We start from the raw sequence: 112689 nt of genomic DNA, 5'->3' as shown, positions 1-112689 counted from the left end.
CTATATATGATAACACCCTCTTCTTGGCTAGAAAATCTAAATTAGAATTAGACAACCAAGCCTACAGATGTTTAGACTAAACTTGCATCGTAGCGTTAGTTATATTTTCTCTAACATTCTCACTTGATCCAAGACTGTACCCTAATCACTCCAACAGTACTCTTCCTAAATAGTAGCGCTCAAGTTCATGTTTGGTGACTTTAATGTTTACCACAGTAATTGGCTTGATTTCTCTACTTACACAGATGCAGTTAGCAGCATCACACATAGCTTCAATGACCCAGATTGTAAAGTTTCCGACCTGTCTCCCAGATCGTCAGGATCAGCAAGCCTCCCTTCTAAACCTATTTCTGACCAGCTTTCAAGGATTGTGTAAAAAATACCCATAGCCCACTTGGGGATATTGATCATGCTGTGATATTGGTAGACATCACCCTAAACTCTCAACCCCAAATTACTCAAAAACCATTCCTCAAAACGACAAGATACTTCCAGAAGGCTGAGTGGGAAGCAATCAGGGATCACATCAGAGATGCCCCATGAAGTAGTATCTTTTCTCTTCCTGTCGAACAATGTACAGAAGAAGTTACTGAATGGTTCAAAGCAGCAACTGAAACATATGTTCCCTCCACTTATTACAACAGAATACCCTTTTTCCTTCACCAAGAGTTTGTGTCCAAGTCTCATTTCCTTTGCAACTATATCTTCATAATGTTGCTTTGTCTGTCTGCCTTCCTCTCTCTTTATTGCACTCAATATACTAAGATCTATCTGTGCTAAGTGGCATGTTTACTGGTTTATGTGAATAGAAGACTTGCTGCAAGAGAGCAATATTTAACAAAGAGAAAAGAAATCACACAAAAAATTGTATAGATGTCAAGAAAATAACTTTCTTATTTTCGACCCGCCTCCCAGATTATATTGCTCAGCAAGTCTTACTTCTCTGTGTATTCTTAACTACACTGCCTATACAAAAGAAGTATTAAAAAGTTGTGTGGCCTATTGCAAATTAAAAATGTGGCTCTAATTGATGAAAAAATAAAACAGAAACAAAATAAAAAACTCAAAAACATGCCATGAAATTAATTGTAGTGAAGGAATAGTTTGTAATCATGTTAATTTATTTGTGTGTGCGTTTTAACAAAGTAAAAAGAAGTTGTTTTTTTTAACTTTGTTTTTATTTTTATTTAAAAAAAAAAATTTACCAAGTAGGATAACATTTTATCTTAAACTATCAAGGCGCCTAGTGTTACCCGATCATAAAATACACATAAATATTATATTTTAATTCATGTAGATTTCTTATTTATTGTTATAATTTATATGAAGACAATACTGTATTGATTAATATTCGGTAAAAGTCAAGAGGTTACATTGGTCAAAACATAGTGAAAATAACACTTAAATAAAGACAGTAGCTTGAACGACCAAAATAATACGTTTTTTTTTTCTTTTTACATGGTAGTCACCACTTATCATGGCCCTGAAGCCTCTCGGGGATACGGGTTATTGCATGTACGGTAATCAATGGGATAATATCATAGTAATTATTAATAATGGAGATTTGATAAAGGGGCGGTTTATCAGGAATTTGCTTATGTTATACTTGAAGACACCCAAGTTGTAGTCAGGTGGGAAACAGGCAAATGGAAGAGAGTTCCACAGGCGTGCACTTCTAAGAAAGAAGCTTTGTTCATGGAATCTATGTTTTGATTTAGGCACAGATAAAGAATGGGGAAAATTATAGACAGTGGTTTGAGCTAAACGGGTGTTTTTTGTGAAAGATTGGCGACGGGGGACCAGAGATTCAACTTGAGGTCTAAAAATGATATATATTAAGAATAGTTTTCTCAATTTTGTGGTTGAGTTCGGTTTCAAAACAAATATATTTTAATTATTCCAATTAACTGTAATTTGCAATTAACTCACCAAGTAACCCAGCTCCCATTCGTTTTCTATCACTTTCACTCTCTCTAACTGTATTTCATTTATTCTCCACTCAAATTCACTACATTGTCTTTCGCTATCATTCTATTATTTGTTTCTCACCTCTCCCTCTCTTCCCATCTGTTTATTAACAGTCAAAGGTAATAAAGAAAGGGAAAACTAAAGATATTGGAATAGTCTATCATAACCAAAGGGAATATCACCACATATTATTCACCCCATAGGTTGAGAACAAAAAGTAGGGAAGAATTTATAGAATACAAGATTCAAGCAAGCAAGGATGCACAGACGGTCCAGAGTTTTTATAATTATTAAGATATAAAATAAAACTCGCAACAACAGTGATGTTATTGTCCTTTGGGATAAGATCAAAGTGTAGTATCTGTCCTTCAGATGCTGCACTTCAATTTCTTGTTCTCTGTCAGTGGAGGAGAAATCCTTCATGACTGAGACAATTTTTATTTTTGTTCCTTTTCTCCACATTAAAAAGCGATCCTGGTGTCTAACTGTCCCATGGGGAGGCATTATAAATAAGAACAGTGATGTTATTGCAATAGTACTTGGGTTGAGTCAGCTTCTCCTTGGCCTGTACCACATCTAGAACTATGTACAGTGATCCAGAGCAAGGTTATACAAGATGGTTAACCAATTGCCCTTCTAACATCAAAGGCTGACCACCAGGTAAGTTTTTAGCTGTCCACCGGTATGATTGCGTTCTATTCATTTTCATTAAAAAAAAATAAAAAATAGAAAAACAAGAAAAAGAAACAGTCCTTATTTATTTTGTCCCTACAAGAGTTAGATATAAAGTTGTTTTTTAATGTATAGAAAACCGAGTTTCCCCAAAAAGGGGCGATCTGGATTGGGATAAGAATAAAAAAACTCCCTCGGTCTAGAAAGATTTCTACTTGACTGACCATGAACAGAAAAGATGAAGTTTAGCATCAAAACAAATATTGCATTTTTCTTCTAGCGAAAAGGCCAAGGAATGAAAAGTAAAAAGTAAGTTATAAACTACTAGTGAGGATAGTGTGTGTGGGTCTGTCTTGCCTGGTCAAAAAATATGCTCAAACATATTTTAATTCATGCAGATTTTATCTTTATTATTATAGAGCCAATTCACTATTGAATATTATAAATAGTATTGATCTCCAAAGTTAAAAAAAGAAAAATAACTCAGGTGCCATCAGCTGGAACTGAAACCAAAGCATTTAACGCTCCAGCCATGTTCTCTATTGTTTGAGCTATCAGTAGATACATAAAGATTTAAAACGAAACCACTTCAAGCTATGAATGAATTTGCATATGCGCAAAAGTAATAGAAATATGTCCACAAGTTGAAATGAACATTTTGCATTTCAACTTGCTGACATATTTCTGTAAGCAATATTCATCCAAACAAAGATTTTACTCGTCATAAACCATCCTTGATGTATGATTACTATTTCTTGTTAATTTCAGTGTTATGTGAACAATAGTTTAAGAGTTTATCAGTTAAATATTTGCACACAGACACACACATACATACACCTACTGTTTTATTTAGATAGATTAACTAAAGACCCAACCCAAGAATTCAGTTTTTTTTTGTTTTTGTCATGTAACATGTGCAGATTAACTTTTGTGTTTTGTTTCTCTTGCCAAGTTCATTCAGAACAAGCAAAAAGAAAGAAAACAAAACAGCAATGAATGTGAGGAATTGTTAAATTTAATTTGGTGAAATTTCTTCACTTGGTTTTTAGTATATTATTATTTGTAGTTAAGAGTTGAAGGAAATTCTAAAAATCTTTTTGGTTAAGCGCATCTACCAGCATCATTTATGATCATTCTCAACAAGTATAGGAGATCCATTGTGCTTAAGCGGCTGTCTCTACAAAGCCATACTCAGCTTCAAATCAGATACTTGCTGCATATACTGTCCGTTGTGTTTCTTCACAGAGGCGATTATTGAGGTAAAAATTGCTGATTACAAGGAATTTTCATTTTTTCGATACTGTACTATACATTTGTCTGTCTATTAAAACAATATTGGTTGGAATGCAAGCAGATAACAGGAATGTATTAAACCATTTTGTAGAGTTACATTACATTTTAGTATTAAAATAAAAGCCTTAGAAATAAAAAAAAAGAAAGGGTACTTGTACAGTTTAATCAAGACATTAAAAAATGAAAATATTGAAAAAGTTTAAATTGTACGTATCCTTTATGGAATGAAGTTCTCTGAAAAGAAATTTCACTTATTTTCATCAAGTAGTTTTTGTTTTACAGTGAAAAAACAATTTGTTATGATACCGAGCAAAAGGTTCGATTTTTAGGAAGAAAAGCTAGTTATTAAAGATGGGAGGGAGTGTCGGTGCTTTAACTGGAGTTATCTCCCTGTGGCATTTCTAAACTCCAAACAAAAATTAAGAAAAATTCCAAAATGTCTGTCTTCAACCTGTTCTCATAAAAACATGTTTTTCCGCTGTAAAACAAAAACTACTCGATCAAATTAAGTGAAATTTTTTTTCGAAGATCTTCAGTTCAAAACGGATACGTATAATATTTTTTTTCTTTTTTTTAATGTCTTGATTAAAATGTACAAGTGCCAAAAAAAATTTCTGAATTTTTTTAGATAGGGATTGATTATTTATGTTATTGGGATTCTTCGGACTATAGTTCTCATCTCGAATGTTATTTTCACAACATTTCGGTCTATGTAAACTCCGACCTTTGTCAAATATATCTTGAAGAACTCAGGAATCTTTCTGTTGAACTCGGGAATCTGTAAGGAAATTCGAACGGACCGTTTATTTAATCCAAGAGTGTAGGATGCTCTCATTTTGTCAGCCATGACTGGGTAGAATTCCTAAGTAATTCACAATTATGAGTGTCATCTGCACTGAGGATTGAACCTTCAATCTCCAGAAGAGTAACTTTATAACTGAATTTTACCAAGTACTTTATCCACTACGCCATGGGTCCCTGCAGATACAAGCACTCCTAAAGAAGATCAAAAGTTACATCGACTGAAACGTTATGAAAATAACACTCAAGATGAGAAGAGTAATCCAAATAATATCCATGAATGGATATTATTTGGATCCATCAATAAAGCATTTTAAAACATTAAATACAATTTTATTTCTCTAATATCACTTTTCGAAGAAATAGATTTTTTTTTTATATTTCACATAAGAATGGGACAATTCCAATATTTTTTCCAATTCCATACTAAATTCTTGATTCCAATTCTTTATAAATCTCTAAATATTTAACCATAAAGTTTTTTTGTTTTTTTTATGATTACTGTAAAAACATGTTAAATGTGCGTATATTTTTTCAAACGTAAAGACAAACTTGTACGGGTGGTGGTTATCTATAGATTTTAACATTGCTGGTAGTTTAAAATAATTTTTTTTTTAATTACTATCAGTTGTGGAAGATTTTGTTTTAAAATAAAAAAAAAAAAAGACGATAATTGAAGGAACAGTTTCAGCATCGGAAAATATGCAAAACTTTTCACCGATTTTGACTCCCCAAAAAGTTATGATTTTTCTGATTCCGATTAATCATCTCAACAATAATTTCACAAGCTCATTCTCTAATCCTCATGGCCGAGTGGGTCAATTGTCTCCAAATTATCCTATCACTTGCTTAAGAGTTTCCTTGACTGGCCAACCTTCCTATAATCCAAAACATGCTTCTGTAACGGTTTCATCCAGGAGGATGACCATTATAGATAATTGTCCGGGCATAACCAATTCATTCTTAAGATAACCATTTACGATCGGCCAATGAGGTGCTTTCGGTAAATCTTCCAACTTAATGAGTCGGGTTTCATACTTATCTAATCAAACTTGATACTAAAATCTGCATCTATCAAGCTCTTGCCCACATCATTTTACCATACGGTTATGAAATCTGGCCGATGAGAGCAATTAACCTACAAAACCTAGAGGTGCTCGGTCACTACGGTTTACATGTCAACAGTTCATCTCAAATATCGCTGTTCAGTCTCGTTGAAATATACCCTCTCCACAAGAAGCTCATCTTGCGAGACGTCTTCATTGGTTCAGTCATGCACTTCGTCATCATTCAGATGATTTCACATCCACAAGGTATTAAATCAGCTTCTCCACACGGTTGGAAAAAAAAAAAATGATGCGGAAGCGAGCTGAAAACCTTGCTCAGGACAGTGAAACAGGATTCCGAAGTGATCTCAGACCCTTGCCTCTATGGGAGTCACGGCTGGAACCGTGATTGGTTAACACTCGTATCTGCTACTGCAATGTGAATTGTCGCATCTGGTCAGCTTTCATTCAGGATGCAGCAAATTCTTTGGATGAATGCCGAAACAAGTAATCATGGATTTATCATCGAGTGCTTTTGGCCAAGAAGACCAAGTGAAGGACCAGATGTAAATAGAAAATAAGTTATAAGCAACATAATGCTTAAACCAGTCGTGTAAGAACAGATTGAAAAAATATAATTTTCTTTTTTTAGCAAATATATTTGAAAAAAGAAATATTTGTTGGGGGGGGGGGGATCAAACTTATTGATTGCAACCAAGGTGGTAAGTTGAGTGCAAAAATCTGAATCCTTCAAAGATTTTTTTTTTTTTAAAATAACCGCTTTAAACTCTCAACACCTGCAGGTTTCAACTCAGAAAGATCAGTGGAAAGAAAAAAAAAATGTTTGATTATCCAGAATTTTTCTTATATTAAAAAGACAAAAATAAAGAAAAATCTGTATGATGTATGGAACTGCAACAGTGAAAAGATCATATTCCAAAAATCACGTAAATTGATCATGCAATTTTATTTTTATTCAAGAAAATCAAATTTTATAAGAGAGGAGTGATTGTCTTGCATCACCATCTTGAAAATAATCTCAAGAAATAAGGAAGATAACTCAGCAATAATTCAAACTTGCAATAATTTTGTAGTAATGTCTACAAATTCTCTTTAATCACTTAAAAACGGCTTTCTTTATGAAAATAATACTATTTGATTTATGTGATTTTTGGAATATGATATTTTCATTTCGTTATGGGTACATAGAGATTTTTCTTTATTTTCATTTCTTTAATATAGGGGAACTTCTGAATAATAAAATGTTTTGTTTAAATGAAATTCACTGTACAGGAAAAGAGAAACCGAAAATACTTATATATGAAATTAAAAAAAAAAAAAAATTTTCTCAACAAATACAACCCCAATAAAAAAGGATTTCATTACAATAATATACACAGATGCAAATAGACGTATTGTCTAGACAGGAGTTTTAAGTTTATACTGTACACCTTGAATATGATGAGGCAATTTGTGGTTGCAAAGTGATAGTCAAGTGTTACCAAAAACAAGATGTGTTCTAGTCTCTCAAGAAATAGATAAGACCATTACTGACATTTGTCCGAAGACCAATGTCCATTCTGTCCCGATCGTTCAATTACTGGCAAGCATTTTGTTATTCACGACGCCTTTGTTTGCTGCTGCGACTGGATTCATATTCTTTATTGCTGGATCTAGGCTCCACATGTGTCGACCGTTTCTGTCCTCCGTGTTTGGCTTCCGTCAAGAATTTATCCAGACCAAAAGGATCTGGATCTTCTTCAAACTGGACGGGTCCATCACGCTTGCGGGATTTGTCTGTTCCTGCAAAGCCCTTTTCTGCTTCAAATCTTTTGGTTTTCATGATTGTTTCAAGGTCATCACCATACATATCTTTATCAGCATTTTTGAACGGTCGATAGATGGAATCTGCAATTGTGCGATCTTGGCGCCATGGTTTGTCATAGACATTGTAGACCTCGTCGTCACCAAAGCCGCTGTCCATACCTTTGGTACGGTTAAACAATCTCTGGTCAAATTGCACTTCCTGAGAATTGCCGACACCCGTATTTGGAAGATTCAAGGCAATTATTTCGCTAATATCTCGTTCCTTCTCATGTTGCAATCGTGATCTTTTGTTTGGTGCTGCCCTTGCAAGGTTCTTATCGCGTTGTCGGTCTTTTGAGCGATCTTTTCGTAGTTCATCTCTTTCAGCTACTTCTTCATCTTTTTCTTCACGTCGAATACCCACACGCTCCTCACGGGCTTTTTGGGCCAACAATCTCAGATTACCCTCTTTCTTCTCTTTCTCCTTCTGGGCCATCTTTTTCTCGATTTGGGCTCTCATTTCGACGGCCTCACGGGCTTTCCTGTCAGCAATGTACAGAGCTTCTGCCAGTTTGGCAAAGTTTTCATTGATGTGCACCCCTTGCAGACCACGACCATCAGCCGCCAGACGTTTGTCTAAAGGAATCGTGTATCCTTTGGCGTTCTTCCAATTTGATATACATGGTGGAATCTTCCATTCCTGCTGCTCTTTCACCGTCACTTTCCGATTGGGCGAATGTAGGACAGGGGCGGGTGGAGAAGGTGGACCACGGGGGATCTTTTTGTTTACCTTGAACCGAGCTGGTTCCATGGGGTCCTTTTGTACATCGACCATCCTAATAATTCGTTGTTTGGCCCCAGAATTATAAGATACTCCCTGTTGGGATGGCGTGTAGCGGATATACTGCGCAGGTGCTAATTTATCGGCATGTCGCACGGGCATTGCTGCCGACATTTTACTCGATACGATTTTTTCCAGGGCCAGACGAGTTTTATCTGTAGTCTCCTTAACTTTTTCTTCGTTTGGACGCTCCAATTCTGGGTCGTCATCATCAAGTAGTTTTGGCACAAGATCTTGAAATTTGGAGTGCACAACTTTATCTTTTCCATGACCCTGTCTGGCGATTGCATCATATTTTATTTTCCCCTGTGCATCCAGCTGTACGGCTAAAGAGTTTGAATTCGATTTTTTCAGTCCCATACCGAGTGGATATTGAGCAACGTGAACTTCCGGGAAGGCCCCGCCATCTCCGTAGTCCTCTTGTGTACGTGGTATCCAACCTTTTCGATGTCCGTACGGTGGGGCTGAACGCACGCTTTTCACGGTTACCTGCTGCATGTAATGCCTCTGTCGTTCTTCTTCCTCATCGTCGCGATCGTAAACTCGCTGCGACGGTTGTGGTAAAAATTGCGTTAATCCTGCCATGGAGGTAGAGAATGAAAAATAACAGAGATCTAAAGTAAAAGATTGTTTTTCAATATGGCAGCTCAAATCACGCGTCTAGTCTCGCGAGATCATCGATGCTGTGGCAAGTTTTGTTTTTATATTTTTCGTCGATGCGTAAAAAATTATCTTTTTCTTATCGTATTAAACATAATATAAATATAACTTAAAATTAAAGAAAAGTTTTATGGTCCAAACGTTTTTTTACAAATCGGTAAATTTTCTTATTGTTTACATTTGAACTCCGAAGCTAAATATGGCGGCTGCGTTGTTGTCATCGTTGGTATGGTAATATGTATTATTTATTGTGAGTTTCTCTTCTAAATTGATGATTGTGGATTCATAACCATTATTAAATGTATTTTTTTCACGAAAATATGAAATAGCTTGTGTAGACTCACATAATGTTTTGGACTATCGCCAGAAACATTTGTTTTTCTTTTCTTTGTTTTGTGTATGACTCAGTAACCGCCGTTGTTAGGGAAAGTTCACCCTAACAACACAATGGCGGACGTCGCGCTACTTTTCACTCGAACGAGCTTTTATTTTGCTTATTTCTCCTGTTTTCGCGGCAAGTCAAACAGAGTTTGATGCAGATTTATTCAAACGGACATTATTTCATAATTCGCAGGTTTTTCGTGATTGTTATATTTATTTTGCTACATCGTGCTAATTATTTTTGCTTATCTGCTTCGTTTTGTTTTTAAATGCTTTTGTTTGGCATACAAAAATAGTTGAAAAACTTTTGAAAAATAATTTTTTAAAAGAGTAAAAGTAACTTATTTTTTATTAAATTCACCAGAGTGCATCTCGATTTATAGGTAAACAAACCAACCATTTTAATATTTTGTTACTAGTTGAAAATAAATCAATAAATAAATAATTTCTTGACCCTTGGAATATTAAAGGAATTTAGAAGTATTTAAACTGCCGAATAGAAGGACATTTAAACTGACTTTAAAATTCGGTACTCATGCGCAATACGGAAAGCGTTGAATTAATAACGTTATTATTTAGAAAACCATTCTTAATGTGGGCAGGGAAGTGTACTTTCACCTAACAATTTAATAACCAAAAATACTGTAAAAAAAAAAAAAAAAAGTAATTTAATTTGAAAATTCTATAAAAACAATATCACGGTCCGTATTCTGCATAACTGTCAAGAGTAACCGCAACCATTATTAAAAACGAGCTGTACTTACCCGGCATTGCCCGGGAACCAAATTATTATTTTTTATTGTTAATGTTAAGATTTGAAACGTTTAATTATTAATAGAACCAAATTGGGCTACAAAACTAATTCATAAAATTATTAGATGTAAATAATTTTCAAAACCTTAAATATTTTGTGTTTATACAGATAAAGTTTTTCATTCGTGTCTCTAAGCGCCATACTTTTAAATATAATTTTTTGATTAAATTCAAGCAAAGTCCCTGACGCTTGCTGTGTTGGCCTGTCAAACTAAAATCAAATGAATGGTAACATTTAATGTTAGTAGGACTAAGCTGCTCGCCTTTAACAATTACAAGACGCCTCTCCAACCACTGATATTCATGACAAAATAACACCCTACCTGAGAATTCTCCCTCCAAACTCCTTGGCCTAACATTCGCAGGCAATATGAACTGGAACAAATATATCGAGGACATTGCGAAGGCTGCTGCAAAAAAAGTGGGTTCTCTCTATTGAGCTAGAAGACTGCTCACACCTGAGAGTATCCTGTACCTCTACAAAGCCACCATTCGCATACACATGGAGTATTGTTGCCACATCTGTACTGGTGCATCTACCACTAGTCTCCCCTTCTTGGATAGGGTTCTAAAAAGAGTGTTCAATCTAATAGGGCCCACTTTGTTAACTAAGCTCCAACTCCTGTGTTGCATCTCTGTGCTTGTTTTACAAATATTCTTTCTTTTTTTTTTTCACTTATCAAGGCTCAGAGGCCACTCGAGGATAAGGGTTACTGAGTGTACAGTAGTCAGTGGGATAATATAGTAATCGTTAGTAGTGGAAATTTGGTAAATTGGATTACTTAAGGAGACGGTTCATCAAGAATTTGTTTATGTTGGACTTGAAGACGAGCAAATTGTAATCAGATGGAAAACAGGCGAATGGAATGTTCTCTGATGAACTCGTTACACTTGTACTCACTCAATGTACATATTCCTGACAAAACCGCTTAGCAGCAAAATCTCACCCCTTCACTGTTGAGGTCCCTAAATGCCAGGAAGCTTTCTACTCTAATAGTTTCTTCCCTCAAACAGCTACACTTTGGAATTCTCTTCCTGCTACCTGCTTCCCTGACTGTACTGATATGCAAAAGTTTAAATGTAATGTAAACCAACATCTTGTTAATCTTTCCTAGACATAGTCACAAATAGTAACCTCTTATATGCAAATGATGATATGCTTTGTTAGGGGTGAATGTGAGTAAAGATCATAAAAAACGTATCCAATACAAAATATTCCCAAAAAGTTTTCTTATTTACTATTAAGATTTATTGAAACTTTTTCAAATAAAAAACAAACTATTTTCGGAATATTCTGTATTGGATACGTTTTTTATGATGTTTGATTTTAGTCTGACAGGCTCGCAGTAAGCATTAGGCGACTTTGCTTGAATTTAACCATTTTTTTTTTTTATTTGTTTTAGTTTGTAATTTTATGCAATGTCGATTTTGCTTTTATTAAATATTCAAATAATAGTAAATAAGGACAAATAATAATTCTAGTAGTTGCTGGAAGCACAGTTTAAAGAACAGAATAGTTAACATCCGAGAACCCGTAAAACAAATGCAATACAATTCAAAATTTATATAAAACGCATTAGAATGATTTTTTCTTTTTTTTTTTTTTTTACCAAATCCATGTTTTAATCTGTTGAAACAAATTGTAAAATTGTAAGGTGTTGTTTTATATATATCATACATTTTTTTCTATAAAATTGGTCTTTTTGACAGGAAGCCTACAGTTAGCTGCCAACAATTAGTTGCCAACAATTAGTTGGCTTAACAAGCTAAATTTGCTTTAAAGCCATAAAGATGTATTTTTTAAGCACTCGTCCTTTCAATGTACATGCCTTGACAATGACCTTGTTCCTCATATTTGAACAGAAACATTGCCTAAATGAACCCTGATCGCACAAGTTTACTTTTACAACCACTTATACTAGTCTTTATATTCAATGCCATATCTTTTTATTAAAGAAAAAAATGTGAAAAAGAACTACTAAAAGTTTTTCAAAAAATCGAATTAATTTCTATCTCAGCATGAGGCTCTTCTATCTTTCCTTCTATTAATGAAGTTAATATTAATAAACAAAAAATGAAGAAAAGGAAAAAAGGCATCTCATGCTGTGAAAAAGATATTTTTATATATAGAAAGTCTTAGTATATTAAAAAATAATAAATGATTCATCCATTTTAAAATTGCATCATCGTTTGCTTTCAATTTCTATGATAATAGGTACGTGCATTAATGGTGAAAAACGTAGTTTTGAAAGCCAGTTAATCATAATTTTTTTGTAGGTTTCTAATTACTTGGTGATTGTATTTGAAAGATTAAAGACTAAAGTTAATTTTCAAAAGAAAAAAAATATTTTTACATGTAAAAAAAAAGTTATAATGAAAAATATTTTCATGGCGACATACGCAAGTTGACAAATTTAGCTAAATTTAGAAGTTAAAAAAATTCATTGTAAACATTCCATTAAAGATAAATATTAGATTTATGAGATAACTAACATTTCAGCCTGGCGTTACCCAGGTGTTTGAAGGTGTATGTTGAGCAAAAAAAAAAACAAAAAAAATAGTAGTAGGAAGGCAGGCTCGAACCCGTACCGCGAAGGAGGAAAAAAATGGGGGAAAAAAACGTGACTGTTACAACCACCGCCAAGGGAGGAGTCAAAATGTTTATACATTTTAAGCATTGGCATTCATTTTGCACGTACTTATATTGTAAATATTCATGGTGCTTCATAGATTGTGAACATTTCTTTATTCAAATAATTTTTGTTTTAAACTACGTGAAAAAGCAAGTAAAGCAAACTAAAAAAATACTGTTTAATGAATTCAACCGAACTTGACTTTTATTAACTGTAGGCTTCCTGCTGAAAAGACAAATTTTATAGAAAAAAGTACAAAATAAAAAAAAATCTTCAAATAGTTTCTACACTTAATACTATTAATATTTGGCAGATAATTTCATTTTAATGTTTTATAAAAATTTTTTTTTTTTGTTTTGTTTTTTTTCTTGGATTTTGGAGTGTATTACACCAAATCACACACACACACACACACACACACACACACACACACACACACACACATGTGAAGTTGCTTTTTAATTTTCAATTATTGTAACGAAATCTGACAGCCGGAAAAATGTGTTTTCATTAAAAATCAATGATAATTACATAGTTTTTATCAATTTAAACAATAAGCAATTGTTATCTACCTAATTGTCATGTCACAATTAGTTAAATTAAATTCATTACATAAGACATGTACTTTGTACAAATAGATGATTGCGTGACATCCGCTATTAATTGTAACAAGACAGACCAAATATTTTCCTCTAACTTGATGTTAATTTGTATACACACATGAATTATCTTTTGAAAATTATGTTCATTAATAATTAATTTTTTACCTTGTGGTTTTTCGTAATTTTTGAACATGTTCATTAATGCGACATGTCAATTCAGTAAATACTATTGGTTTCACTTGAAATTCAATATTTCAATTTTCGAATTTCGCTACAATAAAAAAATTTCCTTTTCTCCACGTTAAAAAACGACCCTGGTGTCTAACTCTGTCCCGTGGGGAGGCATTGTAAATAGGTACAATAATAAAGAAGAACCTAATTTTCATTGATATAGCAATAAAAATGTTTTGAACTAATTCCCAATTATATTACTTGTATTGATTGGACTATTGTTCTCATCTTGAGTGTTATTTGTGCAACGTTTTGGTCGGATCGTCCTTCGGCCGTCTTCAGGCATGTTGGTTGTTGTATGTAAAAAAAAAGAGAAAAGTTACTTCACTTTTCCTAACATGCCTGAAGACAGCTGAAATACAATCCGACTGAAACGTTGCACAAACAACACTCAAGATGAGACCGGTAGTCTAATCAAAACAAGTAATATAAACAATCAGGCCTCATCTAAAAAAGTCAGAACTTTAATTCCCAATCAACTTTTAAAAATTAATATACTAATCTGTATGCGTGTGTGGAGTGCAGTAACCAATCTTGGCCATTTCTTATGCTGAAAAAAATTGAACATGTAATAACAAAAATATTTAGTTTTCATCAATTAAAAAAAATAGTTATTGCCAAAAATTATTTCACAAACTGACAATATAATTATAATTAACGAAAAAACTGGGGGGGGGGGGGAGGTCCAAATGAATTGAAATTTAATTTTCTATCAACCTATATAATTTTAAAGTGTGTAAATTTAATGTAAGATTTATTTATTTAATGATTATTATTATTATTATTATTATTATTATTATTATAATAATAATAATAATAATACCCTAGTATGGCTCTGCTCTTAGGAACAGGTATGTGGACAGCGACATGTTCTTTTATTAATATAATTATATTGTTGATAATAATAGTGATTGTGGTAGTAGTAGAAGATGGAAGAGGGTGAGAAAGGAAGGGCAGAACGATAGCAACATTAGTGTAACTAGTGTGACCATAAAACTCATGTGAAAAGGTTGCATCCTCTCGATTAATGATGATGATTATTATTATTATTATTATTATTATTATTATTATTACAATAATAATAATAATAATAAAGAATTTGTTATTAAATTGACTTATTGAAAGCCAAAACAAAAACAATGGTGGTTGAATTTTGGAGGTAGTTCCAAAGTTCATGATGTTGACCATCTTACAATTTATTGCTTTAATTCAGTTGACATTTACAATTCAATTGAATTGAAGGAATAAATTGTAAGATGGTCAACATCATGAACTTTGGAATATAGATTTTTGTCATTCATTCATTATATTGCTCTGTAATTGCATTGAGCTTCTGAAATAAGGATTGGTATACATTATATAAAAATAAAGTATTTTTCCAAAATATATATATATAAATATATATATATATATATATATATATATATATATATATATATATATATATATATACGAAAATGACCCCTTCCTTTTCAAGTCTAAACTATTTTTTGTTTTGTTTACATGAAAGAAAGTAGAATGTCATTTTTCTTTTTGAGTAAACTGGCATAAAGTGCAAAGAATTCCAATACATTTTTTTAAATAATTTACGACATATGTACCTTTTTAGTTTCATTATTATAAATTTATCAGATTTTAAAATGGAGGACAGGTGAACTAACAAACAATTAGTGAAAATCGAATCATCATCATCATCATCATAACATGTTTTACATGCTGACATGTATTGGACAGCTTTAAGAAATTGACTTTCAAACTAATATATCTCCTACCAGGTCTTTATTTATCCCTCTTTCCTTCAGATCAATTTGTATCACTTCCTCCCATGCTTCCCTCGGCTATCTCATGTGGACAGGACCTGCTACCTCAACTGTTCTATATCTACTGACCCAGAAACTTTTTTCATTCTTCCAATGTGGTCATACTATCAGACTCTCCTATTCTGCACGTCTCCCTTTTCTGATCAGATTTAATCTTTGTGTAAAGTCATTAAGACTCACATCCATCATATTGCTTTTTTTGTTTAAAAACAATTCTCTGGAAGTACAGAAGTAAAAAAACGATAAACAAAACATTTGTTTCACTTTTTTATGCTCTTTAACTTTTCAAAAGATAAAATAATTGTTTCATTTATATTTTCTAAACAGTGAATGTTTGTATTTTAAATTTAAAAAAAAGAAAAGAAAAAAAACGATGTGCAACTTTTTTAAAAAGTTTTAATTGGAATAATACTAATAAATCACTTTTTCATTGAAAATCTTTTTCTTTTTTTTAACTTTAACGTTTTCTTTTTAGAATAAACGTGCATGTTTTTGTATGACTAAGAAAGGCCTTTTTTGGTGGAGGGGGGGGGGGTATTATGTTTTCGAACTTTTTATATACTCCCTAGATTATAATATCTATGATTTGCAAACGGACGTCATACATATCTACATTTATTTACATCGACTTTTAAAAAATTCCCTCTATTCTGTCTTTTCGCATGTTTGCTGGTCTTTTTCATATAAATAAAGCGAACCTAATCAGAGCGATGGTACAGCGCCTGGCCTTTTGTGCCGGGACGTCTTGAAAACAATTAGCTTTGATCAACGCCGGGGAAACCCTTCATATCAGACAATTGCTATTCATTTCGACATTGCCAGAATTCCCCCTTTTTTTGGAGGGACGACCTCATGGGGAAGAAAATAAATACCATGCAAGAAAGCAAAAGCTTCACTGGCCCCAGGCCAGGTTTAAAAGCCACTTTTATTTCTGAGCTGGCTCCTATGATTCTTAACTTAAACTTTTTGATTGACATCGCTAAATTTGAACGCTTTTCACTTCCTGTGGCGTCATAGCGTAGTCGTAAGATATCAGGTTTTCTTTCACTTTTTTTTCCACCTTCGCGTCACGCGTTCGAACCTGCCTGCCTACTACCACATTTTTTTCTCAACACACACCTCCAAACACCCCGGGCAACGCTGCCCAACCCCGCTAGTATTCCATAAAAGCAAATGAATGTTAAAAAAAGAAGATAAAAATATATTTTCACCTGAGTTTTTTCATTTGATACTTATTTGTTTCATGAGACATGCTAGTATTTGAGTATTTGTTTTCATTTGATACTTATTTGTTTCATGAGACATGCTAGCATTTGAGTAGTTGTTTTCATTTGATACTTATTTGTTTCATAAGACATGCTAGTACTTGATTATTTTTTTCATTTGATACTTATTTGTTTCATGAGACATGCTAGTACTTGAGTATTTTTTCATTTGGTACTTATTTGTTTCATGAGACATGCTAGTACTTGAGTATTTTTTCATTTGGTACTTATTTGTTTCATGAGACATGCTAGTACTTGAGTATTTTTTCATTTGATACTTATTTGTTTCATGAGACATGCTAGTACTTGAGTATTTTTTCATTTGATACTTATTTGTTTCATGAGACATGCTAGTACTTGAGTATTTTTTCATTTGATACTTATTTGTTTCATGAGACATGCTAGTACTTGAGTATTTTTTCATTTTATACTTATTTGTTTCATGAGACATGCTAGTACTTGAGTATTTTTTTCATTTGATACTTATTTGTTTCATGCGACATGCTAGTACTTGAGTATTTTTTTCATTTGATACTTATTTGTTTCATGAGAAATTCTAGTACTTGAGTATTTTTTCATTTGATATTTATTTGTTTCATGAGACATGCTAGTACTTGAGTATTTTTTCATTTGATACTTATTTGTTTCATGAGACATGCTAGTACTTGAGTATTTTTTCATTTGATACTTATTTGTTTCATGAGACATGCTAGTACTTGAGTATTTTTTCTGATACATATCTGTACACTGTCTTTTAATGTTTGTCTTAGACAAACTGTTAATAAATTAAATGTTTTCATCATTCTACAGTTTCTCAATCATGTTTACTTCCTGACATGTATGTCGTATTTGTTTTTAAAATAATGATGACGCAAGTTTGTATTACCAACTATAAATATTGGTGGCTTGCAAGTATAGAGAATAAATTTAGCTTCTCCACACCTGTGTTGCTGGGCATGATGAAATAGAATATGAAGTTTTTTAATTCTTAAAGATAAAACATTGCAACCGATAACTCACTGGTACCAAAAAGTTTAAATGATATTTATTGATCTGTTTATTATTAAAATTATTTAACAAAATTTTGTGTGTGTGTATATTTTTCCTCTATGCATAACTTTGATAAATACACTTTGTATTTTATTTTTATTTGCTGTTAAGTGATCATTTATTGAAATCAAAAATAAAATAAGGAAAAACTAAAAAAAAAAAAACTTTTTTAAATACAACAATATGTCTTCACTTGAGCAATACTGGGGAAATATTACAGGTTATTAAATAAAACAAATAATGAAATACTAGCGAGACCTGTGGAAACTCCACAGCAGACTCTTGCATATGTAATATATTGATGTTTGCATTCTGTGGATGTTCAGCGTAAATGGAGATGCCCTGATATTATTGTAGCTCTTTTAAAACTGCAAAAGTATTTATCTAAGTTAGCAGGGACACCCGGCGTAGCCCAGTCATAAAATATGGTTAAATATATTTTAATTTATGCAAATTTTGTATATATTATTATAGAGTCAAATTTCAATCGATTTTTATATATTATAAAGTTGTGATTTCAAAAATAAAATATATCCATATGACTTGGGTGCATCAGCTTTAATCAAAACCGAAACCGAAACCAGAACTTATGAAGAAACAAAAAAAGTGACACAGACATTCAGCTTTATATATATATATATATATATATATATATATATATATATATATATATATAAAACTGGGGTTCCTTCAGCTGTAATCGAAACCGGAACATATGAAGAATTCTTGGTTAAATTATATATTACAAGAAATAGAAGGTCATAACAATTAAACGACAGTCACTCGGAAGAAAAAAGATGTAAGCATGACACACAAAATAACACGCTATCATATTAATATATAGATGACTTTATTAAGCTCAGTAATAAAGTTAAATCTTGTGTAATGATTGAGAAGGTTGCTATCAACAAAAAAACTAAATTCGGCTTCATCTCATAATAAGATTATCAATCTCTCCTTCTTAGACAAGGTCTCAAAAAAAACCTCTAATGTAATAGGTCTCAAACTGCCTACCTAGCTCCCGCCTCTGGCCCATCACCACAATGTTGCATCTTTGTGTTTGTTTTACAAGTACTTCTACGGAATGTGCTCTGATGAACTTACTGCACTTGTATCCCCTCAATGTAAATAGCCCTGACAAACCCGACTAGCAACAAAATCCCTCCTCTTTGTCAGAGAGATCTTCAGATGTCGAAAAACTTTCCACTTTAATAGCTTTTTTTTTTAACCGTTTACTTATTGAATTTTCTTCTAGCTCCCTGTTTCTTTGACTGTACCAACATGCAGAAATTTTAATGTAATGTGAACAAACATCTTGCTACACAACTCCCCATATAAGATGCCACCTACATATCTGTTGTATAATAAATAGGTTACTAGGATTATCTAAAAATTAGAAAATATTAATTCATGAAATGTCATTGCTTAAGTAGAATCATATTCCATCTTCGTGATGATAAAGATTTTTTAAGGATTATTTAGCGAAAGAATGACTGGAATTCTATTGATTGAATAAAATATTACCAAATAGAAAAAAATCATGACTGAAATATCATAATTAAGATGAAGTCGCAGCTGCAGTTAATATATTTCAGCCGAAACATGTTTATTTCCAACATTAATGTACCAAACCTTGTGGAAATTCCAGCATATGCTTTTAATGAAAAAAAAAATTTTTTGAAAAGGATTCAAATCCTTTGAAATGATAGAATTTTGGATTATAGTTTCGCTTTATAGTGAGAGTATACAAATAAAATATTTTTTTTACCTATTTTTTTTATTCTACAAAATTTTATTAATAATTTCCTTAGCTAACATTTTCATGTCATCAATCAAACTGTTTTTTTTTCTAAATAACCCGTGACTTTTCAAAGTATATTTTGGTCACAGTGGATTGATTATACGGCACAATCATATTGATACACCGGTTCTCACCAGATCACTGAAGTTAAGCAACGTTGAGCTTGTCCAGTACCAAATGGGTGACCATTTGGGAATGGTGAGGCGCTGTATGTACCGCAAGGTAAAAATACCAGGTTGAGAAACTGGCGCAGTCTATCCTTCTCTCGAGGGTAGATGGGACTCTCTTAAGCTGTGCTAGGCACCCCATCTAGTGATGGCGTCACAATAAAAAATACCTTTTATAGCCCTGGTGAAGCATTGTATTAATTTGAATGACACTACAAACTCGTGTAGTGAGTTACGGCCAGGCTGGATGGATGGAACACTTTCATAATTAAATTAACTCAAAAAAAATCAATTGTTTATTTCTTATTTATATATCTAATAAGGCTGTACTACTACTACTACTACTACTACATCAAATTAGCTAAATTACACCCTTCTGCATTTATAGCATTTATCTTGAGATAGTTGTAGTTGTTATACTAATATCTTTCTTAAAAATCTACTCGAAATATTGTTTATGGATTACTCTTTTTTTTTTTAATCCACAGTTTGTGTTGGTAACCACTGCAGTGCTATCTTCACTTTTGTAAATTATGACTAATATTCTTGTAAAGAAAAAGGACCCCCACCTGAGATGAGAGCTGACATTTAAATCTTTTTTCATCCAAACAAGCTGTCAAGAAGATCTACTTTGTCAATTTATTATTGATTACAATTCAGTCAATTGAGACATAAGCAAATCCTTTATTATAGCTGACATGACAGAGAGAGAAAGAGGACCCATTAAAATCAAATTCTCTACTTCAATCAAAAGACCATCTCCTACTCCCGCCACTTCTTCCAGTTTTTTTTTTTTTCTTTCTATGTTGTGAATTCAAGTTCCTTTAGATCAAACCAATTATCATCAGGTGATTTTAGTTGTTTTTATTTCCCCCTGGATTAATTCTATATTTAGTTCGATGGTCTGATGGTTTAAGTCTTTGCATCTTCACCTGCCAATAAATCATATAAAGTCCACATACTTCTCTCTCTCTCTCTCTCTCTCTCTCTCTCTCTCTCTCTCTCTCTCTGTAAGCAAGTGTAAAATGTTTATGGGTGTACCTCCTCTCTTTGTCTTTTGGTTATAAAACTAAACTTTATAACTGTTGCTTGCATGTTCACATAACCAGAAAACTGTTCTTTTTATAGGCCCCCTTTTTTTTATATTTAAGTCTGATCTTCTACTTAATTGTCTTTTCAACAATAACTTTTATATATATATATATATATATATATATATATATATATATATATATATATATATATATATATATATATATAATAGCATTCTTGTCAGTCTGTCATCCTTAAGTTTGAAATAACATTGTCATTGTAAAACTCAAAGATTTAATGGACACATCTTGGTATCCATTCCTATTTATTTGTTTGATTAGATACCTTCTTGAACATCGACATGTATGACACATAGTTATATTATGAGCGAGCAAGGACTGAAATTAGTGAAAATTAAACTTCCTAAACATGTTTTATATCTGGCAGTTTAAACAAATTATCTATATATATAAAAGCGAAAATGTGTGTGTATGTATGTTCGCTTTTTGTGTATGTCTGAGAAAGGCTTTTTTCCGAGAAGTGATCGGTTGGCTCACTTTTTCTTATAAGTTTTTATATTACGTCTAAATGATCATATTTATGAGTTAACAACGGGGGTCGCCTGTCTATTTAATTTGCCTGAGTTTGAAAAGCTAAATATTCAACATTTTTCGATCGCTGCGTGTGGATTGGGCTTTTTTGTATAATAATAAAAGCAAACCGAAGCTTTAGACATCGTTCCTGGTGTGATCGACGGGAACGTCCAAAAGTAATCAGATTTGATCAATGTGGAGTTTCTCCTTATATCAGACAATTGCTATTCAATTTGGACAATCTCCTTTTTATGGGGAGCTGGTTTCCCCCCTAACATTTTGAGGAAACAAAAAAAAACTAAAAAAAAAAGCTGCCCCGCAGTAAATAAAATACTGCCCCGCAGTGAAAGTTGACCTTATTAAGTCATTAAGTATGGGCACCTGCCAATTCTTAATACTTAAATAAATTCAAACATGTTTCTGTTACTATTTCGTGGTGGCCCAGTGGTTAACGTAGCGCGTTTTTTTTTCAAACTTTAATTTCCAACTTCGCCTCAAGGGTTCGGGTTCGATCCTTCATACTTACCTACCAAAACTTTTTTTTAAATTTTACCCCCCACCCCCAACACAAACACCCGGGCAACGATTTTTTATTATTTTTTGTTTTGATTTACCACACATGCCTCCAAACACCCGGGCAACGCCAGGTACCCCCCCGCTAGTCTATCTATATATATAAAAGGCAAAATGTGTGTGTGTGTTTGTATGTCTCGCAAAAACTTTCGACGCAGGCACGGATTTTCGCCAGATAGGTATCATTTTCAAGCTCGAGCCTTCGTCCGACAAATATCGAAAAATTGGCCCAAAACATTAATTCCTTCACCCTAAACTGACCATTTTTGTACAGGGAGGGAGTAGCAAAACACTGTTCTCTCATAACAAGATGGCTTCTACGTATGCATCAATACGCACAAAAGACGTTGTACATTGAATCCGTTTTAATTTTATAAAAACCAACCTACTTTTGCCCACGCATCTATAGCGCGATGGGTTAAGTGACAGCGTCATTATCTAAAGATTTCAGGTTCAATCCCAGTTATCAGATATGTATTTTTTCTCGATTTTTAAACATTTAATATTAAAACAAGGTTATTTATACCATTTTTTTTTTTTTTTTTGCTGTGTTTTGTTTTTGTTTTTGTTTTTTTTCCTTTTTTGGTTTTTGTTTATCCGATTGTTTTAAAGAAGTTTTACGTCCGTTCGCTGTTCTTTTTTGTTTTGTTTTTTTCCGATTTTTTTAAAAAAAGTTTAAACAGGGTTATTAATTCGCTTCTTCTTATCCACTCCCCCCTCCTACATACACACGTCCAAACACCCGGGAAACGCCGTCCTTTTTTTCTTCTTTTTTCTTTTTCTGATTTTTTTTTTTAAAGAAGTTTTATGGTCGTTTACTGTTTTTTTTTTGTTTCGGTTTTTCTGATTTTTTAAGAAGTTCTTTACCCACCCACCCCTACACACACACACACCTCCAAACACCCGGGCAACGCCGGGTACTCCTGCTAGTAATATATAAAAGCGAAAATGTGTGTGTGTTTGTGTGTGTGCATTTTTTTTTTGTATATCCACCAAAGGCTTTGGGGGAGGAGCGCTCGGAGGAGTTATTGAATCTTACAACTTTTTATATACGGCCTAAATTATGATATGTCCGATTTCCAAAATGAGGTCATCTGAATCTTATATGTTACAAAATTCGTGCTATGATTTCATTTTCTCTACTACTATGGCATGAAAACCACACGTTCACGTTCGTTTAACCACTCGCTTTTTTAAACATTTACTTTCACCCTCCCTCACTTCTCTGCCCATATAGTGTTGTGGTAAGTTGTCAGGCTATTCACCTCGAGGCTTCGGGTTTGAGCCTACCTCCCTACAAAATTTTTTTTTTTTCTTTTACACCCGGGCAATGCCAGGCACCCCCGCTAGTCTCTATATATAAAAAGCAAAATGGCCGCACGCACTTTTGTATGTCCATGAAAGGCTTTTTTCACTGGGCTTCTTGATGATGTTACATTTATTCAGAAGTTTCCTTTTACTTTTTAGATTATAATATCTACAATTCAACTTTTTAGATTATAATATCTACAATTCAACTTTTTAGATTATAATATCTACAATTCAACTTTTTAGATTATAATATCTACAATTCAAAAACAGATGTCATGGCTACATTTATTTTGATCAACTTTTAAAAGAATCCCTGGTTCCCTGTGTTTGTTTGTCTCTCTCGTATAAATAAAGCAAAACTGATTGAAGCAAAAGTAACTCCCGGGACGTCCAGAAAGGCAATCAGCTTTGATCAATGTGGGGGAAACCCTTCATATCAGACAATTGCTATTAATTTGGACACTGCCAGAGTTCCCCAACATCGTTGGGAAACAAATAAATAAAACATCCGAAAGCCAGATGTTCATTTCTGCGTCTGCGTGAACTCATTCACTTCTGCAAGGCAACTTTTTGATTGTCATCGCTAAATTTGAACGCTTTTCACTTCCTTTGGCATCATAGCGTAGCGGTAAGATGTCAACTTTTCTTTCACTTTCTTTTCCACCTTTGCATCATGGGTTCCAGCCTGCCTTCCTACTACCACATTTTCTTTTTTTTTTTGCTTAACACACACCTCCAAACACCTGGGCAACACCAGGCAACCCCGCTAGTTTAGAATAGAACTGCAACAAAGTTAATGTTTGCATTAACTTCTTAACATGTATAAAATTGCACTTTTAGATAATTTTTTATATATTGTAGCCATCTAATAACTTGTTATTCTTAAATTACTAATAATGATGTTTTAACCTGTTCATTTTTATTTGAAATTTATTAATTCTACCAAAGAAGTTATGTCTTTGGTCGAGTTTGTTGGTTTGTTACTGTGTGTACAACTTAATGTCCGTGTTGTTTGATTAATCGTCACTTGTCCAAAATTTTGAATTGATTTTATTTTGCGATATCTACGTCAAAGTTCAACGTCATGGAAAAGATGAAAGTCACACTTTTGGCAATAAGTTTTGTTCTGTTCATTGTAGAGTCACTACTTGGTTTAGAATGAAATTTGTTACTGCAACAGTAGCAGAAACTCACCACGAAGCAAGCAGACAACAGAAGATATTGTGTTTTGAAACAAACAACTTACCTTGTAGGCTTGTATATAATCATGTTTAGCAGCTGTTTTTACTTGTGAAGTATTTTAGTTTAGCTTCCAATTGATGATGGATTATCAGGAGAGAATATGGGCCATTTCTTCTTAATTATTTCACTTATAGACTTGTATATAGTCGTGTTTATTGTTTTTTTTTTTACTTGTGAGATATTTCATTTTGATCTCCTGATAATGTTGGGTCATCAGGAGAGAGTATGCACCATTTCAGAGTCTTTCTCTTGACGGCTTTTTCATGTATCACCACCTGACCATGATGTGAGGCCCTATTATCTGAATTGTATTTGAATGAACTGTTCAATACACTTAAAACTTAATGTTTAATGAAATTAGAATTTTCTGTTTTGATTAACAGTTTAACGTTTCATGTGTTTAAAAGTTTATTCATTGAGTTAAAAAAGAAAAAGAAACAAATAAATGAAATAAATTCATATTGTAGCCAATGAAGTCCTGCATTTATATGGCCATGACTATTACATTTTATTTTGAAAAAATTTTTGGATGGAATTTCAACTACCGAGTTTCACAAATTTGATGCATACAAAATTTCAACCTGATCAAATAAATAGTTTTTCAGTAACGAATATTTTCATGGGATAACTTCAGAAATACTACATATAATATGGAAGATTAAGACCCAGATAAAACTTTAATCCGTATTGTCAGCCGGAGATATACAATCTCACAATTCATTTATGTTCTTGTTAAATTCTGTTATTGACTAAATATGAAAATAAATCTGTAATATAAATCTCACCTGTCTGTTTAAATGTATGTATGTATGCCTAAAACTTTCGACAGAGGCAACGGATTTTCACAAGATCGGTATCATTTTGAAGCTTGACCCTTTGGACGAAAAATATTGAAAAATTGGCTAAAAACATTAATTCCTTCACCCTCAACTGGACACTTTTCTACAGGGAGAGGTCGCTTTTTTCGCCAATATGTTTGAAAGTCATCCCCTCTTTTTGATTGACTAGTCTTAATTGCAACATTTGTCATTTCCGGTTTGGCGATGAACGCAACAGCAAAGACGTCACTTTTTTTTCATGTTCTTTTCCTCCTTTGCAGTACGAGTTCGAGTCTGCCTTCTTTTTTTTTTTTTTTTTTTTTTTTTTTTGCTCAACACACACCTCCAAACACTCGGGCAATACCGGACACCCAGATTAGTATAATATAAAATATAAAGAGTGACCGCAATAACAAATTAGTCATTTTTTTTTTTTTTTTTTTTTTTAATCTTGTTTTTGGCAACAAATTACGGTGAAAGTAATTTTCTATTTCGCTTAGTACACATAAAATGTGGAATTTATTACATAAAAGCGTAGCTGATGCACATGTCTATGGCACTTTTGTTAAACTTTTCTTTCTTACACATCAACTCAAATATAGTTTTATTTAAAATTGTAATAAACACAGTTAAAAATTGCTTGTTCTTAATTGATAAATATTTGATTAGCTCATCGAAAATCGCCAAGCTAATCAAAAACTTCCATTCCAGTAAAGCAACTGGGTCTAAAGGCATTCCTATTATAGTGCTCAAAAAGCTTCAACCAGAACTAGTTCCCATACTTACAAAGCTGTTTAAGTGTTGTCTGAAGGAGAATTGCTTCCCAACACCCTGGAAAACCTCATCAGTATATTCCATATTTAAAAATTCAGGTGATCAATCATCTCCCTCTCAATACAGGCCCTGTCGGTGGGGCATTAGAATACGCCGACTGTCCCCCTGCAGAGGGTAAAAGTCCCTCAATGGGGGTCCTGGATATGACCTTAAACTATATCCAGTGGTGAGGCCTCAGCTTGTGGGCTTTGGGGAGTGTGGAGTGACCCTTTAATTACCATTGCTCCCAGGTCCACTCTGACCCGGAGTGGTAGTACCTGTTAGGGTCCCAACTATGGGTTAAATAGAAACCAACGTGAAAACAACAAATATATTCTATTAAAAAATTTTTTCAAAATCTTTGGATTCGGCATTAAATAACCCGGAAAGGGTTGATATGCCGTAAAATAAAAACAACCAACCAACCCTCTCAATACAAACCAGTCTCCTGTGCATCATGAGTAAGTTGCTGGAATCTGTGTTAAATAAAGAAGTAATCAACCACTTCAGCAAAAATAACCTCCTCAGTGAAATGCAATATGGTTTCCGTTCTGCTAGATCTACAGCAGATGTGCTAACAGTTATATCTCATAGGATTAGCAAATCTCTTGATGGAGGCTTCCTTTCTGGGGCAATTGCCCTTGACATATCAAAGGCCTTTGATAGGGTATCGCATAAACATCTACTCCACAAAATCTCCAGCTATGGTATAGTTGGAAATGTCTTTTCAATTATTAAATCATTTCTCTCTGATAGATTCATAAGAATAGTTGTTGATAGGTAGAAATCAGAAGCTCTGAGTATTAATGATGGAGTCCCTCAACTCTCTTCTTGATCTACATAAATGATCTTCCAAATCACATCCTAAGATCATTTGTAGGCATTTATGCTGACGACACTACCATCTATGTCAACACTTCAAAGGTCATAAAGGACTAAGTTGACTCTGATTCCCTCTCCTCTGATTTTGATCATGTGGTGCAATAGGGAAAGAGGTGACTGGTTAGTTTTAATGCATCTAAAACCAAGCTTCTATCTTTCCATCATCAATGCTCTGATCCTTGTCTGGCATCAGCTGAAATGAAAAGCTCTCGTCTTGGTCTTTTGACAAGCTTCTAGATCTGACCTTCACTCCTGATTTGAAATGGAACACATATATCAAATCCATTGACAAAGCTGCTGGAAAAATGGTAGGATCGTTTTACCACTCTAGTAGATATCTCACTGCTGAAGCAATTCTCTGCCACTATAAGAGCCAAGTACGTCCAAGGATGAAGTACTGTTGCTACATCTGAGCAGGAGCTGCTAAAAGCAGCTTATCCTGCCTTGACAGAATTCAAAATAGACTTTGTAGCTTAGTGGGGGATACCCTTTTCTCTACCCTGCAACCTCTTTCCCACAGAAGAAACGTTATGAACCTGTCTCTATGCTATCATTATTTTTATGGCAAGTGCTCATCTGAGCTCCAATCTGTGGTTTCCCCAGCCCTGACTTTCACGAAAAACACTCATCTAGTTGAAACCACTATCAATAATCCCCCCCAACTCTTTATCTGTGCCTAAACCTAAACGTAGATTCCATGAACAAAGATTCTTTCTTAGAACTGCATGCCTGTGGAACTCTGTTCTGTTTCCCTGCTTTCCAACTGACTACAATATGGTTGTCTTCAAGTCCAACATGAACAAATTCTTGATGAGCCATCCCCTTAAGGGTACTCCTGCAGTATTTTACCCACCGATTTCATGATCTTAGCCGAGCGTTGACGAACGCTTTCGGCGTTAACGCCGACGAAAGCCGAGAATTCGGAGCTACGGTGCAAGAACGCTAAAAGTATGTGAATAGCAACAACATTACAAGGAAAAGATATTACACACACACAACAAAATGGATAAAATTAATACAAAAAATTTGGATAAAATAAATCACAAACACTTACCGTAAGTGTTTTTAAAGTAAAATAAATTTATTTTGTTGAATATTTTTTTTTTTTTTTTTTGGTTCATTTTGTTTTCCAATAGCTTTTTTTTTGGGGGGGGGGGGGGTAAGCAACAGTAATAAACACTTCAATGTTTTTTTTTTGTTGTTTGTTTTTAACAAAACGTTATTAAACAGTAACAACAATGTTTTTTTGTTTTTTTCAGTAATGTTTGTAGGGGGGGGGGACAACAATTACTGTTTATCTTTAGTTCCGACTGGAAGATTTTCTACTGACTGTAGAGGCAAAGTAGGGAGCAAAGGGTTTTCAGAGGATGTGGAAAGAAGCTCCTTCCCAAACCGGGTAGCCTTCCGCAATTTGATTTTATTATGGAGACAAAAGGGTTGTGTCCAAATTTTTGTCTCCACATAAATTCGCATAAATATGTTTCCAACAGCTCCCGGTTTTTTTTTTTTTTTATCGCTAAATTAAATAGCTGAAATGAAAGGCTGTGTATTTTTACTTTGAACAATAAAATAACTGAAATGAAACGCTATGTGTGTAATTTCAATGAAAATTATTCGTCTGCTGCGCGTTCGTTTGAAGCGCCCTGATTGGCTGATAGAGTATCGTACCGCTCGCCATGTTCCGGCGTTTTCCGACGGATGTCGATCAGCGCTCGGCTAAGATCGTGAAATCGGTGGGTAAAATACTGCAGGAGTACCCCCTTAAGTAATCCAATTTATCAAATTTCCACTACTAATGATGACTACAACATGTTCCCTTTAACAGCTGTACACTCATTAACCCTTATCCTCGAGTGACTTCCGGCCCTTGATAAGTGGTGACTCCTTTGTAAACAGAAAAAACAAAAACACAAAAAACAGTTCTCCAAAGATCAACATTAAACTTTAAAAAAATACTTTTTCAGCGTCTTAGTGTTTTCGACATGTCCGTTGTACACAACTAGTTTTATCCTGTTACACAATGTTGCAGAGTAGAAAATGGGCGCCAGGATATGAATTAAAATAGAATGTAATCAACATGGCTCAGGGCAAGTTGTGAGAAAAATGTCTAGGAGACTTGCATACTGACCATCAGTGTCAGGCACACAGGTGAACAATCTGAGTTAGGTCATAAGCAATGGAGAAATCGTGAAAGAACCTCTCCTCATTGTCTGTCTTGTTTGAATGGGCTAATCATTTCACATTATGAACATTGAAGTCTCCACAGACGTGAATGTTAGCCGAAGGATCAACAGATAGGATGTGGTCAATTTTTTGAATACTAAAGTAATAACTACTTAATATTGACTGTAGCCTATGCTTTCACATACCAAAAGCATGTCTTGTTTTCATACTCATTTTATATGACCATAAAATTTTCACTCAATTAGTAAAATTCCTTTGTTGCTTGCAGTGCCATGACTCACCTTCCTGTCTTAATTGATATAGAAATCCATATTATGCCATTTAGGCATTGAGGTTCCTTGCAAGTTTAACAAGACCCTTTTCGGACGTCGTTAGACACTGCTTTAATATTGTTGGTTGCAAAGTAGACTCTTCTATAACAGTTCAAATATGCAGATCTAACCTACATATTGTGGACCCCCTGTTTCAGCAGTAGTAACTAGGGCTAGGACAACAACATATTCTTTTCCTTGTTTTGACTCTCGAATGTATATCCATTGATATCTTATATGTTTTTATGTAGAGTGATGTGGTTCTCGGTTGATTAATTGTCTCTAGCTGTGTCGGATATATACTCGAGAGTAAAAGCAATGAAAACAAATATGCTATTGTCATGGCTCTAGTAATAACAAAAACAATTCTTCCTTGGCCTTTTGGCTAGGAACAAAACAAAAAAAAAAGAAAAAACATTCTTGTATATACACACATGCACACATGTACATAATTTTTTACAAAAACGCTGGTGAATTTATTAAGTAGGTTTAACTCCATGGCATGAATGTGGTATTGTGGTAAATGGTGCCAGTGAAGAGCAATCTCCAACTTTTTTAAGATCTTTTAGAAAGACCCTGCACCCATCCATCTCCCCCAAGTTTCTTATAGGGCTTCATGCCAAAGTTGTTTATTTGTTTTACTTTTATTGTCCAAACTTTAAATTGTAAAATGTACGATCAATTAACTATATAAATTGTAAAATGTACGATCAATTAACTATATAAATTGAAAAATTTACGACCAATTAACTATATAAATTGTAAAATGTATGATCAATTAACTATATAAATTGTAAAATTTACGATCAATCAACTATATAAATAGGAACAAAATGTAGTATTTGTTCTGGTGCTGCATGTCACCTTTTCTGCCCTCGATCAGCGGCAGAGAAATCCTTCTAGACCGAGGCATTTTTTATTTTTGCTCCTTTTTAAAGTACCCCTTTTGGGGAAGCTGGATTTCCCCCATATTACAAACTGACTTTGTGTCTAACTCTGCCCTTGTGGGCAGGCAAGTAAATAGGAACAATAACGGCATCAGAGAAACAAAATACTTAATACTGATTGGTTGTCTATGTTAGCCAATCAGAAAGAGTTTGCTGCAAGTGCCGAGTGTCTGTCTGTTCAGGAGTGAAAGCTAAAGCACTGTTGCCAATGAGAACCCCAACTTGCCATAGAAACCAATGTCATTTACAACATGGTGTTACTAACTGCTACACATACTCTTGATTGGTAAATGAACTCTGGCTGTAGCTCCTTGGCTACTGGCATCTCATCAAATAACGCAAATCACTGTCATGGACTACTAAAATATAGCGACAGCTTAGACTCACAAATCTGCACATGTAATGACAAAAATAAGTTTCTTTGAGTAAACCCTCAGAACATTTTTTACCTTGTTTTTTTTTAACTCTTTACTCTTGTTTGTTCAACAAGTTGTAAATAAAGTTGATATAATAACACATCACTCAATAAGTCCCGGACCCAACTAATAAAACAACTTTTTCATAAAATTTGTTTTTATTCATAAAGATAATTCACTTCTAAAGTGATTCACTGATTTCTATGCTTCTCTAACAGTTTGTTGCCTTTTTTGTATAACAATTCGTCTTTTGCCCCCAAATACACCTCATTTTCTGATATCACCTTTTCATTAGAGTTGAATCTCTTTCCCTGGCACATTCTTTTGATGTCTGTGAACAATCATTGGGAGGCAGATTTAGAAAATACTAGTGGGGGGTACCCGGCGTTGCCCGGGTGTTTCGAGGTGTGTGTTCTCGGCTGGGGTGGGGGTGTTAATCCAAACATAAGAATAAGCGAAGTAAATATATCGAAAAAAAAAAACAGAAAAAAACTAACGTAAGGCAAACGAACGATGTTAAATGTAAAAATCGGAAAAACAAAAAAAACGCGAAATAGAAAAACAAACGTTAAAACTTCGTTAAAAAATCTGAAAAGTACCCCCCCAAAAAAAAACATGTGAAAAATGGCTTAAATAACCCTGCTTCAATATTAAAATTTAAAAAATCAAAAAAAAAGAAGACATCTCACACCACGATTCGAACCCAAAACCTTTAGATAATGAGGCAGCACTCTAAGGTACTGAGCTAAGACAACGTCCACAAAATTAGATCGTTTTTTTTAATCTATAAACTAAATCAGGTTCCGACGTCATTTGCGCATGCGTAGAACCGAAATCGTCATGAGAGGACGGTTTTGTTGACCCCCCCCACCGTAGAAAACTGCTGATTTCAGGGTGAAGAAATTAACGTTTTTGGCCAATTTTTCGATATTTGTCGGGCGAAAGTTAGAAGTTTAAAATGATACCGATCTGGCAAAAATCTGTGATCCGTGTTATAAGTTTTTGCGAGACATACAAACAAACATACATACACACATTTTCGCTTTTATATATATAGAAGAAGATGGGTGTACTAGTAATTCATTTAGTTTTCCCATCAATTTGTGATATGCTGATCTTGATGACAGAGTATTTTTCTTTACACTGCCTTCCATCTTCAACTCTTCTTTTTCAAGCAAATTCAGTATATGATTGTCCCAAACAAGTCTACATACTTTTTTATTTTTTCTGGAACAACTGCAAAATTTAGGGTGATCTAAACATCCAGCATCTTTTATATCTGTACTAGCGATGGGTACCCGGTGTTGCCCAGGTGTTTGGGGGGGGGGTTAAAAATAAAAAAGTAAGTATGAGGATCGAACCCGAACCATTGAGGCAAAGTTGTAAATTAAAGTGCGAAAAAAACGTGCGATGTTAACCATTGCCCCACCGCGAGATGCTAACAGAAACACGTTTGAATTTATTTAATTAGTTGGATTTAGCAGGTGCCCGTTTTAATGAGTTTGACTGCGAGATAGTATTCATTTACTGCTGAACGCTTTTTTTTCCACCCCCAAGATGTTATAGGAAAAAGACTAACCCACATGCGGCGGGTGACAAATATTGTATATTTATTTTCCCGAAATCGACCAAATTAAATAGACAGGCGAGCTTCATTGTTAACTGTGAGATATTACCATTTATATGTGATATAAAAAGTTTTAAAAAGTTGTGAACCGACCAATCGCTTCTCTAAAAGAAGCCTTTTGTAGACACACAGAAAAAGCGAACACACATACATACATTTTCGCTTTTATATTTATAGATGACTGTGTTTAGAGTCAGCATACCATCTCTTAACCATTATTTCCAACATAGCAGAGTCTGAATAACATTTATCAATGCATAACTTTTCTTGAACAGTATTATTTCCCATCAGAAAACAATATTTTAATAATATGAAATTCAGATTTTTCCATTATTCTGAAAATTTGTAAACTAATAATCTGATCAGGCTCAAATTTTGACATGTGTCATTTGAAGGTTTGTACTTTATAAAATTATATGCATTTTGTATTAATAGCGAAATCTATGTCAGGCTTATGGTTTATTGGGTGATGTATTATGTATGGACAGACTTTGATAAATTTTTTGCCGTTTACAATATCATAAAATGTTTGTTTCATTTAAATTGAAGTGTCTCACACTTATTACATGTTTTCTATCTTGCAGTTTGTCTAAAAGATGGGTACTCTATATGATTGCCTGCTAGAAGTGAACTTGGAGAAATACTATGAGACATTTCTGAACCACGGAATATCTAAAGCAGAGTCGTTACTTAAACTAACGCCTCGGGACTATGGCATACTGGGAGTTAATACAACCGAAGAGAGGCGACGACTGTATGAATTGATTAATCTGTTACGCTCTGTCTTGAATCCTTCAAGTCATGTTGCCAGTGGTTCATCATACCAAAGAAATGCACGCAAAAGAATCCATAGCCCTGGTGAAAGTGTCAAGAAAGAGTTCCCTTCTACCCCACATACTCCACCACCAACCCAGAAAGATGCTGGATCCCCATCTTCCCCAGTGTTGCCTTATTCAGCCACCTTATCATCTGTGGATACAATACATAGTCGGAATAATCCAGAAATTATTACATCTGGCAGTTATGCTGACAGCAGCCGTAGTTCACCACAGAACATACTTTTTATTGAAAAAGGAAAGTATCAAGCTGGTTACAATTATGGAATCCCAAAAATGAAGAAGAAAGGTCGAGCAGGTAGTGTGCGTGACATGAGAGATGAAAAGATTAAAGTGTGTGTGCGTAAGCGACCGTTGTGCCGAAGGAATACAATGGATGTGGTTGAAGTCCATAATGGCCATACTGTGATAGTAAATGAAAGGAAGCAGACTCTCGATCTCACCTCGTATATTTTACAGGTATCAACAAAATCTTTTCTGAATTTATTTTCTGGCTAAGATTTTTTTCATTAATGTTGCACAACCTCCAGAATTTTATCTTGTTAAGCCTATTCCATAGCAATTTCTTTTAACATTTCAAACTCCTTAGTCTAACATTCACAGGTAACATGAATTCGAACAAATACATTTAGGACGTTGCCAAGGCTGTTCCAAAGAAGGTGGGCTCCCGCTACCATGCTAGAAAATTACTCACACCAGAAAGCATCCTATATCTTTACAAAACCACAATTCACCCATGCATGGAATATTGTTGCCACATCTGGGTTAGTGCATCTACCACGAGTCTCTCAAACTTAGACAGGGTCAAACAAGAAATCTCAGATCTGATAGGTTGTGCACTGTCAACCAAGCTCCAACGTCTGTCCCATCACTGCAATGTCACATTCCAGTGTCTGTTTTACAAGTATTTTAATGGAATGTGCTTTGATGGGCACGTAGCACTTAGGCTCCATTGATATACATACTCCTGATTAACATGACAAGCAGCAAAATCGCACCCCTTCAATGTTGAGGTCCCTAGATGCCTTCTACTCTAATATTCTCTTAGACTGCTAGACTTCAGAATTCCTTCCTTGTTTCCTGCTTCCCTGACTGTACTAACCTGCAGAAATTTAAATGTAATGTGAACAGACATCTCATTGCGCAACTCCCCAACAATCCCCTGTTAGACACAATTCAAAATAGTAGCCTCTTCTCTTCCAAGTGGCAATATGCCTTGTTTGGGGTGAAAGAGTAAAAATAAAAATCATACAAAAATCATTTAAGTCAATTTTGATACATTGTACATTCTGATTGATCAGACCGATGATCATTATTTACAGCATTTATTTAGTTCATCCTCTTTTTGTAGTCATACACTTCTGTTGCTACTACTTCTTTCTCTATTCTTCTCCTCTCACCTCTTCCCGATTCTTTTTCTCCAACCACTTATGGCCTCAATTGCTCTTCTTGTCATTGTCTAATGCATTCAATATGCAAGCAAGCAAGCACGCACGATTATTCCAGTTTTAGTCGTATGCAGAGGTATGGTGATTCTCAGAGTCAACTCCTTGGTTAAATGTCATAAAGTATAAAAGTATCTTAGGATCAGGGGATGAGTTTTCAGTGACGAAAGCTCAGTTTTCATCTCTGACGATATCCCATGTAAATATTTCATTAAATAGCACTAAAAATCTTAGTTCAATATAGTTGTACCCATTCTAGAGTTATTTACTGGTGTTGGAAAAAAATCATCATCATCGTCGTTGTTGTTGCCATCATCATCAGGATTTTTTATCATTCTTGGAGGAGGGATGTTTCCCTGTTCCTCCACCTTGTTTTGTCCCTGGCTAGGTGTAACCATGTAGGACCTAATTCGTTGTTGAGGTTGTCTCTCTATTGGGTTTTTGGCCTTCTTATTGATCTTTTCCATTGCCTCGAGGTTTATTCTGTCGCTGTAGATTTCAAAATGTTTGCTGCCAATCTGTTCAGCTGTTTGGATAATGATGATGCACCAAAATCTGAAGAAAAGATGAGTTATGATGCAAGAGAATGCAGAAATGAACAGTTACAAATAGTTGTTGCTTTTGACGCATACTCCATATACATCAGACGCATGTGTGTGTGTGGGGTGGGGCACCATTTTCTCTGGGCAGAGAGGCTTACCATTTCATCATTTGTCCTGTGGTCTGGATGACCATTGAGGAGCCTAAGATGATCTATCAACGAGCTTTATCCAATCCTTCCAATCTTTTACCTTTCTGAGCGTGCTACTCAGTGCCAGCCCTCTCAGGTGTTGTCCTCACAGCAGAAAGGTACACTATTTTAAAAGAATTAAGAATCACACATTGCCCCTGTAGTGTGAAGAGCATCCAATGATTGATTTATCACTGTTGAAATTTAAAAAATCTCTATTTTATTTCCATTTCTGATTGGATGCTCCCTAACCATTAGGATCCCTCTTCCCTCTACTCACTACTGGTTTTAATCAATTAACTTGTGAGACCTGTGGAAATTCCACAGGAAACTGATTCATAGGTAATATATTGATGTTGGCATTCTGTAGATGTTCAGCATAAATGGAGACACTGATATTATTGTAGCTATTTTGTTAAAACTGCAAAAGTATTTATCCAAGCTAGTCAGGTCATAAAATATGCTTAAATATGATATTTTCATTCTTGCAGATGTCGTATATATTATTATAGAGTTAATATTCTATCGATTTTTATATATTTTAAAGTTGCGATTTCAAAAATAAAAAATATTCCTATATGACTTGTGTTCATCAGCTTGAATGGAAACCGAATCTTCAGCTATAATCAAAACCGAAACCAAAACTTATGAAGAATTCTTGATTAATTATTTTTAAAAAATAGATTATTGGAGTGCCATTAGCTATAATCAAAACCGAACCTGAACCGAAAACTTTTGAGGAATTCTTAGTAAATTTATATATAAAAAAAATAGATGACTTGAGTGCCATCAGCTATAATCAAAACCAAAACTTATGAAGAATTCTTGATAAAATTATTTATTACAAGAAATGGAAGTACATAACAATTAAATGACCCAGATGTAAGCGTAACACAGAAAATAACACACACACTATCGTATTAATATATAGATAATAAAAATAGTAGCACCAGCAAACAAATGAGGAGCCAACATATGAATGGTGTAATTTGGAATCATTAAGCTGAGTTAAAGTCTTGTTGGATCTGTTGTGTTCATATATGCAGTAATAATGTAGGGTAAGGTATGAATCCACATTCCTCCATATTTATAGGTAAATATCAACATAAGTTTATCTATAATATTATAAATATCATATAACTGAGAACGTACTTTAATTTATGTTTGAATTAATCGTTCAGCATAAAAAAGGATGATTTAGGTCATGAAACAGATACTCATATCAAATAAATTAACTTAAAAAGTATTTTTGTATGATTTTTAAAAAATACTTATTTGAAATGATTGATTCAGAGATGTTTGATGTTTTTTTTTCTTTTTTTTAAATTACATTTTCACCCCTAAACAAGGCTCAGTGCCACTTTGATGTAGGGGGCTAGTATCGGGGACATAAGTTGCAGGTATACTATGTATGAAGTTCAGCAGCAAGATGTCTGTTCACATTACACTTGAACTTCTGCATGTCAGTACAGTTGGGAAAGCAGGAACCTGGAAGGGAATTCTAAAGTCTAGCAGTTCTAGGGAAGAAACTATTAAAATAGAAGGCTTTTTTTTCATCTAGGAGTTTCTACTGTGTAAGGGTGGGACTTTGCTGCTTGTCGAGTTTGACGGGAGTATTTACGTCAAGGGACTACAAGGGCTTGTAGTTCAGCAGAGCATTTACCATTAAAATATGTGTAAAACAGGCAGAGGGATACAACATTTCATCGATGTGACATAGGTTGAAGCTAGATGACAGTTCAGGACCTATCAGGCTGGTGACTCTCTTTTGAACCCTGTCCAGGAGGGAGAGACAAATACACCAGCCCAAATATGACCACAATACTCCATACATGGGCGAATGATGGCCTTACAGAGGTACAGGATAATTTCAAGCATAAGTAACTTTCTAACATGGTAGAGAGAGCCCACCTTCCTCGCAGCAACCTTGACCAGCGCTCGATGTATCTGTTCCAACTCATGTTCCCTGTGAATGTTAAGCTGAGGAGTTTGAATAAAGTATTTTCAGGTAATTTATCTTTAGCCATAGCTATTGGAGTTTGAGAAGGGTTCTTGTAATTATTAAAGGAAACGAGCTTTGTCTTGGCAGCATTGAACATTACCATCCATTTTTGTCCCCATTCCACTACAGACTGGAAGTTTTCCTCTAGGGTTTCTGCCATGGCCTTGGATATGTGTTCATTCGTTTTCCCCTCATGCCTATTATAGATCATGGTGTTGTCAGAAAATATACCCATCTCAGAGACAATTTTATCAGGTCATTTATGAATATCACGAATAATAAAGGTCCAAGGATCGACTCCTGAGGTACACCTGCATTTATATCATAACATTTACTTATACGACTCTTGAGGTCAACCTGGATTCTTCTCTTATTTTAGAAAATTTAATTATCCTAAGTATTCGTCCAGTAATACCGTATGATCTGATTTTCCTGAGAAGACCATCATGCCATACCTTGTCAAAAGTCTTAGATATATCTCCCCTCTCCTGCTTTGTTCAGTGTCTGGTACATACATTCAGAGACCTCCTCGATATAAATACCCCCGACAAATCCGACACGCAGCAAAATTCCACCCCTACACAGTAGAGATCTCCAGATGCCAGAAAGCCTTCTAATCTAATAGTTTCTTCCCCAGAACTGCTAGACTTTAGAATTCCCTTCTGGGTTCCTGCTTCCCGACTCTACTGACATGCAGAAGTTCAAGTGTAATGTAAACAGACATCTTGCTGCTCAACGTCCTACATAGTATCCCTGTAGCTTATGTCCCTGATACTATCCCCCTACATCAAAGTGGCACTTGCCTTGTTTGGCGTGAAAATGCAATAAAAGAGATTTTTTTAAAAAGCATTACAGACCTAGGAAAATGCCAATTTAGTCTTAAACATGACACTAATTCCACTTGAGAGAAGATCAATGAAAATGCTCATTTAATCGTGTGACAGGCCAATGAAAGTATTATTTCAAACTTGATTAGACACATTTAAAATAAGATACTTTTATTCAATCTGTTTGCAACGAAAATTCTATTTCAAACTCATTATTATAGATTCATCAATTAATAGTCTCTACATTTTTTGTGATTGAAATTATTAATTAGATAGTGATATACCAACTAATTTTCTCATAGCTATGCAAGATCAAACGTTTGATATTTTCAGAAAAATTGGAAAGAATTGCTATCAAATTTCATCTACTTTCTGATATAGAAAAACGTTTTAAGGATGATTAGCTTAAAAAAAGTTCAAGATTCCTCGTGCTTTGAATTTTTCAATTCACTTTAGGAAATGATTAAAAGTTTTATTTTTAATTTCAGCACAAGTTTTACTTTGATGATGCATTTGGAGAGGATTACAGCAATGAAGAAGTGTATGTCCATGCAGCCAAGCCATTGGTTGAATGGGTGTTTGAAAAGCAAGTAGTTTCTCCAATTATTTTGACATTACTGCAGCATCATTTATCCGTTTTTTTGTAGTTACATTCTTTGGCTTGCTTTATAATTTCATTTGTATTTTTTTTTTAATAAATCATTCATGGCACATCCAAATATGTCACTTCATTGAAGATTGTTGTTACACTATTTTTGGTTTACATCAAAGACATCAAAATTATAAACTTGGTATTTGTACTAATGGTTTATCCATTTAGTTGTTTTATCAGTTACATTTTATGCATGTGTCTTGTGTTCACATATAAACTAGGTAGAGACGTTGAAATGCCAGGGTTAATGATTTGCTGCATGATGAACTTAATGGAAGAGATCATTCCCTTAGCTTTTGCAAAGGCATTCATCAATGCTAAACCGTACATCTTACATCTGCTTATCTTTACACTCATTTGTGTTGGTGCAAGTCCATAGAATTGTGTAAGCTGTTTATGATTATTTTTTAGCCTGTTGCTTATAATGATTAAATAAGATTTTGGCTGCAGTAGTCATTTTTACTTAAAAAGTCAACAATTATACAAGTCAACAATTATATGTAACTCAAAAAAGATGCCTTTTCGATCTACAAACCAGGAAGGGGCATCATTTCCTCCTTTAGAGTCTGTTAGATTGAGAATGAATGATTGATGAGATGATTTCTATATTTTTTCCAGTTCCAATGCAGTTGCTGAGTCTGTTCTAAATTCCCAATTTCAATGCAATTACTGATTCCTTTTCCAGTTCTAAAATTGCCTAATCTCCTAAAAAAAGTAGAATTTCATTTCTTTTTTTTTTGGGGGGGGGGGAATCAGATTTAGTGGAGAGTCCTCATCTATTTTTAAATGTAGATAAAAATTTTTTGAGATTTTCATTTATATTTTTTACTTGTGTCATTTTGACACTGTTCTAAGAAAATTGTTTAACTTTGATTTCACTACATTGATTTTATCTGTGTGTATTGTTTAAAAAAACTCTTTGAATAGTATATTAAATAGTTTTCTTTCTTGCAAAATTCCATTTCATTAATATGTAATGTCTAATACTGAATTATCTCTGTTTAATTGGTATATGTAATTTGATAACTTTAATGTTAACATACGAGTACATCAGGTTTCCGTACAAAATCCATTGCTTTTCATTTGTGTGTTAGAAGGTCCAGAAGAGACGCTGTAAGTTGATGATTTGATACTTGGCTGTGAAACAATGAACAATTTACTTGGAGGAATGTTCTGGAAAGTCAAGGTCTGAAAGTGAACGTCACCAAGACTAAAATGCTGATCAATGGTTGTATGTTGGAAAGTTTCCCCTGCCCAATTGGTGGAAAGGGAGTTGGATGAAACTCAATTTTTGTAGTACTTGTAAGCATTGGAATACAAGAACGTGCAGGGGAATTAATGGTAGGTTGAGAGATGATAACAAGTTTGTGTGAAAAAATTATAAGACAATGAAGATAAATAAGAACAGATGTATTGAAAATATATTTGGATGGCAAAGTTTTTGAAGTTGTCAAGAAATTTTGTCACATTGGTGAAACCATTGGAACACAAGGTGGAGCAGGTGCTAGTATGATTACTAGAGTTAGGAATGAATGGAATAAGTTCAGGGAACTTTTTACATTACTAATCCAAAGAAAGTAATCACTTTGACCAATGGAAGGGTTTATTAGATGTGTGTACACGGTGTGATAATGTATGAAAATGAAACCTGGCCAATGAGTGTTGAGGACATGCGTTGCATGGAGAGAAATTATATGAAGATGATAGGATGGATGTGTAATATGAGTCTTAAAGTGAGGCTTAGTTCTGATGACTTCAATGGAAGATTAAATCTGGACAGTATAGAGAAATGTGTGCAAAAGAATAAACTTTGATTTTTTGGCCATCTTGAAAGAATGCATGGGAGTTCTTGGATTAGTAGATATAGAACAGTTGAGGTAGCAGGTTCAGTTCATCAAAGAAAATGTGTGAGAAAATGATAAAAATAGACTGGAGAGAAAGTGGGATAAATGCAGACCTGGACAGAGATAGATTAGTTTGGAATTCAATTTCTAAAAGCTGCCTGACACATGCTGGCATGTAAAATAGACATTAATTGATGAAGAAGAAGGTCCTGTTCCTTGGAAGTACATTTCTGGATTGCAAATTTTATTTCTAATGGTTTTGAACTTATGTATCTTTTCTTTTTAAACTGTAAACATTTCATAGTTTCAGTTTTCTCTATAATTTGGCTTTTTATAGTCATTCAATTTTACGGTCTTGCAAAATTTATGCAATAATCTGGCTTTATTATGACATAATGAGTTTATGTTTTTTTAATGTCAAGTAAACATTTTTATTATCTACTTTCTGAAAAATTCCTAAATTTATTATCGTCACCTGGACATAAGGCTTTTAAAAATCTTTACAAAATCCTTTATCATATTCATCAAATAATTTCATAAATATAAGTACAGACAACTGGTGGACAACTCAATATTTTGCCAATTATGTTTATTCTAGCAATATTTTTAAAAGTATTTTCTTAATAGTTTTGAGATGGATAGTAGCTTTCATAATAATAGTATTATAGAAACCCTTTGCGTAGTAATAATAATAGTATTATAGAAACAACTTTGCGTCTTCGGGCCAAGATCAAAGTGTAGCATCTGTTCTTCAGATGATACACTTTGATTTCTTGTCCCATTTCTCAGTGGAGGAGAAATCCTTCACGACTGAGACAATTTTAAATTTTTGTTCCTTTTCTCCATGTTAAAAATTGACCTTGGTGTCTAACTCTGTCCCGTGGGGAGGCATTGTAAATAGGAACCCAAGTTTGTGTCCAAGGGAGCTAATTAATTCTGGTATTAGGTGTTATGTTGATAATGTTATATCATTCAAACACAGTAGTGTTTGAATATATGGTTAAGTGTTAGTTTTACTCATTTAGAACTGCTTTTAAGCTTTACCGCTCACTCGTTTTGCAACCAAATTTCAAACAATTTTTACAGGTCATAGGTAACCGTCTCAGCTATATTTTGAAAAAAAATTTTCAATTTTCATTCAATAAAACAAAAGTTATAATAAAATTACTGTGTTAAAACATTCTCAGAACGTGTAAGGAACATAGCGACAGTTTTTTTGATTGGCTGTTAGTTACCATAGCAACCAAATCTGTTATGTTACCTCAAATCGGCTGGGAATGGCAGAGATGATGATGTAACTAGATATAAAAAAAAATCTGTCGCTAATAATTCACCATTGTCCCGATCTATCGTTCAGCTGTGCTATCGCTAATAATTCACAGTAACAAGTGAAATAGAGAGAAAATATTATTTCAAAGCCTGGAAAAATCATGGATTACATAGAAAAATGCAAGCATGAAAAGTAATATGGTTAAGATTAAACATAGAAAAGTAAAAGGACTAGTTGTTAAAACTGGAAAAGAAAAAGACATATCCGAGTCAAAAATATAACAAATGTGTAACTCCTATTGCAGCATTAAGAATTTATATATAATGCTAAATTGAATTTTAAAAAAATTCTTAATACTGCAATATTTAAGTTATAAATTTATTATATTTTTTACTAGAATATCTTGTTTTTTTCTTTTCCAGTTTTAATAACTAGTCCTTTTATTTTTTTAGTCCTTTTACTTTTTTATGTTTAATCTTAATCATATTACTTTTTATGCTCGCATTTTTTGATGTAATATACATATATATATATATATATATATACTAACCGGGCGAATTGATGTTGCTCAGAATTGAATGAGGATCAATGAATGTTTTACACTTCGAATACTTTTATTGTCATCGAAATAATTAGAATTGTTCATTTTCCATCAAATCAATTGATTGCTTACTTTAGTTAGGAATCCACTGCAGTACGCCAGGAGGAAGCTTCACGTGCTTTCCTGCAGTTACTTACTCTACAATACATTGTAGTCTACATTGCACTGTAGAGAACATACTGTTGATTTTATCAAATTATTTTCATATAATGACTTGAATTAAAGTGTAGAATGCAGTAGTCAAGTCATGGTCGATTGTGCTCCTAACAGAAACATTTATTTTGAACACACCCCTGTCTTATTAAAGAACCTACTATTAATTTTCTATGCCAGGCCCTTCTGCTTGTGCAGTGATAAAATTTCTCAAATGCACTTGTGATATTAGGCTGTATGAAAGGGTTAATTTTGATCCAAATTGGTTCGTTCCGGTTTTTAATGGAATTTTTTGATTATCAATTTTTGATACTTATCGGAGGGGCATTCTGATACAAATCCTTTCTAAGAACACTCCCAGACATATAAAGCACCTTTCTGTGAAATTTCATAAAGATCAGCTCAGTCGTTTTGGAGTCCATAGGGAATGAACTCACACGCGCGCACACACACACACACACACACACACACACACACAGTGCCTTTTATATATAAGTAGATAGTAAAAACGCATTGTGGATGCGTTATCGGCAGCTCCTGTTACTCTCGCTTCTTTTTATTTGTCCCTCAGTCCTCATTTTTTAATGAGTGATTTTTCTGACAAAGGGAGAAGAAAAAGCTGTTTTCTAGGTTGGCAGTATTTTGTGCGAACAGTTGGCTGAGATGGCGGAAATTTTCTGTTTCTATGTCTATCCTTGTAGCCATGTCACTAGTAAGGGTGCTGGAGGTAAACGTTTTGTCTGGGCTGACGTTATCCACCTGATAGTCAGGGACCCGAACCTTGGATTAACCACTAAGGAGGCTGTCCTATCAGCAGGTGCAAAGTACTGGGGCTGCTGTATTGCCATTTGGTGAATGGATTCTGGACCATGCAGTAGCTTCTGGTGGGGCCTCTCGATGCCATACTAGTGGGTAATTGTTACGGCTTTACCTTATCATTAGCTACAAAAAAAAAAAAAAAATTCTTTGTTTCTTTTTCTCTCTTAATTTCCCCTCTCTGTCCTGCTCTAAGTAAATCTGACGACCTAGTCCACAAATTTCAAAATTTCATCATGACAAGTTTCAAGAAAAAATACACGATTAAACCCAGTTCTCCAACTTCCAACGTAGACCCCTACTACCATGTCTCCTTCTCCAACATCAGGGGTCTACATTCTAACCTTCCAGAGGTTGAAACCCAATTACAGGAGACTAAATCAGACCTTTTATTTTTAAGTGAAACTGGCATTGGACAGGCTATTTCCCTAGAAGAGTTCGCAATTAAAGGATACTCTAACTTAACTTCTAAATCTGACCCCCAAGATCGCCATGGGCATGGAATATGTGCCTATATTAAAGATAGCTTTCCATGTGGTAGGGACATCTCCAGGGAAGATCCTAACTTACCCTATATGTGCTTCCGGGTTGCTTTAGCTCACACTACAGCATTTTTATTTACTCTCTATCGCCCCCACAACAGCGGAGTTACTATCTTTAAAAGCATATCTGAGAAAATTGACCAAGTCCTATCTGCTTATCCTTCAGCTAACATTCACGTATGTGGAGACTTCAATGTTCACAACGTCGAATGGTTGACCAACTCAAACAAAACCGATGATGAGGGGAGGTTCTGTCATGATTTCTCCATTGCCTATGACCTCACTCAGATTGTTCAGGAACCCACCCGTGTGCCCGACAATGACGGCCAGTATGCGAGCCTACTAGACCTTTTTCTCACAACTTGCCCTGAACTATGTTCAGTTTCTGTTCTGTCGCCTCTTGGATCTTCCGACCACTCTGTTGTATCAATTAAGATAAAAATGAAATGTAATAAGTCCCCAGACGTACCTCTCCATCGTACAGTATATCGATACACTAAGGCTGACTGGGATAGCTTCCGTACATTTATAACTGATCTACCTCTGCATTCCATATTTAAAAAGGATGTGTCCTCTATAGTATTAGACCTGACGGAATGGTTAATTGTAGGTATTGATCGTTTCATACCCTCGAATAAGTTTCAGCAAAAACCTAACAGCCAGCCATGGTTATCTCCAGAATGTGCTGCTGCCATTGCGCACAGAAATCACTTTTTCCACTGCTTCAAACGTAATAGATGTATGGAAACTAAAGCCGCTTTCAGGACTGCCAGCAACCATTGTAAGAAAGTAATAAAGAGTGCAAGATGGTTGTATGCTCAATCTGTTAAGTCCAAAGTAGCTGAGCAGCGACTTGGTTCCCACCAGTTTTGGCAAATAGCAAACAGAATTCTGAACAGAAGCGTGTGCTCCATCCCAACTATCATCAATGGACCTGAGGTAATCTCGTCAGCATCAGACAAAGGCAAACTCTTTGTCAAGAACTTTGCAGCTAATTCTACCTTTTGCAATCAAGGCCGCCAACCCCCAATATTTCCTCCTGTATCTGAAAACACACTATGTGATATACGTATATCTGTACGTGATGTTGCCAAGCTAATCAAAAACCTTGATTCCAGTAAAGCAACTGGCCCGGACGGTATTCCAATTATAGTACTCAAAAAACTTCAACCTGAACTAGCGCCCATACTTACAAAACTATTTAAACGTTGTCTTAAGGAGAATAGTTTCCCATCTCCCTGGAAAATTTCATCAGTATGCCCTGTATTTAAGAATTCAGGTGATCGCTCATCCCCCTCTCAGTACAGGCCAATAAGTCTCCTGTGTGTCATGAGTAAGTTGCTGGAATCTGTGTTAAATACAGAAGTAATCAACCATCTCAACAAAAATAACCTTTTTAGTGACACTCAATATGGTTTCCGTTCTGCTTGATCTACAGCAGATGTGCTTACAGTTATATCTCATAGGATTAGCAAATCTCTCGACGGAGGCAACCTTTCTAGGGCAATTGCTCTTGACATATCTAAGGCCTTTGATAGGGTATGGCATAAAGGTTTACTTCATAAGATCTCCAGCTATGGTATAGCTGGAAATGTCTTCTCAATTATTAAATCATTTCTTTCTGATAGGTTCATAAGAGTAGTAGTTGAGTGGCAAAAATCAGAAGCCCACAGTATTAATGCCGGTGTCCCTCAGGGGTCCATCCTGGGCCCAACTCTTTTCCTGATCTACATTAATGATCTTCCAAATCACATCCTTACATCATTTGTAGACATTTATGCTGACGACACTACCATTTATGGCAGCACATCTAAGACAGTAAACGACCAAGTTCTCTCCAATTCTCTCTCCTCTGATCTTGAGCATGTAGTACAATGGGGAAAGGAGTGGCTGGTTACTTTTAATGCATCTAAAACCAAGCTTCTCTCTTTACATCATCAACATTCTGATCCCCATCTGGCATCAATTGAAATGAATGGCTCTCGTCTTCAGGAGGCCTCAAGTTTTGACAAGCTTCTGGGCTTGACCATTACTCCTGATCTTAAATGGAACACGTACATCAAATCTGTTGCCAAGGCCGCTGGAAAAATGGTGGGATCTTTCTATCGATCCAGTAGATATCTCACTGCTGATGCAATTCTCTATCTATATAAGAGCCAGGTACGTCCAAGGATGGAATACTGTTGCCACATCTGGGCAGGAGCTGCTAGAAAGGACTTGTCCTGCCTTGATAGAGTTCAAAATAGACTTCGTAGCCTCGTAGGAGATGTCCTTTTCTTTTCCTTGCAACCTCTATCTCACAGAAGAGATGTTGCGAGTTTGTCTCTGATGTATCGTTATTTTCATGGAAAGTGTTCGACTGAGCTTCAATCTATGGTCCCCCCTCGCAAAACTTTCACAAGAAACACTCGTCTAGCTGTAAACACTATCAATAATTCCCTCCACTCTTTATCTGTGCCTAAACCTAAACGTAGATTCCATGAACAAAACTTTTTTATTAGAACTGCACGCCTGTGGAATTGTCTTCCGTTTTCCTGCTTTCCGGCTGACTACAATATGGTTGTCTTCAAGTCTAACGTAAATAAGTTCTTGATGAGCCGTTCCATATAAGTTATCAAATTTAACAAATTTTCATTACTAATGATTATTATATTGTCCAATTTCTACTGTACACTTTTAACCCTTATCCTTGAGTGGCCTCTTGGCCTTGATAATGTGTTGATACCTATGAAAAAAAAAAAAAAAAGAAAAAGTCCAATGTGAACAAGTTCTAATTGAATCGTCCCCGTAAGTAATCCAAGTTACAAAATTCCCACTGTTTACTATGCTAAAATCACAATGACTAATGTATACCTATTAACCCTTATCCTCGAGTGGCCTCTGGGTCTTGATAAGTGGTGACACTCGTGTAAAAAAAAAAAAAAAAAAAGAAGATATATATATATCAAATCATTCTACATGCAATTACATAATTATGAATATTAATTGATAAAGTAATTAATATTCATCATTTTTCCTTTGATAACCAGAAAATATCATGATGTTTTTTTCTTGTTTCTATTTCTCTTCTTGCAGAGGTCAGGCAACTATTTTTGCTTATGGTCAGACAGGTGCAGGTAAAACATTTACAATGATGGGGTCTGGAGACACACCTGGTTTGTATTTGTTGGCAGCTGAAGACATTTTCTCCATCATTGAGAGTGAACGTTATGGCAGTGGTTTCCACGTTTGGCTGAGTTACTATGAGATCTACTGTGGCCAGTTGTTTGACCTGCTCAATGGTAAAAAAAGGTGAGATAAACTTGAAATGTTCAATCACAAACTGCCAATTGTTTTGCTGTAATTAACCATACTCTAGCTAATGTCAAATACATATGGCGTTCGTATTATTTGGATTATTCAGACTTCTATTCTCATTCTGAATGTTTTTCACACAATGTTTTGGTCGATGTAACCTCTGACCTTCTTCAAGTGTATTTGTTAAATTCTGGAATCTTTCTGTCCAACTCGCAATTCTACATGGAATTTTGAATGGAATCTTTTATTTAATCCATGAGAGTAGCATCATTCCATCAGACATAACCAGGTAGAAATCCTAAGTTATTCGCAATTGTATTTTGGATATTGCCCACATTGAGGGTTGAGCCTTCAACCTCCAGAAGAGTGTAACTTACAACTGAATTTTACCAACTTTATCCACTATGCCATAGATCCTTGCCTTAACAAAGGTTGATGGTTACATCGGCTGAAATGTTGTGCAAATAACATTTAAGATGAGAACAATAGTCCAAATAATATGAATTATCAATCCTTATCTCAAAAATTCAAAAACAAAATATGACATTCTTATTGTATTTTTATATATTAATGAAAAACAAACAATTGTGTCTACCGTTTTCTAGCCACAATGATGAATATTACACCCCCTTCCCCACTCCCATGAGCATAATTGTTGCTGGTGAGACATGCTTTACAAGTCACTTTGGTTTATTAGACTCATCTTTTAATCAAAATGTAATCCACCAATGTTATTTCTTTAAGGTAATGTGAATAGACAAGGGTCAGCAACCCCCAAAGTCTCCACAGTCACTGTAGTAAAAATCAATCTTCCTGCAGAAGGTATATCACACCCAATGCAATCTTCTACCTGTATAAGAGACAAATTCATCCTCAGATGGAATACTGTTGCCAGATTTGAGGAGAAGCTACTAAGAGTACTCTTTTCTGTCTTAACACGGTTCAAAATTGGCTTTGAAATCTAGTTGGGTGAGGACCTTGTCTCCTCCCTTCCTCCTTCCTTTTTCTAAGAAAAGAGATGTTGCAAGGGTATCTCTGCTCTATTGTTATTTTAATGGCAAGAGGATTGATTGAGCTTCTATGTATGGTCCTCTTCTGTAAAACATTCACAACAAACACCCGTCTATCTAAAACAACTGTTAACAATTCTCCTTACTCTCTATCTGTGCATAAAACTAAACAAATTTCATGAACAAAGTTTCTTTCTTAGAACTATCCATTTATGGGCTAATCTCAGCTGACTATGACAGGGTTGTTTTCAAGTCTAATCTGAACAAATTCTTTTCAAGCTGTCCTCTTAAATAATCAAACCCGACTCAAATTCATTATCGATTATCACAGTGTTTTTTCAGCAGTCACCTGACACTCAGTGTGGCTTTTTGGCCATGATAAGTAATAAATAAAAGAAAAGAATATTTACCATTTTTTTTCTTTTAAATTTCTACATCTTGATTGACCAGTCTTAGTTCAATTGCAAATCTGACCAACTTCCAGTCTAAAAATGTGTCACCACAGGCAGCATCACAATTCAACAACTTCCCCTTTTCTCTATTATAGTTGCTTGTAGAGAGGTACATAATAATCGTGCAGTATACATCCTCCACTGTATAATAAAGAGCAATGTGCGTATATGTATATATATATATATATATATATATATATATATATATATATATATATATATATATAAAATAAAAGTTACAATAAGTTTACTAAGGTAATCAAAATGGTAAACTTAAAATATATTATAAATATTAAAGAGTTAATATTTACAAGTAAAATAAACTCAGCCAGATATAAAAAGCTCAATAAAACCGAAAAGGAAATAGAGCTTATAATATATATATATATATATATATATAAATATATCATCTAAATCTGACCCCCAAGATCGCCATGGGCATGAAATATGTGCCTACATTAAAGATGGCTTCTCGTGTGGCAGGATATCTCCAGAAAAGACCCTAATTTACCTTATATGTGCTTCCGGGTTGCACTTGTTTACACCACTGCATTTATATTTGCCGTCTATCGCCCCCACAACAGCGGAGTTACTATCTTTAAGAGTATATCGGAGAAAATAGACCACATCCTGTCTGCACATCCCTCCGCTAGCATTCACGTTTGCGGTGACTTCAATGTCCATAATGTGGAATGGCTGACCCACTCAAATAAGACAGATGATGAGGGGAGGTTCTGTCATAATTTTGTCATTGCGTATGACCTCAGTCAGATTGTTCGTGAGCCCACCAGTGTGCCCGATACTACCGGTCAGTATGCAGGCTTTCTAGACCTTTTTCTCTCAACTTCCCCTGAGCTATGTTCATGTTCCGTTCTATCTCCTCTAGGATCCTCCGACCACTCCGTTGCATCAGTTAAGATAAAAATGAAATGTAATAAGTCCTCAGACGTACCTCTCCACTGTACTGTATACCGATACTCTATGGCTGACTGGGATAGCTTTCATACATTCATATCTGATCTACCGCTGCATTCCATGTTTAAAAAGTATGTGTCATTTATAGTATCAGACTTGACCGAATGGTTAATTGTAGGTATAGACCGATTCATACCATCCAAAAAATTCCAACAAAAACCTAACAGCCAGCCATGGTTCTCCCCAGAATGTGCTGCTGCCATCGCGCACAGAAATCACTTTTTCCATAGCTACCAACGTAATAGATGCACTGAGACTAAAGCTGCTTTCAGGAACACCGGCAACTACTGTAAGAGTAATAAAAAATGCAAGAGAGCTATATGCTCAGTCCGTTAAATCCAAAGTAGCTGATTAGCGGCTTGGTTCCCACCAGTTTTGGTAAATAACAAATAGGATCCTGAACAGAAGTGTGCATTCTATCCCAACCCATCTGGCATCAATTAAAATGAATGGCTCTCGTCTTGGGGAGGCCTCAAGTTTTGACAAGCTTCTGGGCTTGACCTTTACTTCTGATCTTAAATGGAATACGTACATCAAATCTGTTGCCAAGGTCGATCCAGTAGATATCTCACTGCTGATGCAATTCTCTATCTATATAAGAGCCAAGTACATCCAAGGATGGAATAATGTTGCCACATCTGGGCAGGAGCTGCTAGAAAGGACTTATCCTGCCTGGATAGGGTTCAAAATAGACTTTGTGGCCTCGTGAGAGATGTCCTTTTCTCTTCGCTGCAACCTCTATTTCACAGAAGAGATGTTGCGAGTTTGTCTCTGCTTTATTGTTATTTTCATGGAAAGTGTTCGACTGAGCTTCAATCTATGATCCCCCCTTGCCAAACTTTCACAAGAAACACTCGTCTAACTGAAAACACTATCAATAATTTGACGATATATATATATATATATATATATATATATATATATATATATATATATATATTTGTCCTTAATAGGTAAAAAAATTATCGGACAAATACATTTCAAGTAATCAAGCAAATTGAGAAAACAAATCTATTTCTATTTTTTCTTTCTGCTTTCTATACCAATTTATACGTTTTTTTAATTTATTTTTGTTTCTTTTTTAATTAGATTCACTTTGTTAGGTTGCATAAAACATTATGTAATTTATGACTAAATCATATTAATACACACTAATTCTTTTCTGATCACTAAAGTTAAGTTATAATGAGCATAGTTAGTACTTAGATGGGTGACTATTTAAGAATACTGGCATAGTGGCATAACTAAACACTAACACTTCACTCAAGTATATAAATGGTTACCAAGTTAACTAATAGTAAGACTGGCGACAGACTAAGGTCATGTGACGAGGGTAGTTCTGTCCTATTTTTTATAACGCCATATAACCAGGTTCAAGCACTTTTCTACTATAGCCCGCTTTATATTTTTATAATGCAGGAAGTAACTAAACTTATTAAGAATGGGTTGCGTTAATCATTTTTATAACCACAAAGGATGTACATATATGTAAGAAGGAACATTTGCAGGAACCTAATGTGTCTACATGAAAACTGTATGAACAAGTGTAGAAAAGAAATATTCCATTTTGAAATATGTAGGTATTTAATAAGACTGTTTACAATGTGGAAAAAGCAGAAAAGTGAAAGAGGAGATGTATAAAAACAAATAACCGGAGACAATATGGGGAATATTTTCCTTCAATTTATTGATTCATGTTTCAGTAAATCTTTCACTTAATTTTTTTTTTTTTTTTACAAGGGAGTCATCACTTATCAAGGCCCGAAGGCCACTTGACGATAAGCATTACTGAATATACAGTGGTCATTGAGACAATATAGTGATTGTTGGTGAAAATTGAGTAAAATTCGATTAAGTAGACGGCTCAACAAGAACTTGTTTACATTGGACTTGAAGATGACCATGTTATAGTCAGCTGGAAAGCAGATTAGCTGAACAGTTCCACAGGTGGGCAGTTTGAGGAAAGAAGCTTTGTTTATGGAATTTGTGCTTAGATATAGACACAGATAGAGAGGAAGGGAAATTGTTGATAGTGGTTTTTTAATTTTTTTTTACATAGGAGTCACCACTTATCAAGGCCCAGAGGCCACTCAAGGATAAGGATTAAAGTGTATACAGTAGTCAATGGGACAATATCATAGTAACCGTTTGTAGTGGAAATTTGGTAAATTGGATTACTTAAGGGGACGGCTCATCAAGAACTTGTTTATGTTGGACTTGAAGACGACTATATTGTAGTCAGCTGGAAAGCAGGCAAACGGAAGAGAGTTCCGCAGGCGTGCAGTTCTAAGAAAGAAGCTTTGTTCATGGTTGTAATTAAATGAGTGCTTTTTGTGACAGTTTGTCAAAGGAGTGAGGCCATAGATTGAACCTCAGATGAACACTTGCCATGAAAATAATGATAAAGCAGAGCCAGCGTCATAACGTCTTTTCTGTGGACAAAACTTTGCAGGGAGGGGAAAAGGAAGTCACCTACTAGATTTTGAAGCCAATTTTGAACTCTATCAAGGCAGAATAGGGTGCTCTGAGAAACTTCTCCTTAGATGTGGCAACAGTACTCCATTTTAGGATGTATTTTGCTCTTATTCAGGTAGAAGATTGTATCGAGAGTGAGATATCTTCTGGAGCGGTGGAATGATGCAACCTTTTTTCCAACGATCTTGACAACCGATTTGATGTAAGTCTTCCATTTCAGTTTGTCAAAGCAGAGTGCTTCTTTGAGATAAAAACCATTCATATCAGTTGGGGCCAAATGGGGATCAGAGCATTGGTGGTGAAAGGTAGAAGGTTGGTTTTGGATGCATTAAAATTCATCAGCCACCTTTTGCCTCATTGCACCATGTGCTCAAGATCACAAGAGAGAGACTTAGAAAGATCTTGATCATTGTTGGTTTTTGAAGAGTTGCCATAGATGGTAGAGTCGTCTGATTATATATCAACAAATGAACTTAGAATGTGATTTGGGAGATCATTGATGAAGATAAGAAAGAGGGTTGGGCCAAGGATGGGTCCCTGAGGCACACCAGCATTGATACTTTTAGCTTTGGACATCTGTCCATCAATGACTGCTTGTATAAACCTATCCGAGAAAAAAGATCCAATGGTTGAGAAGACATTTCCAGATGTTCCATAGCTGGACATTTTGTGAAGTAGACGTTTATGCTAAACCCTATCAAATGCGTTTAATATATCAAGAGCTATTGCTCCAGAGAGAAAAATCCCCGTCGATAGATTCACTGATCCTATGTAAGATTACAGTCAGTACATCAGCTGTAGATCTTGCAGGACGGGACCATATTGCTTGTCACTAAGTTGTTTTTGCTGAGATGGTAAACAATTTCTCTATTTAACATGCATTCAAGCTGCTGTAAAGAAGGTGGCCTTTCTACCATGCTAAAAAGTCACTTATGCCTGAGAGTATTCTGTACCTTTACAAAGCCACCTTTTGCTCATGTATGGAGTATTGTTGCCACATTTGGGCTGGTGCATCTACTACTAGTTTTTCACTCCCAGACAAGGTTCAAAAAAGAGTCGCCAACCTAATAGGTTCCGCACTGTCAACCAAACTCCAACCTCTGTCCCATCACTGAAATATATGCACTGTACCTATTTTACATATTTAATGGAAAGTACTCTTACAGACTTCAAGCACTTGTACCCCCTCAACATAAATACCTTCAACTAACCCAACAAGCAGCAAAATTCCACCCCTACACTGTAAAAATCCCTAGATGCTGGAAAACCTTCTACTCAAATAGTTTCTTTCCTCAAACTGCTAGACTTTGGAATTCCCTCGCGGGTCCTTGCTTTCCTGACTGTACTGACATGCAGAAATTCAAGTCTAATGTTGAACAGACATCTCACTGTTCAACTCCCTCCACAATATCCCTGCAAATTTGGTCTCAGATAGTAGGCCCTTACGTCCAAGTGGCACTGTGCCTTATTTGGGGTGAAAAAGCAGGGAAAAAAAAACTTATTCAAAGAAACCTAATCCGTGTGTAATGAGATGTAAAAGACTGATCTCCAGTATTTTTAAATATTGGCCAAACTAACGAGATTTTCCAACGTGTTGCGAAGCATTTCTCCTTTAGGCATTAATTGAACGGCTTTGCAAGAATGATGCTAATTCCAGTTGCAGCTTTTTGAGTACTATGACTGGAATATTGTCAGGATAATTTGCTTTGCTGACATCAAGATTCTTTATGAGTGCAGCAATGTCACAGACATGTGGTTGCTCAGATTTTTTTAGTCTTAGGAGGAAATTGGAGAGGTAGGTGACCTTGATCACATTGTGTTGAGTTGCAAAAGTCTTAGCAAAGCCTTTAGCTTTGTCAGATGCTGACAAAATCACCTTAGGCTCATTGATGATGGTCAGAAAAGAGGATAGGGGTCTGTTCAGGACCTTGTTTATTTTGAAATTTTGGGAAAAATCAACATTCTCTCTGTTTACAGAGAATAAATATCTCAAGTGTGTCCTTTTTTCTGCATTGCAAACAGCCTTATTAAATACCTTTATGCTTATTTACCAGCAATGCTTCAAGCAAACTATCATGCTGTTTTATTCTACTTTTAGTTTATTTTTACTCATTTGTTTTGGATGTAATTAATTTGTACAGACTTTTGCTTTCTTTGGACTTTTAGCTAAGATCATCATGTTGTGTCTGTTCTTATATTACACTTTATATGTAGAAATCCTACTAGACTGAGGTAATTTTTATTTTTGTCTTAAGCCATAGTGCTCTTTTTGGGGAGCTGGATTTTCTACTCATTAAAAACCAACTTTGTGTCTAACTCTGCTCTTGTGAGAAGGTAAGTAAATGACTCCTTGGTCTTTTAGCTAGGAGCAAAGCATAGTACCTGTTCTGATAATACACTTCATCTGTATTGTTCTCAGTCAGTGATGAAGAAATCCTTCTAGACTGAGATACTTTTTATGTTCATCCCAATTAAGAATGTCCATTTTTGGGGAGTGGGATTTTTGCCACATTAAAACCTGACCAACGTCTAACTTTGTCCTTGTGGTGAGACAAGTAAACAGGAACTTTTGCTTATGTTGTTAGAAATGAGACAATGTGACTTGTCGTTCTAGTGTTGACATTTTTATTGTTGTAAATCTAATATGTCAGTGTCGAGAGAATCGGTTATTTAACAGCTTTCTTGTCAGAACTTGTACTTTGACATTTCATTTGAAATATGAAAACCTGAAAGAAAGTAAGTTTTATCAAATGAAAAAGAATAAAAAAGAAAAAAAGAAACAATTCCATAGTTTATCATTTGTTTAATACAAAACATGGATGAGTTGAATATGTACTATGATATACAATCTTCTGAAAATTTATTGAAACGTACAATCATACATAATAGGTTTATTATTGTCAACCGACTAGGGCTTCTCACACAGACCATCATCAGTGATTGATCACTGACAATAACCGGTGGTGTTCCCTGAAGTCTGGGTTACAACAAATCTCCTCAGATTTTCAGTATTCTCTGCCTCTTTTAATAACCATTGTAAATGATTTTGCATTATCACAACAGCTACTTACCATTGATTTCTCACTGGCAACGACCATTGGTCATCTGAGATTTGGGAGGAAATAAGCCTCTGCACCTTTCCAGTAGAGGTCTACCTCTTTGGTCTTTCTAGCCTCCTTGAGTTTTCACAATCATTTGTGTGCTATCAACCGAGGCTGGTGCTATCATATAGTAACTGTAAGCGGGGGGGGGGGTATTTTCTTGCAGTTTCAGTTCCTTTGGTTTTATGTAATGTTTTTATTTTATTCTTATTGCAACTTTACTGTGGCTGATTAGCATTTGTAGTTTGTGTGAGTTAGTTTCCACATTCAAGGATTTTCCTTAAGATTTCAGCTGTTTTCATCATTGCCATCTGTTGTATGGTTTTAGACTTCCTTTTGATTCCAATTTCCCTCAATTTTTTTTTCCAGTTATTTTGTTCCTAGTGCTCCTATGATTAGTATTATATTGATTTTTATATCCTTTTCGGTTTTCTGCCAAGTTCCGTATATTTGCTATTATTATTATTTATTCACTAGGAATAGTCACACAGGCCATCATCAAAGATTTCTCTTTCAGAACAACTTGTGGCATTCTCATTATTATTATTTTTTTTTTTTACACCCCTCATCCCATCTCGACTTCAAATAACTTTTTATTGTTGCTACTGCTTTGGCAGCAGGTAAAATGTTTATAGGAAAGTCCAGTCTTCTCTTTTTATCAAACGGTGTGACATATTATTGATAAGAAACTCTAGGATATTTGGCAACAGAGCAGAGAGAAGTGAACTTTATGTCTTTCCTAAGATAGAAGGAGTCTTTCTCCCAAATTCATTTCCTTTACTCCATGTTACTCAGCATTCCATTTATAGATGAAGAGCATAAGATTTCCCCTATTAAAATTATAAATTATTAAATGTAAAAATTATTAAAATTATTAAATGTAAAAATTATTAAATGTAAAAATTATTAAAATTATAAATTATTAAATGTAAAAATTATCAAATGTAAAAATTATTAAAATTATAAATTATTAAATGCAAAAATTATTAAATGTAAAAATTATTAAAATTATAAATTATTAAATGTAAAAATTATTAAAATTATAAATTATTAAATGTAAAAATTATTAAAATTATAAATTATTAAATGTAAAAATTATTAAATGTAAAAATTATTAAATGTAAAAATTATTAAAATTATAAATTATTAAATGTAAAAATTATTAAAATTATAAATTATTAAATGTAAAAATTATTAAAATTATAAATTATTAAATGTAAAAATTATTAAATGTAAAAATTATTAAATGTAAAAATTATTAAAATTATAAATTATTAAATGTAAAAATTATTCTGAAAAAAAAATAAAAATAAGAAAATAAATGACAATATTTTTTTTTAACTCAAGAAAATAAGATTTAAAATATTTTGCATCTGTTGTAAAGCTGACGTATGTCATTGGAATGATTAAAAGTTTGATTTTTTAAGCTTAAATTTTTTTGTGTGTTGTCTCATGCTATGGTTTTGTGAATAACTTCCAAATTTTCTTGTCTGTTGCCATTTCACTTGTACTGCCTACCAGAATCATGTCGTTATCAACTGATCCTCTCTTTCTTAAGCAGTCTACCATATGACTTTGGGCTATTGATGCTAATGTGGGGCACATTTTGAAGCGTTTCAGATAATTGACAATGGGCAACATGGCTATATTAATTGAGATATACATTCTCATGGAGGTCTGTAGGTTGAAACCAACAATTTCTCCATTTGAAGCACTGCAGTCAGCATCATGTCGTTTTGATGTTTCATCAATATAACTTTTAATTTATTTCTTAATTTCTAAAAGCTTTTTGTATTTATAATAATATATTTTATTCTGTTAATTTACATGGTCAGATAATTCAATAACAAGCTTTATCGTTGCTCTTGAAATAGTTTGCCTCTTCTAAGTCAGGAAAATAATTGCTCCACTCTGTCTGCTGCTAATTTCTACTCATTGAACACATTTAGCCAAACTCTCCTGACCAGCTCTTCAGCCAATCAAAATGTAACATAAACTTCAGTAATATATTTTGTTAGAAATAATGACTCTTTATTTCTGTTGTTCAGTTGTGGTTGATGTGCTAAATGTTGCAAATTTTTCATTTATCAGTAATCACATGTTATGATTTGAACAAATAGTTATATAATGGCGTGTTTATGTTAAGGCTTCAAAAAAAAAAAAAAAGAAAGCAAGCAAAATCTAATGAAATGTAGGATTTGTTTTTTGGAGTCAGTCATGAAACTCTTTGGAAACTTAATTATTTTCTTTTTGACCTCTATCATTCTATCTATCATTCTATCTATTTTTAACAAACGAGATGATAATTGTTCTGCTTAACAATAACATTTTTAACCTGATATTCACTACCTTTTTAATTTCTGGCTATTATTTTAAAAGTTGCTTTTACAATTGGTTTTATGTACAATTTTTCTTTGTGGATTATGACACATTTGTCATCAACATTGTCTTGAAATATTTTTCATTTTTAAACTAACCTAATTTTTTATCATACTTTATTTGATATTCCTAATCTGATTTGAAAAAAATATTTTTTTTTAAAACTAATCTATTTTCTCTTGATCAGTTTTACCTATTTGTCTTCAAACATGACACCATGTCAAACACGGATTCAACAAAATCACATTGTTTTCAAACTAATCCATTGATTTCATGACTGATTTTATTTTGTTTAATTTGAATGTCCAGCTGCTTGACACTTTAATGGGTAATATGGAAGGAGTGGCAACTTAATTGGCAAGTTAACTGGTTTATGAAACTCAAATATACGTTTTCCATCTTTTCACATTAATAGATGATTTTGCTGATATTTTATTTATTTATTTTTTCATCAAATCTGAGTATAAATCAAGCAGGCCATAATTCTAGTTCACCAGTTTAACATTCATGCTTTGCAATTGCATTACAGTTCTTTGTCGACCTTATATAAAATTAGATTATAGAAACATAAACTTCTTATCATTATTGATGTTTGTGAATATATTAAATTTGAACAATTTTGCATTTAATTATGTTCACTAATGCAAGAACAAAGAATTTTTATAAGGCAAAATAAAATTTCTTTTTAAATGGATCTTAAGTACAATTTATTAACCAAACATACTTTATCACTTTAATAAAAAAAAATATTGTACTGCATAAATCACGGATAGTCTTTATCATACCTATGAATCTTTATATTATGATAAAATTAAATTTGTATTAGTTTTGAGATTAGAGGATTGGACCAGAGACTAAAAAGGGGGTATAATTAATTATTAATTATACAAGTGGTCGCTAGAAAAGCGGGAAATTTGAAGGTCAGCTTAGATCATGAATAAAATGCTTTATTGTTACTTTTTGATTGGTGCCGTGTGAGTGTTGTAAAAATAAATTGTTTGACACTGCAGTGAAGTGCACGGACGATATTTTGAGTATTTATGAGTATAATATAATATTTGTCTTTGAAAAACTTTGTAAAAATTATTCCTTATAAAAATAAACCATTGTTTGACAAATTTCCCGCTTTTCTAGCGACCACCCTGTATAGTTACTGTTGCGTCGTGGAACAACAGTGAAAATAAGAACAATCAAGTCGAGGTTCAGTTAAGGAACAAGTGTATTAACAATAATGTACAAAGATAGGAAAGCGTGTATATCTGCTGGGCACTCGGCTAGCAGTTGAAGTTGCAGTCGCATCTCTTTCACCGGTGTTGGAATTACTAGCGCTATTTATAGTGCTAATCGATGTAAATTCCTCTGTTCAAGGAAGGCCGGTATAACAATTACTAAATCGAACAATTTGATCCTAAATTGAAGTAAAATAACATTTTCTCAATCGATTCAATTCTTATAAAATCTCAGATAATAATCTGGAATTGTGTTATGATGTGATGATGGTCTACCATTCTATTTGTAACTAAATGGACCCTTTTAGACACTATTTATAGAAGATATTATGACGAAATCTCAAAGCAATCTCGGAATAGTTTTGATGTAATGTATTATTCTGTACTTCTGTGGATACGCACTCTTATAAATAAATCATTATGTTGTCTTGTTATTAATTCTTCAAATTCGCAACAAAATGATCCAACTTTTAATACAATAATCTTGATAAAACATTTTCTCACATAAAATACGTTGCCAGTCTCTCTCCACTCTCTTACTATTTCCAATCTCTAATTCTTCCTTGTAAGACATTCACAGTAAAAATGCGACTTTCTATCACAATGAAAAAAAGACCTCCCTTTCCTCCTCCACATGCCTAACATCAAGTGAAATTTCCATTACAAAGGTACATGTTACCATGGGACTGTTTCCTTGCAAATTGCAACATAGTTGACTTCAAATCCAATGTCAACAAATATTTGCCATAAACCATCACATAATCACGCAGAGTTCATACCATTGATTGTTGCTCATCTTTTGGCAGACAATCTTCCACTTCATCAACCCTTATACTCGACTGGCTTTTGGCCTTGATAAGTGGTGCCTCAATAGTATAAAAAAAAGTATAAAATACTCTTATTGGAATCTTTTGAGATGAGTATATTTTTATATTTATTTATTTATTTCCAGACTTATCCTCATCATCATAGTTGTTCTTTCATAATGTTTCGGCCGACTATTTCTCTGGCCTTCGTCAGGTGGTTAACCGTGATGTGTGTGTGCGTGCATCAGCACTAATCCTGCTCGGGTTTAACCGACTTCCTTCGAAGAAGGAAGTTTCATGGGAGTATGAAATTCACAAGTGTTCCCCAGTCACATGTATACCACTGTCAGGGAAGAAAACAACGTTAGGTTTTTGCAACTCTTGCAGGGAGGTGTTGACGTCCTGCAACATACAGTGCCTGGAATTCCCAAATTGGTCACCCATTTTAGTAATGACCAGGCTTAACATTGCTTAACTTTAGTGATCTGACGGAAACTGGTGTGTCAACATGATTATGCTGTATATGCTGTTAACCACGATGGGATAGGAATATTGAGTCTCTTAACTGTATTCTCAGTAATTACTGCCTTCTATAGTTGTTGCCGTCTTACTCACCTTGGGGGCCTGTGACGCAGTGGATAGAGGTATTGAATCTCTCTGGTTTCAAGTGAGAATTGTCTGAAGATAGCGGTTTCAATCCTACCCAAAACAGGCCAGAGGATTAGTTGGTCAAAACGTGGTGAGACGAACACAACTATGGAAGGCAGTAATTACTGAAGATACAGTTAAGAGACTCAGCATTCCTATCTCGTTGCAGTTAACCATCTGACGAAGGCCAGAGAAATAGTTGGCCAAAACAACAACTATGAAGATGAGGATAACAGTCTGCAAATAAATAAATAAATATAGAAATTACTCGTTTAGTATTTTCAATTTCAAACCAAACCAAATTAGTGTTAATAAAAAAATTGTATTCTTCTAAATAATTTATTTTATAAATTCATGTTTTAAATATTATTGTAATCAATATTGATGTATGATACTATTTAATTTGCAATTGTTATTTTACGACTGTGACTTGACAAATTTGCTGCTTGACTATTCATGCAACAAATTGCAAATGAATTTCATGGTAGATGGTTAAAACTATTTTAATGAAAATTTATAACTGATTTTTTACTTCACAGAAGTCCAAAATATATTTCTTTGAATCCTGTCCGATTGTCGTTATATGCTTGTATAAATTTATATAAATTTAAAATTGTAGTCATCTCATATGAGTTATTTCAATGTTTTTAAACTTAAAGATAATCTTGTTTTATTATCATTAGGTTGCATGCTCGAGAAGATAGCAGTCATAAAGTGTGTATTTCTGGACTGACAGAAACACAAGTGTCAGATGTCAGCTCCTTAATGCAGGTAAAAGGGGCTTTTGGTATAATTGATCATTTTATAGTGGTAGCGTATTGTTCGATTAAGATCATAGGATCTTTTGTGATCTTCAAAGAAATAATTTTTTAGTTATCATCATCATCATCATCATCATCATCATCACCATAATCATCAGCATCATCATCATTCTGTTTTGGTGTTTAGGGTGTTGTGACTGTCCCGGTTTGAGGGAGGCAACACCAGGCAATATCTTAGTCTACAATAGTCCATAATATCCAGGCATGTTATAGAGTTAATGTAAGAGGTAGCACACTTTACATGGTTGAATCACCTACATTAGTGACTAATCCCCATAAAGGATTATTTTATTTATGATAAGATTAATCTAAAGAATAATAAGAAAAAGACTTTGATTTATTAGTAATATACACCTTGTGAGAAAAGAGATAAAACAAATTTAATAGGTAATCAGGCTACTTTGTATGTTTTGGTATCAAGAAAATGTGTTATACAAAGTTTTGTTAACGAAAATCTTTATAAACAAATCAGTTTACAAACAAAATGTTCATGTGTAAAATGGAGCAGTTTATGAAAAAGATTTTGGTGAATGAGCGTTAGTCACATACTGAAATTTACCAAATTATATCCTATTCACCATCCGAGCTTTGATCAATTGATATCAGTTTCACACCCTTATTACAAATTCAGTAAAATAATAAATAACAAAATGTTGATTAGTTTTGTTAGTAAATTTAAAGTTTACTTAAAAATTTGAATAAATTATTGAATTGAATGAATTTACATTCCTAAACTAAAAGAACAGCAAACATCTCGAGGAAATTTGTAAACAAAATGTATAGAATATTTTATGTTTTATGTCCAATAATTTTCTTTTTACATCTGTTTGGCATTCTGCATGCTAAATTAGAGAGTTCAGTTACACGGACTCTAAAGTTAAAGTTCATTTCGAATGTATAATAGAGAAATGAACAGACATTTTATGAAAACGTTTTATTTTTAAAATCACCTAAAATGACATTGTTTCTAGTCTATTGATTATCATTTCATAAAACATAACATTAAGTACTTTTTTATTTGAATTTTGTTTTTACAAAACAACAGTATTAACATTTTTTTGATTTAATATAAAATCTTGCTATAGTCAAGATTGTCTGCTCTTTTTGACTTCCGGTTTTTGCTGGCCATTTGGTTGGATAATTAGCCATGGTCAAGTGGACAAGAAAGACATTCTTAACATGGGGAAAAGGAACAGGGTTTCATGTTAATTGAGAGAAAGATAATCTTTAATCAGAACAGACCATATTTTGCTTGTCACCATCATTTTGTCTGCCATCTTGAGTATAATCTAATATCTTCTTGCATTAAAACGTTTTTTCAATGAATATATACAAATCAAAATGGTTTCTTGTGGTTATTTGATGTTTTGTTATTCTGAAATTTACTTGGTTTCATTAACCTCAACTTGTCAATCAGGTAATAAATGTCAATAACAATAATGCAATGAAAAAAGATATTGAAAAAAAAATGGTTACCTGTCTCTTTTAACCTGACGGTCTGAAAAAAGGGGTGTTATTTAATGCTTTCTGGTTCGAAAGTGGGTGATTATTTGATGTCAAATTTAAAACCTTTCTTTCTTCAAAACCACAATTTTCCCATGCAGAGTATTAATGCACATCTTGTGCACTGACCACTAGTCTCACCGTTTTGGACAGAGTGCAAAAAAGAATTTCTATCTTAATAGGTCCTGCACTATCTGTCAAACTCCAGCCCCTGCTACAACGTTGCACCTCTGTGTTTGTTTTACAAGTACTTCCACAAAATATGCTTCGATGAACTAAATGCACTTTCCATTTAAATACTCTAACCCACCTAACTAGCAACAAAATTTTACCTTTTCACTGCAGAAGTCCCAAGATTTCAAAAGATTTTTACTCTGAGATAACTTCTTTCCTCAAACCACTTGCTTTTGGAATTCTCTTCCTGCTCTTATTTCCCCAACCATACGAACATCCAGAAATTTAAATGTAATGTAGTTTACTTCAGTGACATTATGCCTTATTCGGGAGTGAATAAATATAAAAAAAGGAGTTTAATATATTTTTCAAGAATAATTCAAATTACAATAAAAGCACAATTTCATATTTATTTTCAAGTGAACTCAAGCTTAGTGTTAAACACTATAAATTTACCAAAACTTATTCAAATAAATATCACGGTATTCATAACTACTCTCATGCTTGGGTTCCACTGTAAATATAACCCTAACACCCTCTCTCTGTCCGAGGGCCGGGCCGCATCCGTCGCTATCCTGGTTCACGGGAGCATACTGTGATGTACTTCTGGCCGTGTTCGTTGCTCCCAACTCACAGGACCATAGATGCAACCCAGCAGGGCTACATTCTTACTTATCTAGTGGTGGATCCCTCAAGGGTGACCAGACTCTCACTGGTCACTTGAAAATATCTTTCTCCTGCTCAGGGTACGCGAAATGTGCATGGCCCTAAGTCCATGTGGCAACATTGTCGATTTCGGGCGTCACTCTGGCTTCGTGCTGGATCCAGTCTATCTCTTTCATCATCTGGCTTCATGGCATACCTGAAATAAACTGCATCTTCATTCAGGCTGGCAATCGAGAAAGAAAGGAAAAACTCTGGGACCTTTTTATATAGCGAAACAAAATAATTATTCATAAATCGTTTTACACTTGTTTATAGTCGAGTTCTTTGATGCAAGCTTCATGATGCAGGTTAAGTTACTCTAATTAAATTCCCAGCTAAGAACAAGAGCTTTTCAACTTAGCTCTTATGAGGTTTCTCCCCCCCCCTCCCCCAGGCGGGGTGAGAGCGATGTGGACGCCTCGAATGCCAATCAGTAAAAGGACCCTAACTCTAAAAAACCAATGGTTTTTATCAAAATCAGTAATTCCCCTTCCACCTTTCTGGAGTTGTTCTTTCTTTTTTCTTCCCTTTCTCTCTTTCTCTTCATTCCCTATTAATCTTATTCTTTTTCTTCTCTCATAAACTCCTTTCTCTAGCCCCTTATTTTATATTCTTTTCATTTCCTCTTTTCTTGTGAACGCCTTCTTCGTCTTTCGTGACCATATCTCTCCCTAGGTTCAATTTTATTTATTTATCTGTCCAACTTATCACTGGCTTGGTAGTTAAATACAACAGGTGAACCGAAATGACAACATCTCACAGACACCAAAGCAGACCTTTTGAACCCAAGTCATTGTACCTGTCTCACTCAATTAGTAGTTAAAATTCATTTTTTCTTTTTTACCAAATCCAACTAGAAAAACAATCTCTTGTTCCACGAATCATATTATCAGATTTTATATTTTCTTTTCATTGAAAAAGATACTATTTCTTTCTGGTGGACAGAAATCTCATAAACATCTGTTTTTCCTTGACCAAGTGTCAGCATGACCCCCCTAACCATACCTCATCCTCTCCCATCTTCTCTTCCTCTATTTGAAAAGCAAGATCATCTGGTGTCACCAGGGATCTCGTCATATAAAAACCAATATTATAAAATGTAAACAGTAAGAATAAAAGCGTAATATGCTGTTATAGGCTGGCTATAAAACAATGTAAAGTTCTTTATTCAATCTCAGGTAACGGCAGGTTTTTCTGCTATTTTGTAATACTTGCATAACATTTATTAGCAGAAAATTAAATTATTTAATTTAGTGATCCAAGTTCTTTTCATCAAAATTATATAAGCAATAGTATATATATTTGAGAATCTAATATATAAAGAAAGTCAGTTTGAGTTTTAATTTTAGACCTAAATAAACAGTTGCATTTGACAAATCAATATTTATTTCTGCCTCAATCTGTGTTCTAGAAATTCTAATTAATTTCATCGATTACATATTCAATCCAATCCAATAAATATTTCAGTAGTAGACACTTAAAAGGATTCATAATTTAGTTTCATTAGATGATGAATAGAGATTATTATCTAATGAAATAGCTCAGTTTGTTAACATTGGAGTTTCCAAATAGTGTTGTAATTCATTGGTTAAGTGTTCATTAATATAGAGATCAAATTTTTGAAAAAACTTTCTTAGTCTGATTTGTTGGATTAAAATTAATTATTCATTTCCTTTAAATTACTACACATATTAAATTTTTTTTTTTCCTTAAATTAACTTCCTAAGTATGGTGTGTTGGATTAAAGACAATTCGTTAAGAAAATGAACATGAAAATAATCAGTTATTTGTTTGCCTTAATGTTTTCATGCATTAACATGATTGCAGAATTAGATATTTTCTTCTAAACTCTCGATGAATGCAATATGAAATTAGTTAAACATTCATAATAGTTTTGATAATTTTAGATTTAAATAAATCAAACTATTTTGATGGGTCATATTTTCCATCACATGCTACCTATTTTCCACTTGATTAAAAAGAAAGAAAAAAGTAGACATATAATTCAAACATGGTAGTGTTTGAATATATGGTTAAGTGGCAGTTTTAGTCATTTAGAACTGCTTTAAAGCTCCACCGCTCACTCATTTTTTAACCAAATTTCAAACAATTGTTATAGTTTATAGATCACCTTCTCAGCTATATTGTGAAAAAAAAAAAAATTCAATTTTTGTTCAGTAAAACAAAAGTTATGATGAATTTACTGGTGTTTAAAATCATAAAAATTCATAAGGAGGTGAACAGCGTTTTTTATGACTGGTTTCTATAGCAACTACGTAGCTTCAGCAACTAGTATTGCTACTAATTCACCGTTGTCATGAAAAGAGAAGTAACATGTGAAACAGAAAGAATGAAACTGAGATAATTTGGGGCATTTATTGAAAGCAGACAAATGTCGTAAATTGTTATTACATATGTGTATGTTATGTTTATGGGGGCAAAAAATAAGACTTATTTTAAGCATTATTTTAAGTTATAATTTTTTTTATATTTTTTACTAGAATATCCTCTCCTTTTCTTTTCCATGTTTAAGCTTAACCATATTACTTTTCATGCTCACATTTTTCTATTGCAATAACATAAATGATTGATATTTTAAAACGATTAAAAATTTCAACTTTCTGTATCAGCAAATTGGTTTTGGTTGCAGCAATTATACAAAAAATGTCATGAGTTTCAACTTTGGACAACCCATATTTATTTATTTATTTTCTCTGATTTTGTCCTATTTTTGAACTGATTTGATTTAAATTCAATATTAAGAAACTTTTTCACTTTTAATTTTGTATTCTCTATATTCTAGTCTAGTTTATGATAATTAGGACCCTGTGCAACACTGGATAAACCATGATAAATCAGCACTGAAAATACCATTCTTAGTAATGTGTGTGTGTATATATATATGCTCCTATAAATTTTGTTTTTTTGTGTGTATTGATATTCATATTAAAACCCTTTTTTCTATTTAAAAAGAAAATACAACTTTGTTCTATATGGGTCATGAAATTGCATTCACTAGCAAAAGATCTAGCTAATTTGCATATTCTTTTAAGCATTCATTTTAATTCCCTATTAGTTTTTTCGGTTTTCTTATGGGATGATCATCTTTAGTTAACTATTACGTGTAATTATATTCATGCAGATATTCTACATGATTTATATTTGTGTTATATTTGTGTAAAAAGTTTATAGTAAACACAAATCTCTTTCTATATATATTTATGTATTTGTATATATATATATATATATATATATATATATATATAACTACTTCATTTACTCACATAAATTTAATATACGAAAGTATAGATTTATGCGTAAACTTTAAGTATTTACTTCAAAAGTGCTCAATACGTAGGTAGAGCTAGTTAGTAATTTATAAAATATATATGGCGACTAAGCTACACTGAATATTCTGCATTTCATCCACTGTAGGATTCGTCAGGCTTACAAATCCTACAGTGGATGAAACGCAGAATATTCAGTGTAGCTTAGTCGCCATATATATTTTATAAATTACTATATATATATATATATATATATACATACATAAATAAATATATATAGAAAGAGATTTGTGTATATATATATATATATATATATTTGTTTAAAAAATTTTGCCTATCAAACTCCTCTGCATGTTTTTGGTCTACAAACATGAAACTTAATATATAAAGTATTCAAACCTCTGCTAAACTTTATATTTGAGTTTTAGCCAGGGAAAATTGGTCAAAATTGTGAAAATTAAAAAAAATTGAATTTGCCAGATGAAGATCAGATGACGGCATTACGAATATGCATGTGTAATGTAATAGCTATTGGTTCATGTTTTAATTTTTAGCCTTGCAGCAAATATGTCTTCATAGCTCAGGAATTAACGTTAAAGGAAAAAGTAAATTGTAAGCTAAATGTTTTGGTTTCGATTCTCGGTGGTGGCGCATGTGTCATATTTTTTTTATTTTTTTATACTTTTTAAATCATTACTATATATTGAGTCAAATATAATATAATAATAAATACAAAATCTGCATTAATCAAAATATCATAATTAAATAGGACCAGGCAATGCTGGTCAACCTGCTAGTATATGTATACAGGGTGGAGCGATAAAAGTGTCTCCCTAAAGAAAACAACACTACCGCTTTATTTTAAAACTTTTATTGAAATATTAATTAAAGTAACTTGATTATGTAATAGAGCTGAAATCTATTCAATGTAGCCGCTTTCAGCCTCAATTACTGCCTCCATACTGGTCCAGAACTGGGAGCATGTCTTTTCCACAAGCGCCGGCAGGAGCTTGGGGGATGACAACAATCAGGCCGGCTTTGGTATTGTGGGAGGTCATATTCTCGACGTTAACGAAGTAGTCTAGTGGGTCGGAGTCGAGGAAGGAGGAGGGCCAGTAAGACAAGGGTACAAATCGTAACATTCCTTCCAAGCCTGGGTCTCTTTGGACTTGTGGGCTAGCTCTGAGTCTTGCTGCCATACCCAGTGTCTGCCAGCAGCTACTTGGGGATCACCACACTCTTCAGCACATCCAGGTACGCTTTGGTGTTGACTTTCAAGCCAACTTCAAAAATGTGAGGTGGCATGATGTGGCCCTTACTTGAAACCACATCAAAGACTGTTGCTGGAAACTTTGTTTTCCTCATCCTGGACACGTCCCTGTTATTCATGGCAATGCAGCGATGCATTTTGAGGATGCTGGCAATGGTCCGGTTGTCATAACTTTGATCGGTAAAGAGCATGAGTTGTACAGCGGTGCATCTCCGATCTCGTTTGTTGAACATTGTGTCACTTTCAGACATGATAGAAGACTCCTATCGATATTAGGATTTGTACACAACTGGATAATGCCTGATAGACTTTTCCTTAGGTCAATAATTAAGTCATGGTAATGCTCTGCTTATTAATAATGGCAGAAGTTCACCATCTAAATATATTTTCTCCACATCTAACTTCTCATCCATCTCCATTATCTTACAGTTTTTACTCACAAACTGGTTATCATCTCTCAACTTTCCAGTAATTCCAATGCATGACTTGTGTACATAATACTTACAGGTACCACTAAAGACTCTTTTCTCACAAACTGAACAGAAGAACTTTTTCATTGAATGAACAAGTTTTGCATAAAAATTTCCAAGTTCAACAAAGCACACCTGAAGAAGGTTGGAGTTTACATTGTTCGAAACGTTGTGAAAGTAATATCCAAGATGAAAGCAGTAGTTTGAATATTAAAAAAAAATCCAATTTATTAATCCTCATCTCAAAAATATGAAAATTTATGTTATGCTGATTGCAATTTGTTTGTCTCACGTTAAACATGCATTTTCATGAACAAAGGGGAAAAAATGTCAAAATTATAAGTTTGCTAAATTTAAGCCAGTAGCAAACATCAGCATATACAACACACACTCATCAAAAATAATATTTAAATATGAGCAAAACGTCATTGTAAATGGAGCCCGGTGGATGCACATTAGACAAAATGCCATCCAACTAAGAACATCAATGCTGGGAACAAAGCTTAAAAAAAAAGAATGTAAATCCTTTATGTAGTTGTATTATTTGAATTACTCATTTTGGATGTTATTCGCACAAGATTTTGGCCAATATATTCTCTGATCTTCTTCAACTGCATTTTGTTGAATTCAGGAATCGATATAGAACTTCAAAGCAAAAACCTTATTCAATAGAAGTCTTAAGTAATTCATAATTGTATCCTTAGTATCGTCTGTATTGAGGATTGAATCTTCAACTCCTAGAAGACTCACTTAGAACTGAATATTACTTTGCATTTTATCAAATTTGCCACGAGTCTATGTGGACGGGTTGGGTGCTAGATCAATCAAAACATTGTGAGAATAATATCCAAGATGAGGGGTGACACTGACTAAGTGGGTCACTACATGACTGAAAACCTTGATGTGCCAAGTTTGAATCTAGTTTTTTTCCACAGAAACACAAATCAAACTCACACTTGACCTCTTGGGAATGAGGTAAATAAAATAACATTCGAGATGAGAACAATAGTTGGAATAATCTGAATAACCAATAATGTGAATAACAATGTATTATGTTTGTTTAAAATTGCAAATTTTGCATTTTATTCAGTCCTCCATTTGTTCTTATTCTGTTATCCATGACCACGTAGAAGTCTTAACTAATTCTTAATTATATTCTAAGTATCATCTGTACTGAAGATTAGACCTTCAACCTCCCAAAGATTGTCACTTAAAGTTGATTAACTTAGCACTTTATCCATTGTGCCTTGGGTACAGAATCTCAAGTTCAAAACAAATATTTCTGTTTAACAAGACACACATCTGGAGAAGATTAAAGTTTATATCATTCAAAATGTTGTGCGAATAACATTTAAGATGAGAACAGTTGTCTGAACAATCCAGATTATTAATCTTCATTTCAAACATTTTATTATCTAACTCTTTTAACTTGATCTTTACTTTTAAAAGGTTTTAGATATTGGCAATGCTTCTCGCAGTAAAGGCTCCACTGGTGCCAATCCTGATTCTTCTCGCTCTCATGCAATCTTACAACTGCAGGTACGTGATTCCATGGACGAATATGTTGGTCGGTGAGTAAATTTAATTTTATACTTTTTTATTTTTTATTTTTTAGCAAAAAGTTTTGCCTTTCATGCAGCCATCATAAATGCTAACATATTATCATTCATTGGATTCTGTTTTTACTTTTGATGTAATTTGAATACAATTAATTGTTTGTTTGTTCTTTGTTTTTTCCAAAATACTAATTGTTGGAGGTAACTTAACAATATGAATGTGAAGTTAATTGTAGATATAACTTGACAGGTCATTAGGTATGATTGACAAGGCTTGATCCCAGAGTTATCTGTGGTTCACATAGGAAAGTATCTGATTTGTTAGTTTAATCATGTGACTTAAAAAGCCTATATAAAAATTTTCAGTGCTTATTCAGATTGCCACTTACAGTGATAAACAAAAATAAAATCAAACTTTTATATTGTACCTACTTGTCATGGAATGAAGATTGTATATTCTAAAAATCACAAAAAATGATCAAATAGTTTTTTTATTTATGAAAAAAAAATTTGCCGGTTTTTACCAATAAGTGATAGATGAGGCCATATTTCTCTAGAGAACATAAGGGGAGATAATCAGTGATTATTTTAAATTTCCACGTGCATTAGGGTTGTCTGCCCTTGTTCATTAATTCGTTGATTTCATTTCTTTATCCTCGTTGAAACAGAGTAAAATTTGATTGTTTTGAATAAAAAAAAACTACTTGATCAAATTACATGATTTTTGGAATTTTTCATCTGCATCCCGTGACTGGTGCGTACATCATACAGACATTTCTGTATTTTCTTTACTTTTAATTGCCGCCATAAGTGCCAATCTGAAGAAGCAGCCATTTTTTTTAAATAAATTTAAAAGATATACTTGATATGGATTGGATGAGAGTCTAAGAAGTGTCATTAATTGAAGTAAATTTCAGTAGATTTATAATCTTTTATTTAATTGAAGCACACCGGTTTTTCTCTGAAATCCACAAAGAGCTTTGTGTATTCCTGCTTCAAGCCTTAAACCTTTTATGAAAATTTCTAGGTGCTTATGCAAACAAGTTGCTGTACTGTTTTTTAAAATAGTATTTCCAAGTTAAATTCAAGTTTTACGGTATCTTTTGTTTATTAAATTGTTAGGTGAAAGTACAGAATAGTTACAAAACACCTTCCCCTCCTCACGTTAAAAATGGGTTTCTAAATAATGACATTATTTCAGCACAGTAACATAAGTACCAGTTTCTATTTTTAGTTTTTGATTTCTATCATTTTTAAGTTATCTATATATCTATAAAAGTGAGAATGTGCATAGAGACACTTCTCAACCTATATACTCAATGAATTTTGGATCTACAAACTTGAAATTTGGTATATAGAGGATTCAAACTACATACCAAATTTTAAGTCTGTAGATTAAAAATTCGTTGAGTATATAGGTTGAGAAGTGTTCTCACACACACACATTCCCACTTTTCTATAAATATGTGAGGACACTTCTCAATCTATATACACTACAAATTTTTTGTCTCTAGATTTGAAATTTGTTGCATAATCTATTCAGACATATGGAAATTTTGTAATCCATTTTCATCCGGAAAAAAGGGCTGCTAAGGGGTCAAAATTGAAAAATTGGTATGTAGGGTCGTCAGATTTTTATCTGTTTATCAATTGTTTCACAAATGCGTATGTGCGGCCAGAAAACATAATAGTTTCTTTATGATAGTTATAGGTTGGTTTGAAAACACTTTTTAAAGATTGTGTCAAACTGGTCTAATGGTTATCATACTTGACTCACTGTCTTTAGGTTTTGGTTTCGATCTCTGTTCGAGTTTTTTTTGCTTACAAGAAATGAACTGTTTAGAAAAAACATAATACTCGCATGCACATGTCTCAGTTTCTTTCCGTGTTTTTTTTAATGCATTTTTTTAAAGAAATTTAATGTTACGCTTAATACCTAAAATATTTCTGTTTATAATGAATAAGAATTCTGCATTAATTAAAATATAATATTTATGCATACTTGTCCACGTACTTTGAAGAATTTAGTTGAAGATATATATTATGGTTTTATTTTCAAAACCTCTAGAAGTTTGTAAACAAATGAATGACAGGAACTACAAATTTATCATACAGAATACAAGCTGTACCAACCTATACAGATACATCACAGAAAAAAGCCGTTGTTATGTTGAAATTAATAGTCATTCACTACCACGTAATCAGTGATATTAATAGATAGGGGGGGAATATTCTACATGGGTAACAGTCTGTTCTCCATGTCACATCGCCTAGGCTTGCATCCGACCAAACTACATCAAAACACTCTAATATTTGTTACAATTATCTGTCGATTCGTGTAAATATCATATGTGCAGAAAAATCAAGGATCATTTTGACATTGCATTGATTGAAAATTATCGGATTTATCTCCCTTTGGTATCTGAATAATCTCCCTTGAGTTATTATGACTAAAGTAATGCAAGGGAGCCAAAGTCATTTCAAAATTCGTCAGACATGATCAATAACAATGACAAGATCGAAACCTGGTAGATTTTATTACGTTTGGAACTTATATAGAAATAGTATGAATAGACATAACATTCCGATTTTTAAATAAAATCCATTTTTATTTTAATATTTAAAGCAAATATGTCAAGCTTAAAGAGTTTCCTGAAGACAATTTTTGTCGTCATAAGAATCACACGCAATTAAAGTCATTTAATAAAATTATTACAGAATATTTTTGTTACATAAAAGTAGAAATATTCAATATGCACGCAAATTATTTAGCTACATTCACAAATGCCAAACTACGAAATAGCTTAATTAAAGTAAGAATAAGAAAATTTTAAATGGCAACAAAGATTTGTGTACAACTGTAATTAGTAAATTGAAGAAAAGTTCTTAAACTTCAAAATTAAATCATTTTTTGGGTGTGTTTTATACTGAGACTTGACATCTTTTTAATTACAATATTGGTTCCCTGATTTATCGGAGAGGGGCCTATATTTTCAGTGGCATCCATGTGTCTGTGCGTCCGTTAGTTTTTTCTAAAATTTTGCCACAAATTGTATTTCATTAAATAGATGTGCACAGTAAAGAAAATTTTTTACAAAAATTCCCGTTGCGCCCCCAGGGCCTCAAAAGAGGTAAAAAATGCCCCCAAATGGCCCAAAATGACACATTTTGCCCCATAACTTTGGATCCAGCCATTAGGTTTTTTGAAACTTGGCCAAAATGTGGAGCCCATTGTTCTTAATATAAATCCAGTATGGGTGACCCTGGCAAAATTCTGGTTTGTGTCCCCGAGGATTTTCAGTGCTAAAAATGCTTCTTTTTGTGGCTCTTTTTTCATATTTCTCAACAAAAACTTGATATATCTGACTATATAGCGTTTTTTTCACGGTGGTCAACTGAAATATACATGTGTTAAGGCCTGAAACTGCACCGTTATCCATTTACACTAGGATTCGGCATCCCCAGGGGCTCAAAAGAGGTCAAAAATGCCCCAAAATGGCAAAAAATGACACTTTTTGCCCCATAGCATTTGAGCCATCCATTAGATTTTCCTTAAACTTGGCCAAAATGTTCAGGCCATTGTTCTTAATATAAATTCAGTAAGGGTGACCCTGACGAAATTCTGGTTTGCATCCTTCTGGGACTTTTAGGGCTAAAAAAAAATGCCTTTTTGGAGCTCTTTTTTCATATTACTCAAGAACTTGATATGTATGTCTATATAATAGTTTTCCATAGTGCTGAATTCAAATATACATGTCTTAAGGTGTGAAACTGCACCGTTTGTCCATTTTCACTGGGATTTGACAGTCCCAGGAGCTCAAAAGAGGGTCACGAATGTCCCAAAATTGCAAAAAAATGACACTTTTTACTTCATAACTTTTGCTCCATCCATTAGATTTTTCTGAAACTTGATGAAAATGTGAAGGCAACGTTGGCCCTTCACACTTCTCACATTTATCATTTCTTCACTATTTTTTGTGGCATCATTGCACATGCAGCACAAGAGGGGGACCATGCACGCGCGGCTTGTTTGGTCTGTTTGTCTGTTTGATGGTGATGCTGATGATGGTATTGTGCAAATTCAACTTTGATTCGAGGTGACAAACTATTGATCAGTTGGTCTTAAAGCAGTTTTTGTTCATTTCACAAAGGCAAATAACTTTCCACACAAATCAGTGAAACAAAGTATTGCCATAATCCTCATGCCAAACTTTCTGAAATCATTTCAAGAAAATATGAAAAGAAATCAGCTATCCTCACTTAAAGATATTTTGCTCTGATTGTAGAATCTGACTCCAGTTCTAATAGTTTCATAAAGATTAATAAAGTGATGAGATGTTTGTTGGAGATGGCCATTTTGTAGTAAGCATCATTTTGTATTGTTATTCATATCACCAGCTTTATTTGAGATGAATAAGAAAAAACACACTAAGTTTTACATTAAAATGACAAACATCTCTCCATTTTATATTAATTTCGTTGAACATTTTCGCCAACATAGAATAAGGTTCTCAGGTTATATCTCACAGGATTAGTGAATCTCTTGACAAAGGCTTCCTTTCTAGGGCAATTGCTCTTGACATATCAAAGGTCTTCAACAAGGTATGGCATAAGGGCCTACTTCATAAGATTTCCAGCTACGGTATAACTGGAAATGTTTTCTCAATCATTAAATCATTTCTCTCTGATAGGCTCATAGGAGTAGAGGTCTGCAGTATTAATGCTGGAGTCCCTCACGGGTCAATCTTGGGCCCAACTCTCTTCCTGATCTATATCAATGACCTCTCTAAACACATACTTAAATCATTCGTTGACAACTATGCTGATGACACGACCACCTACGGCAACACATCAAAGGCTGTAAATGACAAAGTTCTCTCTGATTCTCTCTCCTCTGATCTCGAGCGCGTGGTTCAGTGGGGGAAGTCATGGCTGGTTACCTTTAATGCATCTAAAACCAAACTCCTATCTTTACATCATCAATGCTCTGATCCCCATCTGGCATCAATTGAAATGGATGGCTCTCGTCTAGGAGAAGCCCCGTGTTTTGACAAGCTTCTGGGTTTGTTCTTTACTCCTGATCTGAAATGGAACACGTACATCAAGTCTGTTGCCAAGGTCGCTGGAAAGATGATGGGATCCTTCTACCGCTCCAGAAGATATCTCACTACTGATGCAATTCTCTATCTATATAAAAGCCAAGTACGTCCAAGGATGGAATGCTGCTGCCATATCTCGGCAGGAGCTGCTAAAAACAGCCTATCCTGCCTTGACAGAGTACAAAATAGACTTTGTGGCTTATGAGGGATGCCCTTTTCTCTACCCTGCAACCTCTCTCCCACAGAAGAGACGTTGCGAGCCTATCCTTGTTTTATCATTATTTCCATGGCAGGTGCTCGTCTGAACTCCAATCTCTGGTCCCCCCTCGCCAATCTTTCACGAAAAACACCCGTCTAGCTGAATCCACTGTGAAAAATTTCCCCCACTCTTTATCTGTGCCTAAATCAAAACGTGGATTCCATGAACAAAGCTTCTTTCTTAGAACTGCACGCCTGTGGAACTATGTTCCGTCTGCCTGCTTCCCACCTGACTACAACTTGGATGTGTTCAAGTCCAACGTTAACAAATTCCTAATGAACCGCCCCCTTAAGTAAACACTTCACAAATCTCCACACTAACGTACTGTACTTGCAATAACCCTTATCCCTGAGTGGCATCCGGGCCTTGATAAGTGGTGACCACTGTGTAAAAAAAAAAAAAAAAAAAAGTTCAGAAAGAGTTAGGAACACAAGAATATATATGACTGGTTGATTTGGTCAGCAGGTATGTACTAAGAAGAATTGAATCTAGAAGATTCATTTCATCTAACCAAGTTGTTGCTAGAGATGAGGCAAGGAATATAATGTCTGATCACGGAATCTCAACTTGAAGTGTTGATAAATGTATGGGAAACGGTTTGGGCAGAAATAGAAAAAGGCACGCAGAGCAAAGTATTCCAATCACAGATGTATTACTATGTGTCTGCCTGGGAATTTCTACATTATCTCATTGAACCATGCAGCAATTGCTATGCAAGTAATTACACAAAGAATGGAACATCAGTAAATTGTGCACAAGATCCAATTTTAATATTTTTGAACATAAATTGTGTTGATGGATATAATACAGTGAAAATGTACACTCCATTAATCTAGATGCAAGTTTTTGATTTTTGGTTTCCCGACAAAAGGAGGGTGAACCTGTGAATTCACCCTTGTCCGTTTGTGTGTCTACACGTTTCTCAATAACTACCCCATGGAATTTTTGGAAATTTTGCACAAACATTAAACATGATATGAGTAAAAAAGTAACAGAATGGATTTTCCGGGAAAACTCTGGTTGTTCCCCTGGGGGTGACTTTCATGTTAAAATGGCTAAAATTGACACTTTTGGGCTTATCAAAAAAAAAATTGATGACATGGATTTTTATAAAACTTTCTGAAAAGTTGTAACTGATTTCTCTATAATTTTGTTTGTCTATATTTTGCGATAACTCTTGGGTGTGCCCCAGGGGTTCTTTTAGGGCTAATAAAAACACTCCATTTTGGGGACTATTTTACTATATTTGTCCAAAATTGTCTGCGTATGTCTACTTAGCAGTTTTGCATGGTGCTGAACTTAAATTTAAATATGTTATGGCCTTGGGGACTTTTGGGGCTAAATGAGGGGGAATCAAATGATGGACTTAGTCATTTCTTTTTTTGCATGGTGAAGAACTTAAATTCGCATATCTAAGGACCTAAAACTGCACTGTTTGTTCATTTTCATCAGGATTTGATGTCCCCTGGGGACTTTTGGGGCTAAATGGGGGAGGGGGACAAATGCTGAATTTAGTCATCTTTTTATGCCTCGTTCACTGTGTACTCATGGGGGACCATGCATGCTTCACTTGTTGTTTGTAATTTGGTAGCAACATATTTATGTTTCTCAACCATATTCGCAATATAGTACATTAGGTAATAAACATTCAAGGTTACTTAAATCAAATCCATAGTAATGCAGAATCTGTTTAACTTAAAAATGTCTTGACTTATTGTAGTGTCATGCATTAGGATCAATTCAATCAGTGTTTCATAAATATTAAATTTGATATCACATGTCTGGATGAAAATTGCGAGCTGTTTGATTCCTCATCGATAGCTAAAAAAACATTTTTTTAAATTTCATGAAGCAACCTTTAATTGCCGCTTCAAATCATCAGACATTTCATCAATCTGTGCAGCAACAGTTTTCCTCATCATGAAAATTCTTTGAATACCTTTTTTGTGACACACGATTTTAGCCATTTTTTTTTTTTTAAATAATTCCCCCCACTGTACGTTTTCCTTCTTATTGTGATCGTTTCATTACTTGCCAGAACGGAAGTAACATTTTTTTCTCAATTACTGTAAAACAATTCTGTTGCTGTATCAAGTTGAGTCTTTAAAAAACCTATTTAACCTTTATATTTATCATAAGATAGATCGTTGGTTTTCTAATATCTTTTCAAGTTGTATTAGGTTGGTGCAAAAATAATTTCGTTTTTTGACTGTTGTGGGGATATACCCTTATAACCACTAAGATGGACGTGTCCATTAGGCATATAATCAGCAAGTCTAGACCACTCAATGAGAGCTATCCGGATGTCGTATACAAACGACTCCCCACGGATTTACTAACCTTTTCTGTACCACTAACCCTTGATTGATAAAAATGTTCTTCTTGTTCTCACCAAGTCGTCGTGTTCCTACTTTCACCTTTTCTGACTCCACTATATTGACGTTAAACTATATATATATAAAAACATTGACGTTCAACTATATATATATAAAAACGACATTATTTTTGCACCAACCAACTTTGGTTTTATTTGACCATGCTTTTGTTGCAAATGTAAATGTATTTTTCCATTCACAGTAAATGATATTTTCAATTGATTCCTGTTTTTTTTTTTTTCTGTTTTTGTTTTTTTGAAGGATTTCTTTCATTGATTTGGCTGGCAATGAACGAGCATCTGATGTAAAAGACTCAGATAGACAATCACGAAAAGAAGGAGCTGAAATCAATCAAAGTCTTCTTGCTGTAAGCATGTTTCATTTGTCAAAGCTTTTCTTTCTTTCAGTCGGTATTTTCAGTTTTACTTATTTTACCAAGCAATTTTGAAAACTACTGACAATTTTTTTGTTTTTAGCTATTTTGAGAATAAAAAATCTCAACATATTTGAATTCAAAAGATGAATCCTACTATTTTATGATTTTATTTCAAATGACAAATATTTTTATTTAATAATTTAAAACACCAAACTTGATCATTTATTATATCGATATATATTTATTAATATGTAAACTACATTTGTCACGTGTAAAACAAATCTATTGTCTTCTTTGAAATTACCTAACAGAAAAACATATTTTGATATACACCCTTGTTCTTTGAACATAAAACAATCATTTATTTTGGAAAAATTGTGTATTTTGACATTTTTTTTTTTTAATTTTTCTTAAATATTAGATTGCTTTAATTTAGTAATTTCTTTTTTTTGTCCAAATGACTAAAAAATATTAAATCTAACACAGTCCAGGATGTAAGGGAGATAATTCATTCTGAATATTTTTATCTCAATACAGAGTTATTCCCCTTGTTTTGACTTTGGTTCATCTTCTATTACTGATTCAGCAATGTCTTGACTGGGTTTATAACTATCTTAACTGGTTTTTAAGGGTTCAAAAATGGGTCAAAATTTAAAAAATCGTTATACATTTTGCACATTCATTTTAATTTATTTTTAATTTTTAATTGGTTTATATGCGTGCCATGTTGGTACAGTGGTAACGTCACCGGCTTTGAATGCTACAGTTTTGATTTCGATTCTAGCTGATGGCACCCAAATACTTTTTTTTTTTTACTTTTGAAATCACAATTCTATAATAATATATACAAAATCTGGACAAATTAAAATATCATATTTAAGTGTATTTTACGCTCGGGAAAAGACGAGCGCACACTCCCCCGCTAGTATATATATATATATATATATATATATATATATATATATATATATATATATATATAAAAATTGAAAATGTAAGTTTAATAAGCTAATTCAATGCATATATCTTTAAAAGAATAAACAAAGATTTATTTGTTTATAAATTAAACTTCCTAGTGTAATAATGCCCTCGTCAGGACAAAAACAGTTCATATTGTTTTTCTTTCTCTTTTTCTTCCCTCATGGAATGGTGTCACTAAGAAAAATAAGATCCATGCGGTCTTCTTCAACGGTGATGTTTTAAATGTCTAAGTCAGGAGATCTGCGTAGTCATGCATGAAGTGAATTATAAAGATATTTTTTTTCTCTGTGATGAAAGTGTTATTTAAATCAAAATTAAAAATGTAAGTTTAGGAAGCCAATTCAAAGGAAAAATTTTAAAACAAAAATTAAACAAACAATTATTTGTTTGTAAATCAACTTTTTAACATCATAGTACCCTGGTCGGTATAAGGCCAACATGAAAAATAATATGTCTTTTAATGGGGTTGTTACTAAACTTATAAAATAATAAAAATACATATATGCATGTACATTATGTATATATATATATGTGTGTGTGTGCATGTGTGTGTGTGTTAGAGAGAGAGAGAGAGAGAGAGAGAGAGAGAACCCCAAAACAAATGAACACCAGAAAAAAAATGTTCTTCTTACATTTAATTGGGTTTCCTTTTTGTTTCATATATTTTGTCTTTCCAACTTTTTATTTTATGATATATTGCATATTTTATCCTTATATATATATATATATATATATATATATATATATATATATATATATATATAATCTGAGATTATTGTTTTCCAGAGGTTAAGTAACTAATTACGTTCAAGGAAGTTAATACAAGAGTGCTCAATACAATAAAAAGTAGAGTAGGGTGTATTCTTTATTTGTTTTTTGCTAAATTATCCTCTTCCATTTTTGTGTCCAATTCTCTTCAGGAACCATGAAAAAAAGATGGAATATATTTGTTAATTTTATCCATTCAAACTTTTGCAAATTCTCATATATTTTATGCAAATTTGCTGTTTTTACCGCAGTTCCACTCCTGTATTTGCAGCTAAAAGAATGCATTCGTAGTTTAGATCAAGAAAGTAGCTTTACACCATTCCGTCAGAGCAAGTTGACTCACATCTTGAAAGATTCATTCACTGGTAAATCCAAAACTTGTATGATTGCCAATATCTCACCTAACCAGGATGCAACTGAATGTACCCTAAACACACTTCGATATGCAAACAGGTGAGTTGTATTATACAAATGTTATGTCACAAATTTTCTACACATTATGAATAACATTTAATTTAGTAATGTAATTAAATGTTATTATTGTAATTAGTTTGTAAATCTTATTTGAAAAGAAGTAATTACACTTCTAGGGCAGCATTCTTCACCATAAGAGATATCATCTAATGTACCATAACTATCTTCCTTCGGTGCCCTTCTGTTTGTTGCATATATTAATGCCATCGATGCCAACTTAAATAATGTCACAATACTGAAATATGCCAGCTGTGTCTGAGATAAAAAACAACAACAAATTCTGTACTTTATAACTTGTTCTTATGATCAGACTGTCACAATACAGCAGTGGATCGCAGACGGCAACTAAAGCAAGTGGTGGTCAAGTGTGCCACCATGAATTTTCGGAGGGAAACTCCAGCATTTACCTATTCTCTCCACAACACTAATAACAAGACATTTTCTTGTGGACATCCTTTGAGCATTATTATTAATAGCAATTGGCATTTGCATAGGACAAAACTTATCTCTAAAATTGGCAAAAAATCCTTTCGTATTATTTGGAATCTTCAGATTACTCTTCTCATCTTGAGTGTCATTTTCACATTTTGGTTGATGTAATCTCCAACCTTCTTCAGATGTATTTTGTTGAACCTGGTACCGTTTCTGTTGAACTCAGAAATTTGGACGGAATTTCGAACGGAACCCTTTACTTACTTTATGTGAGATCCATCAGCCATGACTGGATAGATGTCCTAAGTAATTCGCAATTGTATTTTTCGGTCGCCCACACTGAGAATTGGACCTTCAAAATTTGGGAGAATATCACTTTTATAATTGAATTTTTCCGACTACTCTAACCACTGCACCACAGGTCCTTGCAGACAGTTCTAGTACAAATTTTAAAAGTCTTAAGCCTATTTTATTTCTAGTTGTAAATATCACTATTTATTACTAATTATTATTACTATATATATATATATATATATATATATATATATATATATATATATAATATATATATATATATATATAATTATTATTATTATTAATGGTTTGAGCTGTAGGAGAGTATATATATATATATATATATATATATATATATATATATATATATATATATATATATATATATATATATATGTGTGTGTGTGTGTATTGTATTAACAAAAACCAAGACTTCAAAAAAAGAATTGATAGCAACCAAAAGTGTATTTCATTGTTAGTTACGATTGTTTCAAGACTAATTGGACAAATTCAAACATTATGGTGTTCGAAAATTTTCACATAACCAGCCTTTCTTTAGACTTATTGAATAAAAAACACTTTAACAATAGAACAATATGTAAAGACATTTCCCTTAAAGGAAATAAAGCATGCGGAAACATTTATCCTGGACGCATCTTTTTCAGGAGCTTATTTAAATATTTATATATCACCTAATTTTCGTATCACTATTTTAAAACATGTCATTAGAAATTACCACAAAAACCTGTACCCATTTAATATCTTTTAATAATACTATTCGTTGATATGAAAATTAGGGAAATGTCCTTCCATAATGTTCTATTGTTAAAGTGTTTTTTATTCAATATGTCTGAAGAAAGGCTGTTATTGTGAAAATTTTCAAACGCCATAATGTTTGAATTTGTCCAATTAGTCTTGAAATAATTGTAACTAACAATGAAATACACTTTTGGTTGCTATCAATTCTTTTTTTTTAAGTCTTGGTTTTTGTTAATACAGTATATGAATGCTCAATTATTAAATATGATAATTTTTTAGCTTACAATTTAAGTCATCTCTCTTTGGCTTAAGATTCATTGGTATATGAAAATTTACTGAATTATACAAACCCAGTAAAATTCGGAATATTACAATCATGTATATATATATATATATATATATATATATATATATATATATATATATATATATATACATAAAATAAAATAAAATAAAAATTACAATTAAATTTACCAAAATGATCCAAGATGGTAAAATTAAAATATATTATAAATATTAAAGAATTAATATTTATAAAATTATCTCTGTCAGATGTAAAAGCTCGACAAAAGCAAATAGGAAATAGAGCTTATAATACGAGCAAACAGTTAATAAAACATGTTAAAAAACACTTTGAAATGAGTTAAAAACATATTTAATCTGAAAAGAAAACACTAGATAAGTGGATAGTCCTTAATCCGCGGAGTTTCGAAGAAATACTTTCCTTCTCATCAGAGGGTAGGAATTAGCAAAATGCGGGATCGGATTTTGCATGCAAAAGTATTTGATGAAACAATAAGCAAATACTTTTGCATGCAAAATCCAATCCCGCATTTTGCTAATTCCTACCCTCTGATGAGAAGGAAAGTATTTCTTCGAAACTCCGCGGATTAAGGACTATCCACATATCTAGTGTTTCCTTTTCAGATTAAATATGTTTTTAACTCATTTCAAAGTGTTTTTTAACATGTTTTATTAACTGTTTGCTCGTATATATACATATATATATTATTATGATTATTATTATTTACTTATTACTGTATATATTATCTATTATTTATAATTAACGGTTCCCATATCATGTTAAATTCTATATTAGGTCTACTTAGTAATTGATTGTCTCCCAGCATATGTGCTGCTTCTTTGAGTCGTCCTACTCTCCACCGTTCTTCTCTGTCTATAATTTTTACTTCGTCCCATAATGGAAGATGATTTCCCATTCCCCTTCAGAAGTGATCAGCCATACCCAACTTTTCAATATCTCCATGTATTACAGCTTTTCGATGTTCCTCTAACCATACTTTTAGTGGACGACATGTCTCACCTTTGTATAGTTTTCCACATTTACATAGGAGTTCATTTTTTTTTTTTTTTTTACTTGTTAGTAACCACTTATCAAGGCCCGGATGCCACTCGGGGATAAGGGTTATTGCGTGTACAGTAATCAATATCGTAGTAATCGTTAGTAATGGATATTTGATAAAGTGCCTTACTTAAGAGGGCGGTTTATCAGGAATTTGTTCATGTTGGACTTGAAGACATCCAAGTTGTAGTCAGGTGGGAAACAGGCAAACGGAACAGAGTTCCACAGGCGTGCACTTCTAAGAAAGAAGCTTTATTCATGGAATCTATGTTTTGATTTTGGCACAGATAAAGAGTGGGGAAAATTATTGACAGTAGTTTCAGCTAGACAGGTGTTTATCGTGGAAGATTGGAGCTCAGACGAGCACTTGCCATGGAAATAATGATAAAACAAAGACAGGCTCACAACGTCTCTTCTACAGGAGAGAGGTTGCAGGGAAGAGAAAAGGGCATCCCTCACTAAGTTACGAAGTCTATTTTGTACTCTGTCAAGGCAGGATAGGCTGTTTTTAGCAGCTCCTGCCCAGATGTGGCAGCAGTACTCCATCCTTGGACATACTTGGCTTTTATATAAGTAGAGAATTGCATCAGTAGTGAGATATCTTCTGGAGCGGTAGAAGGATCCCACCATTTTTCCAGCAACCTTGGCAATGGATTTGATGTACGTGTTCCATTTCAGATCAGAAGTAAAGGTCAATCATAGAAGCTTGTCAAAACATGGAGCCTCCCCAAGACGAGAGCCATCCATTTCAATTGATGCCAGCTGGGGATCAGAGCGTTGATGATGTAAACATAGGAGCTTGGTTTTAGATGCATTTAAAGTAACCAGCCACCTCTTCCCCCACTGTACCATGCGCTCAAGATCAGAGGAGAGAGAATCAAAGAGAACTTTGTCATTTACGGCCTTTGAAGTATTGCCATAGATGATCGTGTCATCAGCATAGATGTCGACGAATGATTTATGTGTTTAGGGAGATCATTGATGTAGATCAGGAAGAGAGTTGGGCCCAGTATGGACCCTTGATGGACTCCAGCATTAATACTGTGGGCCTCTGATTTCTGCCCATCAACCACTACTCTTATGAGCCTATTAGAGAGAAATGATTTAATAATAAATACAGTTCTTAGTCATGATTTTTTTTTCACACAAACTATTTCTAGAGAGTTTCCAAAGAGTTGAATCACTCCTGAATACTGTCCTGGTGTTATATGGATTACATATTCTTTGAAGTCTTACCAACAAGCCTTTATATATGGTATACAAACTAGTGAGCTTTTAGGTAGTGTTCTTTGGTATCTGGTCCAGATTTCTTGAAGCTGATTTCATGACCTCTGGATAGTTGTTTTGGTGGAGGGTTTCTCTTAAGCTGTCTATTTCTTTTTGACATGCGTTGCTGTTACTACATATTGCTGTTACTACATATTGCTTTTGCTCGGTGTTGTAGACAACAGATTATTCCTTTCTTTACTTTATATGGATGGTGGGAGTTAAAGTTTAGTTACTGCCTAATGAAAGTTTGCTTTCAGTATACAGATGACATTAATCTGTATTCCGTCCAGATTCCCAAGTTTGACAAGATACACCCGAAGAAAGTCGGAGGTTACATCAACTAAAGCGTTGTAAAAATGACTCTCAAGATACGAATAGTAGTTCGCTGAATCCAAATAATACGAATAACCAATCCTCATCTCAAAAATGCATAAACTTAAAAAATCCTTTGTTAGCAACTTTCCGGCCATTTATTTCAAGCTGTATGCATTTATAGTGCGGACACATTTCGAATTCGTATCAGCAACCTACAACCTTAATTTTGCTCAGAACATTGATCATCTGGAAACGTTTCAGTGCATCTACATGAATGCCTTTTATCTCATCCACTTGGCAAACCCTGAATGTGTTTGCTTCCATGGGCTTGAGTTCTTTGATGCTCTGATATCTCACAAGTATTAACCATTTCACCAACAGCTCTAATATCGAATACGCTTTAGAAGAGAAGACGATCAAAACAAAAAAAGAGTAATTCACACATATTGTTATACACATGAGTTGGATAGTATTCAATTATATTTAATTAAAAGTAATAAAAATAATCTATACATCTATAAAAGTGAGAATGTGTGTGAGTGTGTGTGCGGATACTTCTCAACCCATATACTCAACAAATTTTTATCTACAGACTTGAAATTTAGTATATAGAATATTCAGACATGTGGAAAACTTTTTAAGCAGTTTTCATCCGGAAAAAAGGGTTTCTAAGGGATTAAAATTAAATAATTGGAACATGGAGGGCATCTACAGCTTCCTTATGTTAAGAATAAGTAGGTTTGAAAACACTTTTTAAAGATCATGGCAAGCTGGTTATCGTACTTGACTCATTGTGTTTAGGTTTTGATTTTGGTCTCAGTTCAAGTATTTTTTTTTTCTATTTACAAGAAGTGAACTATTTAGAAAAAATATTATACTCACATCCTGCACATGTCTCAGTTCCTCTTCGCTTTTTTAACTTCATTTTTAAAAGGAATTTAACATTACATTTAATACCTACAGTATTTCTGTTTATAATGAATAAGAAATTAAAATATAATATTTATGCGTAATTTACAACCGGGCAATGCTGCTAGTAAGTTAATAAAATGATAAAAATAAAACCTGTATTTTTTTTAAATAATCGTGGAATTTCCATGGACCTTTCTATTGTATACTAAAATATTACTTATAATAACAATTTTTTGTTTATTTATTTTATCAGGGTCAAGGAAATCCATCCAGATACAGGAAGTCCTCGTGTAATGCGAAGGAAACCCACCGATAATATATCAGCCAATAAAAACACGTCTGGAGCAGGCGTTTCTCCGTCTTTCTTTCATCACTCAAACCTTCTTTGTACATCGACCCCAATACGTCGGCAATGTTCAGATTATAACGTGTCACCTGATACTGGTGCAAATACAGTTTTGGACCCGAATGAAAGTCCGATACAAGGTCATCGGATGCCACGAAAAGTCAGTAACAGATTCAATATTTTACCTGATAAAATCACGGTCTCTAAATGTATTCCTGTATCAGAAAATCTTCCTGTTACTCGACAAAATGATGACGGTTTGTCATTGGAAGCAGAATTTGACAATTATCAATCAGAGTCTTGCCTCGACATAAAGATGGACAATATTCACTTTCCTCGTGACACACATGGGGAACCACTTACGTCAGACTTTAATTATGATTTGAATGATCTTAACAAGATTAAAAAAGAAGATGCTGAATTAGCTAGGGAGGCTCGATTAATTCAGTGCGAAGGGGGAGATCGTATTAGCCCTTCAAGAATTTCTTCCGTAGACATAAAGATGCCCTATGGCAACTCGTTACCTTCTGATGAACATTTGGCTGGGCAAAGGAGCCATGCAACTGAAACACGAGTGCGTAATCATTCCGATCCAGGTATTATGCCAAGTGCATTGGCAGATGCAAGAGATGATTGCAAAATCAAACGACGATTGTCATCTGATGTCATGTCGAGTCATTATGATCGGTCAGAGGAACATTCTAATAACAGTATTGATTCTGATCATCCAATTGGCAGTCCGAAGGACATGTTTAGATTACCATCTAGTCCAGCCTCTCTACAGAACCACCAAGCAGTTGATACTGAACTGAAGACAGTCTTCCCTCTGCCTCCATCTCCACCATGTATAAAATCCACGCCCAACAAGAGAGAACAGATGATGCACATGAGAGATATTTGGGATAAACGCTTCACGGTGGTTACTGAACCCCATGTCAATGTTTCCCATGTTGAATTATCAAGTCCGAACTCTGTTCTAGCCAAACGCCTATCACCCACACTATCTAATAAAGGTCACCAGCCTATCATCCCAGAGGAGAAAAAACACTTTAGAAAAATCTCAAGAGATTATAATAGAAAAGATGAAACATCCGCTGGGGTAAATAACCGTGTCAATTCTACACCTTCTTCAACGGTACTGTCTGATTTTAATAGTGCTGAACCAACGGCAGGTGCAAATAGCCAAAGCCAAGATCAACCTATGGGAGGTATCTATGCAAATAAATTGACGGTAGCTGAAGAACTGCTCTCAAGTTTGAAAGATTCAGCCCAGGCAATTTCAAGAAACCAGGATAATTTGTCTGTAAGAGAAGCTAGTTCTAGTGGAATTGATTCTAAACAACCCTGTCATGAGATAGAGCATGGTTCTTCTCCAAACAGGAGGCATCAGCATTATTCCGACTCGATACATTTGCAAAATATTACAAATAGTAGAAGAGAAGAAAAAGAAAATAAAGAAACTAATATTCCTCAGGTTGGAGCCTGTCCTCGCTCGCCTGAATCTCTTCCGGATTTATGTGCTAATGATATTGCAGTCATGAAAGAAAATCTTTTACAGTTCCTTCACAAGATGTCATCTATCTCAACAAAGGTGCACACCAATACCAACAGTAACTCGTCTAGTCAGGAAAGTTCCCTGGAAGGAGCCATCTACCCACCCACTGACAATTTTGAAGTTGATCCCTTCTTTTATAGCCCCAAATATTCTAATGCAGATAGGACTACTAATCCAGAAGGAATTTCAAATCACAGCCCATCAACAGCTTCTCCAAAGGAAACCACTTTCCAAGAGAATAATGCATCTGAACCCATCAATCTGATTCCAGTAAATGCTTGGTCTCCAAGCAGTCCGAAAATTGGCTTCTTTCCTATTGACCCCCAACCTGTACATAATGTGCCCTCCCCAACTTTGTCAAAATCTCCAGTCCCTAGACATGTTGTTTATCCAGTACCGTTCTTGTCGAGCGAAATGTCTGTGTCAGAAAATCACCAAGAAATCTTGAACAGCAAAGAAGTTTGGTAAGTTCACTTCCTTTTATTGCCCATAGATGAAACGTGATGTTTTCACCTGTTTGTTTGTTTGTTTGTTTGTGAGTCAGATTAATAAAAACACTTAGATATTCACAAAATCTGGTGGAAGAGTGGACTTTTGTTCAGAAGAGATTCCATTAAATGTGTAGATGAAGAAAGAGGGTTATGAATTGAAGATGGAGAGAGTTGTTGCATAGCTATCCATTCTCTAAGCATTGGTTGGTTGGAAAAAAAGGGATTATTGTTGTTTGGTTATGAGGACAAACTTCTTAATTTATAATTTAAATCAATTTTATTCATACAGTTTCATTAACAGAACAGATATTCGTTTGAAAGAGTTGCATAGACAAAAATACCAAAATATGTTGAATCGATAGACATGAATTGAATGTGAGTCATTCATCTCATGCTAATTCCAGTCGTGGCTTATGGGCAAAAGAAGAACGATTCACCTTATTACCTTGACATTTAAACACCAATTGATAAAAGTGTGAGATGATCTAATGAAAAATTTTGGTGGAAGTGATTTACACACAAAAGTGTTCGGATTTAATGTTTTAATCACTCTGTGAGTGAGGATAAAATATTGCAAAAGGAAATAGATCATGATCATATAACTGTTACAGATATAAATCAAGACACTTTAATATTGCAAAATATGACATTTTCATGATAAAAACAATTTAGGATTATCTCCATATATATATTTTTATTGTATAACATTTTAGATCTAACAGATTTCAATATACTTTTAAAAAAGTGAATTTTTTTTTGTGCATTGTGTGAAAGTTATTAAGCTAAACATACCACCTAATCTTATTCATAAACTTAAGTTTTGGGCCATAATATTTTCCGAAAGCAAAAATATTTCTGAAAACTCAGTTGACAACAGAATGGTAAAAGTTGACAACAGAATGGTAAATGGTATGAGTTCTGGATAGAAATAATTTACAGAAATTATTGGATCAGATCTTGAAAGTTGTTGAACTAAAAAAATGGATAGTAAATATGTTATATAAAACATAGATGAAATGCTGTTTGGTTTTTATGCATGAGAGAAGTATTATTAATGCTATATTTATCCTAAGACAAATATAAGAGAAGTATTATTAATGCTATATTTATCCTAAGACAAATATAAGAGAAGTATTATTAATGCTATATTTATCCTAAGACAAATATAAGAGAAGTATTATTAATGCTATATTTATCCTAAGACAAATATAAGAGAAGTATTATTAATGCTATATTTATCCTAAGACAAATATAAGAGAAGTATCATGACAAGTATTATTAATGCTATATTTATCCTAAGACAAATATAAGAGAAGTATTATTAATGCTATATTTATCCTAAGACAAATATAAGAGAAGTATCATTAATGCTCTATTTATCCTAAGACAAATATAAGAGAAGTATCATTAATGCTATATTTATCCTAAGACAAATATAAGAGAAGTATTATTAATGCTCTATTTATCCTAAGACAAATATAAGAGAAGTATTATTAATGCTATATTTATCCTAAGACAAATATAAGAGAAGTATTATTAATGCTCTATTTATCCTAAGACAAATATAAGAGAAGTATCATTAATGCTATATTTATCCTAAGACAAATATAAGAGAAGTATTATTAATGCTCTATTTATCCTAAGACAAATATAAGAGAAGTATTATTAATGCTATATTTATCCTAAGACAAATATAAGAGAAGTATTATTAATGCTCTATTTATCCTAAGACAAATATAAAAGAAGTATCATTAATGCTCTATTTATCCTAAGACAAATATAAGAGAAGTATCATTAATGCTATATTTATCCTAAGACAAATATAAGAGAAGTATCATTAATGCTATATTTATCCTAAGTCAAATATAAGAGAAGTATCATTAATGCTCTATTTATCCTAAGACAAATATAAGAGAAGTATTATTAATGCTATATTTATCCTAAGACAAATATAAGAGAAGTATCATTAATGCTCTATTTATCCTAAGACAAATATAAGAGAAGTATCATTAATGCTCTATTTATCCTAAGACAAATATAAGAGAAGTATTATTAATGCTATATTTATCCTAAGACAAATATAAGAGAAGTATCATTAATGCTATATTTATCCTAAGACAAATATAAGAGAAGTATCATTAATGCTCTATTTATCCTAAGACAAATATAAGAGAAGTATCATTAATGCTATATTTATCCTAAGACAAATATAAGAGAAGTATCATTAATGCTCTATTTATCCTAAGACAAATATAAGAGAAGTATCATTAATGCTATATTTATCCTAAGACAAATATAAGAGAAGTATCATTAATGCTATATTTATCCTAAGACAAATATAAGAGAAGTATCATTAATGCTATATTTATCCTAAGACAAATATAAGAGAAGTATCATTAATGCTATATTTATCCTAAGACAAATATAAGAGAAGTATTATTAATGCTATATTTATCCTAAGACAAATACAAGAGAATTATCTTAGTAAGAACTATAGCTTGTAATTTGCTTTTATGGACTTGGAGAAAGCTTTTGATTGAGTGCCAAGAGATTTTATCTGGTGGACTTTGTGTAAATTAGGGTCAAGTTGTTGGAAAAAGTTGTTGAAGCAATATACAAAAATTTAGTGAAAGTTTTAATTTTATCAATTGGTAGTATATCAGAGATCTGTAATGAGTTCATTGCTTTTCATTTATGTCTTAGAAGTGCTTTCCATGGAGTTTTGCACATTTTGTGTGGAAGAGATACTTCATTCTAATTATTTAGTGTTTGCCTGTGAAACAATGAAAGGTTTATTTGTTAGGTTGAAGACTCAAGGGAATGTTATGGAAAGTATAAGTCTCAGCATGAATGTTACCACGACTAAAAGGAAGAGTTTGTCAGTCATGTGTACGCAGTGTGACAATGTATGGAAGCGAAACTTGACCAGTGAATGTTATGCACATGCATTTCACGGAGATAAACGACGTAATAATGGTGCAATAGATGTGGGATGTTAGACTTAAAGACAGCCTTAGATCTGATTATCTTGGAGGAGGATTAAATCTAGATAGTATATAGGGATACTTGTGTAGAACAGGGGATTATGTTGGTATTGAAAGAATGAATGAGAGTTCTTGCATTAGTAGAGGGAGATCAGTTGAGGCAGCAGGATCAATTGGCATGGGAAAGCCAAGGAAAACATAAGATGAAGTGATAAGGATGAACTTTAGAGAAAGAGGGATGAGTAAAGACCTGGGCAGAGATAAATGAATTTAGAAGGAAATTTCTAAAAGCTGTTCAACTCATGTCAGCATGTAAAACGTGTTAAACTGAGATGATGATAATGATTGAATTTGTATTTTATATTTTTCAGTTCAATTCGATATTTTCTGGTGCAATTCATCACTTTTAGTTCAGTTTAGCGTTTTTCAACATTTTCAGTTCAATTCAATGCTTTTGCCTCAATTCAAATTTTCGGTTCAATTCAAATTTTCAATTCAACATTTTCTGGTACAATTTAACGTTTTTTACTCAGTTTAACATTTTGACTCAATTTAACGGTTTTGGTTCGATTTAACATTTTGCTCAATTGAACATTTTATCGCTCAATTTTATGTTTTGGTTCAATTTAGCGTTTTCGGTTCAATTCAACATTTGTGATCTAATTCAACATTTTTGGTTCTATTCAACATTTTTGGTTCAAATCAATATTTTTGGTCTAAGCCAATGTTTTTGGTTCAATTCAACATTTTTGGCTTAATTCAACATTATTTGTTTAAGGCAAGATGTTTTAGTTCAAGGCAACATTCATGGTTCAAAGTAACATTTTTGGTTCACTGGTCAAGTTTCACTTTCATACATTATCACACTGTATACAGATGCCTGATAAACTCTTCCTTATAGTTTTGGTAACATTCGTGCTCAGACTTATACTTTCCATAACATTTGGATTCAAATGAGCATTTGTGTTCAAGTCAACCTTTGAAGCTGTTCAAAATGTTGAATGTTTTTGAATGATTTTTAAATGTATACTCTCATCTATGAGAGGATTTTCCTATTGGTCTATTATTCAATTGATTTGTCATTCTTTAATTTCATTGCTAAATGTACAAATGGAATGAAGGTGCCTTAGGATATCTGTCTTATTTATGGATTCAGAGGTAACATTTAATCAATGTTTAGAAATGAACTTTTTGTATCTTTATTACATAGTCAAACCATTTCTGTCTTTATGTCTATCTTTGATATTCAATCTTATTTCACAGTGAACGTGTGATTCTGGCTCATGAAAAACAGTTGGCCACGATGACTATGTTGTGTAAACAAGAAATGAAACTGTTGTTGTTGGCCAAATCTGGACAAAAGGTAACACCATTTTCTTTTTTGCTTAAAAATTATTGTCTTTTTTATTTTCATGAAAATCTAAAAGCACCAGATTGTATCTCTCTACTTGTGAGGCGAAATTTATGTTGGGTTAATTAATAACCTTTGTTAAGTTAATTACGAAGTAAATAAAGAAAACGTTCTTTTTCTTTCTTAAATAACTGAAAGTGGAAAGATATATTAACGATGATAATGCAAACAAATTAATTAACAAAATAATATTTTTTTAGCCTTTTTACACACACAGACGTAGGAAGACACGTCTGGGTTTTTTTTTGTTTTGTTTTTTTTACAAGTTTACACAAAAAGAAAAAGTACACGTCACATACATGCATTTTAATAAAAAAACAAAGAGAGACAACTCCGAGTCACCCAATTCTAAAACACGTTACAACTTAACAAAGGGAGGGAACTCTAAGTTGCTTATATCATTGAAAAATAAGCGTCAAGGGGAGATAACTCTTCAAGCCTTAACAACCCAGCAACATTGATAAATTTCCAATACCGCTCCTCAATGTGAATAGAGTTTTAAGTCAGTTTTCCAGTACAGTTCTTTTAGTTCATAAGTTGTCTGCTCACAAATCCCTTTATTTTTCCCAGGCATTGTCTACTTTTCTGTAACTCCTTGGAGCTCTTTTTACAACTTTTTACTCTGAAAAGGCAACTGCACAAAATTTTGTTTTTCTAGTAAATCCCTGAGCCTGCAAAACTGTTCCATTGCTTCGCAAGCACTGAGATATGGCAGAGATAAATACTAGGAATGTGTTAGACTTGATTTACTTCAGATTTTCATTTTCAAGAAAAAGAAAATGTGTCCTAATGATTTGCATCATAAGTTGGACACCAATTTTTCAACCTGCTGCAAACTCCTTTTGTTAGAACATCGGTTATCAAAGTATTTAACTTCAGCGTCACTTTTGGCACCAATGGATTATCAGTTTTCACAACGAGAAGGTCATGGGTACATTTAACTTTGTGAAAGTCGTTGCCCTTCTTTGTCTTTTCTCCAAATTTGGTTCACTTTAGTTCTCGATTCTTTTTAGATGGGGGAGCGTTGCCTCTTTGATGGTCATCTCTTTCACCCCGGTCAAAGTGACTATTGCCAATTCGACCAGTAGATTTAGTTCAATTTACTTCTTGACGTTTTCATGATGAACCTTCCTCAAAATTTTGTGGAAGTTTTTTCACATCCCATTCCCTCCTCCATTCATTTGAGAGAGATTTCTGCTGATCGATTCCTTCTTTGTCTACACATTCTCTTTCGGTTTTCCTTTTAATATACTGATGAAATTTTTCACCAGTCATAGATATTGACTTCTCCATTTTGGATTGAGGTGATAATTCAGTAAAAATTTGTGTTTCCTGTGAAATTTTCACTTTGGTTTTCACATTTGAAAAATCACTTTTATAAACATCATTATTCACAATTCCGAGATGTTGAGTGTTTTGGTTTCCACCAGATTTTGGAAATGAGGAACGATGATGTTTTCCATCTGAACATCGTCCACAAAAGTTGATATTTTCTTTTGTGTTACTGTGTGAGCAAGAAATTGCTGCATGGGATGCTTCCTTTATTTTATTGCAGTTCAAATAGCACATGTTCCCAACTTTCGAGCTTGTAGCTTCTATTTTTTGTTTGTCCAAAATTTTACAACCTGTCTTAGTAAATGTGCAGATCTAATCAGACTTAGTAAGTTTTAACATAATTTGGGAACGTATCAACTTGCATCTTTGGTATTTCCCTTTTGCTACATTTAATTCTATTGTTCCTATTTCTAATGCTTCAATTGAGAATTCATCACCAAAGGTTATTTTTTCTGCAACATCCAATTTTCGGAAATTAATATATTTCTTCATATCATAACACATGTGACACGTAGCACCAGATTACGCAATCTAGTCTGTAATTTTATTCTTAGACAATGGATTATGTAAGAAAAGTCTGACAACGTTAGAATTTAACTGAATTTTCTTCGTGAAGAACACTTTCTTTTTCAAATATAATCTGCTTGAAATTCTCTTCAGTATCTTCATCAAGCAGTCGACAATCACGTTTAATGTGTCCGATTTTTCCACAACGATAACATTTGGGTCCCTTTCTACTGACGTGATGTTTTGATGTCATAGCTTTAAATTTAGCATTATTTTCCCTTTCTTTAATTTTGGATTCTTCACGTAATAGTTGCTCAGTTATTAAAACCCACTTAGGAACTTTTTGATTAGCTTTCAGTGCTGTCACCAATATGTTGTAGTAATCTGGATGTGTAGCTAGATGATGCACAACTCTGTCCTCTCTCTGGATTATATCACCAATGACTGCCAACTCATCAAATATCTTAACCATTGTTTTAATGTGTGTTCCTGAACAGAGTCACCTTCTTTTAATTCAGAGGAATATAATTTTCTCCTTAACACTAATTTGTTAGCCACATTTTCTTTTGAAATTGATCAGCCAATTCTTCAAAACGATCATGGGATCAGTCGGATCTGCAATTAAATATAACAGTGACACTTTGACTGAAAGAACAATTGTCGCTAACGCACGGTCTCTCCTTAACATGTACGTTCTGTGTGCTTGAACTTCAAGGATCTGTTGTGGAACAGATTTCGTTCCCTCGAAAATTCCCTAGAGACCATCCCTAATTAAAGTCATCTTCACTTGAACTGGTCATATTGATTAGTTCATTTCATCAAATAGTGTCACAAAAACATTAAGTTTTACATCCATAATTATCATTTTTAGAAACAGCAAAAGCTTTTTTCTTTTTTTTTTTTTATCATAACCAAAAATTCAAGATGATCAAAAACAATGTTTAAATGTGTTAAAATTCTTTTCTTTCCCTTGTCTTTTTGTTATTTGTTATCGTTGGTACGTCGTTTCTGAGCCCTCGACCTTTGTTGGGTTAATTAATAACCTTTGTTAAGTTAATTACAAAGTAAATAAAGAAAACATATCTTTCTTCCTTAAATAACTTCATAGTGGAAAGGTATATTAACGATGACAAGGCAAACAAATTAACAACGTGACATATTTTAGCTTTTTTACACACAGAAAAATGCAGAAAGACACGTCTATTTATTTTATAAGTTTACACGAAAAAGAAAAGTACACGTCATACACGTGTTTTTATGAAAAAAAAAAAGAAACAATCAAAGGGAGACAACTGTTAGTCACGCAACTCTAAAACACGTCATCACTTAACAGACAAAGGGAGACAACTCTAAGTTTCTTACATCATTGAAAAATAAGCATCAAGGGGAAACTACTCTTCAAGCATTAACAACCCAGCAACATTCTAAATTTCCAATAATTTACAGTGCCTACACATTCTGTACAAGAAGCGCTATACCTAAATGCTATTTTAAAGCCAGCATAGACAGAACTCAGTTACTCACTAAAGATCTAAGCATATAAATATTAAATATCACTTCATAAGAAATAAAGTAAAAAAGAAATCCATTATTGTAAATTACATAGCATCAGAACAAAATATCACTGATAAATTTACAAAACCGGCGACAAAAATAAAATTGAAACGTTTTGCCTCTAAATTTGTCAGAAATTGACTTTAAATAATTTTTCACAAGTGCAGATATCTATTTAAAAAAAATAGTCCTGTGCAAGACATTAAGCTGAATTTATTTTGTTTGTATTAACACTTTCATCATACTAAATGCGTAATTAATGTTTAAATTTTTATTAGAATAAATAAATAAAAAAGATAAAATATTTAAAAAAATAACAAAAATCACTTTTTTGAAAATATTTATTTGTTTTATTTTACAAATACTTTTTTACATGCTTATTTTAAGGCATGAATTAAAATTGACTTTTTAACTTTTATTTTGTGCACAATACTCATTTTTTAATTTACCGAAAATTTATTGTTTTCTCTTTTTGATTTGTTTTAATTTTACTTAAAAAAATAAAAATAAACGTTTTTTTTATGGTTACATATTACATGTATATTTTTATATGTGTGTATCTTAGAACGGGAATGTGTAATTTAAATGGCTTTCTTTTTACATGTTCACCTTTTCAAGGTAAAAATAGAAATCAATTTTTTTATTTCTTTTTTTTTCTTTTTTTTATACACATATTTTTCTTTAACATTTAAACAAAATTAAAAATGGCTTCCTTTTTTACATGCTCAAATTTTAAGATTTAAATGAACTAAATAACTTCTGTTTTTATTTTACATGTTGTAACTTGCTTTATTTTACATATTTGAATATATATATATATATATATATATATATATATATATATATATTAGTCCTCACGCGAAAGAGCAGGACACAAAATGTTTTAAATAATAATAGAATAACAATAACAAAGACTTTCGCTGGCGAGGACTACTATTGACCATAACCAGTTATACAGTCTTTTGAAATTTTCATCTCTATTTTTCTCGTTATGTACTGAATATTTGTTAATGAAACCTATATGAAATATGTTCCTTATTAGATTTTAAATATTTTCTATTCTGAAAGAAGTTTTAAAAAATTTAATCTAAAAAAGTTATTTTAAAGTTTTTGTTAATTAATGGGATCAGAGCGTTGCTGATGTAAAGATAGAAGCTTTGTTTTACATGTATTAAAAGTAACCAGCCATTTCTTTCCCCATTGTACCACGTGTCAAGATCAGAGGTGAGAGAATCAGAGAAAACTTGGTTGTTTACGGCCTTTGATGTACTGCCATAGATTGTAGTGTCGTCAGCATAAATGTCTACGAATGATCTAAGGGTGTGATTTGGAATATCATTGATGTAGACCAGGAAGAGAGTTGGACCCAGGATGGACCCCTGAAGGACTCTAGCATTAATACTATGAGCTTCTGATTTTTGCCCATCAACCACTACTCTTATGAACCTATGGGAGCTAGTTCTGGTTGAAGCTTTTTCAGTGCTATAATTGGAATGCCATCAGGGCCAGTTGCTTTACTGAAATCAAGATTTTTGATTAGCTTGGCAACATCACATACAGATATTTGTATGTCGCATAGTGTGTTTTCTTATACAGGAGAAAATATGGGGGTTTGGCAGCCTTGGTTGCATAAGATAGAACTAGCTGCAATGTTCTTGGCAAAGAGTTTGACTTTGTCTGATGCTGACAAGATTGCTCCAGGTCCATTGATGATAGTTGGGTAAGAGCACATACCTGTTTGCTATTTGCCAAAACTGGTGGGAACTAAGCTGCTGCTCAGCCATTTTGGACTTGACGGACTGAGCATACAACTCTCTCGCAGTCTTCATTGCTCTTTTACAGTGGTTGCTGGCAGTCCTGAAAACGGCTTTAGTCTCAGTTCATCTGTTATGTTAGAAGCTATAGGAAAAGTGATTTTTGTGTGCAATGGCAGTAGCACATTCTGGAGAGAACCGCAGCTGGCTATTATGTTTTTGCTGGAATTTCTTGGAGGGTATGAAACGCTCTATACCTACAATTAATCATTCTGTCGGGTCTGATAATATAGAGGACACACCCTGTTTAAACATGGAATGCAGAGATAGATTTGATATAAATGTACAGAAGCTATTTCAGTTAGCCATAGAGTATCGATATACTGTACAGTGGAGAGGTATGTCTAAGGACTTATTACATTTCGTTTTTATCTTAACTGATACAACAGTTGTCGGAAGATCCCAGTGGTGACAGAACAGAAAATGAATATAGCTCGGGGAAAGTTGTGAGGAAAAGGTCTACGAGACTTGCATACTGACCATCAGTGTGGGCACATGGGTGGGTTTGCGAACAATCTGAGTGAGTTCATAAGCAATGGAGAAATTGTGGCAGAATCTCCCCTCTTCAGTTGTCTTGTTTGAATGGGTTAAACCTTCCACATTTTGAACATTGAAGTCTCCACAAACGTGAATGTTAGCCAAAGAATGAGCAGGCAGGATGTGGTCAATTTTCTCAGATATGCTCTTAAAGATAGTAACTCCACTATTTTGGAGGCGATAGAGGGCAAATATAAATACAGTAGTGTGAGCAAGTGCAACCCAGAAGCACACATAGGGTAATTTAGGATCTTCTCTGGAGATGTCCCTACCACATGGCAAGCCATCTTTAATGTAGGCACATATTCTATGCCCATGGCGATCTTGGGGGTATGATTTGGATGTTAAGTTAAGACTATTCCTGTAGCAAATATTATTCTATATATAGTGTAATACTTTATAAATGTGAATGTGGATGCATGCATAAGATCTGAGCAGGGGAAATCAGGAATGATCTGAAAGCCTAACCCTAAATCCTATCCCCTGCAATTGACACTTTGAAAAGCTGTTTAGAAAGAGGCTCAGCCAAAACACCCAATGCTTGCAACAAGTATAGGCGGCGTTAAACCAGATAATGACAATTAAAAAATTATTTTTTCATGTTCTCAAAACTGTAAATGATTTTTTTTTTTTTTTTTTTTTTCAAATTTTATTTTTGTAATTTTTCTTGTTTTTCACCTTCTTTTGCTGCTACAAAAATTTTTGATTTTTTTTCTTCTGTTTGTGTTCTATCTTCTCAGAGTTTTGCTGACTTTATCGAAAAGATAAGTTATATATTGAGTTGTAAGCTGAAGGCCATCTCCTTGCTGCAACAGGAAATCCATGGAGCCAGTGTCATCAGTGCTGCAGGCGGCCAAAAAGAAGGAGCTGTGTTCTGTGGTGGATCAAGAGACCCTTCAAAATAATATGAGTTAAAACTGAAACTACCATTATACAAACACCAATCCATATGTTGTCCCCCATTTTGTTTTTGACGGATGAAATAAATTCTTTTAAAGATTCTTCATAATTTCTGAATTCTTGTTTTTTCATTTGCAGAGTTTGACTTTTCGAACTTGGGAATTTTATATCAATTATTTTCCCATATGCTCCTCTTCCTTCGGTGGTATCTATGTTGTTGTCCACCTCTCATAGGTCTGTGTCATGATAGTCTCTGGATACTTGTCTCTTGTACAAAGAAAAATACAATGTCCATCTTCACATTAACAAGTGGATGTTTGTGCAAAATTTCGAAAAATTCCAAGGCGTAGTTATTGAAAAAAGTGCGGACAGACGAACGGACAAGGGTGAATTTATAGGTTCACCCTCCTTTTGTCGGGAGACCAAAAATATTTTTGATTTATTTTGACTATATGGATATCCATTTTCAGATAAATCCAAAAATTCAGTACACAAAGTTAAGATGTTAGAAGTAGACTCGGTTTAACTAAATATGGAACGGAAGTCACAAAGCATGAAACTAAAGACAAAACCATATGGAAACGACTTCTTGTTTTATTATGAAACAATAAAAAAAAAAAAACTTTTATTTTTAACATTTCTATAAAAAAATTTTAATATTTAAAATATATTCATATGGAAATATTTTATTTCAAAAAAGTAATTTAAACTTTCATAGTTTACATTTCTATAAATAATTTTCTAAATAATTAAAATATATTCATATGGAAATATTTTATTTCAAAAAATTAATTTAAACTTTCAAAGTTTACATTTCTATAAATAATTTTCTAAATAATTAAAATATATTCATATGGAAATATTTTATTTCAAAAAAATAATTTAAACTTTCAAAGTTTACATTTCTATAAATAATTTTCTAAATAATTAAAATATATTACTATGGAAATATTTTATTTCAAAAAATTAATTTAAACTTTCATAGTTTGCATTTCTATGAATAATTTTCTAAATAATTAAAATATATTACTATGGAAATATTTTATTTCAAAAAATTAATTTAAACTTTCATAGTTCGCATTTCTATGAATAATTTTCTAAATAATTAAAATATATTACTATGGAAATATTTTTAAATGTCTTTCACAAATTTCATCACATAATTTTGTCATAAATGATGTATCATAAAACAGGGTAGTTAATTTCAATTGAATTGTGAAACCTAAATCGAAGTTTATTATTTTTTATTGTTTCATGATAGCACAAGAAATGTTAAAACTAAAATAATTTTTTAAAATAAATTATTCCCATATGATTTTGTATTTAGTTTCATGTTTAGTGACTTTCATTCCATATTTAGGAAAACTGAGTCCACTTCCGGCATCTTAACTTTGTGTACTGAATTTTTGGACTTAACCCATTTTTCTTTCACTAGGAGTTTTATTCCATATCTATCACTCCCACAAGCATATAAATACTCTTTTCTAATAGGATATTTCATTATATTTCTTTACTAAAATTCAGACTGAAACTGAAATTCCCAATTAATTTTTATTTATTTATTTATTTTGCAAAGATTCTAGAATTTAAACAGAAAAACTTTTATAAATTTCAGTTTTCTATGCTTGTATTGTAAGACGTATGCTAGGGACACTAGACAGTCATCAACCATTAAAACAAGCAGGTTTCAGAGCAGATTTCTCCACTATCAACCATATCCAGGCTGTCAGTCAACTGCCAGAGAAAACCAATGAATACAAGATACCACTGTGCCTTTGTTCCTCAAATGTGTTCAGTGCATGAAGAGCTGGAGTGTGTCCTGGTTGTCTGGCGGCATATAGAATGTGTGTATATATATATATATATATATATATATATATATATATATATATACACACACACAGGGTGTCCGAAAAAGATGTATACACACTTTAAATAATTTTAAACTAGATGTTTGTTTTTTCTTTGCAGATTAAACTCATCAATCTTAATGATGGGAGTCAAGTAAACTTTTGAAGAGAAAAAATTCATTCTAAAATGCTACTGGAAGCATGAAAACGTTGTTGAAGTTCAAAGACAGTTTGGGAGTGTGTATACATCAGTTTTGGGACGTCCTATATATATATATATATATATATATATATCAAGGGTGTGAGTTCCATTATAGAAATATTGTTTTAATTTGAATAAAATAAAATATGTATCAAGTGTGCTTGAAAACCAAATCACAACATAATATTAGTTTATTTTCCTGATATTACATTGTGATTTGGCATTCAAGCGCACTTAATGCGTGTTTTATATATATATATATATATATATATATATATATATTAGACATTTTCGTCCATTAAAAACAGACAAAAGTTATAATCCATTGGCTTAGAATGAGTACTTTATGCCAAATTGATGGTTGAATTTGTACTCATTTTTGCATTACGGATTAATAATTTGTATTATTAATCTCTAACAGTGCATCAAATGGATACCATAATATCTAGTTCGCTGCACCTTATAATAAAAGTCCAAACAAAATTTCAGCCAGATCGGCCCAGTAGTTCTAAGAAAAAGTGGAAATAAAAACAAAATCCCAAATTAGTTTCTGCTTAGTATATTTAACATTCACTCTTGATTTCTCTCTCCGACTAAAAGGTTAAGTAGTATTACTATTTGTAGTAATTTTCCCTCTTATTTATAACTAGCTGGTGTTGCCCGTGCGCTGGACCCCCCCCCCCCCCGAAAAAATAAATCTAACTAACTTTTCTTTCAATCAAAATAGCAGGAAGTACACGTACAACCAAAAAAAAAAAAAAAAAAAAATGAGCCGCAGTGGCCGGGGTCGAATGTGAAACACGAAAGAGGGGAAGAAGACAAAAAGTTATGGACAAATGCTTTTGTTTTTCACGGCCAGAAACGCTTATGATGTGATAGCATTGCAAAATAAGTGTTTTAAACATAGTTTTAATTTAATAAGCGTGCATGACTTTTCGGTCTGTTGCAACGACTGTGTTACATTACAGTCTGTTGCAACAAATAAGTAGAATTTTTTGTAACCGAAATAAACGTTTTTATGTTTTAAAAATGATTATTTACTTATTAAAAGAAAAAAATTAAACAGTTATGATGTAAAAAAAAAAAGAAGAAAAAAGAATGTTATTTACGTAACTCTCGAAATAAGAAAAATGTTTTGTTTTAATTTAAGTAATTCAAAAATGACATTATTATTATAAATAAAATGTATTATTTATTATACAAAATCCAAATCAAAAAATAGTTTTTAAATCTTTTAACCCTGTTTAAATGCAAAAGAAAAAACTGTTAAAAACTGTAAATGAAAGGAAGTTTGTTTTCTTTTTGTTTTCTTTTCTTTTAATTAAAGAATCGTAATTAGATTAGAATTTTTGTTTCTTTTAAATAAAAATGTAACCCTCAGTTAATTTAAACCTCTGATAAAAAAAAAAATCGAAATAAGGAAATTGTTTTTTTTTTAATTTTTTGTTTTACTATAATTATTCACCGAAATTACAAAACAACCCTATTTAAATGCAAAAAAAATAAATAAATAAATAAATAAAAAAAACAAGAAAAAAGTCGAACCACCATTAGGTGTACGTGTAGGTGTATCAGAGTTTTTTTGGAATTTTTGACACCCCTAACACAAAACTGCGAATAAAATATAAAAAAAAAACTCGTAATTTCTCTTTTAAAAGTTGGTTGTTTATTTTCTTTATGGAATATACTTCCAAAATAAACTATTAAAGTTGTTTAAAAATAATAGAAACATTTTTTTTTTTAAACAGTGTTTACAAAATGCCTGCGCGTGTTCATGCAGCCATTTTTTTTTTTACGTAATGAAATCAATTGAATTTTACGAGTTAAATTTTTTTCAATTGTTAAACCTTAAAATCTACCAAAATTTTTCTATTGGTTCAATTTTTAAGATATTTTCAGGTTCAATGTGAAATTTTATGCTCTTTCCAACAAATCAAATATAATATCCTAGACAAGCGTTTTTTTTTTTTAATTCACCCCACCCCCCTCATTTTGAAATGCCTATTAAAATGAAAATAATTCATTTTCTCACCTCAAATTTATATATCACAAATTGAAGATAAAAGATCAATAAATAAAATAAGTTAATTTAAAACGAAAAAGGAACAGTTATTTGCAAATTTACCTGTAAAGTCTAACATTTAAAACCTTTTTTTTTAAAAAATCACATTGAATTTTATTTTGTTTTAAGTGAAACCTTATAATCTTGTTATATTCAGAAAATGTCATACAATTACGACAATTTTTTCTATTTCATTTAATGCTTTGTTTTTTTAGATATTTAAAAAAAAAAATCACTCCATAAAAAATAAATAAAATATATTAAATCAAAAACTCATGTATTTCTTTAAGAGAATAATAAAAAAAAAATCGGTAGAGTGTTTTTTCTACCGCAAAAACTGATAAGTGATATGAGATCATTTTTCAGCTATGGTGGCCCATATTTACTAACTTTTGTTTACAGCACGCAATAGAAAGGGAGATTAATTCTGGCGCTTAAGGCCACCGAAGTTTTCAACTTGACGAAAAGGCGGCGTTTGTCTCCCTTTATTCCAGTTGCGAAATATCTTATGTCGCTGTATTTTTTAATACTTGCTTAAAAAATTATTTTATTTAAAAAGGACATGGAATATAAAATATAAATATAGATATATTCTTAACAATGAAGAATGGAAGTACCCATTGAATAGTATTTTTTATCGGTAAGTGATTTTTTGGAAGTTATATATATATTTTTATATTCAAAGTAAGTTCAAATTTGTTGATTTTCTTTAAATCTTTTTTAAAGAAAACCGATTTAAAAAACAAATATTGCATAATTTACAATGAAAGCTGTTATTATTATTTTTTAATTTGGTCTTTGCTCCTTTAATTGAAAAAAAAATTAGGGTTTGAATTACATTTTTCAAGTAGTTATAAGCTTTGAAAGATAGGAGGTCGAATTATTCGTTTTTATCACACATTTTTAATGGCGATTTCTGACACTGCTAGTGTACGTGAATCTCAAAACTAATGCTTATGAGCCAACCTCCTAATCCATTGGACTACAGCCCTGATTGTGAAATGAGGTTGGAAATTATTTTATTTAAACAAATTCAAAGAACAATGCTTGACGCATGCGCAGTTGTTGAAATCATTTAGAAAGAGACGATTTTAACTGAGCCCCGCTTCACATAAAACTCTATTTCTATACGAAATAATCGACAATTTTTTCCAATTTTCACATGTTATGTATCCGAGACATTGCTCTTTCAGATGGTACCAGTTTTGAACCGGTCGGATGCGATTGACAAATGTTTTTAGTAGACATACAAACACACAAACACACAGACATTTCTCCTTTATTGTTTGGATATTCCCAACTATATATGATAAGAAAATGTGACGTCGACAAGAAGAAAGGAACACAAACACAAATGAAAATTGTTATAAAACTTGTATTGAAAGGAAAGAGAGTGAAGAAAGAATGTTTCCTTGCAAAAACAGTCACGTTTTGTGGAACATATCTGTAGGATTCGTCCTGTTAATGATGTTTGTTTCCTGTGGAGTTTGGGCTAGGTTAAGGAAAAAAGGAAGGCTTTTTTTGTGCTGCAGTTACTGTCGAAAATCCTCACACATATTTGGTGTTTAATGACGGAGAGAGCAGACAGACACATGTTGTTCTCGAGATCCCGATAAGCAAATGAAAAAAAACGCTCTTGTGGTGTTGGTGAGGATCTAAAAAGGAAGCCTGTGATTGGTTGTTTTTCATCCAATCACAGAGCACCCCGTTAGTGACTCCTTAATAATTCCAATATTATATAATAGAAGATGGACAATTCCAATCCTTTTCTTTTTCTTTATTAACTTTAATTGTTAATAAGCAAAGAGAGAGAGAGAGAGAGAGAGAGAGAGAGAGAGAGAATGTGTGTGTTTACAGAATGAGAGTGGAGTACACCTTCTATTATATAAAAGAGAATGCTTGTGCATGTGTGTGTTTTGTGTGTGTTTGTATGTCTTGTAAAACTTTCGAAATCCAAATTAATGATTTTATGAATATTTGTTGTAAGTGAATTTAGGACACTGAAATCACACATTTCTTTATCTTATACTAGTGGGGGGTACCCGGCGTTGCCCGGATGTTTGGAGGTGTGTGTGGTTTTAGGTAAATCAAAATACCCGGGTGTTTGTGTCAGAGGGTGGGGGTTAAAATAAAAAAAAGTTTTGGTAGGTAAGTATTAAGGATCGAACCCGAACCCTTGAGTTGAAGTTGGAAATTAAAGTGTGAAAAAAAACGTGCGGTGTTAACCACTGGGCCACCACAAAATAGTAACAATAACATGTTTGAATTTATTTAAGTATTAAAAATTGGCAGGTGCCCGTACTTAATGAAGTCAACTTTGACTGCAAGGCAGTATTTTATTTACTGCAGGGCAGGATTTCTTTTTTTTTCTTTTTTTTTTTTCGCCAAGATGCTGTGGGGAAAACCAGCTCCCCATAAAAGGGGATTGTCCAAATTGAATAGCAATTGTCTGATATAAGGAGAAACTCCACATTGATCAAAGCTGATTGCTTTTGGGTGTTTCCGGCGATCGCGACCGGAAAAATGCCGCCAGAATTAGTTTGCTTTTATCATACAAAAAAGCTTAATGCACATGCGGCGATCGAAAAATGTTGAATATTTATCTTTTCAAAGTTGAGCAAATTAAATAGACAGGTGACCCCTGTTGTTAACTCGTAGATATTATCATTTAGATATGATATAAAAAGCTTTAAGAAGGAATGAGCCGACCGAGAAGTCCATCGAAAAAGCCTTTTACAGACATACACAAAACGCGAACATACATACATTTTCACTTTTATATTTATAGATGGCTCGGGCAAAACCGGGTACCCCTGCTAGCATACACTAAGAGAAGGAAGGAATCTGCAGTGAGAGTGATGGACTGAAACTTAGTAAGTGATGGCTCATTTGCTGAGTTAATTGCAAATGGCGACTAATTCACACAATTAAAATGAAGTTTTTTTAAAAACATCTTAAAAAGGCAAAATTCAACTTTATTCATCAACATAGCTTTTGTTAGAATGATAAACTGATTTCAACGCTTCTCTAAGAACTCAGTACCTTTTTGTAGAACGATTTGTCTTTGGCCTTAAAATATTCCTTAGTTTCCAGTAGTTCTTCATTAGAGCCAAATCCCCTGGAGCATTCGTTTGAAGTCAGCAAACAGTCAGTAATCACTGGGAGTCAAACCCCATTTAAAGGTTTAATAATTGTTTCTGATGGGACAGTCTGAATGACGCTTATCAAGCTATTGCTTTGCTTGAATAGTATAATTTCCCATCAGAAATTTGAATTTTTTTCCATTGTTTTTAAAATTTGCAAGAATGTTTCACTAAAATAACTGTAATTTGTAAACTAATGATCCAATTGGGATCAAATTTTGACATGTGTCATTTGAAGGTTTGTACTTTATAAAAATCTAAGATCTTTTTTATGAGTGACGCTATCTGCACATCAGACCGGAGACTTATTTAATAATGTGTGATCTCAATTTTCACGAAAAACACCCGTCTAGCTGAAACCACCGTCAATAATTAAGATATAATAATAAGAACTGCACGCCTGTGGAACTCTGTTCCGTCTGCCTGCTTCCCACCGGACTACAACTTGGATGTCTTCAAGTCCAACGTTAACAAATTCCTAATGAACCGCCCCCTTAAGTAAACACTTCATCAAATCTCCACACTAACGTAATGTACTTGCAATAACCCTTATCCCTGAGTGGCTTCCGGGCCTTGATGTGGTGATCACTGTGTTAAAAAAAAAAAAAAAGAGCTTCCATCCTCCCTTTGAATAAAATAAAATTAAGCTAAATATGGCATCAACGAAAAACATGACTTTATTGTGAGAAAACAAAATTCTTTGCAGATATAAAAATTATTTATTCGTCTTTTAAATATTATTATATATATTCCACATTACCGTCCCTTACGGCTAGCAGCTGTGTTCCAAAATTCATAATGATCAGTTAATTAGTTTAGAAATAAATCCAGTGCATACAAACATATACACATACTTAACTTTATATAAGAGATATTATTTTAGTTTACATTCTTTATTTGGGTGTTTGTTATTTGTTTATTTTATTTGTAAATCCCAATATAAAACACATAAAAATGTTTCTTATCTGTTTGATTGTGTTTGTAGGATTCAGTTTGGGCGTACATCAGCATAATTGGGACGAGGGTTTAAAGTTCCAGATAAAATTTGAGTCAAGTGGGTGTGCAACAGAGGATGGAGAGGGGAGATGTGACGAAGGTTTGTTGCATGCAAAGTGACACGCCCAGACAAGGATTGGTGGTAATATCAGTTTAAACCACGCGTTTCCCATACACGAATGACAAGGAGACGAAAAGCACACAAAAACATATCGTTAAATACAAGTAATACTGTGGAGCAATTAAGATTGTACAAGTTTTTCAATGAAATATTTGCCAATCTTTGCCCATTTCTATGAGAATAGCAACCAAAACGTTTTCATTAACATCCAAATGTATCAGTCTCTAGTTACTTGTTTTACGATGATTACAAAGATAGATACAAGGGCAAGTTTTTTTTTTTATCTTGAAGTAATCCAGTTTCCCTCACACCCTCAAAGAAGTATAGGACCAAAATTAAAAAATCGCCTCAGTCGAGAATGATTTCACGTCATCTGACTGAAGACAGAACAGATACACTTTGAATTATTTATTTGCCAAAAATATGAAATATATTTTAACAAATAAGCCATTAGACCATCACCAGTTTAAAGAGTATGAGTTGTTGGTCATCATCTTTCCTATTCTTAATAGGATTCATTAACAATCACAACATCATTACAATACGACATTTAATCTAAGGTTAGTTCTACTTAAAATATTCCCATATATATATATATATATATATATATATATATATATATATATATATATATATATATATATATATGCATTCCTTGAGTTAGGTTTCAAGTTGACATCATGGCCTGATAAAGCAATGTCTCTAAAACACCGAAGAAACATGTATGCACATATGTAGTCAATAATGTTTGCATAAATAAATGTACGATAAACATGCTCAGTTCATTCACTGAACATTTTTGATAAGAACAGGTTTCAGTTAATTTACATCTAGAAAACTTAATACAACCATTATATATACATTAGCAGCCAAAAATTTGGGACAGTTTAGTTTTTTTTTTCAATTTCTCCAGAACATTCGGGGGGGGGGGTTACAACTAAACTTACACACATTTAACATATCTCTTATGTTGATACATTGTATTAATTACACTTCATTATAAAGGATAGAAAAAAGTTATGAGCATTTCAATTTTTTTTTTTTTTTTTTTAATTAAAGTAGCCAAAACCGTAGGACAAAGCAAAGAAAATAATTTGTTGTGGACTGTGTAGTCAGTTTTCCTCTATTTTAAGTACGAAAATGACGAATAAGTCGATTATGTCACTTTGTGGTCATCGCAACTGGTTCCACCATCATTATCAATTGATGCTTCCGTCAAAAAATCAATTATTAAACTTCATGGGGAAAACAATTCAATACGGAAGATAGCTGATGACTTGAAGCTGTCGAAAAGTACCGTTGGGAGAGTTATAAAGGATTTCAAGAATACTGGGAAAATTCTACCACCAAAGAAAAATGGCAGACCTCGAATAACTTCTCCTAGACAAGATCGATGGCACTGAATGATAGGTTTCAGACAGCTTCCAGCATCTCGTGAACTACATGCCTATCATGACACCAAAGCGTCTCATAAAACAGTATCAAGACGCCTAAATGAAATTGGTCTGTTTGCGAGATCACCAGCTAAGAAACCGTTGATAAACAAGAAGAACAAGTAACCCAGATTAAGCTTTGCTCAAGAGCATGTGTTGTGAACAGATGATAAGTGGCGAAATGTATTTTTTTCTGATGAAAGTAAGTTTAATTTATATGGATCTGACGGGAAGAAATTTATAATTTGCTGGCGAAAGATTTAATAAAATTTCACAAAGAAAACGTTAAAGTTTGGTGGGAATAGCATAATGGTGTTCGGAATGATTTCTTGGGAAAGAACGACTGATCTGGTCCGTCTAAACACCAGAGTTAATGGAACAATATACAAGAACTTGTTGAGAGATTGTGTCATCCCAATACTTCGAAATTCTGAGTGTGAAAAACCTATTTTCATGCAGGATAATTCCCCTGCCACAAGGCTAAACATGTAAAGGAATTTTTTAACAAGCAAAATGTGGATGTTTTGGATTGGCCTCTTCAAAGTCCGGACCTAAACCCCATTGAAAACCTATGGTCTACTTTGGGTGTGAGTGCAAGAACCTCTATCGATACTGAAGATTTGTGGCTAAAACTTAAAGAAAAATGGGCGAAAATTTCATGTGATGAATGTCGCCATCTCATTCAATCTTGCAGTAGAAGATGCGCTGCAGTTATTGAAAATAAAGGCTTGTCCACTAGATATTAAATGTATGTCCACAAATTTTAGTATTTTGATGTGTCAATGTTATTATTTAACAATTTATTTTCTTTGTCCCACGGTTTTGGCCACTTTAATTTAAAAAAAAACAAAAACTAAAATGCTCATAACTTTTTCTATGCTTTATAATGAAGTATAATTAATATAGTGTATCAAAATGTGTGTAAGTTTGGTTGTAATCCCTCCGAATGTTCTGGAGAAATTGAAAAAAAACTAAACTGTCCTAGATTTTTGGCCGCTAGCGTGTAATATATATATATATATATATATATATATATATATATATATATATATATATATATATATATATATATATATAAAATAACCACTTTAAATAAAAAACTTAACTCTAACAATACCCCCTTCTCAATCAAATGGAATATCATAAAAAAAGTTAAGTCTTATACTCCAGGCTCTAAGTCATGTCGCCTCTGCACAACCGAAGCTATAACTATAATTACTTCCTCTTAAAGTAACAATATAATAAATTCTAAAAATGAACTGATCTCTTTCTGTAAACATGAGTCCAAATTTAATTATGGCAATTTTGAAATTACATAGTTATTACTTTTACCTTTTATATAGATATAAAATATTTTTTATTTTTTCTTTAACTTTTTCGTTTTTCGACATACTTCTTAATACTTTATAATTTAATAATCCTTTATTTTAATTCTTTATTTCTTCTTTGCATGGCCGGTTTTTTATCTGCATTTTCTGTTTTATTCTTTAAACTTTCCTATCTATCTAATATATCAATCTACCCACACTTTCATATCTTGTATGTATATTTACTTATATTTTAGTATATGCTTTTACTTACTTTTTTTCTTGCTTTTTCCTGAATTTGCAGATACTGGCCATCCTCTCCCCTTAAATAATTTTTATTTTTTATTTTATATATTATATTTTATTTTTTATTTATTTATTTATTGTTTATTTATTATTTATTTTCTATTTATTTATTAATTTATTTTCCTTTTAGTGTCTTCTAACAACTCTTGCTGACATTTTCTTAAGTGATGGCCTGTACATTTCAGTTGACTTATATTATTTTGCCCTATATATTTTTTTCGCGCCTTTAACATTTCCTGTCTGGGTCATTTTGACATTTGTTTCTCTATTTTATATTTAACTCTATCACCATTTTTTCCCTCTTTTTCTTCTCTGATCTTTCTTATTTATATTTATGTCTCGGCAGTAGAGTGAAAAGCATATCCTATTTTTCTTTTATTAATATTATTGAAATGTTTCCTTTTTTCCCTTGTACACATTTTTGTGAATTATTCCATGGATTTCTGCCTTTGGATTATTATGGACCATCTTCTTCCAATTACGGGATTTCCTTGGATTTTACTCATGCAAATGGAAATTCAATTAACTTTCTTGAAGTTATATATTTGGATTTTACCGTCTCTGGATTATTTATCTTCCACCAGACTATCCATTCATGTGTAATCACCTTTTTCTTAACCATATTCACTTTTTTTTGTTATCAAGTAAGATCTTTGACTTACTTGTTTCATCAAATACTTTGGCATGCAAAATCCGATCCCACATTTTGCTAATTCCTACCCTCTGATGAGAAGGAAAGTATTTCTTCGAAACGCCGTGGATTAAGGACTATCCACTTATCTGGTGTTTTCTTTTCAGATTAAATATGTTTTTAACTCATTTCAATGTGTTTTTTAACATGTTTTATTAACTGTTTGCTCGTGTATATATATATATATATATATATATATATATATATATATATATATATATACCCAAAACGTCTGGCCATTGTGGAGGAAAGATTAAAATTTGCTGCTATGGTTTCAAATTATCTGAAATAACAGGAAGGGGAGACTTGATTCCAAATATTTTACATGTTATATTTCCCCTCTTTTGGAAATAGGTTACGATTATGAATTTCTCCAGTATCAAATTATCCTTATACACTGTGAAATTTACTTTATGTATGAAAACCAAAGAGGGGAGATATAACATATGAGAAATATTTGGAATCAAGTCTTCCCTTGCTGTTATTTCAGATCATTTGAAACCATAGCAGAAAGTTTTAGTCTCCCTTCCATCAAGGCCAGAGGTTTGGGGGAAATATCGGATATTTTTATTTTTCAATTTTTTTATTCAATTTTCACCCCAAACAAAGCAAGTGCCACTTTGAAGTAGGGGGCTACTATTGGAATATAATTTGCAGGGGAATTATGAAGGGAGATGAGTAGAAAGATATTTGTTCACATTATACTTGAACTTCTGCATATCAGTACAGTTGGGAAAGCAGTATCCCGGAAGGGAGTTCCAAAGACTTGCAGTTCTGGGGAAGAAACTATTGGAGTAAAAGGCTTTCTTACACCTAGGAATCTCTACGGTAAAGGGGTGGGACAGTTACTTGTCGGGTTTGTCGGGGGTAGTCACGTCGAGGAGGTACAAGTGCTTGCAGTTCGTCAGAGCATTCATCATTAAAGTATTTGTAGAAGAGGCAGAGGGATGCAACATTTCGTCGATGGGACAGAGGCTGAAGCCTAGATGACAG

The 112689-nt window shown here is 33.2% G+C and overlaps 2 protein-coding genes across 5 annotated transcripts; one reads left to right on the top strand and one right to left on the bottom strand.

Annotated features, from left to right (window-relative positions):
- Positions 1–7142: 7142 nt before the first annotated feature.
- LOC145285818 (SNW domain-containing protein 1-like) lies at positions 7143–9125 on the bottom strand. Its single transcript, XM_080134238.1, has one exon. It carries the CDS (start codon positions 9010–9012, stop codon positions 7396–7398), a length of 1617 nt encoding a protein of 538 aa, XP_079990364.1. The 5' UTR covers positions 9013–9125; the 3' UTR covers positions 7143–7395.
- Positions 9126–9263: 138 nt separating this feature from the next.
- LOC145285817 (uncharacterized) lies at positions 9264–99694 on the top strand. Of its 4 annotated transcripts, none has more exons than XM_080134235.1 (11): positions 9264–9337; positions 33184–33894; positions 38928–39025; positions 47393–47608; positions 61373–61460; positions 70369–70490; positions 78470–78575; positions 80605–80786; positions 86405–88516; positions 92791–92890; positions 99426–99694. In XM_080134235.1, the coding sequence occupies exons 2-11, from the start codon at positions 33196–33198 to the stop codon at positions 99588–99590; spliced, it is 3888 nt and encodes a 1295-aa protein (XP_079990361.1). In that variant the 5' UTR covers positions 9264–9337; positions 33184–33195; the 3' UTR covers positions 99591–99694. The 4 variants fall into 4 exon arrangements, with proteins under 4 accessions (XP_079990361.1, XP_079990362.1, XP_079990363.1 ...); XM_080134236.1 differs by having other exon boundaries at positions 9267–9313; XM_080134237.1 differs by having other exon boundaries at positions 9298–9318.
- Positions 99695–112689: the final 12995 nt, after the last annotated feature.

Source organism: Euprymna scolopes, chromosome 10 (genome assembly GCF_053919585.1).
Source record: "Euprymna scolopes isolate OS-2025 chromosome 10, ASM5391958v1, whole genome shotgun sequence".
NCBI classification, from domain to species: domain Eukaryota; kingdom Metazoa; phylum Mollusca; class Cephalopoda; order Sepiida; family Sepiolidae; genus Euprymna; species Euprymna scolopes.
Note: the sequence above shows the minus strand (reverse complement) of the source record. Positions and strands in the feature narration are given on the sequence as shown.

What these genes read in the sequence shown, in the direction of transcription:
- LOC145285818 (XM_080134238.1), bottom strand. Translation starts at nt 9,012, where the DNA reads ATGGCAGGATTAACGCAATTTTTACCACAACCGTCGCAGCGAGTTTAC.
- LOC145285817 (XM_080134235.1), top strand. Translation starts at nt 33,196, where the DNA reads ATGGGTACTCTATATGATTGCCTGCTAGAAGTGAACTTGGAGAAATAC. An exon ending in GTTGAATGGGTGTTTGAAAA is followed by an intron (nt 39,026 to 47,392) that starts GCAAGTAGTTTC and finishes CTCTTCTTGCAG; the next exon opens with AGGTCAGGCAACTATTTTTG. An exon ending in CTGCTCAATGGTAAAAAAAG is followed by an intron (nt 47,609 to 61,372) that starts GTGAGATAAACT and finishes TATTATCATTAG; the next exon opens with GTTGCATGCTCGAGAAGATA.